General features: G+C 39.9%; 1 protein-coding gene and 1 pseudogene across 1 annotated transcript; both read left to right on the forward strand.

Moving 5' to 3' along the window:
- The first annotated feature begins 6,373 nt into the window (after window positions 1-6,373).
- Window positions 6,374-6,548, forward strand: LOC120526962 (annotated as a pseudogene).
- A 9,336-nt stretch (window positions 6,549-15,884) lies between these two features.
- On the forward strand, window positions 15,885-121,584 carry tnk1 (tyrosine kinase, non-receptor, 1). Its single transcript, XM_039746952.1, has 14 exons — window positions 15,885-16,292; window positions 48,660-48,829; window positions 59,540-59,610; window positions 73,350-73,511; window positions 74,241-74,396; window positions 76,877-77,154; window positions 77,986-78,112; window positions 84,711-84,857; window positions 95,990-96,084; window positions 99,418-99,612; window positions 106,149-106,228; window positions 111,027-111,475; window positions 114,364-114,459; window positions 120,954-121,584. Exons 2-14 carry the CDS (start codon window positions 48,664-48,666, stop codon window positions 121,074-121,076), a joined length of 2,145 nt encoding a protein of 714 aa, XP_039602886.1. The 5' UTR covers window positions 15,885-16,292; window positions 48,660-48,663; the 3' UTR covers window positions 121,077-121,584.
- Window positions 121,585-121,896: the final 312 nt, after the last annotated feature.

Here is a 121,896-nt window from a genome sequence, read left to right on the forward strand (position 1 = left end):
GAAAATAACGCATTCAGGAAATTTGAAAGAGGTATTGTCAGCAACAACTCCTCATGCCACCCAACACCCGGTATTGCCCTGTAAAAGAGGTTCTATATCATATTAAAAACTAGTAATGCCTGTGCAGACTGGCGAGAGAGGCTAGACAGACACAGTGAGCTCCAGTGGAGAAAGGTGGAAAATTAAGAACATTAGTGGAGTGGCACAGATCCATTGCCAGGCAGCTCTGAACCCAAGTGCACAGCAGTTTGCCACTTATTTAAATTGGAGCCAGGTGATTCATTGATCTATGCCACCGATAGTTTAAGTAGAATCAGATTAAAGAAAGAGAACTGCAGAAATGTACTGAGAGTGAGTCAGGAAATTTCCAGCAAGAGGCTAATATGAGCTCTGCAGAGATGGTACCCACTTACCCACTTGGAATAACTTTTGCTGGATAGAAGACGAAGAGATGTCCAGGAGAAGAAATATATGAGTCAAATTAGGAATATTAACAGAAAAAATATTAGATAGACTGTTCGAAACATTTGTCCAAAAAGCATAACCTGGGGGACAGACCCAAAACATATGGAGAAAAGTGCCAGGGGCATGTAAAGGACACATGGTGGCAGATGTGATCAGAAGCAAAATGCACATCATAAGGTATCCGAGGGGCGAGGTACAGATGATGAACATATTTACATAGCGCGTTCTGATAGTTGGGGGTTTAAGGAAGTTGGAATTTTGTTAAGGATAACCTCCCAAGAGATGGGCTAATCAGCGATTCCATTTTATGTAGCATTATTCCATAGCAGTTCTGACTGACATTTATCGCTTTCCTCTTGGCATCACAAATGACTTGTATGTTAATGGAATGCCACTGTTAGCTTCATTCTTGCTAGGGGCCCTTACTGCAATATGCAATATATATTACATTTGAAAAACCAGAGATTGGTGCAAATTGTGTTTTCATGTTGATCTGTACACCCACACCATATGTAAACGAAATATAGCTCCTTGTCAGTTGTATGGCTTCCAGCACAGAAGGTATGACAGAGCTGAGGCTTTGCTGCAATATTCCTGACATGTATGCCAGTTACCTTTGGCTGGTGCCTGCTACCAGAATAGATAGATAGATAGATAGATAGATAGATAGATAGATAGATAGATAGATAGATAGATAGATAGATAGATAGATAGATAGATACTTTATTAATCCAAAGGGGAAATTCACATACTCCAGCAGCAGCATACTGATAAAGAACATTATTAAATTAAAGAGTGATAACAATGAAGGTATAACAGGCAGACAATTTTGTATAATATTAACAGTTACCCCCTGGGGTGGAATTGAAGAGTCGCATAGTGTGGGGGAGGAACGATCTCTGTCACTGAAACTGCTCATCTGTCTGGTGAGGCATCCCTTTTATTTATGGTGCCTCCCCAGCACACCACTGCGTAGAAGAGGGTCCTCACCACAACTGTCTGATAGAACATCTGCAGCATCTATTAAAATCTGCATGTGAACAGGTAGAGCCCCATTTAGGGCAGTCTGCCTTTCTAATGCCAGGGTCAACTTAGCACACAGTTCTAAGAGAATGGAAGCCTAAATCAGCTCATTAAAAGTCCCTTATAGTTCGTTTTGTTCATATATGACTATTTGCATATTCTTCAAACAGTACTAAACAAGCCATGTTTTGGCAAACCACTAGAGTATTAATAGGCTGTAGGGTACAAGTGTCAAACTCCAGGCCTGGAGGGCCGCAGTGGGTGCAGGTTTTCTTTCTAACCCATTTCCTAATCAGTTTCCAGTTTTCACTGCTAATTAACTTCTTTTCCCTTCTTAAGTGTTAAATGACAACCAAACAGAAATGAGACATGAAACGAGCCAACAGATGACCAGCTAAATTGGGGCTTCAGACTCCAAATGGTTCCTTAATGAGAAGCTGATTCTTGCTGTTAATTAAACCCATTATTCAATTCTATGGCTTGTTGCTGCTCTCTTTTTGCCACAGCAGACATTTCCAAAACTGTTTTTTTCTAAGAACTTCTAAAATGTTTTGGTAACTTGAGGGATCAACCTTACTGAGACCTTCATCTTTATTTTCAGATTTTGTTTGATGGGTACAGGTGAGCTGGTCATATCCTGCTTGTTTTATGTCTCATTACTGTCTGGCTGCTGATTAAGGAAAAAACAACTAAGGGGCCTGAGTCAAGCTAATTAAAGGTAAGGCTAAAGAAGTTAATTAGCATCAAACGCTGCTCACTAATTAAGAAGATGGTTAGAATGAAAACCTGCAGCCACTGCGGCACTCCAGGAATGGAGTTCGACATCCCTGCTGTAGGGCATGAGATTTATAGCTGTCTGTATGCAGGTAGTGAATCATGCCTGTCTTTTTACTTAATGCAATTGTTGAAAAAAAGTGATTGCTTTGGTTTTTAATCCTGCAAGGTGACAACCTATTGCCAACATAAACTGATGAAAACTCAAGTAAGCTGTTCAATTCAAATATGCATCATTTACCCTCTTAAAAGTAAGCCACAATAGTCAGTACATGATATTCATCACTTCTGAGGTTTAATGTTTGTTACATCAGTACACATCATAATAACAGCTCAGTGTTATGAATTATTACATGCATGAGTCATTATTTAGCTGGTTTGGGTGCATTCCCCTACTTGATCAAGGATTCTGTCATTTCCAAGTTTCTCTGAAATGTTGCACACCTGTTGACTCCATACCAAGTTTTTCTGTTAACTCCACATTTGTCTTCCTCTTACTCCATGACACTCCACATGTTCATCTCCATTTGTCCTGGCCTTGTTTCATTTTCTGCCTTCATTGCCCAAGTCTCACTCCTATAGACCATGCTACTCCTCACACATCTTGTGCAAACTTTTTACTGAAATGCCATATTAACTCCTTTAGAAGTTGAAATGAGAGACGACTTCCAGAATTTCTTCCATGTACCTCTCACCTTGTCTATCAGTACTGTGCCCTCCCATCTGTCTAAACGTAACATGACACTTAAGTAGTAGAAATTGTCTAATTTCTCCAATACAACTCCAATGCTGAAGTCTACATTTACACTTATTACATCAACATTCTACACCTCTCTTAAACACTACAAACAATGGTCGCCCTTGCCGCCTGCAGACTACCTTTCTAACTACTTTATCTTTTATACACCCACTTCAGACAAACCATGCATTGGACTGAGTTTCTCCAAACACCTCTACCGCACATACCATATAGCCATTCACCCACCTTTTCTACAGCTTTAGTCCCTTCACCTCCAAACATTACCATGGTCTTTACCATATTTAGAGCATGCTATTTTTCCGTTGGATACTGCAATCCTTTAATGAAGGAAGTGATATCCTTCACATCTTCTATACTTCTGTGTTGGCCATTGTGATTTTCTATGCTGTGGTGTGCTGGACTGGTAACAGCTCTTCAAGAGTGGCCCACTGAATCAGCAAGCTAATTAAAAGGGCAAGTTCAGTTATGGGATGGACTCAGGACTCCCCGGAGGTCAGAGTGAAGGAGAGAATTAAAACAAAACTCAGTGTCATTACGAACAATGCTGCACAACCACTCTCTGACACACTAACACATAATACTTTCACCCAATAAATTATTCAGAAGAAGTGTGTCAAGAAACACGACTGGGGCTCACAAAAAGCAATACGTCTGCTTAATGCCTCACAGTGACTGTGACAGCCAAGTCATAACTTTTCTTTCTTTTGAATTTCCTTGCTTTATTGTCATTCCAGTGTGTGTTCAGACCAAAGTGTGTGTGTATAAATTTTATTTACCACCTTATCTATCTGATTTTTGTATTTATTTAAAGAGCTTTCGTAAAAAGCCAAATTTTCCCCGGGACAAAAATGTATTATCTTGAGTTCTTCCACTTCAAAGCTAGCTTTCCATTTCTATATCTTCTACTTCAATACTGCTTCACCTTTTGCTATCAAAATAAGTTTATTAGCATACAAGAGCTCCTTGGCAATCCTATGCTCTTCTCTGGTTACCACCTCTGTCACTATCATTAAAAACATGATTCCATACGGGTCACTGGTGCAGCCCCCAGTTTCACCTCAAAACTCTCACTATCCCTGTTTGCTGTCCTTACCACAATTTGTGCTTACTCACATGTTAACATTACCATAGACACTAACCATTCATCGACACCTAACTTTCTCAGTACCCATTTCACCATTTCTTGTGGCACTTTGTTAAATGTCTTCACCAGATTTACAAATGCATAATGCAGCTTCTTTCCCGTCATCTTTTGCTTTTCCTGCATTTGCCTAACAATAAAGATCACACCTAATGTTCCTTTCCCAAACATGAAACCAAACTGCATTTCCATAACTTCCACTTAATTCCCAATTCTTTTCTCTTGCTCTTTATCAACTATCTCTGTTACCTGCTCTAAGAGCCTATTATTGTTCAATGACCATACTCCATGGTCTGAATGAACTAGTTTTTATATGGAATGAGCAAACTTCAATTCCAGTCTTCAGGAAACCTCTCTGGAAACACAGATATTAAAGTCTATTGAATAATGAGGGTTAACAGTTGAGAGGATCAGAGTAAAGAGGCAAGCAAGAAAACTTTATCCTTTTCTGAGACCAAATACAGGTCACATATCACAGTGGAAGTATTATGAATCAAGAAGTGATGGGGTTTTCCATACAACCATGGTTAGGTCAGAAGAAAAGGGCAGCAGTCATTGAAACATAACATGAGGAGGATCCTAAGTAGTCTAACAAGCATACTGTATTATACAGTCCTTACTGCCACCTCCGAAACTAAGATCCTGTCAGCACAGGAAATAGCAAGGCACATTAGAAATGGAACTAATTACGCACAACTTTAAGGTATATTAAGTTGAACCCGCCTAAGTGCAGCATTGTCACATTTGTGAATACTATTGGGTAATTTTTACTATTAGTTTTGGAAATGCAGTAAGTGTAGGAGGAAGAATGTATTTTGGTAACAAATGTCACCATCAACACTAGTCCTCTAGCATGTCTTATGACCAAATAGATGTCTCTCACTGTCCATGAGTGCTTCTAATTAGCAAGACAAAGGGAGTGCTGGTCTTTTAATTGTTCTGCTAAATTGTGAAGGAACAATTGGGAAAGAGGTGGGGCATGTTTCTTTCCTGTAGTTATCAGGTTTAACTGGCTCTTCTCACGTTAGCCCTTGAACAGGACAGGGAAAGGCCGTTACCAGAAGTTACACATGTAGGTAGACCCACGCCCGGCAATAAGCAGCAAGTGCAATTTTATTAGCATATGGGGCAGTTCAAATAATGGATGGCTTTTGATCCAGGTGACATACTTAATAAGTTGTATATTTTGGAGATTTTGATTGCAAACGTACACAAGGCAATGTTTTCATTCATCCATCTGATTTCTGATCCACTTATCCTATTCATTTTACAGAGAACTGTAAACTTAGTTGAATTAGTTGAATGGGATTCATGAGTATTTTTGGGATGAGTGGCCTGTTCTTTTCAAAATTGTTTTAACTGTGACTTCTGACAGCTTTGGGCGCAAGGCAGGACCCAACCCTGGACCAAGCATCTGTCTATAACAGAGCACATTGATACCAACACACACACTTTAAGTCAATTCAGAATCACAAGTCTTGGACAATCAAAAACAATCACATTTCTTTTAAAAATGTATTTCTCATAATAATAAGATATTACCTCATTTTTATGTCATGCCAGTTTGCTGGGTGTTAAGTTCATGGGATCCCTTCAAAATGTAATTGGATTTTCTTTAAATTAAAAAGTGTAGAAAGCCAACAGCCCCCAACAAGTTTTGCCAGTGTTTTTTATATAACTGCAGAATGTTGCATTACTACCTTACAGCTCCAGAGTCCTGTATTAAACTCCTGCCCCAGAACTGTCTGTATGGACTTTGAATGTTCTCCCCTTGTCTATGCTGGTGTTTCTCCTAGCATGCCAGTTTTCCTCCCACAGGTGTGTGTGTTAGGTTAATTAATGAATGTAAACTGACAAGCTCAAGGACATAGGAAGCATAGTGCTGAGGGTGCTGCAGGACTTCTACATAGGCTAACCTTGAATACAGGCCCCAATATTTATTAACTTGTATAAAAAAGTATTTTTATTTTTTGCATAAATGTTCCTGCTTCTACAGTGTCTTCTTTAAACTCGGTACTGTTTTTCCTGGTATCACTCATCCACTGCCAATCACAATGCACACAGCCTTTCCTTCTGAAGCGCTTGAAGAAGAAAGTGTTTTGTCATGTTAGTGACCACTTCTAAATGCGCTTGGAAATATATTACACATGCACTGCTGGGTCCTTAGCTAAAAATAAAAGTCTCAGAATCACTGGCCTAGACCATTGTTAGTTTATTCTAAGGCAAGTTTTTGATTTGGCTAAGATGCAGTATAGTATCTGTTTTTATCAGTTTAATATCTGATACGTCCCTTGTCTGGGGACTCTATATTAAACTAATTTTTGGAACAAGGAGATTGAATAGAGCAGGGCTGCCCATGCTTTTTCGGCTTGCGAGCTACTTTTAAAATGACCAGGTCAAAATGATCTACCTACATTAAAAAAAAATATATATATATATATATATACATATATATTATATATATATACTATATATATATACAGTACTATATATATACATATATATACTCTATATATATATATATATATACTGAGTATCAGAGGTGGGTAGTAACGAGTTACATTTACTCCGTTATATTTACTTGAGTAACTTTTTTTAAAAAATTGTACTTCTAAAAGTAGTTTTACTGCACCATACTTTTTACTTTTACTTGAGTACATTTATGAAGAAGAAACGCTACTCTTACTCCGCTACATTGGCAACACTTGAAACGTTACTTTTTTTCCATTAGATAAAGTCTGACAAGCAATTTTTAATCTGCTCTGTGTAGCGTATGCTGTCAAGTTGCGCACATGCCTTCCATTGTGTCTCCAGCTCTGACGCGAGGTTTTGGATGTTCTCCAAATCAAGGCGCTGCAGCTTTGAGGACAGATGTTGCATTTTTCATTTGAAAGCATTAACTGAGCTAATCATATTGACCATGGTTTTCTCTTTTCCTTGCAGCTGTAAATTAAACTCATTCAACATGTTGGTCAGATCGGAAAAAAAATGCCAAGCCATTGATCGTATTAAGTTGCTTGTATTCTGCATGTTTAATGACAAGGAGAAACTCCTTTTTCTCCAGCCAGGGGTCTTGAATTCTCAGCAGGAATTTCTTCCTAGCCATCTGCCTCAACGAAGGCATCTTTTATCATCTCTCCATCTTGGAAGGACTTCTTATGCTTAATGATCGAGTGACTCACCCGGAACGATGCTTCGGTGTGTCTGCCTTTGCTTTTGAATTCAGCCAAGTGAAAAATGACGGCTGTCCGATTAACTGTGATTTTAGTTCCCTCTCCTTTCTCTTTCTCAGATTGCTTTTCGGAAGGAAGTCAGTTTCTTAGTTTTAATGAACAGTTCGAAAATGCCTTTCCACATTTTCCTTCTTTGGAATAGCAATAATAGATTGACAGATCAGACAAACGCACTTTGATTGTGACATTGTGAGAGAAAAAAATCCTCTTCCAATTCCACATCCAGCCCATAACCAACACATTTTTTTTTAAATCCCTTCTTTAGTTGATATAAATTGGAAGGAAAACTAGATCACTTAGATAGTCGGAGTTTTGCAGTAGCTCGCGCATTTGATCGTGCGTGCGGGATAACCAGTGTGTTAGAAAAAAAAAAGATCTCAGACTGGCCGCCCTGTATGTCAATCAAGTGGCAAATGCCATAGGGAGGATATATGATAGACTAATGTTTAAAAAAAATTTTTTTTTTAATGCAGTACGATCTACCAGTTGATTGCGATTGATGTATTGGGCACCCCTGGAATAGAGCACCTTCAGAAACAGTGCACCTCCTCTAAGCACCTGTTAGCATGGGAAAGGCGCTATACAAGTAACATGTACTATTATTATTAAGGTGTTTCTATGTCTTTGCTTTTCAAATAACTAATTGTCTAATAAGTATCAAGTTCAGTATATTATCATGTATACATTGTGTGTGTACTGGCTTGTTAGTGGGCACAGTTAGTTGGGCACTTTTCTGTTTACTTGCTCCCAGGCCCAGCACTAAGCGGGACACCCTGAGAGCAAAATATAGGATGCTCATAAGGTCTGATATCAAGGTCAGAGTTGCTGGCTTTCTTTACAATCAGCATATATAATTCAGAAGGCTGAAGTTGAGATGTACAGGTCAACAAAACCATTACTCAAAATGCCTTGTGGACAGTAGATCAAACTGAAAACTGTTCAATTTACTTGTCAGGTTTTTGCATGTTATTACCTGTTACTTCTCACAGTAGCGAGAAATCCCTTTTGAAAATAAAACCATTGTTTAATGTTCTGATGAGGAGATTCTCTTAAGTCTACATACCTGAGCAGAGTGTTGCTGTTGACAAATCATTTGTGATTTAGAAAGGTTATTTGTCAATGAAGTGATACAAGCATCATGCAATATGTTGACACTTTGTCTGCTTCACTGAACAACAGGCAATGTTTACTGGAGGCTTGACAAAAAAATCAGCAAACTGTCAAAAATGAATCTTGTTGTTGTTATATTTTTAATTTCATTTTTTAAATTTGCTTTTATTTTTGTTTTACCACAACAGCTGAAAAGCCCCAATATTATGAAAATAATTCTGTGCCAGAATAATGTTTTTTTAAAAATGTACCTTCATTTCTTCTCTCAGTCTCACACTGTTTCAAAATAAATGGTTGAAGTGTCAAACTCTGTTTTTAATAATTGACTTGCACAATGCGATATGATGGCTGTCAAGTATCATTTTAAGCTTTGACATTGCATACTCTCTCTCTCTCTCTATACAGTATATATATATATATATATATATATATATATATATATATATATATATATATATATATATATATATATATATATATATACTGCTCAAAAGAATTAAAGGAACACTTTTTAATCAGAGTATAGCATAAAGTCAATGAAACTTATGGGATATTAATCTGGTCAGTTAAGTAGCAGAGGAGGTTGTTAATCAGTTTCAGCTGTTAATGAAATTAACAACAGATGCACTAGAGGGGCAACAATGAGATGACCCCCAAAACAGGAATGGTTTAACAGGTGGAGGCCACTGACATTTTTCCCTCCTCATCTTTTCTGACTGTTTCTTCACTAGTTTTGCGTTTGACTACAGTCAGTGTCACTACTGGTAGCATGAGGTGATACCTGGACCCTACAGAGGTTGCACAGGTAGTCCAACTTCTCCAGGATGACACATCAATACGTGTCATTGCCAGAATGTTTGCTGTGTCTCCCTGCACAGTCTCAAGGGCATGGAGGAGATTCTAGGAGACAAGCAGTTACTCTAGGAGAGCTGGAGAGGGCCATAGAAGGTCCATAACCCATCAGCAGGACCAGTATCTGCTCCTTTGGGCAAGGAGGAACAGGATGAGCACTGCCAGAGCCCTACAAAATGACCTCCAGCAGGCCACTGGTGTGAATGTCTCTGACCAAACAACCAGAAAGACTTCATGAGGGTGACCCAAGGGCCCCATGTCCTCTAATGGGCCCTGAGCTCACTGCCCAGCAGCATGCAGCTCGATTGGCATTCGCCATAAAATACCAGAATTGGCAGATGCACCACTGGTGCCCTGTGCTTTTTACAGATGAGAGCAGGTTCACCCTGAGCACGTGACAGAAGTGAAAGGGTCTGGAGAAGCCATGGAGAACATTATGCTGCCTGTAACATCATTCAGCATGAGCAGTTTGGTGGTGGGTTAATGATTGTCTGGGGAGGCATATCCATGGAGGGTCACACAGACCGCTACAGGCTTGACAAAGGCACCTTGGCTGCCATTAGGTATCAGGATAAAATCCTTGGACCCATTGTCAGACCCTATGCTGGTACAGTGGCTCCTGGTGCACGACAATTCCTGGCCTCATGTGGTGAGAGTATGCAGGCAGTTCCTGGAGGATGAAGGAATTGATACCATTGACTGGCCACCACACTTTCCTGACCTAAATCCAATAGAACACCTCTGGGACATTATGTTTTGGTCCATCCAATGCTACCAGGTTGCACCTCAGACTGTCCAGGAGCTCAGTGATGCCCTGGTCCAGATCTGGGAGGAGATCCCCCACAACACCATCTGTCATCTCATTTGAAGCATGCACCGATGTTGTCAGGCATGTATACAAGAACACAGGGGCTATACAAAGTGCTGCGTACAATTTTGAGTTGCTGCAATTAAATTTTGGCAAAATGGACTAGCCTGCCACATAATTTTTCACTCTGATTTTTGGGGCGTCTTTGAATTCAGGGCTCTGTAGGTTGATCATTTTCATTTCCATCAAACGATGTGGCATCCTTTTGTTCCTAACACATTACCCAGTCTATATCAGTATAGATATCCAGGAGGATTTCTTTTTCCCATTGAGATCTGATGTGTTTTCAAAGTGTTCCTTTAATTTTTTGAGCAGTTTATATATATATATATATATATATATATATATATATATATATATATAGTAATAGAATAAGATGCTTCTCGCACTCTTGTACCCTCAGACTATACGTCAGACACCAGGTAAAATCCAATGATGATATTTATTATAATAATAAAGTGCACAAAGCACGCTCCTCTCCACAATTCTTCAATATCAACAATATTAACAATCCTCCACTCCCAGACGCTTAGCCACCCTGCCTCCCAACTCAGCTCATCGTCTGGGAGCTCCCACAGTCCTTTTATATTCCCTGACCCGGAGGTGTTCCTGCCCAATAGTCCACAAGTCCTTATTCCTTCCGGGTCAGGGTAAATAGTCCTTTTCTTCAACCCGGGAGCACGTCGTTTCTTCCTGTCACGCGGACCGTGGACGCACTCCCGGGTTATAGGGCACATAAGAGCCTACGAGCCCCCCTACAGCGACGGCCCCCAAGGTATCCAGCAGGGCTGTGTACAAACACTACATAGTCCATGATGCCCTGCTGGAACTCGGGCATGATCATGTTGTCTGGAGAGCTCCTCCTGGCGGCCTGGGGTTGAGGGCCGGAGTGAAATGCCGGCAATCTACCACAATATATAAAGAGAGAGAGAGAGAGCTGCACCATGGCACAGTATTACTGCTGCCTTACAGTAAGGGACCAGGGGTCTTGTCCTGCGTGTAGAGTTTGCCTGTTCTCACCATATTTGCGTGTGTTTGCTCCTGTTTTTTTTCTCAGTCCAAAGGCATGCAAGTTAGATGAACTGGTGTTGCTAAATTGACTCGTGTGTGTGTGTATGTGTGGTAGCATTTGTGTTTGCCCTGCGATGGACTGGCATCTTTTCTAGGAGTTATTTCTCCCTTACATCCAGTGATTACTGCAAATTTATTTATATAAAAAGTTAAGAAAATATTATTAGTTAGTTCTTCTATATCAGGGTTGCCCAATACGTCGATCACGATCGACCGGTAGATCGGAAAGGTAGTGCAGGTAGATCATGTTGCTTTCAAAAAAAATTTTTTTCAAACGTTAGTCTATCATATATCCTCCCTATGGCATTTGCCACTTGATTGACATACAGGGCGGCTAGTCTGAGATCTCTTTTCTTCTAACACACTGGTCATCCCGCATGGACGATGACGCGCGAGCTACTGCAAAACGCTGGTTATCTAAGTGATCTAGTTAGCCTTCCACTATCATCTGACCTTAATTCCTCTCCTTGACACCATACCTACCCATCACCTCCTCATCTCCTCTGTTCCCTTCATCAGCATGTCCATTGAAATCTGCTTCAATCACCACTTTCTGTCCTTTGGGTACACTGTCCATCACTTCATCCAACTCACTCCAGAAATCTTCTTTCTCATCCATCACATACCCAACTCGCGGGGCATATGCACTAACAACATTCATCATCACACCTTCAGTTTCCAGCTTCATAATCATTACTCTGTCTGACACTCTTTTCACCTCCAAAACACTCTTTACATACTGTACTTTTCCTTCAGAATCATCCCTACCCCATTTCTCCTACCATCCACACCATGATAGAACAATTTGAATCCACTTACGATCCACCTGGCCTTACTCCCCTTCCATTTATTCTCTTGCATGCACAATATATCTATTCTTCCTTCCTTCCTCCATCATATCGAGTAACTCTCTTCCCTTTCCAGTCGTAGTGCCAGCATTCAAAATTCCTACCCTCAGTTCCACTCTCTTTACCTTCCTCCTCTACTTCTGCCTCCAGACATGTCTCCCTCCTCTTCTTCTCTTTCTTTGGCCAACAGTAGCCCAATTTCCGCCAGCACGCTGTTGGCTAACAGTACTGGTGGCAGTCGTTGCTAACCCGAGCCTCGACCCATCTGGTATGAAAATTTGTATTGTTGTCTGCATATTGATCTGGCAAAATTTTACACCGGATGCCCTTCCTAACGTAACCCTACCCATTTATCCGGGCTTGGGACTGCCACAAAGAAACACTGGTTTTTACATCCCCTGTGGCTGGGTTAAGATTTATTAATTAAATGATATAATTAATATAATAATTAAAGATATTGCAAGGTGATACTAAAAACCACACATAGATAACACCAGAGTGAAACATTCAAATCCCAGATCTAATTGCCAACACTGTAAACAATTGAACCACTGTGCTACAGAAAATACTAATTATACAACTTTTCTAGCAATCCTGTACCATGGCTTTGATTTTTAAAAGCAGCCAGCTTGGTGAATACGAATGGTGAAAACACAGGTGTGCTGAAGCTCATATTATAAACTGAACTGGAATTCTCCCTGCACTGTGTTTTTCCCACTACATAGTTTTGATCACACATCATCTTAATATTTCTTGTTTTTTGTTACCATCTCTAAGGCTACTGCTCTTTAGGCATTTCCCTGAACCTTCTCTGAGAATTCTATCATCTGTGACTGCCGCAAACATGCTTCTGCACTTCTCTTTCAAACCAATAGATGTCTCCATTTTAATGGTTTACAGCATGTATGCTCAAGAAAAGAATTAAATTGGTGAAATATTTGTCCACCTTTTAAATGAAACAATTTTTTTTATTTTTGTGTGTATGTATATACTCCATGATGGCCTATGAAGTTTAGTAACATCCTAACCACATTAGAAAAGGAAGCATAGAAACACAAATATAAAAAAGCTGAGCTGCTAATTGTTTGTGATATTTAATATATTGTTATTAAGGTGTAAATAATCTTAATATTTTGAGAGAGTATCTCAAAGTCACAAAGTTATTTCACTTGCTACAGATGGAGGAAGAATCTGTTACTGAAGTAGAAGGCAGGTACCTGGAATCGAATGACTGGAGCTTAGTGCTACAGGTAAAACTTTTTTCTGGAAATGCTGCTACTGCAGGCCAGTGACAGGTGTCCAGTGCTCCAGTGAAGACAGATGACCAGATCTAGTGCTGCAGGTGAGGCAAGTTCAATTCACTTCAGTTTATTTTTGTATAGTGCTCTTCAAGGGATGCAGGCTCTGAACACTGTGTCAAGTTCTCTGGTAAAATGCAAGTACAAACTGTTAATTACATAATGAGTACACATAAAGCCACTTATTAAACAGAAGGGAAAACAAACTATTTTGAAACCAGTTTTACATCAATGGAGCTAAGCAGTATATGTCTGTTATTTAGTTGTTGAACTATGGCCAGTTGACAAAGGTAGGGAGGAAAGCAAAACTTCCAGCTAGCAGCATCCCTGGAGAAAATAAACTTCTGAAGGTTCCATGGTCATAACAAGCCATTGACTGAAGTCCATTGGAACAGGTAGAGAAAAGTGAATGAGACAAGTTGGAAAAGGTAATTGGAGTCTAGTGTTGTTGTTGGAGGCAGATGACTGAATTCCAGGGCTTTTGCTGGAGTGTAGTTGTGACAATCGCATAATATTGCTAGAGCTGAAGTATTGGCACCCACAGGTACAGGTTAAGACAGATGACCAGAGTCCAGTCCTGGGTCATTGCAAGTGATTGGAGTCCAGGGCTACTGTTGGAGACTGATAATTACAGGCTACTGTTATAATCAGGAAAATTGAGGTCACTAATGTAGGGAAAAACTGTAGCTCTGGGATGCAGGTTAAAGAAAAAGTCTGACTCTTTAGAAACTGGCTAGAATATGAAAAAAGGAAGTGAACACACTTGCACACATAATACACTCTATGGCCAAAATATTCTGGACACCTGGCCATCACACCTTTACAGCTGTTACAGCCTCCATATTTCTGGAAATACTTTCAACAAGATTTTGAAGTGTGTATGTGGGAATTTGTGCCCGTTCGTTCACTCAAAAGAACATTTGTAAAGTCAGTCAAGTCAAGACAAGTTGGGGGGCATGCACTGGTACAGTGTGTTGCCGCACCCACTACACGGTGAAACAACTCGGGATCCTGGTTTGCAACCCCCCAGTCAGACATGCAGTCCAGTCCCACCCTCCGAAAATGACCCTCTATCTGCTGCAGCCAGGTGTTACGTGGGCGACCCCTTGGCCTGGTCCAGCCACTCAGGTCCCCAACAATGAAGATCTTACGAGCCAGATCACACTCTGGGAAATGCGCCACATGGCCATAGTGCCATAACTAACACTCCCTCACAATGCAGGTAATGTGACTCATTAGGAACTCCAGGAGCAACCGCTCATTCGACACAAATTCAAACCAACGGTACCCAAGGATTCTCCGAAGAGACACAGTACCAAAGGAGTCCAGTCTTTCTCTCAGGTCACTGGATAGCGTCCAGGTCTCGCAACTATATAGCAAGACAGGAAGCACCAGGACTCTAAATCTTGGACCTTTGTCCTTTTGCATAGATATTGGGAGCGCCACACACCCCTTCTAGCGACCTCATTACCCCCCATGCTCTCCCAATCCATCTACTGACTTCAAAGGAAGAGTCACCAGAGACATGAATGTCACTGCCAAGGTAAGTAAATCTCTCAACAGGTCATTAAAGGCCTGGATTTTGGTTTTTATCCAGGACACTGTAAAGTCAGGTACACATGTAAATAGGATAGGCAATTTTTACATGCAATGTGGCACTTTGTGGACCTACTCTGTGATCCTGTGTGGTCTCCCACTTAGTGGCTGAGCTGTCATTGCTTCTAGAAATTTCCACTTCACTGACTTGTGGCAACCTATGACAATGTCAAGTTTAAATCACTGAGCTCTTCAGTACGACCCATTACACTGCCAGTGTTTGTCAATGGAGATCACATGACTTTTTGCTGGATTTTGTGCACCTGTTAACAATGGGTGCAGCTGAAACATCTGAGCTCGGCAATTTGGAGGAGTGTTCACATACTTTTGGCCACATAGTGTACATCTCTGGGTGTCTTAGAATGCACAACCTGCATTTAACCTACTAAATTAAATTAACCAATCAGCAAGCTGTAAAACTATCAAGTGAGATGAACACAAGAAAAAAATCAAAGAAACCTGAAGCAACACACCTGGTGCAAAGAATGTGTTCCCCATGTGGCTTCTGGGGTAAGGACGGGAGTGACGTGGGTTCAGCACACGCTTCACTTAACCATTTAATATATAAACTTCTTTACCCAGAACAAAACCACGTAAGTCCAAAACTCATGCTGATCACTGTATCAAGTAGTAAGCTGATGTACTTCACCAGGGAAGTAAGAAGAAGCAGGGACCTGAAAAAACAAAGGCGTTCAAAGAACCAATTGCTGAAAAGAGAAGGGGGAAGGCTGAGGAGAGCCTGTGACTTGCAGGGACACACCCACACCTGGAAAAGGAGGGGGAGGGGGGAGGAGGAGACTCTGACCTCACAAGAAAATAGCTTTTCATTCAGAGACTCACCTGAGTGCAAAGCAAAGCAGAGAGAGAGAGTTCAGGAGAGGGAGCGAAATGGAGCGTGGGCGAGTAAGGGCTCACCCCAGGAATCCAGGAGCTTGAAAAAAGAAGGGCTAAGGGGGGTGGGGGGAGACTGAAAAACACTTCACACTAACCTCACCCCACCTACCAGTGGACTTCAAAGAGAAAAACTGAAAGGGTGAGTGCTGATAGAGAAAGACACTGAGCTATGGAATAAAATGTCAGATTCATCTTGCTTGCTAACCCGGGGAAGTACAATGGCGAGCAGTGTGAATTAAATCCAGAAAGAAAGAAAGGAAAAATCACTGTAAATAAGAAGACACTTTCTTCTGTTTATTTCATCAAAAATATTTGCTCCAGAATATTGAAGTTTTTGTGCTGATTTGATTCATCTCCAGGTAAGGAACTGGCTTTGAATTTTGTTTTCTGCCACTACCAAGTCAAACCTGTTTGACTTGTGTAAGAGTTAGAACAAGGTGAGCATATGAGAGGTGCACATTTATGGGAGAGAAAGGTGGTGTATTCCAAAGTGGAGTCATAACAATATTGTATAGTAGGGAAGAAATGCTGGGTAGATTGATTTATCTACTATTCTCATGCTCAACCTACTTGCTATATTACAATAACAGACTGTGGAGTAATATTTAAACCCGTTCTTATAATTAAAACCATCACAAAGAAAATGTCATATGAATAAACTATTGAATAAATGGGATGGTTATGAGGAAATGGAGTCCAGGAGAAAATGATGGTTTTTCACAAGAGCAGTGTCATGACTAACAGAACAACATGCAGCCAAACTTCAGATTATTTTAATAAAGCATATCTTCTCTTCTGAGCTGAATGTACTATACAAGGAGGTTAGAGAAGATTGTCACCCACAATTGACGAGAAGACTTTTATTTAAAGATGTAATATAAGGGGTACAAAGCAAATTAATGGATTACTGATACTGTAGTAGGAAGTGAATGTATGGTGGATAAATCTGCTACCCCATAGACCCAAGAAACTAATTAATATATATATATATATATAGTATTTTCCATGTATGTGTGTGTATATTATATATATATGTATATATATATATATATATATATATATATATATATATATATATATAATGTATATTAAAAATATTCACTCCATTGGAAGTTTTCATATTTTACTGTTATACAACACTGAATCACAGAGGATTTAATTTACCTTTTTAGACACAGAAGAAGACTCTTTAATTTTGGAAGTGAAAACAGATTTCTGCAAAGTGGTTTAAATTAATGACAAATATAAAACACAAAATAACCCGTTGCAAAAATCAGAGTACAATGAAATTCTTACTTTCTTGCAGTAATCAGCATGGAATATGTTGGTGCTCTCCAGTAAAATCATCCAGAAAAAACAATAAGGTTATTATCTGGTGATTCTAAATTGACCCTTGTATAAGTGGGGGTTTGGGGAATTAGTCTGTGTGTGTGAATGGACCCTGCAATAGACAGGCTCTGACATCTCACATAGATGGAATTTATTTATATTTCAAAGTATTCATCATGAGCCATGTAGCTGATTATGCCATACTTCTAAACAACTAGGGCAGTTGCTCCCTGTGCAAAGGTACTCTTCCATCCTTTCATGCCTATTCCACTACAAAAGTAGGGGAAGATTAAGTCTGTCCTAGCAGCATCAGTCCTAAGATCAATCAGATCTGAGTGGGGTACTTAATAATGATAATAAATTATTTACATATGTATAGTATTTCTCAGTGGTAGTGCTGCTGCCTTACAGACCAAGGTTTGCATACCATGTCCTCCCTGTATGGGGTTTGTATGCTGCCTCTGTGTCTGTGTGGGCTTCCTCCAGGTGATCTTGTTTTCTCCTACAGTCCAAAGACATGCAAGTTAAGTGGATTGGTGATATTGAATTGGCCCTAGTGTATGGTTGGGTGTGTGTATGTGTGTTGGCTCTGCGATGGTCTGGTGTCTTGTCCAGGGTTTGTTATTGCCTTGCACCCTATGCCAGCTCGGACAGGCTCTAGCACCCTGTGCTACCCTTTTCAGGGCTAAGTCTGTTAGAATATGACTGACTAACTATGTAGTGCTTTACTAGCTACTTAAAATGCTTTACATAGATTGTGGGGAGACACTTCAACCACCACCAATGTGCAGCATCCAACTGGATGATTTGAAGACAGTCTTTATTGCACCAGTACACTCACAACATCTTAGCTATTAGGTGGTGATCTATAGAGAGAGATAGCTCGCTAATAAGGCACAGGGGATACATATGGAGCCACAATAGACAAAACTCTAACGGGCAATTTAGCCATGACCTCAGTTTAACATCTTATCCAAAGGACGACACCATTTTTTCAGCACAGTGCCATCATCAGTGCACTGGGGCATTGGGATCCACACTCAGACCCACTAGCCTCCCCAGCACCCCTTCCAGCAGCAAGCTAAGCTTTCCTTGTTGGTCTCCCAACCGAGTACTGGCCAGGCCCAAACATGCTTAGCCTTAGGTAGATTGTCTGTTCTGAAGTTTACGTATTATTCCATCACTCACTGACTCTCACTCTTATTTGGCCACTTTAGAATTTCCAGTTAAACTAACAAACAAGACTTGGGGGCTGTGAGAGGAAAACTGCAGTATCCACAGAAATGCTTCAAAGGTGTGTAGATATTACGAATGTAGCAGTTAGGCAAGCCTTTGGACCCTGTTTTTTGTTATTTTAAGATAGATAAAAGCAATAATATGTATTTCTGTTGAGAGTATTTGTAGAACAGGAGTGCTACAAAATACAGTTGAGATGAAATGTGATGAGTTTTACTACATGGACAGTCTGTCCTTCTGACAGCTGCTTCTGTAGCCAGAAACAGTACAAGACATATTTAGAAACTTCTTCTTTTGGTGTCTTATAGCAGTCCATCCATTATAGAACCTGCCTAATCCAATTCAATGTCGGTGTACTGCTTGAGACTCTCCTGGATATATCAACCCAAAGAGAAAAACCAGTCCTATAAGACATAATATTTTATTACCGACTAAAGTCACTTCTAAGCGCCTCAGATTAGAGTCAACAATTAAAATAACCTGCACAGCTTTAGCAAGTGAATTCAAACTATGAAGGCAGCCTAGTTAATTTGTCAAAACATTTTTCTGTCTGCTTTGCAGAACAGGTTCCCCATGCATAATGGGTGCATGGTAGTTTAGTGAATTTCAAAGTTAAGTTTCCGGGTTTCATGTTACTAGTAGGTGGGTTGCTGTGTGTATGAGTGTGGGTTGTTTTTATTGGGAATTATTTCCCCTGTGATCAGCCTGACAGTAAATGATCTCATTTGTAAGGGTTAATCAGGACTGTGACTTTTGTTTTGTGATTCTGTGGTGAGTAAAGATTTTGGAGACCTTTATGAAAGGCTCAGGAAGACTTCATTATACCAGTGAAATTAGGAGGCCACCTTAGGGCCCTGCCTCTAGTCCCAGGCTCTTTTTTTAGCCTCCCTGTAATTATAACTCCTGGGGCTAACAGAGCCTCCACTTAAAAATGCAATTCATCTTGTCACGTACAGATAAACACATTCATTCAATATCATCTCTCAATGCTTTCATTAATATTTTGTGATGGCTTTCTTTCTGTACAAAACACATATGATGCAAGTAATAAGGTTAAAACTCAGCATTTTGTTCTGCTGTATTTAAGGTGGAGAACCTTTGCCCTGGTATGCAACAGTAGCTGCAGGCTTTTATTCCAATTATTTTTAATTAGAAGCCAATCCTTGCCATAAATGGAGCGTGCCATTTCATTAGATACTTTGCTCCTGTCTCATCTCAATGTAAACATTTGTATACTTTCCTTTAATGAACAGTTCACAACTTCGTTTGATGCAATTAGGATGACAATTAGAACCACCAAGTCTGAGGTCCTGTTCCACTCCCAGGAAAAAAGGTAGCTTGTCCAAGTACCCCAAGGTCTTGTTCACAAGTGAGTTTATAAGTCATAGTAAGATTAACCAATGGACTGGTGTAGTAACAACTGTTTTTCAGATGTTGTCACAGGCCTAAATACTCAGTTGAAGCTTACCAGTGAGTCTACATCCAAGTTCTCGCTTGTGGTCTTGAGCCGTGGGTCATGACTGAAAGAATGATAATGCAAATGCAGATAGGCAGGCAGTGTGGCATAGTAGTTAAGGATTTGGGCTTCAAACCTGAGGTTCAAAGTTCAAGTCCCACTACTGTGCAACTGTGTGACCATAAGCAAATCACTTAATTAGTCTGTTCTCCAAGTGGGGAAAAAAATAAAGGTAATGTAACCAATTGTATTTCAGATGTTGTGAGTTTCCTTGGATAAAAGCATCAGCCAAATAAGTAAATCAGGTTCCTGTACAGGGTTGCTAGGCTCACTCTCTGTGACATGATGCAGTGCTCAGCAATATTTTAGAACTTCAGAATAAAACGCCTGTTTCTCTAGATCAAGAGTAGGCAGTTGAGGCAGTTTGGGTATGTAGTTAGTATATGCACCCAGATGTCTCTTATGGAAGGTGGACCATGAATGCTCCCAAGTGCAGTCCCAGGTCATGTATATCGTGTGGCGTGGGGGCATTTTGGAATTCCCAAGGAAGAATTGGTTTTAATTCCATGGTTTCTCATATCAGTGCTATGCCAATGATATTCAGCTTTATCTGTCATTCCTTACCAAGCCAGTATTAAACTTTGAGTTGATGATAGATTTCTTCAATGATCACATTGCAACTGTCTCATTCATGTACATTCACTCTCATCCACAAGATCAAGCTGTATCTGAGAGTGTTCAGCACAACATCTGGTTCAGGCATTGGTCACATCTGGACTATTGTAACTTCTTACCAACAGGAGTACCTGCATGTACATCCACAATACTACAGATGATTCAAAATCCAATGGCACATTTTGTATTCAACCAGCCAAGAGGTGCACATGTCGCTCCTCTTTTCAGGTCACTCCACTGGCAGCACACAATAAGTTAAAATCCTTGATGCCTGCTTGTAGAGTTGTCAGTGGGTCAGCACCTGTGCTTGTGAAGGTGCTTATAAGTTGTGCTGTGTGGCATCATGCTGAATCTCAATCTAGTAACTTGTCATGTGTAACTCCTAGCTGGTGGAATAAGCTGCCCACCTCCATCCGAAGCACTGACTCCCTCAGTTTGTGTAAGAACTATTTGAAGACTCTTATTCTGTGAACATCTATCAACAATTCTGATATGAGGTTCTTAAATAGCTAAGATATAGTAGCCAGGGTGGTCTTTTATTCCACAGTCTCCCGAGGAAGTAACCTAAGCCCAAAAGAAACATAATGCCTGAGCAAACTTATCAAGAAATCTTGCTCCTTCATAAGACACACTGGAAGTTGTTGTGGAAAAGAGGATGATTTTGTCTTATCTTATCAGATCAACTAGTCTCATGTCATTCTGCTTGATATACATCTCTTCATCTATGAGTGTCTATTTTGTAACCTTGTCTCCTGTAGGACTTGTTTCAAAACAGTCCCCAAACCGATATTTACATGATTATGTTGACCTCTGGATAAAGTGTCTGCTGAGCGAATAATTGAAGGTGTATAGTAGGCATGCTCTGTGAAGCTCAGCGGCACTCACCAACGGAAGTGGAAGCAATGTGAGGTGACTTAAAAAAAAAAAGGGCTTAGTACTGAATTATTTTTTTCCTCTCGTTTCTTAACAAAAAATGTCATGTTCTGAACACGCACACACAATTCCAAATCGTACCAAACAACAAAGCTGCAAAATGACAGAAAAACAAGAACACGTGGACAGAAGTAAATGCACCTTAGAGGGGAAGTTCAACAGAGCCTAGTTAGAATCCACATGAAGAAAAAAGAAGCTCAAACAATCAAGTCCTTACTTCCACCATCACAGAGCACTATACAGAGAAAAGAAAATGGCAATACTGTATCAAAATGGACACTTAACAACACAGATAAATTGCTTGAAGCCAGTAGCCTGCAACCACAATTGCCCTTCATTACCATAATTCTGCACTTCTAACAACATGTTACACACCATAGACACTTGGAATAAGCTATCAAGTAGTGTGGTAGACAGTAAGACTTTAGGAACTTTTAAAACTTGACGATGTTCTTTTTAGAAGAATTAAGTGAAAATGACTGGTAAACTTTGTTGGGCTGAATAGCCTGTTCTGATCTTGATTGTTCTAATGTTCACTTCATAAATAACTTACTCCACCTTTCTCATCAAAATCATGTTGAACCTGAACCCTGAAGTTTTAATTCATTGGAAAATCTCACTTCTTGACATTTGCAAACCCATTTTTTCAGTTCAGAGCTACCACCGAGCAACTTCAGGCAAATGGCAGGAACCTTTCCTAGATGGGACGCTAGTCTGTCACAGAACCCACACACACCCACACATCCCCACAGGGGCCATTTTTGAATTAGCCAACAACCAATACACATCTTTTGTGGATGTTGGGGAAGACACCATGTAGAGAAAGAGAAAGAATGTGGGACATGGAAACTACGCACAGGCAACAAGCAGGTGTGGGATTTAAACTCAACTCACATCTTTTTGACAACAGGCCAGCCATGCATCTATCTATCTATCTATCTATCTATCTATCTATCTATCTATCTATCTATCTATCTATCTATCTATCTATCTATCTATCTATCAAACATTTAGAAGATTTACAGATATTTAAAGTTATAGGACTGGAAAGGGTTAAAAAGGCTGTAAATGTTTAGGAATGCTGGGCAGTCTTAGTCACAGGTAAATATTCAGAGAAGGAAATTATCAGAAAAATGACAGGTAGGCAAGGCATAGCATAGAAACTGCAAACAAGTGAAAATGGAAACCACGCCTGTGGTTGTCAGGTGCTGTCATGGCTTCAGGTGTGAAGTGGGCATAAAATATATTGGTCATAAGTTAAAAAATAATCTTGAGCAGATATTCGCTTGGGAATCTGAGGAAAGCTCAAAAGTGCTTGACTTTGATATGGACTTCCTGCCAAGTAGTGTAGTGCAGGGATTAATAATTTGGACTTGAAACCACAAGGTTCAAATATAACCTTTGAGCTCAATGTGATTCACTGAGCAAAGTATGCAGCACTGTTCGTAAGCTGAAGAAGTGGTGTGCATTAGAGTTCTGATAAAAATAAGTGTAAACATATGCAGACATAACCTTAATATAGCATATGGCATGTAATGAACTGCAGTCTCATAGAACTAACACGTTCACATGCAGAGTAGATTCATTGTTCAGTAAAAACTGGCCCAGTTTTGAATGTATGTGCATGTGTGAGAATCTGCTTTCGTGGCTCATCCAGGGTTGTTCTTTCTTGTTATGCAGCTGATGCTGCTGGGATATTGTCTGGTCACTGTGATCCTGAACTGGATTAAGCAGGTTTGAAATTGAATGAATAGAGGTTGTCACAAACTTGACCACAAATCATAGCAAGGTTTGGGGCAGCCACCCGCATAATTGGTGGCATCATCAGAAGAAAATGATTAAACATAGGGTTCAGAGGGTGTTGGTCATAAACTCTTGTCTAATCATTTTCCTCTGATGTTGATACCTCCCTTTGTGGACTACAAAATCTGCAAACTGTTTCACAGACCTTTGCTTTTATATATATACTAGGGGGCTTTGCTCCCTGCTTGCTTTGCTTGACAACAAGCCTGCGCTTCGCGCCAGCCACTTCACATCTCTGCCGCTCGCATTGTGAACACATCCCAAGGTGATGCAGCCGCTTCTACAAAACCCCCTCTTAAACGGCAATACAATAAAAAACAAATACAATTTTTTTACCTCCTCTTTGCTCAATCAGCTGCTGGATTGCTGCTGCTGCCATGCCACATGATCTGCATCTTGCATGGTGCTTCAAGCATTTAAAAGTCTGTACAGCAGCTGTCCTTTTGTCACACTGCCTTGTCTCTCTTCTCCCCCAGACATCCTTTTATCCTGTTGGGGGTCCTGCTCCCGAGCTGCACCTCTATGAAGAGGAAGATTTTCTATTCTTTTAATTGAGAGACAGAACTGTCTACACACGGAGCTTGATTCACTCCTGAAAGAGACTTATGTGTTTTTGAAGTGTCTGAATAACATTTCTGTCTCTAAAATCTCCTGTGTATCTGTGCAACTCTGTGACCCAAGCGTGACAGCATATGTGGATTTCACTTTCACCAAACAACAAGTCTTTTAATTCTCGCCGATACGCCTCTTCATTGGGAAGAAACACAACTTTTCCCTGATGACAACATGAATTAGACGATCTACAAGTCTCCAACTTAAAGTTTAACTCCAAACAATATTTTTGATCTCTTTTCGGTGTTCCATTATTTCACCGAGTAATAATTTCCATTTGTTTGCGCTAATGCGATCTTTACTATCATTTTTTTAGACTTTCGAATTTTCGTACTTCCATTATCTCTAACCTACTCTGCATGTGTATCACGCCAATGTTTTTGAATTTTTTATGACGTTCTACTTCATCTGTCATCTACTCTTTCTCTTTTATTTCCGTCCCTGGGCGTGGTTAAATCTCTTGGCACAAAGTCTCATCTCACAGGACGTGAAAGTGTCTCTCTGAGAAAGTCACGTCTCTTATATATATAAACTGCTCAAAAAATTAAAGGAACACTTTGAAAACACATCAGATCTCAATGGGAAAAAAAAAATCCTGCTGGATATTTATACTGATATGGACTGGGTAATGTGTTAGGAATGAAAGAATGCCACATTATTTGATGGAAATGAAAACTATCAACTTACAGAGGGCTGAATTCAAAGACACCCCGAAAATCAAAGTGAAAAAATTATGAGGTAGGCTAATCCATTTTGCCAAAATTTCATTGCAGCAACTCAAAATCGTACTTAGTAGTTGTATGGCCCCCGCGCGATTGTATGCATGCCTGACAACGTCGAGGGGGGTGGGGGTTTGTTTGAGGGGGCGTGCTCCTAATAAGATAACGGATGGTGTCCTGGGGGATCTCCTCCCAGATCTGGGCCAGGGCATCACTGAGCTCCTGGACAGTCTGAGGAGCAACCTGGCTGCGTTGGATGGACAGAAACATAATGTTCCAGAGGTGTTCTATTGAATTTAGGTCAGGCAAACGTGGGGGCCAGTCAATGGTATCAGTTCCTTTATCTTCCAGGAACTGCCTGCATACTTTCGCCACATGAAGCCGGGCATTGTCGTGCACCAGGAGGAACCCAGGACCAACTGCATCAGCATAAGGTCTGACAATGGGTCCAAGGATTTCATCCTGATACCTAATGGCAGTCAAGGTGCTGTTGTCTCGCCTGTAGAGGTCTGTGCGTTCCTCCATGGATATGCCAATCCCCAGACCATCACTGACCCACCACCAAGCCGGTCGTGCTGAACGGCAGCATAACATTCTCCACGGCTTCTCCAGACCCTTTCATGTCTGTCACATATATATATATTCTAACATTATACAAAAACAGCCACACAGATTTTGATAAAAATTGGAGGATAGTTCAGGAAGAAGAAGACAGTATATGCCATATGAAATCTCAATGCAGCTTCAGTGGAATGACTGGCAATAACCTTTATAAGTCAAACTACTTTTCTCACAAGCAGGTGCACGCTGCTTGCTCAAGGGTCAGAAGCAACAAGACTTGTTTTTTTGTGCCTCTGGAAAAGTACTCCATAACACACCTTTAGACAATTCTAAGCATAATACACAGACAAATCAAGTGGGGGAGATTCCTGATACTGGTTATATATATATATATATATATATATATATATATATATTGTGAAGGACCGAGGAGACAGCAATAAGGGTTGGGGTTTCCGGCCCGTATATATTGTACAGCACAAAAAACGGTCAAAATTATAAACAAAACAGTTCATATGCGCGCGCCGACTCCTGGCGTCGCGGCCATTTTATTGGGGAGGAGCGGAAGTGGAGGAATGCTGGGAAGGACCGCAAGGGAGGATGGGAAGGATGGCGTCAGGGCAAGATGGCGGAGGAAGGGCGGAAGTACGCACTGCGGTCAATCCAGCCTATGGTGCAGGAAGGTCTTTCTTTCTATGAGGAAGCAGAGGGAGAAAGTTAATACCCCACCATTCCCTGGCGCGAATGGTTTCCCAGGTGCTATCGAATCAATCCGCGCCTCCTACTGCGCGTGCGACACGATCCCCCTTAGCCCAGGACCGTCAGGTCGGGCGGACCTAACCGAGAGGTCGTGAATACGAGAGAGGGCATCGGCATTGGCCTGAAGGGTGCCCGCCGATAAGTGACAGTGAACTTATACGGCTGTAAGTCCAGGAACCACCTGGTGACCCGCGGATTCGACTCTTTGTGTAGGGACATCCACTGAAGTGCAGCGTGATCAGTCACCAGAGCGAATTCGCGACCCAGCAGGTAGTAACGGAGGTGGGTCACTGCCCACTTAATGGCCAAGGCCTCCCTCTCCACTGCAGCGCACGGGTCTCCCGGTCCATCAGTTCGGCTAAGGTACATCACAGGGTGCTCGACACCATCGGCGCTTTGGCTCAGCACGGCACCCAGGCCTGTGTCCGGCGTCGGTCTGGAGAATAAGCGGAGCCCAAAATGGGCGTCCGTAACACAGGTGCCGGCGTTAGGGCCTTCTTTAGGTCACTGAGCGCTGTTCTGCTTTGTCGGTCCACACCACGTATAGGGGCGCCCTTTTTGTCAGGTCAGTCAAGGGTGCTGCTCTTTGAGAAACGGGAACAAACCGGCGGTAGTAACCCGCAAGCCCCAAGAAAGCCTGCACCTGTTTCTTGGTATTCGGACGGGCCATTCTAAGATGTCTTTAACTTTGGAGCTCTGTGGCGCACCTGTCCTTGTCCCACGAGGTAGCCTAAATATTTGGCCTCCTTTAATCCAAAAACACTTCCGGGGTTTATGCGGAGGCGGCTTTAGCCAGTGTTAGGAGGACAGCTGCGACCTGCAGTAGATGCTCCTCCCAGGTGCGGAATAGATGACAACGTCATCCAGGTAAGCGGCACTATAGGACTGGTGGGGCTTCAGCACTCTATCTACCAGGCGTTGGAAGGTCGCGGGGCCCGTGCAGCCCAAATGGGAGGACCTTGTACTGCCAGTGCCCGCTAGGGGTGCTAAAGGCCGTTTTCTCCTTTGCGGATGCCGTTAAAGGAATTTGCCAATACCCTTTTGTCATGTCAAGGGTAGTCAGATACCGAGCCGTACCCAGCCGCTCAAGGAGGTCGTCAATGCGGGGCATGGGGTAGGCATCGAACTTGGAGATCTGATTCAGGCGTCTAAAGTCTTACAGAACCTCCAGGAGCCGTCTGGCTTGGAGACGAGGACAATAGGGCTGGACCAGGGACTATGGCTCTCTTCAATTATGTCCATGTCCAACATACGTTTCACCTCCAGTTCGACCTCTGCGCGTTTTGCCTCCGGGAGTCGGTAGGGCCTCTCCCGGACGATTACCCGGGCTCCGTGACTATATCGTGGGCAATCAGCGGTCCGGCCGGGTGACTCGCTCACTACCTCGGGATGGCTCGGAGTGTTTGGGCTAACTCCTGCCGCTGCTTGGGGTCAGCTCTTCACCGAGGTTAAGGGCAGTTGTGCTTGCGAAAAGGGAGAGTGACCTATGGGAGCTGGGAGCTCCTCTCTATCTCTCAGGGCTTTAACAGGTTGACATGATAGATCCTCTCACTTTCGGTCGGCGATTGGGCTGTTTCACCAAATAGTCGACGAGTCCTTTCTCTCCTTAACCTCGTAAGGCCCTTGCCAGTGGCGAGCAGCTTCGAGTGGGAGGTCGGGGCGAGCACCATAACTTCGGTCCCCGGGCGGAACTCCCTGAGGACGGAGTTGCGGTTGTAACACCGGGCCTGCGCTGCTTGCGCACGAGTCACGTGCTCTTTTAGGAGGGGCCTGATCTTTGTGAGTGGTCGCGCAGTTGCTCACGTACTCAAAATGTTAGAGGAGGGAAGAGCCTCGGCCTCCCAGCCTTCTTTTAGGATGTCGAGGATTCCCCGGGGTTGTCGCCCGTATAGCAATTCAAATGGGGAGAAGCCTGTAGAGGCCTGGGGTACCTCCCGGTAGGCAAAAGCACGGCGGGAGGAGCTGGTCCCAGTTCCTGCCGTCAGCGCTGACTACCTTGCGGAGCATCTGCTTAAGCGTCTGATTAAACGCTCACCAACCCGTCAGTTTGCGGGTGATAGACTGGCGCTTTCAGGTGCTTTATCTGCAGTAATTTGGCTACCTCCTTGAGCGTATCCGAAGTGAAGGGTACCCTGGTCCGTGAGGACCTCCTTGGGTATGCCGCGTGAAAACAAATTAACCAGTTCCGTGCGATGCTTTTAGTATTAGCGGGCGCAGGGGAACCGCCTCTGGGTACCGGGTGGCATAGTCCACCATGACTAGGATATACTTGTGGCCACGGGTTGAGGGCTCCAGGGTCCCACCAAATCGACCCCTATCCTTTCAAAGGGGATGTCCACGAGGGAATAGGGACTAGAGGAGCACGGTCCCTCCTAGGAATCTGGCGGGTCTGGCACTCGGACAGGATTGACAGAACCGCCGGACCTCCTCATTGATCACAGGCCAGTAAAAGCGAGCTTAATCCTCTCCAGTGTTTTTTCGGCCCCGAGGTGGGCGCCTAGGAGGTGAGCATGTGCCAGCTCGCATATCTCCGCCCGGAAGGTGCGCGGAATTAGCAACAACTTCGCACCTCGCCCTCATGGGTAGCCACTTTCGGTACAACAGATCATTCTCAAGGACAAAGAAGGGTTCCCGCAGTGTGGATCCGTCCGCTGTTGAGCTGTTAGGCAGAACGACGCATTCGGGCAAAGCGCAGGGAGTCATCATTCCACTGCTCCCTCTTAAAGGAGGCGGCGTGGACGAAATTGATGGTCCAGGCGCCGAGGGTCTTGGGGCCTGGGCCGGGAAGAGTTCCTGGCTAGTCCCTTCTCCGCGGAATCTTCGGGTCAAGGTCCGTAGCCACGGAAAGGTCCCCCGAGACACCAGCGCCCATAGGGCCTGCCCTTGTGCACGGCGTGGAGGCCGCGGAGGGGTGCCTTTTCCCCTCATAACAAGATCCAACGAGGCCCCGGGAGCGGCGAATGGCTTACCGCTGATTCTTTTAGACCAGTCTTGTCCCAAAATCACTGGGAAGGGGGGGTCAGGTAACACAGCGACCGTCATTTGGATTGGTTCCCCCTTCCAGGTGACATAGCAGTGGCGGAACGATATGACCTAGTCCCCCATGCACACAGTGACCAACAAATGCTGTTTTAACCACTGTTGCGGTAAGACAAAACGGCGAGCAACAATGGTAATGTTGCTGCCGGAATCAAACAAAGCCACCACGGCGTGCCCATTTAGCAACACCACTCCCGTATTCGGACTCGCCAAGGGATGCGGCGGGGGACAATACCTCTCCGACGACGTCCAGCTGCAGTCCATAGGCTCGGGCGATGTGATGGGGCAGTTTGGTAGCAGGTGACGGTCTCGCCACACTTGAAACAGCGGCGGACCGGCCTCTCTCTGGCTCTGGCTGGCGCTTCTGCAGCGCGTCGAGGGGGCTCGGGGGTGGCCGCCCGTCCCTGCGGTTCCAGCGAGCAGGCTTTCTGACCCCCAAGTCGGAGGACCGCCAACTGGCGCTCCAGGACGTCGAGGAGGCCCGACATGTTCTGATAGGCGTGTCCCCGGACCTGCTGGGCGAGGGAACTGGGCATCGCATTGACCAGGCCTTCACAGGCCACCCGCTCGACCACTTTCCGCCCGTCGGGTCCCTCTGGCCGTAGCCAGCGGCCCATCTTGCCCCAGAACTCGAACGCCTGGGCGCGAGCGGGCTTTTCAGGGTCAAAGACCCAGTTCCGCCATTGACGCCTGCTGGCCGGGCTAATGCCGTAGCGGGCCAGTATTTCGGGCTTGAGGAGGTCGTAATTAGCGGCCTCCTCCTCAGGGAGGTCATAATAGGCCCGCAGCGCGGGTCCCTTCAGGTATGGCGCCAGGATGGACGCCCACTCGGACCGCTGCCACTCGTTCCGGGTGGCCGTCCTCTCAAACATGCCCAGGTACGCGTCCACGTCCTCCGAAGGGCCCATCGGGACTAAAGGAGGAGGCGGCTGCCTGGGCGGGTCTGGTCTCGCCCGTTGGGCTTCCACTAACCTGGCCTTCGTGGCCTCCAGCTCCCGGGTGGTGGCGGCTTGCGCAAGCTGCAGCGCCTGGAGCTGGTCATTCATCGCCTGCAGCACCGTGTTGAGGTCCTGTCCCTCCGTCATTCCGGGATCTCTATCCTGCCGACTACGCCAGATGTGAAGGACCGAGGAGACAGCAATAAGGGTTGGGGTTTCCGGCCCCGTATATTGTACACAGCACAAAAAAACCGGTCAAAATTATAAACAAAACAGTTCATAATGCGCGACGCCGACTCCTGGCGTCGCGGCCATTTTATTGGGGTGGAGCCGGAAGTGGAGGAATGCTGGGAAGGACCGCAAGGGAGGATGGGAAGGATGACGTCAGGGCAAGATGGCGGAGGAAGGGCGGAAGTACGCACTGCGGTCAATCCAGCCTATGGTGCAGGAAGGTCTTTCTTTCTGAGGAAGCAGAGGGAGAAAGTTAATACCCACCATTCCCTGGCGAATGGTTTCCCAGGTGTTATCGAATCAATCCATGACCTCCTACTCAGCGTGCGTGACAATATATATATATATATATATATATATATATATATATATATATATATATATATATATATATATATATACTGTATATACTGTATATATATATATATATATATATATAAATATATATATATATATATATATATGCAGTATATGCAATGTCTTTAAAAACACAACATTGAATCACAATAGTATATTCTTTTTTGATACTGATTGACACAAAAAAACAGTTTAATCTCAAAGTGAATGCAGATCACTGCAAAGCGGTCTATATTAATTGCAAGTATTAAACAATAGCTAAGTGATCACATAAGTATTCACCCCTTCAAGTTACTTTTTAGTAGATGCACTTTTGTCAGTCATGGAAGCCTCAAGTCTGTTTTTTTTTCAAAACTGCATGTTGATCGTTAGTGAACAGCACACCAGGACATTAAAGTTGCTGTTTTGAAGCCATTGCTGTGTATCTTTGGCTTTCTGCTTGGGGCTGTTGTCTTGCTGGAGAACAAATCTTCCCCAATAGCGCAGGTGTTTTGTAGACTGTATCAGGTTTTCCTCGATTTTTGATGCATTCCTTTTCCCCTCTGCCAACACTGTCTTTCCAGAGCCTGCCACCTCCATACTTCACAGTGGGGATGGTTTGTTTTTCATAATGTGCAGTGTTCAAAGAAGGTGTTTAGTCTAATGCACGAAAAGCTGAATTTTGGTCACATCAGACCATGGGCTCTTCTTTTAGTTGACTTCACTTATTTGTTTTTTATATTTGTTATTAATTTAGACCACTTGTAGAGATCTGTTTTCACTTTGACATTAACAAGTCTTTTTCTGTTAATCAGTTTCCTAAAAGCTACATTGAATCACGTTGGATTTAACAATAAAATATAAAACTTTCAAGGGGTTGAATACTTTTTAATAGGAACTGAATATATACAACGTTTATGGATAGATAGTAAAAAGGAAGGAGACACAAAGCATTTGAGGAGCCAATAGTTTTCTTTACTTAATAGCTATTGGTAAGGCTAGGATTTTTGCAACTATTTTATTTAATTTTAATTTATTATTTAATTTTTATTTAATATTAATAATTAATAATTTAATATTAATAATTCATAATTCCATTTAATTTTAGCACTGGACAGTGTCATTTCCAGGCACAGGAGTAGCTTCAGTGACAGACTTTTGTCATTGTCTTGCTCCACTGACAGACTGAGGAGATCGTTCCTCCCCCACACTATGCGACTCTTCAATTCCATCCGGGGGAGTAAATGCTAACATTACTCAAAGTTATTGTCTGCTTTTACATGCATTTTTATTACTATTTAATTTAATATTGTTTTTTGTAACAGTATACTGCTGCTGGATTATGTGAATTTCCCCTTGGGATTAATAAAGTATCTATCTATCTATCTATCTATCTATCTATCTATCTATCTATCTATCTATCTATCTATCTATCTATCTATCTATCTATCTATCTATCTATCTATCTATCTATCTATCTATCTAACAGTCACCACTGATGACTGCTTGTCCAAAATAAACAGCAGCGTCCTGTTTCAGATAAGCTTTTATGGTAGACTACTGGTAGGGGTTGTCATACAGGCCTTTATCTTCAAGATGTAAGTGGCAGTGTTATAAGTAAATCCTTTCCCCAGCATACAACTAAAATTAATCCTTGTAAATGTCACATCAAGCCCTTACACATATGTATAATAGATTGCCTGTCTGTCAAAGGGTTAATGGGCATAGGAACTATACTTTTGTATTAATAAAATGTATTATTATTATTATTATTTCAGCACATACTGTAAACTCCAGTAGTGAATCAAGAGCTTAAAAAAGTGTCTGCCTAGAAATTATATGACTTGTTCAATCTGTGCTGTCAGAATCACTTGAATTGGTATAAGATATGAGTTGGTATAAAATAGAGCGAGAGAAAGAAATCATAGAAATGACTCCAAAGCCATGTGAACTCCTCCAGACTAGTAGGTATCAGCAAAGAGTTGCCACCTGGAACAGGTGAGTCTGTTTTGGCAAGGTATACTGTAGCCAGAGATGGGGAACAGGAAGAAAGTGAAAGGTACCTGAGAGGGAAGGCATTTGTGGTGCTTGTGGCACAGTGTTTTGGCAAGCCACCCACCTAACACCTAACAACTTTATGAGTATGCTTAATGAGGTTTGTTTTAAGAATATTTTTGATATTTGATACTGTGTTTTCTTTTTGGGTTTTTGCTCACTTGTCTCTTTTGGTTAAGATACAATGTACTGTATCTGTATAGACAGATAGACAGATGTATAGATAAATTGCAATTAGCAAGCACCTTTCATGTCTCTCCATACCAAATCAAATAGTTTCCTGGTTGTCTGGTAGAGTATTTACTCTTTTCAAGTACCACACAGCATTTTTTCTCTTCTCTTCTCTCCTTTTTTCAGCAGTTCTAAACCTTTGCCTTAGTTCTCGTAGTGTGCTAATAGGTTGTTCATCTTATGTAAAAAACAGACAAAAGAAAAATGGTAGATTGTTATATACTGTCACTGTCCAGCTAAAGGGTGTGCCTGTGAGTTGCAACATTTTTCATTACATGTTATGCCCCAGATGTTTATGTTAAGGCTGACAGCAAAGAATTGGAGGGTGTCAACTTAATAAAAGCCCTGGTGTGAAGTTATGTCTGCAGATTTTTTGTAATGCAGACCAATAGCCTCTTTTAAGTTTTTTGTTTTTTCTTTTTCTTTGGGTTTGAAATGTAAATGAGTTGAAACTGCAGAATTTTCCATTGGCTTTGAAGTAACCTCCATCTTCAGGTCCACTCCTGTTTTTTTTAATCTCACGTAAGGTCACTAACAGAACAGCATTATAGAAAGGCAGTTGTAGCAAACACTAACTGTAACTAAGGGTGTAAATTGTCTCATCTTTGCTCAGAAAAACCATATCCAATGATATCCATTTTAGGACCTTTGGAAAGTGGAATCACTTAGTGTTGTAGCAGTTACATATATACACTTTATAATCACGCTCATTTTTTTTTATTATTTAATCGCTACTACTTGATTAGATTTTACCAATGTAGAGTTTTTGTGATTCATTTTTTAAATTTGACTGTTCAAAAAAAAAGTTGCTAATTCATATTTTATACAGATAAGGGCTGTGTTGAGGGGAGAGTTGAGGGTTGGGTGTGTGATTGGATAAGATTTATTCTTTATATGTATGTGTGGTGGGTGGACACTGTTCTGGGGTTTTGTTTCTCTTTTGTATTTTTGCACAAGTCATAATAAATACATAAAAGGTCACAAAAAATGAGGGCTGTGTCTACCTAGTTCATTTCCCATATACCTCTATCAATGGGCTGTAAATAATTCCATTTCAGAATTAATCAATGACCAACCACTATTCTGAGATAATAAATATTCTTTGGAGGTCTTGTACCAAATTACTAAAGCTCCTTCTTAGAGTCCAAAGTTCATACTTGAATTTCTAATCAAAGTATCAGGAACCCTAGGTACCCATCTTCTTAAAAATACCATTCAGATCCACTTGTCCCAGGCAGGGGCTGTGTGCTGTTTTTACTTGCCCTAAGTATTAGCTTGTTGCCAATACTAAAGTGCTATTTTTTCCTCTTTAGGGACCTTATTGAGTTCACTTGTCAGATACTTCAAGTTCAGTAAGTTACTGAAATGTAGAAATGTGTCCCATCTGCTACTGCTACTTCCTATACATCTGTGATTGATGTAGTCAGTTTTTCTTTGATAAAACTAGGGGGCTCCACCCCCTGCTTGCTTCACTCACCCACCCCCGGGTTTGGTTAACCAGATATTCAATTTAAATAGATTGTTATTTTCATTTCATTCATTTTTTTATTTCTTGATATTTCCCAGTAATAAAACGGTAGTGATGATTTATTTCCCCTCCCTACCTGGTGCTATGCGCCAGCCACTTCACGTCTCTGCCTTTCGTGTTGTGAAGAGGGGGGCTAAACGCACGCTAAGGAGATGCAGTTGCTCCTCCGAAAATCCTACTTAAACGGTGATACAATGGGAAACAAATGCATTTTTTTTACCTCCTCTATGTTCGATCTGCATGTCGCACAGCGCAACGAACATTTAAAAGCCTACACAAAATCTCAACCCAAGATTTTTTCATTATAATAGAGAGAAATGCCTTTTATTGCAAAGTACCTTACAATTGCAATTGATTTACAGTACATTAAACACATACAATATAGACAGATTTATAGACAGGATATCTGGGAAGCACAATTAAAATGAAAAAACATATTGAATATTAAAACAGTATTGGCTTTTCATTGTGCAGTTGTCATGGTTTTGAATGTTGAGATTAACCTGGGAAGATTTCAAAAAAGGGTGCCACAAAGCTAAAAGAATGTGTGGCTTATGAACTCTAAAAACAGCATCAGGGCTGCATGCCACAGTGGATGGAATGTTAGTCTCCAATCCATATGAGCAATTAAATCATTTAGGAAAAACATGGATATAAAATGCACCAATTCATTCTTGAGTGAACCTCCCTAATACAATTCATGGTTACAGGGGAAGGAGTCTGCCTATGCAACACCAGGTGTAAGACAGAAACAAACCCTGTCCATTATAGGGCACAATTACACACTTGGCACATGCTGCTGAGGTCAGCACTGGCTCAGTGAGACAGAAAAAGGATAGATGATATAATAACATCATTTAAGCTTTGTATTATGGCTACTATGTTGTGTTAATGCTACTGTAACATCCAATGTACTCAATAGAGACAAATGTTCCATCTTGTCACTATCACAATCTCACATTTTGAACCATTGGGACATATACCACTATGTATTGTTTGATTGATGTCACATTTTTAGTCTTTGGACATCTTCCCAACAGTATGTTACTATTGCACATGAGTCAGCTGACGACTTATCAGACTCCACCCTATTTAATAGTGATGAGTATCATTAGGGTCTTTTCATCAGATTGGCTGGCCTATCACTGACTCAGCAGTAGAACAACCAGTAAGGAAAGGGCAGCTTGTTGGCCGAGGTCTCCATGACTCTGACTGGGCCTGGCTGGTCTTACTTCTTTTCTACAAGCTTGCTGGGGTTCTACAATTAGCTGTTGGACCGATATTGTTGTTTTTTTATTTATGTTAATTAGTTTCTACTTTGTTTTGATGTATTTGAACAAATCTGTATCCTTACACGTTCTGTATTTAGTGAGGTGGTATAATTTATTCTTGCATTTCTTGCAACTCTACGTCTGCAGTTGGTAAGGAACTCTGTGCAAGAACAAAGTAGTTTGTACTAACATATTATATTTCTGAGGTGGCCATGACAGATTGACCACCTAGCTCTGTGAAGATGATTACTTGTGTTATTTTATGTGTATTGTATTTACCCCATTTTTTGTCACCCATTGTACGCCCGACCTACGTGGAAGGGGATCTCTTTCTGAATTGCCCTCCCCAAAATGTTTACCTTTTTTTCCTACAGAGAGTTTTTCTTGTCTTTTTAGAGAGTCAAGCCTGGGGGCTTTTAAAAAGGAGACCTGTTCAATCCCATTGAGGCAATCCTTGTGTAGTTTTGGGCTATACATTAAATAAATTGTTGCTGTGGTTGATGATGTATCTAGGCTATAATTAAAACAAAAAAAGAGTGCTTACAAATAAGAAGAATAGAAACATAATTTCATTCCAGAATTGGAGTACAGTATCGCAATTCAACTCTTTTGGCTGTGATTTGGGGTTTTGTCATTTTATGAAAGTTCTATCATTTTACCCCTGCTTGTTTCATGGTTCCAATATCAGTATTTGTTCTTAAAAACTACCACTTATCAATAAAAGTAATTAAAAATACCCCCAATCTGCAAAAAATAAATTTATAATTTAATATTTATGCCTTTGTATGAATACATTTTTTATTTACCTGACTCTTTAATCCATACAATTTATAAGTCACAAGCTTAAATAACAGCTGCTATCACATTCTTACAAAAAATGGGTGGTAACAACTGAGCAGGTAACATTATGGTTTGCATTCAAACACGACTTGCTAAGGGAAAACTACTTACTCTGTATATTACTTTTGGGTCGTTCACTTATATAGCTAAAGCAGTCAAAACATGAAATGTTGTAAAACTATTTGAAATTAGAACACATATATCATGTTAAAGGCAAATTAAATGAACCAATATAAGCTGGTGTCCTTCATAAAATAAGGATTTAACCTCTCCTTCTCTTGCATGTTCTCAAAATATTTGTACTTGGGTGAATGAGGTTTATGCTTGTAAATGGTTAAAGAATTATAGCTGTGGAATCTAAATTATGTTAAGATTCTTCTGTAGGAAGAGCTGGCAAAATCGTCCATCCTTCAGGATTGTGTAGGACAAAGTCTATCCCAACAGCTTCAGATTCAAGACAGAAAGCAGGCCAAGATGGTGAACAACCAGGGCACACATAGACAAAACACACTCAGTCATACTGGATCAGTTTAGAGTTACCAGTTAATAGAGCGTCTTTGGAATGTAGGAGGGAAAACTGAGTCTTTGGTGAAAATCCCACCTTAACAATGACAAGATGTGCAAATTATGTACAGACATGACTGGGCATGGAATAACAAGTCACAAGCCAGCAAAGTAATTACATGTGGTTACTTGGGCATATCAAATGTATGTCTTTTAATAGAACTTTACAAGATAATTTAGTTGAAAATGTAGCCAAGGCTTGTGGTGGTTCATTAGCTTTCATAGACAGCAGATTACAACTCAAGTGTTTAAAAAAAATGCCATTGATTGCAGAGCTGTTGTATCTTGTGGGGAGTCCATCCATCCATCCAACCCGCTACATCCTAACTATAGGGTCACTAGGGTCTGCGGGAGCCAATCCCAGCCAACACAGGGTGCAAGGCAGGAAACAAACCCCGGGCAGAGCGGCAGCCCACACACACCAAGCAGAATTTAGGAACGCCAGTGCATTGTAGGAAACCCACGCAGACATGGGAAGAACATGCAAACTCCACACAGGGAGGACGCGGGAAGTGAACCCAGGTCTCCTAGCTGCGAGGCAGCAACACTACCCACTGCGCTACAGTGCCACCTTGTGGGGAGTCTGTGGCTAAAATTAATTCTAATTTCTTAAACAAAACATTTTTCAAAAAAGTACCCAATGAAAAATCCTAAGTCCTAAGTTTAAATTGTTGGCTGCATTAAACCTGGTTAGATAGCAAGTTTCTGCGTCTTTGCCAAGAATGTTTATTGTGAGGGAAATACCGAATCAAGATAATCCACAGACAACCATTAAGTTGTCTTTAGCGTAACAGAAATTGTGACTATGTGTTTATTCACTGTTGCTGCGAGGTGGGTTCAAACACAGGTAAAACACGTGCCAAAAGAAATCCCTCAGTCCAAAAGTTTGTTTTAAAATATTTAGTGAAAATTCAAAGCAAATAGTCCACACAAAAATAAAGAAAAAGGTTGTTACACACGTAGAATAAAAGGCAAAATATTAGAAAAAAATTATCTTCTATAATCTTAGCTTTTCTTGTCAAACTTTAGTTGTTTCAATACTTAAGTATGCTTTACTTCTTCATGTATGGTGCTGCACATTCAATAATGTACTTTTCTTTCATGTTACTTGGCACATAAGGCACACAAGACACGGTTTAAAACCGTGTGCACTCAGTGCCTTACACCTGGAAAGGCAGGTCACTAACTGAGTATAATGTTTAGTCAGAAAAGCTAGAAATAGTTAGAATATACCAATTCAATTCAACTTATGGGGGTTGTAGGAACCTCCCATAGACTATGCACTAATATACAAGCAAACATTTATATAACTTAAATAACTAACAAATGGCTCCTACATTCATTCTATGACGAGACAGAGCTATGGAGCTCTTTTTCCTCTTTCATTCATTTCTACATAAGGTTAAGCTTCTTGCATTTTTTACTTTTGTGCTCACAAACATCATGCATCTACAACGATTTCAAGGAGCAGGAGCAGTGTGACCGGGAACGAGGTCTGTGCAAGATGCTGTGCAGTCACAGGAGCCAACAGCATATCAAGCAGAGCACTCAACTCTGCAGGTGTATCACCGATTTGCTGCCAGCAGTGGCTGTCAAATGAATAAAAAAGTTAAAGTGATCTCTCTCAAAGCAAATTCGAAATACTGTAATTAACTAATCTACAATTGCAATGTCTTAGAATGTTTATGTGTTTTCAGATAGATGAGTCTGAAAACTCACTAAAGCTTTTCAATGGAAGCTTTTGGAATTTCAATGCTTTGTACAGTGTACCTTTTTCAAGATATCGCAACTAAAGTTGAACTTTCTTGACAATTTTCCTTGGAGAATAACTTGCCAAATTTTGACAAAAAATTGGTCCACTGAGTTCTGAATTAAAAGAAAGACAATTAGACATCACAATAGTGGCAGGTGCTTTTTGCATTATATGTAAATTCACCTAAAAAAAGAGGAGACCATCTCCTCCATCAGTCTTGTTTGTTCTTATATCTCATCCAGCTACTTCTGGAATGCTAGCAGGGCTTCTCTCTTTATGGTAGGGCTATCTCATGAACCTTTTCATGAACACGTGCGTTAATATCTCCCTCTTGAATTCACTTAGTGGGCTGGTGCCCCTCTCAATTCACAATATACAGTATTGTCCATCCATTTTTTTAACAGCTTATCCATTTCAGGGTCATCGGGTTCCAGAATCTGTACTCTTAGTTCTTTGTGTACATTAATCCGGGGTGGGGTGCAGGGCAGACTCATTCACACACCCACACTTACATACACTGAGCCAATTTAGAGTCACTAACTCATCTGACTCCTTAGTACTTGAGATGTGGGAGAAAGACATATGATGTCCAAAACTGAACTATGATGATCTGAACAATCTTCATTTAGGTTTCATGAGGTTGACTAAGTCTAATCATAGTCATTTGTAATCCACTGTACAGCCTCCTCAGTGTTTGCTGCCCCATCTGTCTAGATGTCATCTGGTGCTGAGGTGTCACCCACTGCACTCGAGTTCCAATCCAGGGGGTTTGTCGTGTGGTGGGTGTGGCAACGCGTCATCAGCGCATGTATATTTTTCAAAACTTAAGAAATGGCAAATCTTAAAAATGGCCCTACAAATGTAGTTGGGAAAAAAATCAAAAATAGTCTTTAAAAACTAGCTATGGCATGGGAAGGCTTTGCTTCTGTTGACTGAATTGTTACATCTTATTAAAAATAGATCATGGAAAAAACAAATAATAAACATTTGCTCTGAATTGAGAGATGTGTAGCTGAACAGCTGCTATGCCTGTGCTTTTCCCTTTTTTTTGTTTGTTTTTTTTTTGTGTGCTTAGTGTGACGGATGATGTGTCACCTTTTGGTTTCTGGCTGTTCCCTTTGTGTTTTTCAACCAGTTGAATGTCATCAGTGCCTCAGGGTCTCTCCAGTAAACCCGACAAGCAGATGAGTACTTCAAGAAAAAGCCAGACTGAAACCTGTTTTGAAGCAAGTGAAAAAAATATTAAAGAAAAACAAGAACAGCCCTCTAATCAATGCAATTCACCTAAAACAACCTGTCACACTAAACACCAGAAAGAATTAATTTTTGCAAAACATTCTATTTTGTTTTTCATGTAGAACAGCTAAAAATCAAGCTTAATTTTTGTTTCAAAATGCCAAGAGGCTTAATTATTGTTTCATTTTTACTGTGACTTTACTGTGACTCCAGCTCAGTAAACTGTATATTCTTGAATTAAGTTGGGTTAGCTGTAACATACAGTGGATTCATGAAGTATTCAGATTCCTTCACTTCCTTCACACTTTATTGTATTGTGGATTTAATTTTAAATGGATACATTTGCCATTTTAGCCCATCAATCTACATTCAATAACCTGTATTGATAAAACATGTTTTCAGAAAGGTTTAAAAAATTGCAATTTTTGCCCATCAGTCTAAACTCATCACTGTTTTGAAGTGATGCATTTTTCAATGATAAAATATTTGAAACAACACATAGCCTGTATTTTAATTTGGAACAAAAACTCAAGTTGCCAAGTTTTTATGAAATTCAGTTCAGTCATTGTTGAGGGATTGACAAACCGGCAAGATGCAATATGAGGGTTGCAATTAAATTTTTAGTCAGCTAGATGGATAAATATCATCAAATGAAACCAAAAAATTTAAGGGACAGACAGAAATTATTTTGATTGTTTTCATCTAGATTATTGGTATGACATTATCAAAATGATTTATTATTTGTTTTGTTATTGTCACAATGTTTTGGTTTTTAAAGTTGCCATTTTTGGTTTTATGGATTTCTCATTGTCCAAGTTTGTGGCTACTTTGAAAAAAGTGTTGGTCTGCTACTTATTCAGATTCTCTGTCACACAACTTACCTATTGTATTACTGGTTTTAATTTTGTCACAAATTGGGCTACTTTTCTTCTTCTGACATGTCATTAACTGACCTTGTGACCTGATATTTCTCAATTTTGGCAGTACATTGCAAGCAGGTAGCAAGATGTTGACTGAATGAATTTGGAGTACTAGGGTCCTATAGACAGAGGCACAAAGCATGATGCTTTGAAGCAGAAGTGAAGCAGAATCATTATAGGGTTAGGAAAGTTTGATTCTGGCATAGATACCAACTTAGCGTGAGTCTATACATTAAGATCTACAAATACTGGTGTGTAGTGAGATGCTATTTGGGCTAAATTTGAAAACTGAAAGGCTTGAAAAGGTTTGATTTTGTCTACACACAGGCTCATAGCAAGACAGTTTTCATTTTTAGTCTTGGACCTAAAAGCTTATAAATATTGAATTCAAAGGACAAGAGCAACAGACAAGATGCAAATTACTGCTATTTTATTACTAGTAGTAAAATAATACATTTCTGTCTTCATTTTTTAATTCCTTGTTATAAAGTATAAGAGATACATTTACAGTGTATGGATTGTTTGATTGCTTCCAACTACTGTGAACTACTCCTGAATTTTAAGATGTGTGTTGGTTAATTCCTCATGGAGCTTGCTAGCGTGCACAGCCCTAAAAAAGAACTGGGTGATCTTTAGAATGACAGTGCACTTTAAGAAGTACGTGGATGCCAATCCCTGTCCAGAATGCAAAAAACTAGCAGGTGATTTTTTTAAAGAGTTAGCGTGAGACAGGAAACACATAGTGTGCATCACAGAGTTAGGGATGTCCAGTTGTTTCAAATCATTGTCAAGAAGAATTATATGGGTTAAGTTCAGAGGCAACACATCTGTATAAAAATCTCAGGGCAATCTGGAAACAGAGTTCTTATTTGCACTACAGCACTCACCTTTGGGTAATACATACAGTAAATAGGCACACAGCCAAACATCTGTCATGGTTTCCACCTATTCACATCCTTTGTGAGCCAACATCACCTGTTCCTTCAAACTGATAATTAAGCAGAGATCTCCTAAAACCATCCATTTTCCAGTCCACATAATTAAATTTTTTGGTTGCAGAGGGGCCAGATACTGTTTGTGCAGCATCAAGCACAGGTCAGGAGATTTTGGCCATGAGATTTTTTCAAGTCACGCCCTCCTATCAACCATATTCAACTATGCACACAGACCCTCTCACCTCTCATTTGTGTGAATGCCTTTGACAGACACAGTTCCTGCTCTCTTAGCTCTTATACATTTTTACATTTTCCTCCCAATAAAAGAAGACTTATTATGTCTAAATCTTATTGAAGAATTTCATCCTGAAGGGTTATCAACAGAAGAAATGAGTACATGGGCAATCCTAGCACTGAGAAACACATTAATGTGAAATCTGTCGATCGTTTACACTGCAGATTGGTTAAATGCGTATCAATAGACTATGCTGAAACAGTTGTTGATGATCGTGTGGAAGATGAAAACATCAGCTTACAATATCCCGAAGAATATCTACAATCGTTAACACTGTACAGTCTTCCACAACCCGACTTACTGTTGAAAGAAGGATGTATCCAAGGAAGGTAATATAATAATAATTCTTTGCATTTATATAGTGCTTTGCTCACTACTCAAAGCACTCAGCAATTGCAGGTTAAGGGCCTAGCTCAAGGGCCCAACAGAACAGAGTCCGTTTTGGCATTTACGGGATTCGAACCGGCAGCCTTCCGATTACCAGTGCAGATCCCTAGACTCAGAGCCACCACTCCGCCAAGTAGGGCATGTAGTACATCCCCAGGGATAACATTAGACACCAAAAGAGATCTTAATATGCCATTCGTATTAAAACATTAACAGTTTCCTGTTAGAATAGCTTTTGCAAAGACAACTAACAAACCACAGAGACAAACATTTGAAAAAGTCGGTTTATTTATTAGAGAAAAAGAAATGAAATTTACTCACGTGCAGTTATATGTTGCGTTGTCACGATTGTCCAAGTCCAAACACAGAATCAAAATTCAATGTGATATTGACGAAAAGTAAATTCAAAAAAATGCTTTACTGAAGTTTTACAGTAAAAGTGTAAGTTTAAGTTTAGTATTTGAATGTTAATTTCAAATCCAAACAGAATGAAATTGTAAAACGCAACGAATAACTCTAACACAACATGAAACATAATTTACTTTCAAATTATTACGTTTTACAAGCCCCCTAGTTTACTAAAATACAGTACTGTTAAATATCCTATCTATCTATCTATCTATCTATCTATCTATCTATCTATCTATCTATCTATCTATCTATCTATCTAACACAGTGCTTTTAATCTTTATTTGTACTCATCTCTCAGTGCACACGTTTTGTTGATACAGTATAATGTAAAGCACAATGCTTACCAATCATTTGGCTGTTACTGCACTGGATTTCAGACCATTGAGTGAAGTGGTGGCGGACTTCAATACAAATGCTCAGTCTTGTATGATCATATGCCATTTTAGTTCATGAAAGGGTCTTTCGTAAGTGATTTATTTAATTAACAATATTTTAGTAAAAATACATACAGTATTTTGGTACGTTCTGAGCATATGCCTGGTCAATTTGACATGTGAATTACGCAACATGTATATTATGGAATTGTTTTATGCCCTTTTTAATATTGTTTACTGTTCTCCAGTGTTGTTCAACAAATAACCCCAATTATATCATTAACGTTTTTTCTTTTCATTCTGTGTGAAAACATGAGATCTAGAATTTTTATCAGCAAGCACTACAAATTACATGGTTTGAGTAATAAATGAAAAAATATTATTTTTGTGGTAGATTAAGTTTTAAAATGAGCAATAGATGAAAGAGTATTAGGGACCAGGCAAAAAATAAATAAATAAAATGAACAAGACAAGGCCAAAGTACTGATAAATTGTAAAGAAGAATCAAGCATTGCAATTAGAAGTTTAGATTAGAAAATACATGAACATTTAAAAGCCTAACAGAAAGCAAACTCTAGCAAAATTAAAATAAGTCAAAGATTTTTTTGGATTTTATCTCAAAATTAGGACAACAAGAGTACAGTGAGATTATTGTTTCAATGCTTCAAGGAATGATACCATGCATCACATATTGAGTATCACGTCACCAAAAACAGTAGGGCAAAAACTAGCAGTAAAAACTAAGTCAAACAAACATACACTGGGATTATAACTCTTGGGATCATGACACACACCCTCATCATGCTTAATTCAGAAATCCCTCTAAGATGCATGTCTTTGGGATATGCACCAGTTCTGCTAGGAGTGAAACAAAAATAGCAGCAAGAAATGAAAGGATCAGAAGAAGAGATGCAGGCAGGCAAAGATCATAGATAGATAATTCAAAAAAAGGGAAATTCACATAATCCAGCAGCAGTATACTGAAACAAAAAACAATATTAAATTAAAGAGTGATACAAATGCAGGTAAAACAGACAATAACTTTGTATAATGCTAACGTTTAACCCTAGGGTGGTATTGAAGAGTCGCATAGTGTGGGGGAGGAACGCTCTCCTCAGTCGGTCAGTGGAGCAGGACAGTGACAGCAGTCTGTTGCTGAAGCTGCTCCTCTGCCTGGAGATGATACTGTTTAGTGGATGCAGTGGATTCTCCATGATGGACAGTAGCCTGCTCAACACCTGTTGCTCTGCCATAGATGTCAATAAAGCCTGCCGTCCTCACCAGTTTGTCTAGGTGTGAGGCATCCCTCTTCTTTATGCTGCCTCCCCAGCACACCACCCCACAGAAGAGGGTGCTCGCCACAACTGTCTGGTAGAACATCTGCAGCATCTTATTGCAGATGTTGAAAGACACCAGTCTTCTAAGGAAGTATAGTCGGCTCTGTCCTCTCTTGCACAGAGCATCAGTATTGGCAGTCCAGTCCAATTTATCATCCAGCTACACTCCCAGGTATTTATTGGTCTGCACCCTCTGCACACAGTCACCTCTGATGATCACGGGGTCCATGAGGGGCCTGGGTCTCCTAAAATCCACCACCAGCTCCTTGGTTTTGCTGGTGTTCAGGTGTATGTGGTTTGAGTTGCACCATTTAACCAGGAAGTCATAACAAGAATGCCAAAATCTTTAAATAAGAGCCAAAAATTAAAGTCAAGAGGGATCCTAAAAAATCCTAAAGTAAGAAATCAAACAAAATAGAGATTAACCTATAAGTAAAAAGAAGCAGAATGTCTTTAATCTCAGGTAAAAAAAGGTCATCGTGGCAACGTCATACTGCATATTGACGTCATGCTCCATAGAATTCTATTTTGTATCAGAGGCAAAGAATAAACAAATGATAATGCAAATAAAATAGCACAAGTTAATTTTAAACAATAAAGGTGAAAAAAACAAAAGACCAATTCAGAAAAAACAATCTCCATTGTCAAAAACCCTAAATGAGTGAACAAAATGAAAATAATAATCATTTAAAAATAAAAAAGAACATTACAACCACCCTATGTTTGGATATAGCAGGTTGGAAAATGACTGACTGACATTACAACCCATACCAATACACCTAGAAATCGTGCAATGCTATATACAAACAGTGGCAATTTCAAGATTTCAACCCTGAACTCTGGAGCTAATCACCACGCCACTGGGTTCCCCTATACATCTGTAAGGCCAGCAGCATACTTCATGACTTCTAGACAGAGAGCGTGCCAAACTTAACTGCAGTTGCTGGATCTTGTCACCTTAACAATATAAAATTACATTACTAGAAATCAGAGAGGAAGAATGGATTCTATCACTGCCTCACAACTCTACAGCACACTTTTAAATTTCCAAAGTATTGTCAACTCTGTGCATCAGCTTATTACCTGAAAGCACCAGTGTCTATAGAAACGTTTTCAGCACCTCTCTTCTGTTTGCACAATACAGAACACCCTCCTTTCTTTTTCTTTTTCAGCTTTATTGCATGCATTATACTTCCAGGTGAGCCATTGGTTGTCAGCTCACACACACACACACAAGTCTGCACCTTAGTCACTGGGGATGTCAAACTACATAACTGGAGGCCTTCAGTGCATGCTACAGTTTGGCCCTGACTAATCTATGTAAATTGAGTCTACAATTGAAAAATCACTGGAAAAGTTGTGAAGTTCAATGGGGGCCTAAGGTATAGAAATAAGCCCTTTTTGGATGATGGGCTGCAGGAAAAGTGCTACATAAACATTAATTGTTACTGATAGTGCCTTTTTCAAAGTGCATTGAAAGATACAAAAGAAACATATACAGTAGACAAATACCCAAAGCAAAATACAACAAATGGTGACCAAATAGCAGAAAGTACAACTATAGATCATTGCGCTTTCAGAGTTCCAGTCTTGGAGTACACATTAGCCAATCCACAAAGTGTACAGCCTAGTCGGTGTAGCAGGAATATCTTTTTTGTTTTGTATGTATCTGTGTAGATACTTTGCACTTTTTTCTGTAAATAGTAATAAATCTCTTCTTATTACTATTTCACAGGGTATCCTGTGTTTTCTATCAAGGGGGATGACTCTTTTAGGCTTGTTTTTAGATTGTAGCTGGGCACATGGCTAATTAGGCATGCAAACTAGTCATTCGGTGCTGTGCTGCCAGCGCACAGGGTTCAGTGTTATACAGTTAGGTCCATAAATATTTGGACAGAGACAACTTTTTTCTAATTTTGGTTCTGTACATTACCACAATGAATTTTAAATGAAACAACTCAGATGCAGTTGAAGTGCAGACTTTCAGCTTTAATTCAGTGGGTTGAACAAAAAGATTGCATAAAAATGTGAGGCAACTAAAGCATTTTTTTAACACAATCGCCTCATTTCAGGGGCTCAAAAGTAATTGGACAATTGACTCAAAGGCTATTTCATGGGCAGGTGTGTTCAAGTCCGCCATTATCTCATTATCAATTAAGCAGACAAAAGGCCTGGAGTTGATCTGAGGTGTGGTGCTTGCATGTGGAAGATTTTGCTGTGAACAGACAACATGCGCTCAAAGGAGCTCTCCATGCAGGTGAAAGAAGCCATCCTTAAACTGTGAAAGCCATCCGAGAAATTGCTACAATATTACGAGTAGCAAAATCTACAGTTTGGTACATCCTGAGAAACAAAGCAAGCACTGGTGAACTCAGCAACGCAAAAAGACCTGGACGTCCACGGAAGACAACAGTGGTGGATGATCGCAGAATCATTTCCATGGTGAAGACAAAACCCCTTCACAACAGCCAACCAACTGAATAACACTCTCCAGGGGGTCGGCATATCGATATCCAAGTCTACCATAAAGAGAAGACTGCATGAAAGTAAATACAGAGGGTGCACTGCAAGGTGCAAGCCACTCATAAGCCTGAAGAATAGAAAGGCTAGATTGGACTTTGCTGAAGAACATCTAAAAAAGCCAGCACAGTTCTGGAAAAACATTCTTTGGACAGATGCGACCAAGATCAACCTCTACCAGAATGATGGCAAGAAAAAGGTATGGAGAAGGCATGGAACAGCTCATTATCCAAAGCATATCACATCATCTGTAAAACACGGTGGAGGCAGTGTAATGGCTTGGGCGTCCATGGCTGCCAGTGGCACTGGGACACTAGTGTTTATTGATGATGTGACACAGGACAGAAGCAGCCAAATGAATTCTGAGGTGTTCAGAGACATAGTGTCTGCTCAAGTCCAGCTAAATGCAGTCAAATTGATTGGGCAGCGTTTCATGATACAGATGGACAATGACCCAAAACATACAGCCAAAGAACCCCATGAGTTTATTAAAGCAAAGAAGTGGAAAATTCTTGAATGGCCAAGTCAGTCACCTGATCTTAACCCAGTTGAGCATGCATTTCACTTGTTGAAGACTAAACTTCGGACAGAAATGCCCACAAACAAACAGCAACTGAAAGCCTCTGCAGTAAAGGCCGGGCAGAGCATTAAAAAGGAGGAAACTCAGCAACTGGTGATGTCCATGAGTTCAAGACTTCAGGCTGTCATTGCCAGCAAAGGATTTTCAACCAAGTATTAGAAATAAACATTTTATTTCCAGTTATTTAATTTGTCCAATTACTTTTGAGCCCTTGAAATGAAGGGATTGTGTTAAAAAAATGCTTTAGTTGCCTCACATTTTTATGCTATCTTTTTGTTCAAGCCACTGAATTAAAGCAGAAAGTCTGCACTTCAACTGCATCTGAGTTGTTTCATTTAAAATTCATTATGGTAATGTACAGAACCAAAATTAGAAAAAAAAATGTCTCTGTCCAAATATTTATGGACTTAACTGTATATCCAGTGGCAGTACTCATTATGGTCTTCAACTGCACGCCTCAAATGAAAATAATGTGTTTTTTGTTTCTTAAATACATGCAGGGAGGTTGGTTGGAGTACTGATCAGGTCATGACAACACATATGCGTGAAGGAGATCAGCAACAATCTAACAGTACACACAAGTGAAAGTTCTGTGCAGGACTGTTACAGCTCTGTGGCGTCATGCTGACCTGGCAAAGCATTATGGGGCAGTGGAAATATAAAAAGTTTGCCTAAGTTGGCCGTACAGCAGATTAAAAGGAAAATATTTAGCAAACAATAGGTGAACACAACATATTTGCTCCAGAAAAACACTTTGGCAAATATTGCTGATCAACACAGTCAAACTCACAGTAGCAGAATGTCAAATACTGAAGTCAGAAGTGCTCCCATACTACTTAACTCTGTCTTGTCCATCCTTCAGGTTAATGATGCTACCAGACCAGAATGCTGACTGGTTGCTTCAGCTCCTCACTGAGGTTCAGTTGGAGAGATTCTACACACGGATCCGAGATGAACTCAATGTCACTCTCCTGGAACATTTTGACACTGTCAGATCATCAGACCTGGAGCAGATTGGAATTGGCAGGCCAGGTAATTGCAGAATTCACTTTTATGAGTACATTCAATAAAATTTTGTTTTCTACAATGTTGTTGATGAGGATCAAGCAGGGCACTGCTTTTGTTTTACAAAACCCTTAAATTTTGTGTATAATGCTGGAATTTATACAACTTTATGTGGCTCAGTAACTGAGGTGCTGGAGTTTAAAACAAAATGTTGTTATGTACATCTCCAACTTGCTGTGTGACCTCAGGGGAATCACTTAGCCTGTCTGTGCTCCCATTGTAAAAATGAGTTTTGCAATTGTGTATTAAATGTAATGACTGTATTCATTTACAGAGAGGTGCTACCAAAAATATATATTTTTTTAAATTTTATGTTGGTACTGATCCCCCAGGTCTCTTTTGACTAAAGAAATGCCGAATCTCTGTGAGACTGATTTGAATCTATAAGCACCTTCTTTTTCATATCCACTTAGTCCAGTTATAGGTTTGGGAGGGCTGATGTTATCCCCACAGCACAGAGAGCAAAGTAGGAATCAACTCTGAATAGTACACCAATTCATTACCATTCATGCCCACTTGTATTGAGGCAGTTCATAGTCACCAAAGTACCCAGAGATATGTCCACATGGACACAACTAGAATATGAAAGCTCCACACAGAAAGAGAATCAGAATCACTTTTATTCGCCAGAACTTAAAATACAGGAATTTGACTTGATAGATTTAGAGTTACTTATAACATCACATACAAATAACATAAATAGTCAGTCATTCATTCATTTCCCAACCCACTATATCCTAACACAAAGTCACAGGGGTATGTTGGAGTCAATCCCAGGCAGCACAGGGCGCAAAGCAAGAACAAATTCCAGAGCAGGGCGCCAGCCCACTGCAGGGCACACACACACACCAAGTACAATTTTAGGACTGCAAATGCACTTAACCTGCATGTCTTTGGGAGGAACATGCTAACGCCACACAGGGAGGATCCGTGAAGCGTACCCAGGTCTCCTTACTACGAGGCAGCAGCGCTACCACTGCGCCACCGTGCCACCCTTAACATAAATAGTAGAAGTTAAAAAGAAAAATTTCAAACAAGTTGAAGAATTGTACAATTATAAAAGAGATGTGCAAATGATGAAGTACAAGTGAAAGTGTGAGTGTGTAGTGTGTATGCACGTGCACACCCATAAATGAACATACACTGTAAACACACACACCTTCATACAGCACACGACAGAACGCATGAATATAAAAAGAAGTCAGGCCAAGTTACTGGTTTGAGTGGGTGATGGCTTTGAGAAATAAACTAATGAGGTGTCTGTTAGTTTTAGTTTTAATTGACCTGAAGTGTTTACCAGAGGGGAGTTTTTGGAATAAGTGATAAGCTCAGTGAGATGAGTCCATGGTGGTCCTTTTAAGATGGTTAGTGACACGAGAGATCTACAGGTCTATGACAGATGGAAAAGCACAGCCGTTGCTGAACCAAACCAGACAACAATGGAGAACGTGATCACACTTTCAAATATGGCTTTGTAAAACTGAGCTTTGATTGGCTGGGAAATATTTAATTTCTTTAGCTGATGTAAGAAGTACAATCGCTGCAATGCCTTTTTAGTGATGTAGGTGGTGTTAATGTCCCAGCTGAGAGTGTTTGTGATAGTTGTACCCAAAAATTTGAAGAATACCACTATATTGACTACAGAGTTATTCATTTCTAGTGGGAGAGGTGGTAACTGCTGTTTATGAAAGTCAAAGACCATTTCCACTGTCTTGGTGGTATTGAGCACTAGGTTGTTGGAAGCACACCAAGACACAAGATGAGACGCCACTTTTCTGTAAGCTGTTTTGTTACCATTAGTAGACCAATAATGGTTGTGTCATTAGCGAACTTAATGATTTTAACAGAAGGATCAGTGGACCTGCAGTTATTGGTGTACAAGGAATAAAGTAGGGGGGAAAGTAAACAGCCTTGAGGGGCACCTGTACTAACACAGAGACAGTCTGAGAAGTGTATTGTAACGTATTGCTTTCGGCTTATCAGAAAACTGTAAATCTATTTATAGGTGGAAGGATTCAATTCAGACTGTAGAAGTTTAGTTAACAACAGTTCAGGGTCAATGGTCAAAACTGAACTGAAGTCAACAAACAGTATTCTGGCATAAGTTCCTTAATGTCCCGATGCTCCAGCACAAATTGAAGGCCCATGTTGATGGCATGAAGCACAAATCTATTTGCTCGAGGCAGTGCTAGCATTTGAACATGGGCTCCTGCATCTGTGAGGCAGCAGAACTAACCACCGTGTTGATCTTTTACGCTAGCCTAATAAAATGAAAATGAAGTACAATTTGATTTAAAGGCCCCATTTTATGATATGACTGAAATTTTAAAGACCCTTATGATTTCATAGTGGTTTTCAAGTTTGGTGCTGGGAATTTAATGCGCTGCAGGGTTTCTTGCTTTTATTGTGATTCGTCTAAATATGTAGGTTGTGCTTGTACACATTTCTTCTTTTGCTTTTTATCATGTAAACCATTGCTCCATCAAAAGAACAATGACATTAATAATTTGGCCGGAAAAAATTAGACTGTTTTATATTTCTGTGTTTTTTATATATTTGTGAGTTTGTTTTTAATTGATGTTAGAAAGCTCTAACATATTTCACTATTCCACAGCATGTAGGTACAGGCTATTGAATTCATAACATAAAATAACACTCACAAACCCACTTAATCCAACTCAGGGTCAAGAGGTGGCTTTTTATCAACAAGAATAGAGGGCAGCACAAAGGTATGGTGGTTAGTGGTGCTGCCTTCCAGGATCAGCTTCCTGGTTTTAACTCATTCACCGCCTCGTTGTCCTTGTGGAGTTTGCTTTTTGCCATTGCCTTTTTCATCAGGAAGAGTAGATCAGAGGTGAAGTGGAGTAAAACTTTATGAATTCGACAAGCATATCTCAGGACATCATAATGGCTGCTTGCATTTGTCGCATGTTTTTAAATGAATGTCTGCTTAACCCTCAAAGTCATAGACTTTCCATTGCTGATACGTCATACATTTACTCTGTCATCCTCTCCATGCCATATAGACTCTATGGACAAAAGTATCAGGACACCTGTCCATTACACCAACAAGGACTTTAGTGACATTGCATTCAAATACATAGACTTTAATATGGAGTTGGTTCCCCCTTTGCAACTATAACAGCTTCCACTCTTCTTGGAAAGCTTTCCATTACATTTTGGAGTGTTTCTGCGGGAATTTGTGCCCATTCATTCTGTAGAGCAATTATGAGGTCAGGCACTGACGGTGGACGAGAAGACTTGGTTCACAATCTCCATTCCAGTGTTTGATGGGGTTGAGGTCATGGCTCTGTGTGGGCCAGTCAAGTTCTTCCAAATCAAAATCATCCAATAATGTTTTTATAGACCTTGCTTTGTGCACTGGGGCACAGTCATGCTAGAATAGAAAATGGCCTTCCCCAAACTGTTTCCACAAAGTTGGAAGCATAGCTTTATTCAAAATGTTTTGGTATGTTGAAGCATTAAGACTGCCCTTCACTGGAAATAAGAAGCCTATCCCAAACCTTGAAAAACAGCTCCACACCATTATCCCTCCACCACCTAACTTCACAGTTGGCACAATTTAGTCAGGCAGGTAATGTTCTCTAGGCATCTGCCAATCCCATCTGACTGCCAAACAGAGAAGCCTGATTTGTCATTCCATAAAACATGTTTCCACTTCTCCACAGTCCAGTGGTAGTCTGCTTTACACCAATCTATCCAATTTTTGGCATTGGATTTGGTGATGTGAGGCTTGCATGCAGTTGCTCGGTCATGGAAACCCATTCCATGAAGCTCCCGCTGCACAGTTTTTGAGCTGATTTTAATGCCAGTGGAAGTTTGGAACTCTTTAGCTATGGAATCAGCAGAGCGTTGGCGACTTTTAAGCACCATGCACTTTAGCCATCATTGACCCCACTCTGTGACTTTACATGGTCGTCTGCTTCATGGTTGAGTTGCTGTTGTTCTTCAACACTTCCACTTTCCAATAACGCAACTTACAGCTGACCACAGAATATCCATCAGGGATGAAATTTCATGAACTGTCTTATTGCAGAGATGGCATCCTATCACAGTACCATGCTTGAAGTCACTAAGCTCTTCAGAGTGACCCATTTTGTTTAACGAATGCTTGTAAATGGAGACTGCATGGCGAGGTGCTTGATCTTATATGCCTGTGGCAATGGGTCTGATTGAAATAACTGAGTTCAATAATTAAGAGATGTGTCCCAGTACTTTTGTCCATATAGTGTATGTTATATATGTAGGATCCATATTCCTGAATAATTTTTAACCACAGATAATATCCAATAATCTCTGCAAGTTTTTTCAAATGAGATACACAATATTATTCTGTCATATTTATTAATAACAGGGGTGCTGTGTTCCCATACTCATGAAGTCATATTTAAACAATGCCTGGAGAATTTACACAAAGAAAGTAGGAGCAGTTTTACAAACAACTTTGTATGGGTACATTTATAATGTGGAGTAGCATGTTATTAAATGTGCATCTTTGCCATTCATGAAGTACAACTTTGCAAGATGATTTACACAAAAATGAGTATTTTTTTAAATATACAACATAAATGGATGTATATTTATATGCAAATTTGTTTAGAGTATATATGTGCCTTGTCCATGGATTGTTCCTGATTCTTGTTGGAATAGGCTGCAGCTTCCTCTTGACCCTGCTTTGCCTAAGTGGGTTTGGATGATGGATAGGTGGATGGACAGATGCATAAATACTGTATATATAGCATCCATCCACCTTAGTTTTTTGTATATATAAATACTAAATATATAAAACACCAAGGGCTGTCCATCTGCCGTGCTATTAATAATAATACATTTTATTTATTTGCAGGTGCCTTTTTAAAGACTCAAGGGCATCGAACAATAGACAAAACACAGATTATAAACAAAAGTAAAATACAAAAGTTAATATCAGACAAAGCAATTGTAATCAAAGAGAAAAAGCAGTCTTAAACAAATGAGTTTTAAGTTTAGATTTGAAAAGTGAAAATGTTTCAATATTTCTAAGCTCATATGGTAGTGATTTCCAAAGCAGTGGAGCAGAACAACTGAATGCTCTGCTCCCCTTAGTGGTAAGACGAACAAAGGGGACAGTCAAGTGGATGGAGGAAGAGGATCTAAGGGTAGGCGAAGGAATGGCAACATGGAGGAGGTAAGACAGATATGAAGGGGCAAGGTTGTGGGTAGCCTTAAAAGTTAGTAGGAGAATTTTGAATTGAATTCGGAACCGAACTGGAAGCCAATGAAGCTGCTGCAAAACCGGAGTGATATGGTGAATACAGGGGGTTCTAGTAATGATGTGGGCAGCTTAATATACTGATATACTGAGGGTAGAAACTTGATATTAATCATAATCAAAAGTTTCTGACCTAATACGTTTTGCAAATTCAAAAAGCTTGAGGTAATGGCATCCTCGAGAAAATGACCTGTGGTTGTGTGTTTATTATGGAAAGTGATTGAGAAACAACATGGTAGAAAGAAAAAGAAGAGCAGGCACTTTGGCTGAACATCAGAAGCCAATTACATGATGAACAACACTGTAATAGGAAGAAAGAAATAGAAGACCAGTGACATCTTCTAAGTAGTGATTAAGTGATGAAGACCGAGAGGTCATGGTACATGCATGCCCAGAATTCACAATTATGTGTAAGAATTGTATTTATTGATCATTGAACATCAAACGTTATTAACGTCAATGAAGGATGGCACTGATAACCACCATAATGGCAGAAAGAAAAAGAATAAGGGCGACACCTGCTGAGCATCACGCAGATATCACGAATTAGCAAAGTTACATCAGCAAAGTTATTAGTGTCAAGCTGTGCTTTTTCATGTTGAAAATAAAACAAAGTTGCCAAAAGAGAACAGTTGCACTTGCTGTAAATGAGCCGCCAGAAGTTGTAAAATACATCAACTTATTTTATATATATATATATAAATGGGTGGAATCCCATTGTAACAAAATTCATGGGAACATAAAAATATTTCGTTATAATGGAAATTTTATTATAACGAATACAGGGAAATATGTATACTATTGTGACCAGGGTCACCGGCAATTCGCCATCTCTGATAGCAGCAGCACAAGGACAGCTCCATAGCTCTTCTTCTGCATCTGGTAAACAGCAAAACAAAGGCAAAGTACTTGGTTATCCTCTGCAGGATCAGGCTTACCACATACCCTGCTTGTCACACAATGTTTAGAACATTTAACACTGGGCTTTGACCTGCTCTTCCTTGCACTCTCATGGTCTGACACAACTGTGATTCTGAGCCGGTGGTGTTCTTCTAATCTGAAGATGGGAGCTAAACCAGGACAATTGCCCATGGCGTGGCTTCTACCCTCAATGTTGAAGTAACAGCTCCTATTTTGAATGAAGTCTTGAGACTGTACCTTCCTTCCGTATACCTTTTCCTTGGAACCCTGGACTCACCTTCCTGTTTCTCATGCAACTCAATGACCCAAGCTTGACACTACCTGTATACATAAACAGCACTTCTTAAACTGCAAAAAATATTTTATTTGAAACATTAGGTGTAACTTTTATTTGTATAGAAATACAGGTATGAATATGGAATGAAAATGAGATATTAGATATAATTTTTTTAATAGAAATATAGGTATAAATGCAGAACAGTACAGTATCCGCACACTACACAACTACCCACGCATACGCACGGTGGATCACTGACTCAGAATTCGGCAATGTGTCTGATGTCGTGCCTACACTCTCACCAGGATTGCCCGACACTGGAAATTTTGCAACAGACTGTCATTTTCTTTTGGTCTAACAAGAAAGAGACAGCCTGTTGCAGGGTTCCTGAGACTTGGCAAAAAGTGTAGATGCAACATTAAGTAAAGTTGTTTCAGCAGAACGGAATAAGAATATCAGTTATTGTCAAGTTGAATGAAATGCCAAAGAGAACTGGGAAGACTTTATTGAATCCACTGATGGAGCTTCAGAATCAAGAAGAGAGCTCAAGAGTGGAGCCACAAAGCTGGATGAGCACTCACTAAAAGCAACAAAATGGGCCTCTAGAACTGAGAGAAGGTTAAGGCTTTGGACTTCAAACCCTGTGCTTGTGAGTTCAAATCACGCTACTGACACTGTGTGACCATGACCAAGTCACTTGACCTGCCTGTGCTCCAATTGGAAAACGAAAAACTGTTCGACAATAACTCGGGTGCACTAATGATTGCGAGGACAAGACAAAATCTTTCATTCTGCTGGAATCTAGGCACTTCCAGGCAGGTGGCGCAAGTGCATTGAGAAGGGTGGAAACTACATTGAGAAATTACATTATTAGTTTTGTTAAGGTTCATTCCATTTTCTGATAAATCCCATTTTCTAAAGTTAGTTTGACTCCCCCTCATAAAAGAAGTGAACCAAAGCACTGAACCTTGAGGAATGACCCAGAATAAAGGCAGCATAGAGATGCTTCATTACCAAATGAACCAACAGTCTGAAGTGATAATTAATTAATTGATTGATTGATTAAACATTTTAGCCTTATTACATAGCATCCACAGCTTTTCAACCGTTTTTTCATAAGTGCTAAGAAATTCATACAATTTCCAGCAATATAAATAATGCCATACATGTTTGTTAAGTTCACCAGCTCTGATGCTAACTGATACTGGTGTGTCTTAGCGCAAGGAACACTGCTAAAAAAGTGGTAAAATGATATCCAAACAATCATATATTTACATTTATATAAAGTAATTAGTATGAATCTCATATCTGGATGTTGTCTGTGTGGAGTTTACATATTCACCCGGTGTCTGTCTGAGTTTTCCGTCAGATTCTTCACTTATCCTTTAATATCCCTAAAAGCGCTATCAGAGGACTGAATTCAAAGACACCCCAAAAATCAAAGTGAAGTAATGATGTGGCAGGCTAGTCCATTTTGCCAAAATTTCATTGCAGCAACTCCAAATAATACTCAGTAGTTTGTATGGCCCCCACGTGCTTGTGTGCATGCCTGACAACATCGGGTATGGCATGCTCCTAATGAGATGATGGATAAAGTCCTGGGGGATCTCCTTCCAGATCTGGACCAGGGCATCACTGACCTCCTGGACTTTCTGAGATGCAACTTGGCCGTGTTGGATGGACAGAAACATAATGTCCCAGAGGTGTTCTATTGGATTTAGGTCAGGCATGTGAGCATGGGGGCTCAGTCAATGGTATCATTTCTTTCCTCCTCTCACCACATGAGGCCAGTCGTTGTTGAGCACCAGGAAAAACCCAGGACCCACTGCACCAGCACAGGGTCTGACAATGAGCCCAAGGATTTCATCCCAAAACCTAATGGCAGTCAAGGTGCCGTTGTCTAGCCTGTAGAGGTCTGTGCGTCCCTCCATGGATATGCCTCCCCAGACCATCACTGACCCACCACCAAACCGGTCATGCTGAATGATGTTACAGGCAGTATAATGTACTCCACTGCTTCTCCAGACCCTTCACATCTGTCACATGTGCTCAAGGTGAACCTGCTCTCATCTGTGAAAAGCACAGGGTGCCAGTGGTGGACCTGCCAATTCTGATATTCTATGGCAAATGCCATTTGAGCTCCATGGTGCTGGGCCCTCAGACCACCCTCATGAAGTCTGTTTCTGACTGTTTGGTCAGAGACATTCACACCAGTGTCCTGCTGGAGGTCATTTTGTATGGCTCTGGCGGTGCTCATCCTGTTCCTCCTTGCCCAAAGGAGCACATACCGGTCCTGCTGATGGGTTAGGTACCTTCTTCGGCCCTGTCCAGCTTTCCTAGATTAACTGCCTGTCTCCTGGAATCTCCTCCATGCCCTTGAGACTGTGCTGGGAGACACAGCAAACCTTCTGGCAATGACACGTATTGATGTGTCATCCTGGAGAAGTTGGAATACCTGTGCAACCTCTGTAGGGTCCAGGTATCACCTCATGCTATCAGTAGTGACACTGACCATAGCCAAATGCAAAACTAATGAAAAAACAGATGAGGAGGGAAAATGTCTGTGACCTACACCTGTTAGATCATTCCTGTCTCATTGTTGCCCCTTTAGTGTACCTGTTGTTAATTTCATTGACACCAAAGCAGCTGAAACTGATTAACAACCCCCTCTGCTACTTAACTGACCAGATCAAAAGCCCAGAAGTTTTACTGACTTGATGCTATACTCTGATTAAAAAGTGGTCCTTTAATTATTTTGAGGAGTATAGTAAAATTTTGTTTTTACCAAGGACTCATGGCAGTAATTTAATACCAAGATCAGACTATGAATATAATATAATATAATATAATATAATATAATATAATATAATATAATATAATATAATATAATATAATATAATATATCAGGTATTTTTATTCAATTGTGATTTTGAACAGATGTTAAGTAGCCTTAGCACTTGTGGATAAAATTGTCACTTTATCCTGTGATACATGTGCTGATGGTCCTGAATGGTGTTTGGTAAAATGTGACCATGCAGGATGGCCGAGGTCTTTAATCTTATTGTTTTTCTTTCTGCGATTTTGTGCATTGTGCAGGTCCTGAACAGCATACTCTATCAATTCAATCTCCATTGCCTGGTTTAATGGCTTGACAAATCAAAATTTAAATAAGGTCAAGAGTTACAAGCCAGACATCCAAAATTATTGGTGTTAATGTGGGTGATATGTATATACCAGAGGGCAAAGATGAAGAAACTGGTAATCATCTTGGCTGATGGCAGCTACACTCCACATGCAGCACATGACTTCAGTGAGTAGGGAGAATAGTCACACTAAAAACTCTACAGTCTGCTCCAGGAATTCCTTTCTCCCCAGTGCTGTATGACTTTTGAGTAAAAACTTTGCAAGTACCAAAGTATTAGGAGCTAAGAGAGAGTTTATAAAAGTACTTTTAATATGTCTAGGTGAAATATTTGACAGTTGTGAGAAAAGCTATCAAAAAGTTGTTTTTATAATTGATGTAAAGACTTTTTATTCTGGACTATGTAGATTCAAATAAGAAGACAAATTTCATGCTTGCTTTGTGTAAAAATGGGTAAATAAAAAATGTACATGTTTATGCTCCCAATGCTCATGTGTCTTTAATTGGTATCTGTAAATAAGTTGAGTTGTCAACTAGAACAGCCACTGTGGCCCACTAACAAAGACTTGGCCTTGGAGCCATTCAGGGCTAGCTATGGACTAGAGATAGTCAAGGCCTAAAAATCAAAAGTTAATGTGTCTAGATTGACAGTTCACAATTTACAAATCAAAGAGTTGTACTTTAGAAATGTTTGTAGTTTAGAAATGGAGTCCAAGAAGGAGAAGCAGTTTGTTCAGGGTCACACAGCAATTCAGTGGCGTGAACTTAATGGATGGCCTTTTCATTTATTCTTTAACAACAACACTGCCCTGGACAGAGTGTATGCCACGGGGTAGGTGCCTCTGACCCTGAGGGAACACCATAATAAAAACACACCTGTGATGGTGAATCCGCTAAGCAGCAGTTGAGTGTTAAATAGCTCATGAGGGGTCATATTTGAAGATCTCATTAAAACAGAGTGCAAGTGTACTGGTTGTGGCCTTTGGGGATATTTGACACACAGATCACCCATCTTGTGCAAAAATAAATGACAATCATTAATTAATCCTTTATACTCCAATGCAGGCCAGAGGAGACTTACAGAAGCAATTAAGCGAAGGAAGGCCATGGCACGACCCAAATCCTGGATGGCAAAGGTGAGATATCACTCTCTTGGTTGATAACACCATTTAAAGTTGAGGTATGTTTATAGTTATGGTTTGTATAACACAATTATCAAGTATCCTCAGGCTTCAAGTATGCAAAACTCATTATCTATCTTTGCTTAACTTGTTTATAGCTTGTTATAGTGAGTGCCACTACAGACTACACTAAAACTTAAATGCAATAAAAAATACTTTGCTTATTTAGACAGTTGTCTACAACATAATGTAATAGTTCCAGTGCTCAGATCCTGTATAGAAATAATGCAGAGCTGCAAGAATGCCTATTAAGGATAGTTAAATTCTAAATGTCATCCTTTTGCCCATCTTGGGCATTTCCAAACTTAGGACTGATTACCAGGTATAGGAACTTTTTCTGACTTAGTATGCACCACCTACTGCCTCTCTCAGATCTTGAATGGTCTCACTACCTGCAGCCCATCTTCCCTTTAAAAGGGAATGCTACACCTGCCTCCTTCACTCACTTCACTTCACCTCAACTCTAACAAGAGGAGGTCATTTATACTTCTTGTGGTTAGCACTTAAATATTTTATTGACTGTAGCAAGTACTGCCTTCTGGTGGCATTTTGGGATATGGGGCTTCCAAACATAATACCTAATGCTGTGTTAGCATTCTTGGAGTCTTGTAATTATAGGGGCATTATTGTCATATGTCCATAGTGAAATTCTTGTTTGCATGTGCTAATCAATATCAAACTTGTTAACATGATTAGTGAGTATAACTACATTATGTCAAAAGCTTTTTCCTCCTTGCAGGAAAAAATCAAGGTGTTTAATAATTTTATTTATATATGTATTGTGATATGGAAGCTGTATAGCGCCCGACCTGACACAGACTGACACCAGAGGCATGTATAAAAACACTAAGACCTTTATTTTTCTTCAGCTGTAGGGCAAGTCTTCCCCGTGAACCCCTCAGCCACAACACAGTCCCAAACCACAGTACAGTCACCAAGCACCTTATCCTCTCACCACCACTCCTCCTCATCAGCAAGCTTCGTCCTCCACCTCCCGACTCTGGCTGCTGAGTGGTGGTTGCTGGCTCCTTTTTATCAGGCACCTGGAAATGCTCCAGGTGGTTGATTGCCGACATCCGGCTGCACTTCCAGGCAAGGGGAAACCAGTGCCCAAAAGGGGCCCAGCCGTTCCTGTTGCAGCACCCCATGGCGGTGCCTGCAGAGCCCTGGGGGAGTCTGAGGCACCGCTGCAACCCAGGGGTGCTGCCATCTAGAGTCCAGGGGAAGATACTGGGCTTCCCACCCTTGTCCCCCTGGCAGATGTGGTGAAGGGACGTCTCGGCCAAGCATGGGCCCAGGCCATCTGTCACAATATATATATATATATTTTAAATAATTTACACTTACTTATTTGGCTGACACCTTTATCCCAGGTGGCGTTCATCATTTATCATACAAGGTATTAAATTTCTTTTGGTGTTTAGCTTGGAGAAACATGGACAAGTGTCAAAATCTTTTGCTTGCTTGATTGGTTACAATTATTTGTGTTCTTAGTGGTCTTTTCATAATTGCATGTTCAGCCATTAATTAATATAAAAGTACACCTAATGCAAACACAGACCCTATGTTCAAAGGTCTAGAAGCAAATTATTCCCACCATTCACCCTCAGTGCGTCAATGTTCTTCATGCTCTCTCCCTTGTAGATGCGCAGTCAGAGAACGAGGCTCGAGATGACACCTATTAACAGATATGAGTTGGAGGGCATACTAAGTTTCTTTCTCAGATGCTTATATTTATAAAGTTCCCATAAGACATAAACATAATATAATCTGTGGCCTTAATTTGAATTTGAGACTCTTAATGGTTTCAAATAATTCCAGACACAACGTATCTTTGTTTTAAAAGTTTTAGAAAAATTCAAAGCAAAACAGTTCACACAAAAAATAGTGAAAAGTTTAATATTAAAGAAATGAAAACTTGTTTAAGAAAAGTTCTGTTTCAGGCTTATTTATATTGTTCTAATTCTCAAAGTTTGGTCATACAGTCATACTTTCAAATTTTCATATCAAAATGGTCAGAAGACTGTATGCCAGTCTGCTATTTGCAAATGTATCTGACAGTCCAAGCTAGTGGTGAGACTGTTTCCTAACTGGCTTAATTAACACTCTGTATACAGATAAGCTAAGAAAGTTCAATTTCATATTAACTTACGGGGGTAAAGGACTATACCATATACTAAGTAACTATTAGAGACTAATATTCAATTATTGAAATTAAGCAATTCTAACATTAACATTAAACATTTTAAGATTGCCTCTTACACCCTCAATTAATTAATTGATTGATTATTAATATAATTAATTGATAACTTAATTGAATTAGAAGCTATTGTTATATTTATTCTTGCAAAAACTCTCGGGTTTGAATTTGAGACCCAGTCAGTATCTGTGTGTATGTTCTCTAAACACTCTGGTTTTGCTCTCATGTCACAAACACTTGTACCTTAGGTTGACTGGTCACTCTTAACTGCCTGACTGTCTGAGTATTCCCTTCTGTGGACTGGTTCATCCACGGTTGGTTTCTACCTTGTGGTCAATGTTGCAGAAACAGGCTGACTGAATCCTGACAACACTGAACTAGTAAGTCTTATGGTCTGGCGGCCTAAAGGAAGAGAATAGTGAAGCACAAATTTCATACTAAAGGATAGTCTTTTAAACGTGCCAAAAGATCAAAGCTAGGAGAATGCAGTGACTAGCAAACTAAACTATGAACTGTAACCAAAATTTGTAGTCAAATAAAACACAGGAAAAGTGTAGATACCCTGTAAATTCTAAGCAGTAGAACATGCAAAATTTTTTCACAAAATCCATAACGATGGACAACAGGAGGTCTGCAATGCTGACTTTTTTCTGGGGGTGATGATATCACAGTTAGTGACGTCTTGACATCATGAGGTAGGAACAGGCGGTTGTTACTAACAATAGAAAACCTTCTGAGGCACAATACGGTGGCACACACAAGAACCAAAATTGAGGCACGGGAATAACAAAATGTGGAAATTTAGTCAAACAAAAGGCAAAAAAAGGAATAAAAAAATGAAAACAGTACATGATAAAAATCTTAAATCATACAAGAGTTTCCAGAACACTGCCAAAAATACCCATGGGGTGGGCGGATTTACCATCAAACCCCCGCAAGATATAAGGACAAGTACAGGATCTTTATGAAATACTAGATGTAAGCCCATTGTGTAAAAAGCCTGGACTCCTAGAAACCATGGATTCTGGCACTTCAATCAATCAATCGCATCAGTAGTGCATTACCGGCTAAGCAAGTTTCTCTGTTACACTGTGACTCTCCAAATAGCCCAAAAGTCATGCAATGCCTGCAAAAGGCAAGTCCCAAAGCAACCAAGTCCTAATAAAGAAATCTAATGGCGAAGTAAAAAAAAAATCAACCAGAGCATCAACCAGAGAAGGTCTAAATATCCAGTAATACAAAGCATAGAATAAACACAATAACTCACCAAAAACTCCCAAGAGCCTCTGAATGAACCACAAGGTACTGTGGGATTTGCTTCACCTTTGTAGGGAGGAGGGCAGTATTCTGCAGTGATGGGCAGGTGGCACCGCCTTTAGGGGGAACCATCCACAAAACACAAGAAACATAACAAAGGTTTATATACATAGGCTAAATAAAAAACAATCAATAATGCACATAATAAACACAAACAATATTAACATAAACAAAAGAATAAAAAAATGAACAAGGGAGACATAAAACAAAGATCTGAACCCCAACCAAAGGAAGAATCATGGCTAAAGTATAACAATTTCAGTCATGTTTTTTGTCCTTGTCCCCTTTTCTCTTTATTTAAATATTCTTTTGTCTTTTAAATATTATTTTTTAATATTGTTAATGTTGTCTCTTTTGTATGCCATATGATTAAATAAAAATGTATTCATTTATAATGTAGTGTTTAGGAATTTTAGCTTTGTGATGACTAGCTCTTTAAATTATATCACTTGTAAGCGGGGCGCATGGCCTACCTCATGCTGCAGCTCAATAAACACCCTACTGGTATTTAAAGGAGAAGCAGATGATGGAATAGCTGTCTTGGCATTGCTTCTGTTTCTGTATTTAATTTGTACTTTGTTTCTTTGTGAATTTTCTTATTCTGACCCCCTGCTCATGAATTAAGTATTGATTCTGATTTTGTAATCTTTCGAATTGTCTGTTTTTTAGGTTCTCTCTTTCGATTAATATTCAATTATTAAGGAGACTTTGCTTTGTTTAGCAGTTTTGACTATGCTATATTTTGGATGTTTAGCATTTTTAACTTTAAAAGCAAAGTCCTATGTCTTGTAACTATGCAGCCCTCAGCCTTGCTTTTGAGTTTGGAGCTAGTGTGCTTGATGTGAGGCCTATTTAATAATTTCAGGCAAGTAAATTTGTCAGGACTCGCTTGTTATCTTTGGTTTTCAGATCTGAACCAATTTTCATATTTTCATGCAACATAATAAACAATGAGTCACAAAAGGGATGTAAAGATATGTACACTGACAATGACACTGGAGGCTAAAGTATAACAAAAACAAATGTTTTTCCTCTATATATCTAAATACTATCGTGAACAGTAGGGGGTGCCATTATGCCACCACACCCCAGATATTCAAGACCTAACACAACTTTGAGTTGAGTAAAATGGATTTTTAATCTGCACAGCTCAATAATGCAATGATCACAACCAAAACAATCACAAAACCAATGTTTTCTCTTGTCCAATTGAGTGTCGCCTAATGCCTCCTGATTCTGACTCATTTGTCAGGTGTGGCAGTGGGCTCCTTTTAAGCTGGACATGGAAGTACTTCCAGTGGCATGTCTTGACTTGTTGGAAGTACTTCTGGGTCATCTGGAAACAACGGATGACCTCCCTTGGCAGTGCCCTGTTTTGTTCCCCAAGGACCCCTATAGGGCTGTACTTCCAGACTGTAATTCCCATTTGGCCCAGTGGGTGTCCAAACTGGGACCATTGACAAGGAATACTGCCACCTATTTATATGGGAAATTAACTGATTCTGAATTACAACTCTCCTCCATCCATTATTTCCTCCAGCATCCCAGCCAGGGAGGAAATTATAAGACTACCAGCCAGATAATGTTTGTAACTCTGCCATTCCTCCATTATTACTTCCAGCTGGGCAAGTCTTCTGGGGCACTTGTACAGTATATTTATATACAGTAATATATACTATATATACTGTATATATATATATATATATATATATATATATATATATATATATATATATATCCATCCATCCATCCATCCATCCATCCTCTTCCTCTTATCCGAGGTCAGGTCGCGGGGTCAGCAGCTTGAGCAGAGTGGCCCAGACTTCCCTCTCCCTGGCCACTTCTTCTAGCTCTTCCGGGAGAATCCCAAGGTGTTCCCAGGCCAGCCGGGAGACATTTTCCCTCCAGTGTGTCCTGGGTCTTCCCCGGGGCCTCCTCCCGGTTGGAAGTACCCGGAACACCTCACCAGGGAGGCATCCAGGAGGCGTCCTGATCAGATGCTCGAACCACCTCATCTGACTCCTCTCGATGCGGAGGAGCAGCGGCTCTACTCTGAGCCCCTGACAGATGACTGAGTTTCTCACCCTATCTTTAAGGGAAAGCCCAGACACCCTGCGGAGGAAACTCATCTCAGCTGCTTGTATTCGCGATCTTGTTCTTTCGGTCACTACCCATAGCTCATGACCATAGGCGAGGGTAGGAATGTAGATCGACTTGTAAATTGAGAGCTTTACCTTACGACTCAGCTCCTTTTTCACCACAACAGACCGATGCACCAATCCGCCTGTCGATCTCACGCTCCATTATATATATATATATATATATATATATATATATATATATATATATATATATATATATATATATATATATATACATATATATCTTCATGTCACAAATAAATTGCATTATTTTGGTTTTGTTTATTTCAACAAACAGGTGTTTGGGTTATCTGTGACTGTAAGTCTATCACCACAAGCAGATCATAACAGAGAAAGTGAAAGTGTTTAATGTAGACATTTGCTGATTTATGAACCTCATGTATAAACTGAACAGATTTCTTCAGCTAGATAATGAAACAGTGATCCTCACTTGACCCACATTAATTTGGTGCCAGCCTTTGTGGGCATCTTATCGATTGTTTTAATTAATTACTAACCCCTCTTTCCCAAAGTGCTATATAACCAATACTCCATACTAATGTGCCAAGTAAATAGCAAAGGATCTGAAAATATGGGGAGGCTGAATTCAGCTCATATGCTCCTCAGTTTATCAGAGAATAAGAATCATATAAAAATTTCAGTTGGTGGCTTTGGTGTTCATTTTTATCGGAAGGCTTTTAATGGATATAAATTGTACTGCTCTATGTACAGTATTTGACTTACCTGTCTTAACCACCTGATACAGACTTATTGCTTTTAAATTTTAGGAGAGCCATGCATGAAGTGTAAGCACATTTTTGGTTGCAGCAGCTGGCACTGTACACTCTCAGATTCAAAAATGTCATTTTGCTTGTTTCCTGCTCACTTTCTTTTGCCTGGCTATGTGTCTCGTTATATCTTAATGAAGAACCCTGGTGGTTTTCTTTTAGCTGTTTATGTGATCCCTTTCCCTAATGTTTGTCAGACAATGTAATGTCTATGACTTAGTGGGAATTATAGTCTTTAGGATTTTTTTTTTGGGATGAGACACAACAACATTAGCTCCCATACTAGTTACAGAAATGCTGCAGGCAAAGATGAAACTCTGATGTATTCAAAGACATGCAGAAACAGAGTCTGATGTGCTGTCTGTGGGAATTCAGCTCTGTGTAACCTCCTGTTAGGAGAAAATTGTGTAATATGTGGTAGGATAAGGACAAGAGGTGTGTATTACCAAAAGAAATCCTATTTATTAAAATAACAAAGCATAACAGGGAATATGCAGTCAAGCTTGCTTGATTGGGATCATTAAATTTAAGATTAATTTAATCACTAATGAATATCCAACAAATTCATCCAACTATCCAGTTACAAAATCACTCATAGTAATTGTATTAACTGTTGCAGGGATGGAGCTGGAGAATATTCTGCCGCATGAAGTAAGCAATAAGGCAGGAACCTAGAATGGGTGGGCCCAACAATGCAACTCCTCAAAGCATATTCAAAGAGTTCTCTCTGCTTACAACCAATAATTAAGAACCTCTGTTATACAGAAAGAGAATATGGCCAAGTATCATGCGTTTTAAGAATTTTCAGACACTCTTTTTGCTTCATTGCATGTACAGTTAGGAATATGGGAAAGCTGTTAAAAAAAAAGCATTTTGAATTCATCTTCTGCTGCTGGAGGTTAAACATCCTCATTATTATTAGATTAAATCTTTTCCAATACCTCCTCTGGGGATCCTGGCTTTGAGTGTGGGAAATTAACCAAATAAATAATGTGAATGCAATCTTTGTAAGGATAGGAAATCTGCTCCACAAATATGCTCAAAATAAATGAACGTGAATATTAGAATTGTCCATCAGGTGACAGAGCTCAGGGTTGGAGATGTTGAGTCTGAGTCAATCTAACTGGTGAGACTTGTAAAGACAATTGAAGACAGCAGTCACATTGGCACTGGTCAGTACACCCGTTTACAAAACAGTAATTGGCACACAAGTTCACAGCTGGCAAGAAGTCTAGGCTTAAACAGTCGACCACCATGCTGTCACTCATGTAACTAGGAATAAGCAGCATCAGCATTGTAGTAGTTTGCATCCTAATTCTAGGGCAGTAAGTCCAGTCATTCTTTATGCAAACCTGCTTTGTCCAATTCAGGGTCATAAGGGAGGGAGCCTACCTCAGGTAGATCAGGGGCAACACCTTTGTTGTCCCCTGAATTTACACAGGGTATTTACCTGTCACAGTTTAATCAAAAGTTTTAGCATTCAGCTTTTATTTTTTACTTTCTCGTATATGAAGTATAGGGAAAGTATTGGAATCGTCCAAAAATTTGATTTTGAGATTCTAATGAATCTCGATGTTTCAGACCTCCCTAAGTCCAAAAATACCATTTTTGGAATTATGTGTGTGTGTGTGTTTGAGTGTGTCTGTGTGCAAACACAATAACTTGAGTACGCTTTCTCTTAGGTCAACCAAATTTTGCATACAACTATTAGGTACAAAACATAGTTTTCTATCAACTTTTGAGCTATTTCTGCTCACCGGAAGTAGTACTTTACCTGAAACGTTTCCCCAAAATATTACAAAATATGATAATTTCACATCATATTATGGAGAAGTACCAGATTCTAAGCATTTTTTATCGCTTTGCGTTTTTTCGAAAAGATGCCAATTTTCCGTTTGGCGTTCAAATGGTAATACATACATATATGATAACGTTTCTGCTTTACATAAATGAAATTATGTGTACAAGTATTACATTACACACATTACTAAAGTCTCTTGCAACTTTTCACCCACTTCCACTTACTGAAAGTGATAATTTATCTGAATTGTTTGCCAAAATAAAATTATCATGGCAAATTTTTTATTTATGTATCTGCAGGGTCCGATTTATTCAACTTTATTTTTATAATAGTTGTTCAATATATTATTAATTTGATTTGATTTGATGTTGATGGCTCTTAAATCAGAATTTCTCAACCTGTAAGTATTTGCAACCCGAGTTTTCATAACAGTTTTAATTGCGTCCCCCCTAACGTTTTTTGAAACCCTAATAAAATGTATAATTCCTATATTTTTTGCTGCTGATACACCGCTACAAGTTTTATTATATCAACTTAACTTTTATCGACATTTATCTAACTCTATATTTTTTTTTCTAGTATCAGAATGCAGTTTAAGTTAATTTGTTTTGGTTTCAATAGATGTATTTTTCATATTTTCGATTCTTGTTTCTTTTTTTCACATCTTCGCGCCGCCTTTTTAGTTACTTCACCACAGGTTGAGAACCGCCACTTTAATGTACATAATATAAAAATATAATCATTGTCTTGCGGTTTACTCCTCAAATATCCATCCCCATATCTTAGTATACGAGAAAGTCGAGGGGAGACCACTCCCAGTTTTTTCTAGATGTTATTATTGTACTGAATTCAATAACTGAGTAACAAAAATATAGGAACATTACAGAAAGGAACTCACACATAGCCAGAATACAAGGATTAAATCTCAGTACATCATCGATTTTTTGAGAGTACAGTAAATTAAAATTCAATAACCAAGTCATAACCAGAAAAGTTTATTCCAAAATTGCAAAATTATTTTGCAACAAAGTTCAGATGATGTTTAATATACAAGGCCATTTTTTTAAAACATGATGTCATGGATCACATGGCATGTATATCATGTGCCTAGCAATCACATAGCATTTTAGGAGGCTGACACAGAAAATGAGGGCATTGAAATGAAACTGGTTTTTAGTCATCTCAGTAATCAGTTTGAGTCATCTGGAATTAACTAACATTTTTTTTGGTTGTTTAGAACTATTATACTTATTCTGGCAAATATGTTTTGTATTTTTGCTTTGGTGTAGCTGCTGCCATTTGCTGTTGATCCTTGTATGATTATGTCTGTGTTGTTTATTATTGCCATGCTTGTTGCCAGAAATGTGAACTGGAAGACATGTGACATGTTATGTCATCACTCCTCAACTATTTAAGTTTGCTGTGCACAGACTGACACATCCAAGCATTTGAATTCTCTTCTGAATATTAATGATTTTTATTCAGAGTAGGCTAAAGATTTTGAGGTTGAGACTGAACTTTATGAGACACAGTGTATATTTAACCTGTAATTCTGGGGTGAAGTTCCTGTCTTTTACCAGTTGGTTCTGTTTGTTTTTTTGCCTGTTTCTGTTAGGCTTGTCTTCCCTTTTTTCTATTTTTAATTGCTGATCCCTCTAGACACATTTTTTTGAGATGTCACCAATAAAAATGTCATACAAAACGTTGATAAAATAATGTTACATATATAACAAATAAAAAAATAATATATATAGCAGTAAAAATAATAAATTACATTATATAAACCTGGCAGTTAATTTTTCTTGTTCCTGTGCGATGATGATGTCACCATTCAGTGACAGTGAATTTGTGATTGCAGTGATGCCTGATATCATCACTATGGTGCATGTTGTAATAGAAAGCTTATGATATCACGGGGGTGAAAACAAAACTGTCAAAAAAGAGAGAAAAAAGCACTTAGCTTGACATTAAATGGTAAGTTAACATCTTAAAACAAATAGCTGTTAAGGCACAGGAAGGTAGCACATCATCACAATGACAGTCTCTGGTTTGACAGGACCATGGACTAGTTTAATCTGTAGCTTAGCTCTTGCCTCTCCATCTGTGACCAGGTAACCTGCCATCCAAAGCCTGCATGGATCAATGAATTACAGAAAGACGTCTCTGAGATTTTAAACCATAATGATAGATAGATACTGAGCAGACACTGTGTTAATTGCTCTTTTTATCAACTTTTAAAACATTAGTTACAGAAATAACTTCAGTAAATAAAAGTTTCACTAAACTCTCCTATTCTTTCGGTAATTTCTATTGGTTATATCAGTGGTTTCAAAACTCGGTCCTGGGGACTCACTGTGGCTGAATGTTTTTGTTCCAAACAGATTCACAATCTGTGATAATAATCAATCTCATTTAATTAGCTGGTCTTTTTTACTCTTCTCTTATTCTGCATTCAGAAAAACAACAGTATGGTTTTTACATTTATAAGACATTTAGAAATATTTCTATTTTTTCCTAAAGCTATAAATGCTTAACTCTCTTTTGTTGTTTTCCTATTATTTTCCTGTGTAGTTTGCTCCCTTCATTTAACCCTAATAGTGACAATTATCAACCAGCACAGCAGACACCTGGGATGATGAAAGCTGCAACGACTTCAGTGTCAGACCTGCTAGTAAATAATTGATTATCCATCCATCCATTTTCCAACCCGCTGAATCCGAACACAGGGTCACGGGGGTCTGCTGGAGCCAATCCCAGCCAACACAGGGCACAAGGCAGGAACCAATCCTGGGCAGGGTGCCAACCCACCGCAGGACACACACAAACACACCCACACACCAAGCACACACTAGGGCCAATTTAGAATCACCAGTCCACCTAACCTGCATGTCTTTGGATTGTGGGAGGAAAGCAGAGCACCCGGAGGAAACCCATGCAGACACGGGGAGAACATGCAGACTCCACGCAGGGAGGACCCAGGAAGAGAACCCGGGTCTCCGAACTGCGAGGCAGCAGCGCTACCACTGCACCACCGTGCCACCCTAATTGATTATTTATTAGTAAATAATCAATTAAATACCCAGAACACCTGGAAACGCAGAATGAGAATTAGGTTGAAAATACTGTTAACAACTTAAAAAAACTACATATAACTGCTTATTACATTTTAATAAAAATCTACCAGACTTAGTTTGTAATTTCTGCATTGACTCCAAAGCACAGAAAGTGGGAAATAATGACTCACTTAATTAGGCTAAGAGTCCAGTAAAAATGGAAGTTGGTTAGAACAAAAACCTGTAGCCATAGTGGGTCCCTAGGACCGAGTTTGGGAACCACTGGGTTATATGAAACATCTTGTGATTGAGCTATGGCTTAGTCTTGTTGTGTAGTTTTTAATAAATGTTTACATATGAAAGGCACTTGTCTTACAGCTTACAGACTGTTCTCAAAAGTGCATTCATATTTTAGTACAATGTAATTTTTTTTTACGAGTGAATTTAGTAATTTAAATATATGAGCACATATGAATATATTACAAAAGTTACATATACATGTCTGTGTAGCCATTTAAAAAGCATGAATTACAGTGAAGGACAAATTATTTATTATTGTGTAGTACATAAGCCAGTGCAATTACACCACCTGAAGTGTAAAGTGATTACTGTGTGTAGAAGCTGCATTTTGAATTACTTTTAGTCTATTAATGCATTAATGAAGAAAACCATTGAGAAAGGATTTACAGTAAACTAGGCAAAAGCTGACAAAGATATGACAACATCCATGTTATTGGGAGAGGAATGGGTAGAGTCTGATGATACGATTACTCAAATTGGAGTCTTGACTGACACACAAATCCGTGACTCAGAATTTTGGCTTCTGTCAAGTAAAACGCCAAGGCTTTTTCAGACAACAATAAGATAGATGATTCATACTATCTAGTATTCAGGTTGTACTGTATATGGCTAGAAGTAATATTCATGTAGACTTGGATGTCATCAGCAAATGAATGGATCATAAGGCAATTTTGACAAACACATAGGGACTACGCACAGAATCATTACAGACATTACAGATCACAGACAATAAGGAAGTGAATTCAACATTAAAGAAGACAATAGACATAGGAAATGTCAAAGGGTAATCCTCCATAACCCATCGGGTGGTTCACAAGTGAGTGTTATGATCAAACACATCAAAAGGAGCAGTAAGACTAAAGAGAAGGAGAACAGAAAGCAGCATTCAAGGGGAATTCATTCTTGATGTGTTGGGGCCAAGTTTCAGAAAAGAAAGATTCAAAGCGACGACCAGCAGGTATCTCTCAAATGAGTCAGGAAGAAACAAGACAGTTAAAGGTTGGGAAACCAATGATAGTTTTCAGATGTGGTGAATGTTAGACAGAATTAACAGCCTGTTGTTTTTTTCTTCAACTAAAGGATAGCTTGTAACAGTCTGAGTGCAACATGAACTGAGCCACGGTGATTAACACCGAGGACTTACATAGTTCCAGCATTCTGATTTTGAATCTTGTGCTTCAGGAAGTTTGCACATTCTCACTTTGGCATTTCACATATTCTTCCACATTTCAAAAGATCTTCATGTTAGTTTAACTGGAGACTGCCCTGTAATGGACAGGTATTCTGTCATGGGCATTTTCCTGTCTTGTGCCCAATGATCCCAGGTTGGTCCTAGCCTATTCCTCCAAAAAAAACCCTAACTGCATTAAGCAGGTTGGAGACTGTTATGTTATATAAATATAAGGAATAAAACCTCACTTGGTTGGTGCCTTGCACTTAATGCTGCAGTACCCGTAAACTGGATTAAGTAGGATTAAGACTGTTATGTTATAAAATTAGCTCAAAGGGACGACTGTGGAAGTGTTTGTAATGAAAGAGGCAATCTCAGAATAGCAAGACTTGAGAAGATGGTTAGGCAGTTGACCAAAAATTAGAAAGAAGGTAAACAACATGAAAAATAGTTAAAGAACCTTATTTAGGAAAGGCAGAATGGCAAGGGAGAATCAAGGCAGAGCAGATTTACATTGAAGAGAAGCACTGGAGACAAAGGAAACACCTTAAAAGAAAATGGTGAAATCATGGCAAATTGGTGAAGGTGAGGGATCTGAAAGAGACTAACTATAGTCTTCCTGTAGCTCATCCAGAGATTTAACTGCTTCATCTACACAGCTGTTGAGCTTTCTGACTGCTGGTAACCCTCATTGCCAAAGACCAGAAATGGACTACCAAACCGTGCAATGTATTTTCTTGATTTAATCAGTCATAATGTCAAGATAATCTTCATTATAAAGGTGTGTGTGTTTTTTGAAATGTAAACTTCAATATATGTAACTATTATTGGTTATTTTTCCCAAGCAAAAAATTTAAAAAGCCTTGCTGTTTAGTAATAGCATTGTGATCGCATTGTTCTCATTTGCTTTGTCTCCATTACAGGTTTTCAGCGTACGTGAGCAAGCATCATCTGCTAACACTGAACCTGAACGCAGTATGACCTGCCTCATCCAGGACAGTGAATTGACCCTGTATGAGAAACTCGGCAGTGGCTCATTTGGTGTGGTCAAGAGGGGAGAGTGGAGGAGTCCATCAGGGAAAATGGTAACTATCTTTAAGCCAGAATCCTCAGGCTTTAGAATTTTGTAGCCCACTAAACTGTCTGGTAAATCTGTTGCCAAAATCAGTTTGAATATATGTATGTTTTAGTTTATTTTCGCATATGTGATTATGATAATGATTACTTTTACTCACCTGTGAGCAGAAAAATCTTTCCAGCTTAATCAGTTCAGTTAAACTAAATGTCATGTTTTGTGCTCCTCCAGAGAAATTATCCCTCTGGGCTATGGGAAAAGAAGATAAAAACAAATTCCAAATTTCAGCCAGCACTAGTAAATGTCTATCTGCACCTTCTTCTCCTTCATCTTCTGTTAGCTTGTGTTGCATTTCATTATTGTCTGGTTGCCAGTTAAGGAAAAATAAACAAAAAGGGGTTCATAATATTAAAATCAATTTAGTTAAAATTAAGGCAAAAAGTATATTCTGGTAGCAGCAGTAATTGTTAGCTAATTAAGAATGTGCCAGGAATTAAACCCTGTAACCCTAACCCTAACCCCTATCTTAACCTCTTCTTCTATAAATAGGCTGACAGAAAACGTATCCTATCTTTTCTTTAATATCCTTGTTTTACTCATTGTATATATCTAGGATATTCTACCAAATCCTGAGTTTCCATTATAACATGTGTCATTTACTATAATCTGCAATGCAAAAAAGTGGCCTGCATTTCAAAAAAAAATCTTCAGTTATCTTCTAAATCTCTACCACATCCAGATAAAGGTTGCTGTGAAATACCTCATACCTGTGGACACATCAAAAGAAGCAGAAATTCTGAAGGACTTCTTGCAGGAGGTGACAGTAATGCATGCCCTTGATCATCCCAACCTGATCAGACTTTATGGCGCGGTACTGACCCACCCTCTTAAGATGGTATGATAACTTGGTTTACGTTTTCCTTTAGGGTACAGTAGATTTTCTTTTCCTTGTTTCCACTGCCTGTTGGTCTAAAATATTCACAACTTTCCATTTATATTGTATTTAATAGGTTGAACATTTTGAAAAAAAAAAAATATATATATATATATAGACTCACGCAAACATGTTGCATATGCAGTTATTCACTTTATTATAAAACATTGAGTCACAGGTATAAATATAAAACGCAAAATACTAAATACGCCTGAATTTGTACAGGCAGGCTTGTGGTGTGTCAGTATAGTGGACTAACCTACACAATGAAGAAACAAAAGAAAACTTCAACTAACTCAAGGATAAGGTGACTGAAAATCACAAGTCTTGGGATGGAGACATATATCCAAGTCAGTGACTATCCTTTGGGGTCCAATTAAATCAGTCTTATGAAATAGAAAGAGTACAGCACAGTTGTAAGTCTTCCTAGATCAAGTAGAAGATGAGTGAGGAAGACTACCAAGACATCTCTAAATACTATGAAGGAGTTAACAAGATACAATTGCAGTGCATACAACAGTTACCACTTAGGTGCTTCACCATTTGCAGCTTTTTGGAAGAGTAATAAAGAGAAAGCCACTGTAAAAAAATACACACATACACACACACGCAGAGTTCACCAGAAGGCACATGGGAGCCTTGGAAGTCAGCTGGAAGAAGGTTTCACAGTTTGATCAAGGTCTTTGCCTATCAAACTAAATATCATGTTTGACCAAAGACTTGTGAAGGTAAACTGAATGCAGCAAAATACTCAGAAATCTAGAAGGAAAACCTGATGAGGTCTACATGAACCCTGCACCTTGAGGGAAAATGTGTTTTCCAGCAAGACATCCAAGCAAAAATCCAAAAACTACACAAGAATGTCTTAAAAACAAAAATGTTAATGTCTTAGATTGACTGAGTCAGAGTCCAGATCTCAATCCAATTGAGAATATGCGACTGGCCTTGGCAAAAGCTGTTCATCCTCAATCTCCATGCAACCTGACTGAGAGTTTTATATAAATAATATATAACTAATTTAGACCACTTTGCAGATATCTTTTTTCACTTTGACATTAAAGAGTGTTTTCTGTTGATCTGAATTAAATCAACTGTGATTCAATGTTGTAAAAATGTGAAAACTTCCAAGGTGGGAGGTAAGTACTTTTTACAGGCATTGTCTCATCACTTTGAAGATGTCATTTGGGACAACTTTTGGAAGATGTTGCCATGAAGGCATTCAAGAACATGGGGTCCAAAAATGTTAATGTCCATAAGTAAAACATAATGGCATTGTGACAATTTTAAAGAAAATGAAAAATAATATTTATAGTGACATGAAAATAATGTTTTAAAGTTGTAATTAATTTAGATCATTGTTAAAAAGCCTAATTCAACCCATTGTGATACAACATACAACAAAAAAATATGACTTATGAACATTCCAAGGAGGGTCAAAACTTTCAATAGGCAATGTATATATTTTATAAATGTACTGTATATATATAAATTGGGGTCTAGCACACTTATGACCTTTCCACAACTTCACAAGAGATAAAGTGGTCAATAATAGCATCTGTTCTTGCCCCTCTTATCCTCCCAACCTTCAACTCCCCAGTAAGGCATGGAGTCTTCTTTTAAAACATATTTCAGGAGCGTAACCTGAAAGCACTTCTTGGTCAGATAAAGCTTCTATTTCCCTAGAGCTCCCCACAGCAGCCATAAAAGTCCATAACAGAACTGCTCTCCTAAACTACACTTTCCTGGCAACCCCTGCGGGAGCCCAAACCAAAGAAGGGGGAGAAAAGTTCTGCCACCTTGCAGCTTGGAGGAACACATGCCCATATCTTTCTATTATCTTTGCTTCCTGTCCGATGGAGTATTGGCTCTGTGGTTAAGGATCTGTTCTGTATCTGGAAGGTTACTGCCATTACTGCCAGAAGGGATCCTACTCTGTTAGGCTCTTGAGCAGGGCCCTTAACCTAAAAGTTGATTCTGAGTGTTGTACAATGGCTCACTCTGCTCTTTGAACTGGAAAGGTCATGCAAAAGGGCAGTTTCCCCTCAGGGTAATTAGCAAAGTATAATAAAAAAAACAAAAAGGTGCCACCAATCAACCCAGACATAGTGCTAAACTCAGAGCACTCACCTCAGTTTAAACTACTTGTTTTCAAATTTGTAGATTTTTATTGCATATTGAGTAACTTTTTGCATGCAAGTAAAATGCAATAAGCTCATTTCCTGGATCCTTCTCTGAATCTTTACACCCATGGATTCTCTTTATAAATTTTTATTTTTTAAATAAATGATGACTCACCTACTCTTCCCTGACACAATTCACCTCCCACGTGTAGCATCATCCTGTAGGGCAGACACCATTCTGTAATATTTTTAATGATATTTAGACATTAATAAATTAGAGATGACCTGTTTTCCACTGTCTCTCTTTCTGTGCTCCTCTAGGTAACAGAATTGGCTCCCCTGGGCTCCTTGCATGACTGCCTCCGTTCCCGATATGGCAACTTTTCTCTGATGCGTCTTTGGCTCTTTGCCACCCAGATAATTGCAGGAATGGCATACCTGGAATCACGTCATTTCATCCACCGGGATTTGGCAGCAAGGAATGTGCTGCTGGCATCGGCCAGTCTAGTTAAGATTGGGGACTTTGGTTTAATGAGGACACTAACCATGGAGCAGGACCACTACATTATGTCAGCACACCGCAAGATCCCTTTTGCCTGGTACACACAAAAATAAAATCCTTTTCTTTACTCTTTATTCATTGGCCAGATATGCTTAAATGCAGAAAGCCAGTATTGTGGGCAGGACAGCATCAGTACAGAACTGCACATAGGATAGGACAGATGATGTATATCCCTCTTGATCTAGATCTAAATATGACTAAGAGATTTCTTCTATTCAAAATACAAAGTAGCCTTTTCTATCACAATTCATTAGTTGCCACTCCACCAGGGTATTTTTCCTGCCTTGCACCCAGGGCTGCTGGGATAGACTTCAGTTTCTCATGACCCTGAACTGAATTAAGTGTGTTTAATAATGGATGAATGGTTCTAAAAATGCTCTAATATTTTATAAGAATACATTAAAGCCCATGTAAATAGCTGCTCTGGGTGTCACATGACCTCTGAGTTTTGGCCCATACTAAGCTCCAAAAATGCTGAATAGCTTGCTTGACAGAGAGTGTTCTGTAGTGTTGTCAAGTTACAAGTCCATATTTAGGCTCCCATAATAAAATGATGCCTCCTAGTGTGCTTACCTGATAATACTGTTCCCCCATTAGCCACGCACTTCATGACTTGAGGAGAAAGTTGGGACTCTATGGTTGCCACTGCATGACTTTGCAGTTTTGACAGACAGACAGACATGCATTTCCATTGATCTCCCTATTTTTATTTTTTTGTTTAAATGTTGCCTCTTTAGTAATTTTCACAACCTGCATGCCAGTTGGTCACAAAGTCCTGAATTGATCATGTCAGTCACTAAACAACTGCTCACACTTTTTAAATAGGACTTTGCCACTCATCTCTAATGCTGTTCATTTACTTTTTCAGGTGTGCTCCAGAAAGCCTGAAGGTTGGCACTTTTTCCCATGCCTCAGACGTATGGATGTTTGGGGTTACACTTTGGGAGATGTTCAGCTACTGCCAAGAACCTTGGTTGGGGATGATGGGGAGAGAGGTACTTCCTCCTAATTTTTTTTCACTTTATATACAGGCTGGACAAATGTAGGTTTACAATTTCTGAGCTGAGTGGCAATTTGAGCACTTACAAGTTTAAACTTAAGTCTACTGTGCCCTTGTGACGTTCTTTTGAGTTAATAAAGTTAATGAAGCTATTGAGTTAGTAAAGCTATTGTAATACTCATAACCTTCTGTGATGTGTGGGTCACAGACTTGCACAAGAGAGAAGTGAGTCCAGATTTCCGAAAAAATCAGCTTTATTTTCAAAACATTTATTCAAATGGTAGGCGTCAAACACACGCAGCATGACGTCATCTTGCATTCGTTCCCTTCTCAGATCAAAAGAACAGATAGCCTTCCTGCACAACAGAGGAGACAGAATGTGAGCGCAAGGCCAGGCCAGTGGCCAGTTTTAAATGTTCCTTACATTAACCTTCGGGTGACAGGTGCATTATAAGGTGAGCCTGCGAACTTGCAGTTGTACCAGCAGTGAACAACCAATCCCTGTCTGCGTTAACAGAGTATGTCGCATAGCGCAGCTGGGGGAGTGTTGGGGTCTCAAAAATCTCATATAGTAACCTGCATGTCTTTTTCCATGTGGAACTGTAAACCTACTTTTTCCCACCCCATATACTATACGAGTATATACAGTATGTAGTGTATATTGTGAAGTGTGAGTCCTTGACTTGCACTCCAAAACACAAGTCTGAGTCTCAGTACTTTAGCAAAACCAATTTTATTTAGCTTGAAACAGGAACAGCACCGTTATTTATTGTAGTGGGATCTGCAACTCTCCTAAACACAGAAACAGCAGTCAGGCAGGGTCATGGCCAGGATAGTGGTCAAGTAATCCTGTTCTCTGCATTTATAATGTTCCTTGCATCACCTATCGACAGCAAGCGCTTATACCGTGATTACGATCAACTCGGATCTGCTTTAGCTGCGAGCCGCTTCCATGTTGGGAGCCCGCAGTTGCCCCGGAAACTGACAAACTGTCTTCCATAGAAACTGCTATCACGCTTCAGAATGCACTTCAGTGCATCATCCCATTTGGGATAGTCCCAAACGAGTTTAGAAACCGTACAATATATATATATGTACTGTACCTATATATAGTATATATATGTGTGTATATACAGGGTGACACAGAAAAACGGGAACTTTTGAAATGCGTAGTGGCAGCCATGTACAGTTGGCAGCACTGCGGAACAGGGACCTTGAGCTGTAAACAATCTCGTCATTTAGTAACTTAGTAATCAATTTCAAGGCAATCAATGGCAGCTGTGCGAGAATTGTTTGGTAACCGTGTCATCTCAAGATTCGGTGACATTCCCTGGCCCTCAAGATCACCGGATTTGTCCGTTTGTGGTTTTTTCTTGTGCGGCTATCTTAAGAGTCGGGTCTACACGACTCGGCCAAGGACACTGAATGAACTGTAACAAAGAATTCAAGATAAAATTTGTGGTATCCCAGCAGAGATGTTGCAGCGATCAATGGGGAACCTCAACAGCAGATTGGAAGAATTCATACGGACAGGAGGACGCCATCTACAGGACGTAATTTTCAGACATTGATAATTTGGATTACTGTCTCTTAAAAGGCAAGTTGTAGTGGTTCAATTGCTGTCAATAAAATTTTTTTGTTGGATTTCTTCTATTTTTATTGGGTTTTTCAAAAGTTCCCATTTTTCTGTGTCACCCTGTATATACAGTATATATACTCTATATGTATACTGTATGTAGTATAGTATGTATATATATTATGTCTGTAAGGCATTTAACGTTTGGTGCAAAATTTAAGAAATATTTCGTTTTGATATACACAAATCAAAAGTTGCAATTTACATGTAACATTACGCGTTCATTTTGGCTGACAACTTCACTTACAAAATTTGTGACGAATATTACTTAATTTCTGTCAAATCAATAACTTTTTAAAAGTTCATTGTTATCCAGCATTTCCAAATCAGTCAGACTTTCATGGGATGTGCTTGCCAATCTCTGCCTGAACCCCTTGTTTGACAGCTCCTACTGAGAGAACAGCTCACAATTCTCCTAAATCCCGGTGAAGTTAGGAGTAGTTTCCTAAATTAGGAAAACTGGCAAAATGCTTTTACTCCTACTGCTTTTTTTATATTTTAATTTTATTGAATTTTTTAAAATTATATAACACTCCATACACATAACTTGAGTTTTACAAAAAGAAAAGAAAAACATTCAAAACAAATCAACCCCTACCCCTAAGAAAGAGAGCTAGGCCAGCAGTATAAAACTTTTTGCTAGTAAAGACAAATGAATAGATAAAATAATAAATGAATAAAGAAAAATTGAGTAAAAGAGGGGAGAGAACCTGCTTCCTCAATTCAAATGCTTATTCTAAAATGTTATTGATTAAATCCTGCCAGGTTTTGAAAAAGTCTTGTACAATCCAATAAGTGCGAATTAGATTTTTTCCAGTTTCAAATAGTATATAACATCAGTTACCCACTGACTTAACAGAGGTGGGTTAGGATTCTTCCAGTTGAGCAAAATAAGTCTACGTGCCAATAGTGCAGTAAAGGCAATCACAGCTTGTTTGTCCTTCTCACTTTACTTTCTAAGAGTAAGGCCAAAATTACGTCACTCTGAGAGTTTTGAGACCATTAGGATCGTTTAGCCACTGTGAGGTGCTTGATAAATATGGGCACAGGTCATGTCAAGCATGTATGTCCTCAGATGATTCTGTACTTATGAGGCATATCCATAAGGGTAACGAGACAGAGCATAGGAGTAAGGTAAACTTTTTTCATTTTGCAGAAAGAATTTTCTTCAACTTAACATCAGTAAAACTAAAGAACTGGTTATTGACTTTTACCAAACCACAGAGTCTCTATGCCTGGTCACTGTTCAGGGAGTGAATGTAGAGTTGGTGCATTGCTGCAAATACTTGGGGGTCCACATCAATGACAGGTTAGACTGGTCTCAAAATACAAAGGACATATAGAGGAAGGGACAGCCTTGGGGGCTGTGTTCCATTAATGTGGGTACTGACATGCTTCACATGTTCCGCAACTCTGTGATGGCCAGTGAGATTTTCTGCGCTGTGGTGTGCTGGGCCAGTAACATCACTTCAAGAGGGGCCCACCCTATCAACAAGCTGTATATTGTAGAATTAGCCCAGACACAGGCAGACGCTAAGGACACAAGTTTCAAAAGCACACATGATTTATTATCATTTAGCATCCCAACAAGCACCAACATACTTTACTTTTTCTTCCTTTCTTTTCTTCTTGTTTATCTCTTTCTTTCTTTCTTTCTTTCTTTCTTTCTTTCTTTCTTTCTTTCTTTCTTTCTTTCTTTCTCCTCCACTCTCTCTCTGGCAAGCTTCGTCCTCCTCCTCCCAACTTTGGCTCCAAGAATGGTGTCTGCTGGCCCCTTATATAGGGCACCCGGGAGTGCTCCAGGTGTCTGATGATGTGCTTACAGCAGCACTTCTGGGTGTGGAGGAAGAGCTGCTCTCCAGAGCTCAGCAGTAATTGTAGCATCCCCTGGCGGTGCCTGTGGATCCCATCAGGGCTGTATCAAACTCTAATGCCCATGAAGCCCTGTGTGAGTCCAAGGCACCGCTACAACCCATGGGTGCTGCCATCTAAAGTTCTGGGGGAGGTCACACTCTGGCCACACTTGCTCCCCCCGTGCTTCCAGCGTGGATGTGTCGCGCCCAGGCAAGGGCCCCAGTCATCTTCCACTGTATATGATATATACTGTATGTATATATATATATATATATATATATATATATATATATATATATATATATATATATATATATATATATCATGTATATATCATGTATTTATTTATTAATTTTTTTATGCATACTTGATGCATATACTGTATATTTTAAAGCTGTCATTAATGTTTATATATTTTATATAAAAAAGACCCGGTATGTTTCACTTGAAAAACTGGGATACGTTATTAAAAAGCAATTAAATGGGATTTCTGCTTTTGCCATAATATCAAAAGGTATCAAGTATCATAAACTTTCACTGGTATTGGCATCAAATACAAAATTTCTGGTATTTTTACAATAAAATTCTGGTATTTTTTTTTCAGTATCCCTCCTTTTCTGTTTGCTAATTTTTGAGAGGATTTGTGTATTTTTGGTAAACCTTTCTACATTCTTAAAACAAGTTAATATATGGGCATTATAAGGTGCAAAATAAGAGCCCTTATTGTACAAAATACCTTTTTACAGACAAATCCACACAGACTTCCACAAACACTCCTCCTTTTCCTGCCCCGGGTTAGCTTTACCTTCTGCCTCCTGACTCACTAGACAGCTTGCTTTTTTGTCAGACTGGGAGTACTTCCAGTACCAGACCAGAGCCCAACAGAGGCACTTTATGGTCAGACAGAAGCATCCTGAAACAGGTTGCCCTTCTCCCTGCAGTGCCCTCTGGCAGTACCCAAGGATCCCAAAAAGGTTGTTCCTCAGGACTACAATTAACATAAATCCCTGTGAGTGTCCTTATTGGGTCCAAGCCAGTGAAGCACTACCATCTGTTTCAGAGGTGGGTAGTAATTTGTTACATTTACTCCGTTACATTTACTTGAGTAACTTTAAAAAAAATTGTACTTCTAAGAGTAGTTTTACTGCAGCATACTTTTTACTTTTACTTGAGTACATTTGTGAAGAAGAAACGCTACTCTTACTTCGCTACATTGGGCAACACTTTTTTCCATTTATACATTACACTATATTTTTTCTGCAGTGGGCTGGCGCCGTTCCCGGGGTTTGTTTCCTGCTTTGCACCCTGTGTTGGCTGGGATTGGCTCCAGCAGACCCCCGTGACCCTGTAGTTAGGATATAGTGAGTTGGATAATGGATGGAATATATTTTTTGGATCTACTGCATGACTGTTTCACCAATCAGATGTAGCAACAATAATCACATGACTCCGTTTCACCAATCAGAAGTAGCCATGCAGTCACATGACTACACACAAACTTCCTGCGTCTGCGAGAGACTTTAGTCATGCAGGGCTCCTGTTCACTGCTAAGCAGTCACAGCTTCACTACAAGAACCTCGAGAAGCTTAACCATCACTTCACTGAGTGAAGAACATGCACAGACAGTCAAGGTAAAGTGAGACTTCTTGTACGTGTACAAGCTGCCTTGTTCTGTTATTTTCTATCAGCTGTGATATTTGGAGGGCAAGTGTGTGACGATGCTGGTCCCATAAACACTCCCTCTTCCCACATGGGAGTCTGCTGAACCCACACCATCGATAGTTATGACCGAGATGAGCTGACATATGAGGATAATTCACTGATGAGGCCAAAGGATTGTGGAAAAAGTGCTCAAGTGCTTTTATTAAAAGCCAATCAAAACAAAAGCAAAATCAACAAAAGTGTCAATGGTGTTCTAAAAACAGTACATATATAAATCCATAAAATCATTGTGAAAAGGATAAAAAAAATCAATAAATCCGTTAAAAATCAGAGGTTAAAATGCAGACTAACTCCTCCTGATCTCAGCCCACCTCCTTCTCATTCTCCTGGCTCACCCATTGCTCACGTAGCTGGCGGAGACTCAGCAGCCACAAGCTATTTTCTTTTCTTTTCCTTTCTCCTTTTCTTTGATTCCCCTTCTTTTTTTGTGCTGACCCATATATATACACTCCCTTCTCCGTGGGCCTTAATCACACACTGCAGGAAGCCAATGAAGCAATTGAGAACGATCTCACTCCACCTACCTCATTAACTCCCCACGGTCATGCAATCGCGCCCACGGAGAGTGACACGGCTTTATGGATTTGAAACTGACCTTTTTTTTGAAGCCGCGGACACGCCACATCACAAAGTGAATATGAAGTATTATACTGCATCTTGTCACTGTAAGTAGTTTGCACTGTTCAAACATACATGTTACCTACTGTAGGTATTGGCTTCAAAAGCTTGGTTGTGAAAAACTGAGATTTGGAACTTTGTGTTATTTGTGCATCTTTATTTTGTAAAGATGTTATTTATTTTTACTCATTTTTTATTTTATTACTTGGAAGTAGCAGAATTTGCACATTATTTTATATTACAACATTTCTAAAAAAGAATCATTTATTATGTTCAAACAGTTACTCAGTACTTGAGTAGTCTTTTCACCAAATACTTTTTTACTCTTACTTGAGTAATTTTTTGGACGACTACTGTTTACTACTACTTGAGCAACATTATTTTTAAGTAACGCTACTCTTACGTGAGTACAATTTTTGGCTACTCTACCACCCTCGGTCTGTTATACTAGGGTAGGAACTGCCCTTGATATCCCAGCTCCCCCTTACTGCATGGGATGTTGATTCAGCCCCATCCCGGCCAGGTTACGTCTCCTTCCATTCCATTCCACTGTCCTTACATTATGGGGTCCCAGCTGGGAAAGGTTCCAGCACAGCACTTACACCCTGTAAATCACCCTCAGTGTAATACAACTTACTTCTCCAAGATAAGCTCATGTGTAAGTCAGTGAAATGACTCCGTTGTACCCACAGCACATTGTAGCCTTCCTTAAGAGATATGATTCCACCCGCTTGATGTTTATGTGTTTATTGTTTTCCTCTAGATCTTACTCAGGATAGACAGAGAAGGAGAACGCTTAGAAAGGCCCCAGGATTGTCCACTGGAGATGTACTCCATCATGAGGCAGTGCTGGACTCATAATCCTCAAAGTAGACCAACCTTTGCAATATTAAACAACCTCATCAGCAAGGTAAGAATTGTGTTTTCATGCCCACATCATAATTTAATTTTATTAGTGACTTTTCAGAAAACCAGAACTGCGACACAAGATACAGTATATAAAGTATAACTGATATCACAAAGATTAGATGTCACATAATCAACTGCTTCCACCCATCCTTACTACCATGGGGTGTCTAAGTGATATAGCCCATTATAAAATTCAGTTTTCAGAACAGTAGTCTGATTCAGTTAGTTGAAGTACCACAACTTGGTTTGAAGAGGTGTTACAGAAAATAACCTTCCTAATGCATCCATTCGATAATCAAAAGATTACTAAGAAGGTGTTAAAGTGACATAGTTAATGTTTAGTCCAGTTTTTTACAGATAAAAGAAAAAATACATTGTTTTACTGGATACAATATCTAGTTTCACAAAATAATTGCGTTTAAATGTCCAACTATTTCCATCAAACACCTATTCCTTCATAAAATGTTTTTTTTTCAGATACTTGCTTAATCCAATTCAGCGTTACAAAGTGTGAGAGCCCATCTTAGCGGCATTAATTTATAAGACAGTAATCAACCCTGGACATGCATGTCTTTGGGTTATTAAAGGACAAACATCCATCCAGACAAAAGGAAAATATGCATGTTCCATACAGATGGCAAGTAGCCTTGCTATTTAAGAGCAGCACACTGGATTTCCGAGGCAGTGCTAACCACAGTACAACCATACTGTCCTTCAATAAATTACAATAAGTGTATTATCATGGAAGTTCCTTTGCTTATTATTTGGTTCACTTACACTATGCAGTTACAGTATAGTTAACTATGTTGTGTGAATGAATACTAGGCATATCTACATTATAGCGCCCCACGTTTAGAGCTTTATTTGCATCTGGCCAGCTGTTTTAAGCAAAATTAGACTTTTGTATAACCATTTTATAATGCCCCTTGTGCACAGTTTTATCTGCATGTGGACAGCTACCTTAAGCAAACTGACACTCTTGTGTAGTTGCCTTATAATGCCCCACACATATGGCTTTCCCACACGTGTACAATGTTTTAACCTGAGACTTCAGTGCAGCTCCTTTTAGCGCCCCGTGTGTACAGCTGTGCCAAGCAGAATGCGACTTTAGTATAGCTGCGTTATAGCATCTCATGTGTATGGCTTTCCTACACGTAGACAACTGCCTCAAGCAGACAATCTTACTAGCCTGGAATAAGTAAACCAAATGATTCTCTTCTAACCTGAGTGTCACTCGACACTGGTGCTACTTACAAAAGCAGGTGCCCACTCACTGCGCTGATTTGTTCTGAAGACGTCCCCCTTAGTCTTGTAATCTCACTGGGAATATGGCAATCACCCACACTAGGTGCTTTTAATGCTAGGCCATGATCCAACAACACAATATAAACTATCTATTACAATAAAGAAAACTAATAAAACACAGTAAAACCAATAGTATTAAAAAGTATGAAATGTTTTTGAAAAGAATATTTGAAGGATACTTTCTGTAAAGATACAGATAATGATGAGTACGAGTCCTTTCAAGCCTGGGTGCAGCGCTGCTTAATATGTCTCTTCAGTCTGCAAAGTTCTTATGTCTTGCCAGTTTCAGTGGGAATACAGAGGTCTTGTTTGGGGGTCAGTAGTGGTGAAGATCTTCTGTTCTTGTTTTTGTTGTTTTTTTCTCTGTGCATCCTGCATCCCAAATTTAAAGACCACTGCCCTTAAGGAATTAACAATGAAAACAAAACTGATGCATAATATTAAAACCACTATCAAGTCATGTTTACATTAGAAGACTGTGTTTTTTTCTCAGGGTGATTCCCATGTTAATCTTAACTACCACAGGCTAATAAATAAGATTCTTTTTCACATTCCAAAAAATAACTGATAATCTATTTTTAAGACATTTCTTAAAGAATAATGTAAAAGTTACAAAGTTCAAATAACTAAGTTACAGAGATTTAGTCAATACCTAGCGGTTTGCACTACAATTTGTTAAAAGATTCAAAGCATCAAGTAACAAACGCTTCAACACAAGTGTGTTTGAATACTTACTTAAAAAAGTAACAGTCTAGGTTACTGTGATTGCTGCAGGATGTATCTGACCTAAATAGGCTCATCCTGTAATTGCTTTTCTGGGCAGTGAGAGGATTGTATTCATTTTAATGTACGTATTCATGTCAAGTTTCACACTAGATTACACATATAATCTTCCCCATTAAAGAAAATCTTGTTATTATAATATTATTAAGGTGTATTGGCGAGACAGTCCATATTGTGAAGTCAAGTTGTTAGAACAATGTGATAATTATGTTATTTAAAATATTAATTATGTTAGTTAATATACTGTATATATATATTCCAAAATTTTTTTCCTCAGAATTCTACACACAACACCCCATAATGACAATGTGAAGAACAGCTTACTTGAGGTTTTTGCAAATTTATTAAAAATAAAAAAACTGAGAAATCACATGTACGTAAGTATTCACAGCCTTTGCTCAATACGTTGTCGATGCACCTTTGGCAGCAATTACAGCCTCAAGTCTTTTTAAATATGATGCCACAAGCTTGGCACACCTATCCTTGGCCAGTTTCGCCCATTCCTCTTTGCAGCACCTCTCAAGCTCCATCAGGTTGGATGGGAAGTGTCGGTGCACAGCCATTTTAAGATCTCTCCAGTGATGTTCAATCAGATATAAGTCTGGGCTCTGGCTGGGCCACTCAAGGACATTCACAAAGTTGTCCTGAAGCCACTCCTTTGATATCTTGGCTGTGTGCTTAGGGTCGTTGTCCTGCTAAAAGATGAACCGTCGCCCCAGTCTGAGGTCAAGAGTGCTCTGGAGCAGGTTTTCATTCAGGATGTCTCTGTACATTGCTGCAGTTATCTTTCCCTTTATCCTGACTAGTCTCCCAGTTCCTGCTGCTGAAAAACATCCCCACAGCATGATGCTGCCACCACCGTGCTTTAATCAATCAATCAATCAATCAATCAATCAACATTTATTTATATAGCACATATTCATACAAAAAAATGTAGCTCAAAGTGCTTTACAAAATGAATAGAGAAATAGAAGACACAATAAAAGATAAACATAAGTCAACATTAAATAACATAGAATAAGAGTAAGGTCCGATGGCCAGGGTGGACAGAAAAACAAAAAAAACTCCAAAGCTGGAGAAAAAATAAAATCTGTAGGGTTCCAGACCAAGAGACCGCCCAGTCCCTCTGGGCAATCTACCTAACATAAATCAAACAGTCCTCTTTGTATTTAGGGTTTTCATGGAAGGACCTGATGATGATGGTCACGTAGACTTCTGGCTTTCAGTCCATCAATGTTGGTGCATCATGATGCTTTGAGTAGGTGGTGGTGGCGCAGGCCGCCACCACAAAGAAACCGGAAAAGAAACAGAAGAGAGAGTAGGGGTCAGTATGGATTTTAGAGCCACATGAATAGTTATTATGAAGAATTGAACATACAGAGTATCAGTATTAAGTTAAAGTGAAGTTATAAAAGGCCATGTTAAAGTAATGTGTTTTCAGCAGTGTTTTAAAGTGCTCTACTGTATTTGCCTGGCGAATTCCTATTGGCAGGCTATTCCAGATTTTAGGTGCATAACAGCAGAAGGCCGCCTCACCACTTCTTTTAAGTTTAGCTTTTGGAATTATAAGGAGACACTCATTTGAAGATCTAAGGTTACGATTTGGAATATAACGTGTCAGGCATTCCGATATATAAGATGGAGCGAGATTATTTAAGGCTTTATAAACCATAAGCAGTATTTTAAAGTCAATCCTGAATGACACAGGCAACCAGTGTAGTGACATCAAAACTGGAGAAATGTGTTCGGATTTTCTTTTCCCAGTTAGGATTCTAGCAGCTGCATTCTGCACTATGTCTTTTTGGGTAGTCCTGAGAGGAGTGCGTTACAGTAATCTAGTCTACTGAAAACAAAAGCGTGAATTAATTTCTCAGCATCTTTCAATGATATAAGAGGTCTAACTTTAGCTATGTTTCTTAAGTGAAAAATGCTGTCCTAGTGGTCTGATGAATATGCGATTTAAAATTCAGATTACAGTCAACGGTTACCCCTAAATTTTTACTTCCGTCTTAACTTTTAATCCTAGTGCATTAAGTTTATTTCTGATAACCTCGCTGAATCCATTATTGCCAATTACCAAAATTTCAGTTTTCTCTTTATTTAGTTTGAGAAAATTACTATTCATCCATTCAGAAATACCAGTAAGACATTGTGTTAGTGTATCGAAAGAGTCGGAGTCATCAGGTGCTATAGATAAGTACAGCTGTGTGTCATCAGCATAGCTGTGGTAGCTCACGTTGTAACCTGAGATAATCTGACCTAACGGAAGCATGTAGATTGAGAATAACAGCGGACCCAGGATAGAGCCTTGTGGAACACCATATCGGATATCATGTGTCTTTGAGATTTGATTACCACAACTCACAAAGAATTTTCTCCCTGCCAGGTAGGATTCAAACCAATTTAAGACACTGCCAGAGAGGCCCACCCATTGACTAAGGCGATTTCTAAGAATATTATGATCAATGGTGTCAAATGCAGCACTCAGATCTAAGAGGATGAGAACAGATAAATGGCCTCTGTCTGCATTTACCCAAGTCATTTACTACTTTAACAAGTGCAGTTTCTGTACTGTGATTTGTTCTGAAGCCTGACTGAAAAGTATCAAGAATAGCATGTTTATTTAGGTGGTCATTTAACTGCATAATGACTGCCTTCTCTAGAATTTTACTTAAGAAGGGCAGGTTAGAAATGGGTCTAAAATTTTCAAAGGCAGAGGGGTCAAGATTATGTTTCTTAAGAAGGGGTTTAACTACAGCAGTCTTAAGACAGTCTGGAAAGACCCCTGTATCTAATGACGAATTAACTATGTCCAGAATATTGTCAATTAGACGCCTGATATTTCTTTGAAAAACCTGGTTGGTATTGGATCAAGGACGCAGGTGGAGGGTTTCAGTTGAGAGATTATACTATGTAATTCAGGTAAATCTATCCTGGTGAAAGCATTTAATTTGTTTATAACGGAGTACCGGGGCTTTGGAGGTTCTGCAGTGTTGGGGAGATATACTATGTTATCTCTAATATCATTAATTTTTTGAGTGAAAAATACAGCAATGTTCTCACAGGTTTCACTGGAAGTATTCTGGGGCATTCCTTTGTGTTACCTGGGTTTAACAGACGGTCAATTGTTGAAAATAAGACTCTGGGATTACTAGCATTGTTATTTATAATATTAGAGAAATAGCAGCGCTCTCAAGACGGACAGTGTTATTGTATTCTGTTATTTTAACTTCAATATCTCATAATGGATAGTTAGTTTAGTTTTCCTCCATTTACGCTCAGCTCTACGACATGTTCTTTTTAAATCAGACACTCTTTGGGTCTTCCATGGAATAACAGTACTAGAGGATTTTTTAACTGTCTTTTCAGGTGCAACTATGTCAACAGCAGTTCTTACTTTAGAATTAAAGTTTTCCACTTTACTATTTACATTATCCTCGCTATTATAGCTGGCATTATAAACGGACTGATTGCTTAGAATAGTTGTAAGCTTTAAAGCTGCTGATGAGTCAAAGAAGCGTTTTTTAACAAAATGCTTCTCATGAGCGTTTTCTATCTTTATTTCTATATTAAATAGTAGAAGGAAATGGTCTGATAGACCGATATCAGTGACCTGCTTTATATCAACTTTAAGTCCTTTAGTAATCACTAAGTCTAACGTATGACCTGCTTTATGTGTAGGCTGATTTACGAGCTGCCTCAAATCAAAAGAGTCCAGGAGGTTCATGAATTCCTTTACCTTTTGGTCACACTGATTGTCGACATGAAAGTTAAAGTCGCCGACTATTAAGAGTGCGTCATAGTTTGTAACTAAAATTGACATTAAGTCAGAGAATTCCTCAAGGAAAGACGCGTTATATTTAGGAGGTCTATACACGGATAATACGAGAACGTGAGAATCTCCATGAATAACAACGGCGAGATACTCAAAGGACTTAAATTTACCAAAACTAACATCTTTACATTTTAATCGGCTCGAGTAAATGTTTGCCAAACCGCCCCCCTTTTTCCCCTGGCGGTCGGCATAGTATTGGCCTGGTGATGAGTGGTGCCTGGTTTCCTCCAAACGTGATGCCTGGCATTCACACCAAAGAGTTCAATCTTTGTTTCATCTGACCAGAGAATTTTGTTTCTCATGGTCTGAGAGTCCTTCAGGTGCCTTTTAGAAAACTCCAGGCGGGCTGCCATGTGCCTTTTACTAAGGAGTGTCTATTGTCTGACCACTCTACCATACAGGCCTGATTGGTGGATTGCTGCAGAGATGGTTGTCCTTCTGGAAGGTTCTCCTCTCTCCACAGAGGACCTCTGGAGCTCTGACAAAGTGACCATCAGGTTCTTGGTCACCTCCCTGACTAGGGCCCTTTTCCACCGATCGCTCAGTTTAGATTTCATCCTAAGAACTTTAAATGCACTCAATCAATTGCACCTTGTAGAACTGTTTGTACTTGTAAGTACAATCACCCCACTGGAAACTTGCACTACAGTTATAATATCGCACAACCTGAGCCACTTTATAAAGCGCGTATTTACATATGATGACGATATCATTTTTAAGGTGAAATGCAGCAAAATATGTTTATTAAATTATACAGATAAAACTTTAACTTCATTTAAATAATCTATATTCTTCACTGGGAGTGTCGTTAAGGATAGAATAATTAAACATGTGCTACGAAGATATTTCAATGTTCTTTAAACGTTTTGAAGAATCGGCGCTAAGCTTACAGATGGCTTAACGTCTATTACAGAGCTGATTGTATGGCAATCGGTTACTTGGGGAAAGAAAAGCAATGACTGCAGTGACGGCTACGCCAATATATATTGAATATAAAACAGAAAGAGAAAATAACAACACAGCAAAAAACGCAGCGACAAATTTCGGCAAAAGTGAAATGCTTGTGTCATGAGCACGAGGCGGCTATGCAGTGTCTGCAACGGACGTGGCCATCCACCGTGCATAACATTGGCGGGCGAAGGAGCCACCGATTCTTCCTCTGCCCAGTGCCACCACAAGCCTAGGGCCGCCCCTGAGTACTGCTGCAATAAATTATTTCATCGAAGTGAAACACATGTTTAATAACGTGCTTTAACTCCTGTCATCATGAAAATGACATCACGTATACATCTCAGTATTTTAGTTATTCAGAGAGCTGTAATATCACGAATGTAATGGACTCTGTGTCCAGTTGGAGGAAGAGAGCCGGTTTAAGAAGCAAGTAGTGATTCACACACATAGAAAATCAAGTACAAAACAAAGCATTTCACGTGCTACTTTAATTACAATGTGATTTGAGAAACTGGTTAATTAAACGATTTTAAGATGAAGTTTATGATGTTCTACTTTAATGACAAAATAAACTACGTGATTAAAGTGGAAATGTCGAGATTGAAGTGGACATTTCGTGCTTTTTCCCCACTGTGTGCCTTTTTTTTCTCTGTACCCTAATAAGCTTTCATAGGACACTCAGACAGTGGGCTTACAACTCGGCTTTTCACGGCGACTTTGATATGTGACTTCTTTTTTTTTTCCGGCACTGTGCGATTTTGTGGATGTGAGCTTTCAAGTTTCTCCAACACGCTATGTCACTTGATCAACTTCCTTTTGCTGATTATACCACGGTTTATTTGAACAAACAGTATGTTTTTCCTTTGCCTCCACTTGGTATTCGCTGAAATTCTTATATTTTCCCCCATGCTTTTCCTATTGTCTTTTCACAGAAGGCAGCGCTTAAGGGAGATTTATATTATTTTGCATATTCAAAGAGGCGTAATTCTGGGAGGAGTTGGGGCGTTATATAAAGCGCGTGCACGAGCATTAGTTTTCACGCTGATCGGGATTTATGTAGCGGAAGAACGTGGAAGTTGGAGTACGCACAGATTCCTGCATCTGGATTTTTCTGTGCGTAAGCACATTTCGGCTTTTGTGTTTACGCCATGTTATAGTGCGAGTTCTACGCACGGCGTTATACATGAGGCCCCTGGTGGTTTCGAACTTCTTCCACTTACAGATGATGGAGGCCACTGTGCTCATTGGGACCTTCAAAGCAGCAGAAATGTTTCTGTAACCTTCCCCAGATTTGTGCCTCGAGACAATTCCTTTGACTTCATGCTTGGTTTGTGCTCTGACATGAACTGTCAACTCTGGGACCTTATATAGACAGGTGTGTGCCTTTCCAAATCATGTCCAATCAACTGAATTAAGCACAGGTGGACTCCAAAGAAGCTGCAGAAACATCTCAAGGATGATCAGGGGAAACAGGATGCACCTGAGCTCAATTTCGAGCTTCATGGCAAAGGCTGTGAATACTTATGTACATGTGCTTTCTCAATTGTTTTATTTTTAATAAATTTGCAAAAATCTCAAGTAAACTTTTTCATGTTGTCATTATGGGGTGTTGTGTGTAGAATTCTGAGGAAAAAAATGAATTTAATCAATTTTGAAATAAGGCTGTGACATAACAAAATGTGGAAAAAGTGATGCGCTGTGAATACTTTCCGGATGCACTGTATACAGTATATGTAGGTTTTAAAATAAGCCAGATTTAAGTGTGACATAAAAAGTCACATAAAATCATTGCACTTTTAGGCAATTTTATATATATTAAGTAGACATATATTGTGGCAGGCAGCCGGGTCCCTTGCCCGGCCAGGATGCCACTGCAGCATATGTTCCAGGGGAGCAAGGATGGGAGACCCAATACATCCCCCTGGACGCTCGATGGCAGCTTCCCTGGGTTGCAGCTGTGCCTTGGACTCCTGCAGGGCTTCATGGGGTTTGGAGTTTGGTGTAGCCCTGTTGAGTTCCACAGGCGCAGCCAGAGGGTGCTGCAGCAGGAGCTGCTGGGTCCTTCTGGGCAGTTATTTAGCCACACCCGGAAGTGCAGCCAGGTGTCGCCAACAGCCTGATAAAAGGAGCCAGCAATCACCTCTCAGGGGCCAGAATCGGGAGGAGGAGGACGAGGTTGCCTGGGAGGAGTGCTGGAGGAAGAAGAGGGTGCTTTGCTTTGTGTTTTACTTTGTGTGTTTGTGCTTGGAACTGTGTACTGCCTGTGGGACACGCGGAAGATGTGCACTCACAGGTGAAGAAAAATAAATAGTTTATTTATTTTACATGTGTCTCCGTGTCCAGTCTGTGTCGGGTCGGGTGCCTATATAGCACCTTTTTCACTATATATATATATATATATAAATGTAACAGGATGAAACAGGATCATAAGAAATCCCTGATCTCAAAAGATTACTCCCATTATTCTTTAAATAATACTAACGCACATTAAAATTAACAGAATTCATTTAATAATAACATTATTCATAAAAACAAATCCCAATAATACATTTTTCTTTATTAAATGCTGTTTAACAGGGCTTTGCACCTCACTTTAAATTTTGCTTTCTGTGGAATGGTCTTTTGATCTTTGGGCTTTTTCAACAATTGTTTGATTTTTTCAGTCCCATCGTGCTCAAAATAATGTGTGGATATGATATGATACAGTAACTGAACCCTGGCATGTGAATGAAGCATTGGCCATGAGAATTACTGGGACTGTACTGTCACTGTGTCACCAACATAAGCAGTAGCCCCACCCAAACATCCAGCCCTACACTGGTCTGCTGCCAGATGTACATGGAATGCCTGAGATCATAATAGGTGTTGGTGCTAGCAGGGCTAGTCTGAAAATCATCCCAGACTCCGTCTTCGTTACTGCGAACATTTAGTGTCATTGTGGTTTTGTGAACCCTGGACACACTGGAAGCTGCTGTGGATAAGAGGATGATAGTAATATTGGATGCCATCATGAAACATCACCTCATGAAGGTGCTGTCTTGGAGCAATTTTTAGCCACAGGCTCATTCCAGCACAGTGGGCTAAGAAACACCTCTGGGGGTCTTTTCTGCTCATTGCTATCAGGCAATTCAGTGCTTCCACCTGATGTACTTGATAAATTTATATTGATTTATTTACTTATCAATTGATTGGCTGTATTATCTGTCCTGTCAGTCTGTAGCCTTGTTTTTTATGTTTCTGCTGATGTATGCATATGAATTTCCCCTTGAGATTAAAAAAGATTATCTACTCTAATCTAAAAGAAGAAGGGTAGTCAATGACTGTCTTCAGGTACAAGTACCTGAATTTACACAAAGTGGTTGTTGGTGCCTATACGGTATATATACAATATCATGAGTTAAACAGTTTCTTCCCTGATCCATCAATTATATACTAATCCATCCATTTCCAAACCTATGACCCATTTCTATGACTTATTCTGACAATATTGGAATCAAGACTGGAACTACACCAACTCTAATATCATCAAAGTATTAAGGGGGATTCTTGGTGACATTGTTCTCATTCATATAGTCCGGTTTTCCAGATTTTGGAAAAGGTATATCCAGCACTCAAACCTGCCTAAATTAATGTCTGACGTGAGGTTGGAGCTGGTGATATTTAGTATCTTTTTGTAATTCAGTTTTCAGGTAAGTGGCAAGATGGTATGATCTTTGCTATTCATGCTCAGAGAAGTTTCACATACAGCAACCCACATCCATCAATAGTGCTGTCAATAAATTATCAAAGCAGATGTCTGAACGGGATGGCCCACATCAAACCGTCCAGTTTTGCCATATAGTTCTGAAAAATGTGTCAAATTGCATAGATTACAGAAGCTAGGTATAGTTTCACAACAGTTTAAGGGTTAAAATCACTTCCACCTAACACCCCATGTAATCAGACCACACAACACTGTGTTCAGAGAAGTAGGCTGATTTTAAAAGTTGCAGTTGGATCAGTTTCACGAGGTGCTATGCACCAAAACATCATTTAAACCCCATATTAGCCTAAAAATATGAAGGGTAGGATACCATTAGTGATAAGTACTGTATGGTATCTGTCAAGATAGGAATGGAGGAGCTGCGTTATCTGCCTTGTGATAAAACATGGAGATCCAGTTGAATATTATCATGAATACATTTGTAAATTTTCAGTGACATTCTGGAATCCATCAGCTTCATTTTATAACTTTTTTATGTGAATTTCTTCAACTTAAGGCACAGCCCATGGAGGTCCAAGCCACGCAAGATTATAATGAACCTGGCAAGCTTCCTCTTCAAGCAAATGACACAATTACTGTTATCGAGAAGGGGTATGTTTTTACCATTTCTGTTCAATTTATTCCTAATAAGTTTACTAAGAATAAGTCCATTAAGAACCTTTTTCTGTGCAACAAACACACATATAGTGTGACTAAGAGCATTACAGCATAAACATGATGATACATACAAAGAGTATATATCTCTATTAGGAATCATTTTGGCTTGGTTGTTCTTTATTCACTGCTTTGTTTTTCAAGCCACAGACTTGATATTTGCCTCACGGGTACTTTTCATTGTACATTGGGTTTTGGACAGAGAAATTTTAGCCTTGATCCATTCAGGTGGCTGTAGGAGGCAGGTCAGATTCTAAATAAATGGCATGAAATATTACAGTGGGATAACATCAGCAGACAAAGAACACCACATACATAGTTGGCATGCAAGCCTTCCAAGCTGAGAATTGAGTTTTATTCTTACTGATTAAACTTTTTCTAATTCAAGCATTTCCCTAACTGTTTCTGTCATGGCCCAAAGTCTCCCCAGATGAGGCAAAGCTGTCGCCCGGGTTATTTATTGCAATTTGGGGTTGCAAATGTGGTTTCTCACCATCGACAGCTGCCAGTACAGTTTCTCTGTCATATATAAAGGTAGACTTTGCTGACCAGTAGACTTAACCAGAAATCCATTCATCCATTATCCAACCCACTATAACCTAACTACAGGGTCACGGGGGTCTGCTGGAGCTAATCCCAGCCAACACAGAGTGCAAGGCAGGAAACAGACCCCGGGCAGGGCACCAGCCCACTGCAGGGCACACACACACACACACACCAACCACACACTAGGGACAATTTAGAATTGCCAATGTACCTAATCTGCATGTCTTTGGACTGTGGGAGGAAACCGGCGTACCCAAAGGAAACCCACACAGACACGGAGACAATATGCCTTAACCAGAGAGCTCAGTCAAATCTCAGAATTATCTGGGACCACTAGTTGTATTTAGTTTAAACAGTCATTTTTCCCCACTTACAGTGGCAAAGCTGGGAAAGACAGTTTATATACACAAGGCTGATTTGGCTTGTTGGTATGTACATTTGTTCCAGCATCACTTATAACTGCTGTACATATTTTCATGTAATGTGGAGAAAAACCTCAAGGATAGTTCAGATTAAGACATACAGTATGCTTATAGCTCTGTGAATCTGATGGTCAGGTTTCTGTCGTCAGAGGGTAACTTTAAAGCTGACTGGTTGAAGGTGAATGGTAGTCCACTGCGGGATGGCTTGGGGACTTGATCGTCACAGGATGAATTTATATCACGGCTTCCCCTTATCTCGTCAAATTGCCCCTTCCATTTCAAGTGTTGGTGGTACCTGTGAGTTTATGTTTTGCAGCCTGGCATTGTGGATTCAATTGCTTATAATGTGCAGCTGGTGTGATGTTTGCTGAGAGGAGTATCAAATAAAATGTAAATCCTGGCACGGCAAGTTTATATACAAGCATCATGCACACACACACTCATATTTACACATATATCATTTTTTTCTTAAGTCAGGTTCTGCAAGGGTTGTCATCATTTAAATTCATACTATTTAAAAGAAACTGTGAGACAGTGACATAACTGTGAGTTGAGGTTGATGTCTACGCACTCAAAATGTCAAGAATTTTTTTGGTTTTTGGAATTGTGAGTCCATCACCACTGATCAGTAAATCCTCACTCAATAGCAGGTCCGATACGCTGGATGGCATGTTACACGCAAAAACGAATACACAAGCAAGTTCAGCTTACAGCTCTTCAGTCAAGTCACGTACACTGTGACATCCACATAGTGCCTGGTTAGAGTACACTTTATAAAAGAAACTAATTTGTCCAAAATGTCCTCTTGATCAAAGATGGTCCATCGTTATTATGGAAGAAGAAAGCATAGTGAGCATCACTCTTTTTAGAAGTTGTTAGGCTGATGTTTAGTTCCTCAGTTTGTACACTTGTGATGAGAATCCCTAAATTTGCTGGAGTTAATACACAAATCTATATATATATATAAAACTAGCTGTCCCCCACGGCTGTGCCCGCATAGTAGCGAAACAGGACAGCGAGTAGGGCTCTGCCTGGCTCCCCACTCCTGATGTCACGTTCCCCCCACCTCTCAGCCTGCAGCCTCTCAGATTAGTGCAAATATATCGCTCCTGCAATTGAACTATGATTCTTAGCGCGATGAGAGAAGTTGCAAAATCAACCGGAATGTTCAATCAATTTATAGAAAAAAGCCCGATCTAAATCTGTTAAATAGTTTTCTCATCCGCTAGCTATGAAGAGGTAAGTTACACCCGAGGCTGGCGCGCGAGTGAGGAGGGTCCCCTCCCCTCGGCCCGCTGCGTGTCTCTCGGATTCTCACAAATAAATTGGTACCACATGCAAACTATGATACATAGTGCAATGAGAGAAGTCGCAAAATCAATCGGAATGTTCAAACAAATTATAGAAAAAAAACAGATCTAAATTCATTAAGTAGCTCTCTCATGCAAGGCGGACAGACAGGATTTTATACATATAGAGATTATTAGGGTTGTCAGTTTGTCATGAAAAAACTTGTGCACCCCTTGCCTGTGAAGTATTATCTTGGTCTCAGTTGACAGCTTATGCCATGACACAAGAAACGTGATTTGGATGTTCAGCTGACAGCAGCTCTGAAATTGGGCTTAGAGTCCCTCTCATGGTCACTGAAGATGCAGAAGCATGCATCCCATGAAATGAAATGCATGCCTACATGCAAACAGAATGGAGGCGCAGACACACAGTGTACATGTGGCATTAGTGACATGGACTCCACCCCAGTGACAGAGACAGGAAACTCACAACAGCACACCCACAAACAAACTCCCAGAGCAAAACAAACTTAACCAACAAGCTAAGTAAAAGGGCAGGTTCAGTTATGGAGCACATTCTGCACCTCCTATAGTAGCGAAAAAGTGAATTAAAGTAAAACTGTGTGCCATTATGAACAAAGCTGCACGTCCTCTCTCTGACACACTAACACTGAGGACTTTCAGCCAATGAATTATTCAGCAGAAGTGGGTCAAGAAATGCAACTGGGGCTCCTTTAAACCAACAGCAATATGCCTACGTCTGCATAATGCCTCACTGGGACTGTGACTACCACACCACCATACTCTTTCTGTATTCCTTTTTTGTCATTTTGGTGTGTGCATACATCTTTCTTTCTTTCTTTCTTTCTTTCTTGAGCTTCAATAAAACATTAATTATCCCCTGGGGGCAAATAGGAAGGTCTAAAGAATTGCTGTTTGTCAGCTCCTAACCAGAAAACAAATTATTTACTTTAAAGTCTGATGGTGGTTTATCTATTTTTCATCATGTGCAGGTCTGGCCAAGCATTTTGGCGAGGACAGAATCAGCGGACTTTGTCAGTGGGCTTCTTCCCAGGGGCCATAGTCACTCAACCTTCCCAGAAGAATGAAGGTTTCATCAGCATGCCTCTCAGGAACAGTTTTGTGCATGTTAGCCATGGAGATATGGAGCCATGTCGCAGCTGGGGTTGTCCAGAACGACTAGACAAGTTAGTACCTTTATGTGATTAATTAAGAGATACAATTCTTTTCATATTTCCAGAAGAATTGTGATCTTCTGCTTCAGCTGTTACTGTTAACCAGTCAGTACAGATCATCAGCATTCACAAAAATGACAGCACCATGAAAATGTATTTTCTCCTTCTCTGCAATATTTCAAATGTTTCTCTGAGGAGGTTATCAGATGTCCAATCAGAGATGACCCACCATTATCTTTTACAATTAATTAACAACTCACAGGAGATCTGCCCATGGTCAGTGACATTCATAGGTTTTTCAAAGTGAACTTCTCATTGAAGGTCCTGCCACAAAATTTTAATGAGATTTATATCTGGATTTTAGCTATGTCTCTCTGAACTTTTTCTTGTTTGTATGTCTCTGAACATTGTATTGCTACATGACCCAGCAGCACCTTTATCTCATTGATATTCTCGAAAAAATCCTTTGACAAACAGAAAAAAAAATGATTATTCTGTGTAAGGACAACTCATCCAGATCCTAAGAGTGCAAAGCATCTGCAAACTACAGTCCTGTTCCCCTCAAGTTCTCAACAGACAATGCAGAGCTAACAGAGCCTACATTGACTAAATCGTCCTGCATTTCATTTAACTGTCCATATTGTCCCAGAAGTCCTAAACATCATCCAGAAGCATTTTTGTTAACATGAGAATCTCACAATTCAGCCTGGGCTCAGCACATTGCTCCACCATCCTTGACTTGACTGTTTTTTTGCTGTAATTAGGGTTTCCTGTTTTCAGGATTGGCTGCTGAAGTTGAAGCCTAATGGGGTGTGCACTCTGATTATTACTTACCAGTAACAGTGCAGGTACTGAAAAACTAAAAATCCTCTCTCTGTCGTCATATTTGCCCCTTGTCACTGTGCCTTTTTCAGTTGCCCATCTGCTTTATCATTATACCAGTAACGGCGCAATGCACGATGACGTGCAGTGAATACACTTGACTTGAGCATTCATAGTTTTCATCCTCTTTGCCTGTATGTTTAGCATTCGTTTGCTCAGAGGTTGATGCACTTGCTGCTTCCTGAGCAGCTCTTCTCTTCTCCACCCTAGCGGCCTGCTTCTGTTCTTCTTTCGTCTGCATCTTTTCGTGTTAAAATTGATTAAATCAGCGTTTGTGTTGAAATTACTTAGTATGTTTTCCTTAATTTTTCACTTAAGCTGGCACTTAAGTCTTCAATCTGCCTCAAGAATGATTTAAGATATGAAGAGGTAGGGGAAGTGACGGCGAAGGTGGTAGGGATGAGAACGGCGCCCGTACACATGCGCCGCACTGGAGCCCTGCTGTCCGCTGCCGAGAGTTGATTCTACAATAAAATAAAAATGAAAAGAGGAATAACCTTGGAAGTCAATCATCACCCTGAAAGCGGGTAGTAGTATATGTGTACCAAATTTCAGGTCAATAGTTCAAACGGTTTACAAGCTACAGGTGATTTAAAATTATGGACAGACAAATGGACAGCCATGGTAGTGTATTATATAAGAAGATAACACAGGCGCTGCCAATAATTACATCTCAGACACTTGAATAAAGCAAATAAAAGAAAGAATACAGCAACAGCCCAATGCTTTTTGGATCAGTTTTCTACTCCTGAAGGCTTTTGAGGTTTAGCTTCTTTGATTTTTAGAGTTTGAACTTTTATTTGGCTTTCTTACTGTAATTCAGATTCATTGATTTTTTTCTTTCATTAAATATTAAGGGTTAATTAAATATTCACACCTTTATTACTTTTGAGTAATAGGCTGAAGGGTCAGGCTTTAGGGTTTTGGTCAATTCTGTCTTAACATGGCATCAGAGCCATGATGAAAAAAGTGTAGGGTCTCCAAAAGACTTGCAAAGCAGGCCATGAACTTAACTAGTCTGCCCAGAAGAGGCTCACCTAAGCCAGCCCCAATTACCACCTGTAGGGGGACTGGCTTTAAAGAGCAAAAAGAAAAGAGATTTCTCACAAGGAAGAGAAAACCATCAAACTCTAGCTTGTACAGACTTGTAAGTTCTACAATGAATCTCTATAAAGGAAGATATTTATTGAAGTAAATCAAAAATAGAACAAAAATGCTGAAAAGAGCATAAATGGAGACAATCCAGTTCAAACTAGTTTTAATACACAATCCTCAAGACAAATCCCAAAAAGAAAAGTAATGAAAGCACAATGAAACTGTAACACTCACAGTGACTCCAAACAATATTCAGTGATCCACTCTTCTCTCTATCCAACTCGCAGGTGTCAAACTCCAGGCCTGGGGGGCCGCAGTGGGTGCAGGTTTTGTTTCTAACTCTTTTCCTAATCAGTGTCCAGTTTTCACTGCTAACTAACTTCTTTTCCCTTCTATTTTAATAACCCTTTTTTTAAGGATTAAGTCTTCTGAATTGATTCTTTTCTTCATTAAATGACAGCCAAACAGAAATGAGACATGAAACGAGCCAACAGATAACCAGCTAAATTGGGGCTTCAGACTCCAACTGGTTCCTTAATGAGAAGCTGATTCTTCCTGTTTATTAAACCCATTAATTAATTCCATGGCTTGTTGCTGCTCTCCTTTTGCCACAGCAGACATTTCCAAAACTGTTTTTTCCTAAGAACTCCTAAAATGTTTTGGTAACCTGAGGGATCAACCTTACTGAGACCTTCATCTTTATTTTCAGATTTTGTTTGATGGGTACAGGTGAGCTGGTCATATCCTGCTTGTTTTATGTCTCATTACTGTCTGGCTGCTGATTAAGGAAAAAACAACTAAGGGGCCTGAGTCAAGCTAATTAAAGCTAAGGCTAAAGAAGTTAATTAGCATCAAAAACTGCTCACTAATTAAGATGATGGTTAGAATGGAAACCTGCAGCCACTTCTGCCCTCCAGGAATTTAGTTCGACACCCCTGGTCTAACTGACCTAAACAGGACCCATCAGTGACATCAGGGTGGCCCCGCCTCTTGAGGTTCCATCCACAGAACACACAAAATGGATGCTACTTTAAAGAACCAGTACATGATAGACAAATAATAAACAAAACTCACAGAAATAACATAAAATACGATAATAACTCGAACATAACAAAAAACAATAATAAAACAGAAAATATATACAAGCCAAGAAAGTAATCCTGGCTGTAATACAACACATTCCCCTTATCAGTATCAGTGGTCCTTATAAGTAAAGGCTAAGTCACATTACACAACTTTTCCATCAATGTTCAGTTGTAACTTTCTTTTACATAATTTTAGGGAGTTGGAGGCAGTCTGCAGCGTGGCACCATGAAGGTCATTTATCTAATGCGGCATACCTCATAACTCAGTCCAACTAATCCAAAACCGTTTCCAACAAACTCAAACAGGTAGCCATAGAGGCAGACACTATATACAGGTGAGCGGACAACCAACGAATTCTTACCTGAAAGTAAGATTAATTTAATGTAGTGACAAGGAATAAAGAACATGGGTGTTTTGGAGCTCACAAACAGAAGAGGAGCTCATCTGTCTGATGTCCCATATTTTATATGCCAAGACAGATAGAACACTTTAGAAAATGTATGCGTGGAGTAACATCAGGTGCATTCGAGGGTTTGAACAGGCACAGCAACCCTCAATGGACTGAGTTTGACAGGTTGTAGGTCGGTTCGAAAACTGTTTTCTTAATCCATTTCAGGGTTGCATGCACCAAAGGATTGGGAAAAGGATAAAAATAGGCCTGGACAGGACTCTAGCCCATCACAAGGACCACTCTCAATCACAAACACACACACATAAACATACTCACACATAACACCCCATATCCATGCACAGTGACAGTTTGCAATTGGCAATTAACATAACCTAAAAGAAGCTTTTTGTAATGACTACTTCTTGACTTCAGCCTGTCTTGCTGTTGTAATTTTCACAAAATGAGATTTGCAAAGCTATTCAGTTATGAAAAATGTAGGGAATAACAGAAGTGAAAGGTAAACTTTATTACAGCGACTGATCACTACAGATATCAGTTAATGTAGCACTAACGGTAAATTATAGCGTGAGCAGATTGGCACACTTGTGTAGCATGCATGCCCACACATAAAACCCATTGTCATTTGTTTAATACCTGCTTTATTTCATCTTCATCATTAGACAGAGACCAGAGCATGGAAAACAAATGCTTTCACAAATGAACACCTAGGATTTCCCACAGGAAACAGATCAATGGTAGTATACTGTCTGTTTTTGCCTGCTTGTTAGTCGTCCACACGGTGCTTTTCAAAATGAACACAAGTTCTTAATGAAGTTTCCCTGTCGGAGTTTAGTTATTATTCATATATTACATAGGGACTGGGTTATGGGGTTTGGTGCCCCTTGGAGTTTCACAGATGCAGCTCTACATACATTATGAGGATTCTTGTATTGGCAGAGCAATGTTTTTTTTATATGAGCAGTCTGTTAAAATGAAGACATTTTGATATTCTTCAGTTGTTTATCTGGACACCTAGCCTGGCCCCCTAGTTTCAGTAAAATAGTGAATCATTATAAACTATGGATAATGGAGCTGTGAGGCTGGCTTAGTGTAAGGTAAATACCGAGGAAATGTTTATTTACTGGGTGCGTAACAGTTTACATGCCACAGGGTACTACATTCATATCTAGATAACCTTTTGTTTTCCATGCTTGCATTTTATATTTTTACTTTTTTGGAAAATCATTTAAGTTACCAGTTATGACTTAAAGCATATGAAGGACAATAGCAGCTATCAGAGGTGAAAGGGAGGAAAAAATACAAGTTGGTGTAACTGCTGTCAAAGTGAAATTGAAACAGGATGTAGTTGAAATCACACGGAACATTTTGCTGTTTCAAGACAGACAAGATGGCAGAATCGCCAATGCGGAGATTCAGAAATTCTACTTTGTACTGCATGATCTGTTTGAGATATCTCAAAAAATTCCTTGAGGAGTAAATGTGCCACACAACTAACAAAATTGGTCCATGGGTGGGCCGAGTTGTTTTATTTGGACAGACAGACAGACATGAGCTGTCACAATAGGTGCTAAGCAAATTATATGCAAACACAAAAAAAAGTAAAGGCAGAGATTGTGACTTTCTTCTTGCAACTAATATTCCATTTTCCCCAGCGCCCTTGGCACAGTGGAATCAAAAACAACAAACATAGCTGAGCTTCAGAAGGTCTGACAACCCTTAAATGCTGCTTTTTGTCAAATCACGAACAATTGCTAGCCCTTTGCATAGGAGACATTTTGGTAGGGAGGTCACTTATGGGAGTATTGACTGGTGTTACTGGGGACAAAGCCATTGCTTTTTGGGGGAGGTTTAAAGGAATTGTTTTAGACTGTGGTACAGATGCTCAGAAAGTATCACTAATAAAAATAGTCATATTTTATCAGATTTATGGTAGGAAGGCCGGGCATGAATCACCTAGATAGTTAACAAAAACACTCAAGAGAGATGTTCCTTACCCCTAACTTAAATTTAATAACTTTTTCACATCCAAAGAATATATATTTGCATTACAAATCCAAAATATAAATGAAAAGAGCACCAGGTGAGCAACAAATGTTGGTGTTGCTTTGTCTTTCATGTTTTACCACCCATGAAATGGCTCTTTCTTCTTCTTTTGGCTGCTCCCATTGGGGGTTGCCACACCAGATCATCTTTTTCCATATCTTCCTCACCTCTGAATTTTGCTCTGTTATATATGATAGATAGATAGATAGATAGATAGATAGATAGATAGATAGATAGATAGATAGATAGATAGATAGATAGATACTTTATTAATCCAAGGGGAAATTCACATGAAATATGATTCATATGAAAAGGCTAAATAGTTAAAAAAATAAATGGTAAAGCTCTGTATACTACCTTCTTGGTGTCAATTGGTGACAACCAAATAACAGAGGATCATCTGTCTGCAGCCTCCACAGCTCTGGATGCCACTCAGTGGTTATGCGCACCATTTATGTAAAATTTAGTCACTAGCTTAATTATATATAAATTAGCTTATATATATATATATATATATATATATATATATATATATATATATATATATATATATATATATATATATATATATATATATATATATATATATATATTAGGACAGTGTTGTATGCTACAAACAGACATTCAGTTTGACACTTAAGCCCAGCTCCATCTCTTCACTCACATTAAGACTTGCTTTCCATTGATGTATGATCTTCTTTACACAAGGAAAGACAGAAGAATGTTCTTGTAAATGTTCTAACCATCTATAGTCAAACAAAAAAAAATGGTATGTCATACAGTACCCTATGAAGGAAGGAAAACATGCCTAAGAATGCAAAAGAAATGAAGATAATGAAAAATGGATTGATTCCTCCAAATTGTGGATGGAGGTTTTGAACATGTAACATATGGGTTCAGTGCCATTTGATTTTCTCTGCTAGGCCAAATGTTTACTTCTTCTTGCTCGCTCTCATTTTTTTCTGCCAGGCCATAATGTCTACTTCGTCTTCTTGTTTACAGTCATGTTGCTTCCCCATTCTATTTTCAGCAATTATGGAAAACTTCCACCTTCATCTAGAAAAGAACGTCTCAAGGATAAAGATCCCTGCAAACTTCTGAAAATGTCAGGTGAGTAAAAGAATCACAGACATTTGATTTAGTATCATATACAAAATGACAAGCTGCTTTTAAAGCTTCCTCAAAAATTGCTTCCTGTTGCAGCTGGATGGAAACAGACATGTCCCAAATAGGAAAAAATGTGTTAAACACGCAGAAAGTAAATAGGAAAATGGCAGGAAACACAAGTAACCGTATGAAAAAGCACAAAAAATCAATCCTAACTGAGATGCAAAATGCATCTAGCATTCTTTCTTCTGTACATTATAAAAAAAAAACTTGGATCATAGAGGTCTATGTGGCACAATCTTGCATAGTGGAGGTAAATGACATTATGCACTAAAAAGTCACGTGATGGCAAGCGGCCAAGCAACCAAGGAAAAAGATGATCGCGCTCTTGAGTGTAAAATTATGACACTTTCAAGTGGGAGGACACACTGTTAGACTACCATAACCGGCCTGTACCGCTGACACAGGGCAGGATAGATTCTTGCATTTAAGTTTCATGTGCCAGATTCTGTCACCACCATGTGAATGAGGAAAAACAAGATTCAGAAGACCAGGTGACATCTTTTTCAGTTGTCCTGTTTTGGTGATTATGTGCCCATTGTCATGTGACAAAAGTGGAACCCGGTTTGTTCTTCTGCAGCTGTATCCAATTTGGTTGGAGGTGTAATGCCCATCCATGCACTGCTGCTTGCACCGGAGGATTTCTGTCCTTTCTGTTACCTTGAAGGAGTCTGGCCATCTTTGTCTGACTTCTCTCATTAACAGAACAGCTGTTTACAGTATATGTTGTGTTTATCACCCCACCCTCTTGAATCTCTACAGATTATACTGCATGAAAACCCAGAAGGGAGCAGCCATTTGTGAGATACTGAAATCACCTCATCTGGCAGTTCAGATATTTGGATAAACACCAGCTAAACCTCTTCACCATGTTTGCATTCTACATACCAGTGTTAATTTTGTTGATAAAAACTAAGACAAAAAATACAAAGTGGCTTGTCTGCATCATTGATGAAATGAGCTGCTCCATTGTATGAGACTTGCCCGGACACCACCAGTCGGAAACCACATCTTTATAAAGTTCACACGTTTATTTTTCATTAATAAACACAGTCCCACCATTAAACACAATTCACTCAGCAATAATCACCACTTTATGGGCTTCTTTCTCTCAGTCCTTAGCCACCTGTCTCCTCCAGGGTAGGTTCGTCCAGCTCCCACTCCCGACTCTAGCTCCCCGACTGTTAGGAGGCCGGCCCTTTTATTCCCGCCCGGATGCATTCCAGGTGGCTGGAAACAATCTTCCAGCAGCACTTCCTGGTGTGGCGGAAGTCCTGCCCTTTGCCCCGGAAGCACTCCGGGCGTTCCTGGCAGGTTCACCGCCATCTTGCCTGGTGTGGCGGAAGTGACAATTCTTCCAGTCTGTTGAGACTTAAGGCGCCCCCTGGCAGTCGCCAAGGGTCCCAACGGGCCAGAAAATCTTTTTGTCCCTTTCCCGTGGCTCTTTTTATCCAGGGCGGTTGCCCTCTCTTGACCCAGAAGCTATTATTGTCACCTTCCGGTCCTTTTAGGCGTCTGTGACAATTGTTAATATTAACATAAACCGTATGATTTCAGTACTTGAAGTGCGTCTCTCAATTAATATGATATGTAACATGGACAGTACCGCAAAACAGCATTGCTTCATTGCTGAATATGCTGAATAAATGTGTGTTATTCGTTTGGTTTTTGAGGGCAAACTAAGGTTTATGAGCATAACCCCTAAAATTTGAAGAGCGTAGTAAAAGCATTTATGTCGTACATATATATTTTATGGTAAAATCTTATAGCAGCATAACTAAGGCATGTTGAAGGCCAGAAAACTATGATGACAGACCAGAGCAGCCATTATCTGACCAAGATCTTTTGGAGTAAATCCTTTCTACAACTACTCTTCATTTTATGTTCAATAATCAATACATGTTGTTTGGCTCATTAGTATACATGTTAGTACAGTATAATAGATTAGTGGTACAGTATATTCTGTGCATATTCATATGTTAAAAAAAATCCATCCGATTGTGACTGTTTGACTAATTTACTTTTACTTTTAGTTGACTAAAACCGATTTACTTTTCCCAACTAAAATTTATTCACTTTTTGTCGACTGAAACTAATAATTAAGTGACTAAAATGTGAGTAAACTAAAATGCATCTTAGTCAGAAGACCAAGACTAAAACTAAATCAAAATGTATTGTCAAAATGAACACTGCTACATACCTGTATGTTGAGTTGCTGACACATGGCTCTTTGGAGGAGCAACCTATTTTCATTAACAAACAGGTCAGAGAAGGGATGTGCAGAATTGTTCATAATGGCTCGCAGTTTTGTTTTAATTCTCTCCTTTGCTACTATAGAGGGTCCATAACTGAGCCTGCCCTTTTAATTAGCTTGTTTATACAGTAGGTCTCTCTTGAAGTGATGTTACCAGCCCAGCACACAAACTGGCCACCACAAAGTTGTGGAAGATGTGAAGGATGTCATTACTCACATTAAACAAATGTAGTCTCGTAAGAATAAAGAGCCTGCTCTACCCATTCTTACATAGTTCTTCTGTGTGATGAGACCAGTCCACCCTGGCTCGGTTATGGACACACTCTCGACCCCCTGGAGGTAGTAGAGGAGGAGGGAATTAAAGCAAAACTGACTACCATTATGAACAATGCCGCACATCCTCTCTATGACACACTAACACTGAGGACTTTCAGCCAACAAATTATTCAGCAAAAGTGTTTCAGGAAACATGACGAGGACTCCTTTATGCCAACAGCAATACACCTTTTTCCCTCTTTAATTTTCATTTTTAGTCCCTATAGTGTGTGTTAAGACCATAGTGTGTATGTGTGTATATATATTCGCTGTCGCTCCTCCAAACCCGCAGACAACACATCCTGACACCAGGTAAAAGTCCCAGAAATATTTTTAATATCTTCTATAACGTGACAAAGCACCTCCACAATACTCAATAATAAACAATAATCAATACAATAATACTAATGATCAATCCTCCTCTCCTCCCAGCAGCTCCGTCACACTTCCTCCCAACTCCGGTTCAGTCTGCTGGGTTTCCCACAGTCCTTTTTATATTGCTTGATCAAGAAAATATAAATCCCTGTGCCTCCCTGCAGCGTCTCCTGGCGGCCCCCACAGTATCCAGCAGGGCTGTGAAGCCAAACTCCATTGTCCATGATGTCCTGCTGGAATTCAGGGTACCTTCATGTTGCAGGGAGGACTCCATCTAGCGGCCTGGGGGTGTTGGCCGGGATAAATTGCCGGCCTCCTTTCACAATATATATCCATCCGTCCATCACAGGGCACCAGCCCACAGCAGTATATATATACAGTATAGTCATAAAAATAGACAGGAGCCATTTTGGGGCAGCCACCTGTAAATTGTTTCCTGGCTGCACAATTGGTTTCAGTGGTGTATAGTTGTGTACAGGTTTGAGTCCACAACAGGACTGATTTGCTGGCACAAAGATGGAGGCTTTAATGGAGAGCAGAGAAAGTGATGTCCTTATTTGGCCTGGAACCATATGTGATGTCATCAGGGACAGGTGGAATTTCTCCTAACTGGTCTGCAGAGAAGTGAGAAAAAGATGTAGCCCAGTCCGCCACCCCTTGGTCTGGTATTGAATTGCTCTCATTCAGGCTCTTTAGCTGTCTCCCACGCGCATGTGTGTGACAATATATATGTATACACACACATTTATTTAATGAGTGTCTGTAAAAAGCCAAATTTCCCCCCAGAGACAAATAAAATTCCACCTAGCTAAAGTAGATACCAAATATTGATAGTTGTATAGAGTTTACAATCCTTTTCCTTACAAATGAAAATTGCAGAATAATTATAATTTGTTCTTGGATCAGGGGTATCATGATGGCACAGTGGTTAGTGCTGCTGCCTCATAATGCCATAAAGCTGTGTTTGAGTCACAGGAGAGTCATTCTTTGTATGTTCCCTCAGATGCTCCCGATTTCCTCCCTCATTTTAAACACATTCTAGTTAGAACTGGTGAGTGTTTATTCCTATTGTGTGTCAGATGCTTCATCACTTCAGTGCTTCTAAAAGTAGATTCCGTGACTACAGATAGATAAACTGCCATTCGCACTGACTACTGCATTAAAAGTACCTAAAGTGTTCTTGTTGCGTCTTATTCTATCTGTTGCTGTAATTAGTACATGGTATGGTATCCATTGCCTTTAGTTGGTTTAGTCTGTAGGAGAATCTCATTGTACTATGTATGCTTGACAAATGAACTGAACTTGAATATTCCAGTGGCCTGGAACGGCTCTTGGTGATCAGGATGAGTAAATACAAGGTGGCCAGCACATAAAAATAAAGAGGTTACCATTTTCCAATAGAGTAAAAACCATTAGGGCACTAATTCTGAATATATTTAAGCTAGCGCTCCACTTGCTTCAGTATTGATTATAATATATCCCCTTTTAATAGTGACTCAGTTGTTTTTTCATCTTCATCAATATTGCTAATCTTGCTTAATATAATTAAGTGTTGCAAGGGACCAAAGCCTATTCCAGTGGCACTGGGCACAAAAATATCAGCAAGTGTGTCAGTCCGTCACTGCTTTTTTTTTTGCCATTTACAGCAAATTATATTTATTGAAAAATACTTTGATCTGTCAACAGATCCATGAGTTCATCTATTAATGACCGGTTGAAGGTGGTGAGGATCTTTAACAAAACTTTAAATGTGTTGCCAAGTCTGCTCATATCTTTTTATATTGTGTGTACCTGCAGGGTTGTCACGAAGTCTGGAATCTGTGCTAAATGCCACATCAAAACTCGACCAAGTCAAACCAGGAAGAACACCTGAGAATGTCAAAGACAGTCTTAGAGTGAATGAGCGACGAATGAGTGACCTCCCTGGCAAGCGTCCCATCTTGGACAGTGGTGCACATCAGAGACAATATGTCACTCCTCCCCAACAAAGAGTTAAAGGAAGAGCAGCTCAACAGACAAGAGATCACAGATTGGGTTTAAACGTATTTTCAAACAATCCATGGAATGCACAGGCCCTGCCCAAGGTTGACTATCCTGATGGACGGAGTGGAGGTGGAGGTGAAGGTGGAGGCAGGTTGGCAAGTTCAGCCCACATGGCTCGCTCCAATCCCCAGATTGACAAGTGTGCAGAACACAGCTCATGGTTGCCACCAGCAAATGTGGATTTTCGAAAAGTTATCTCTCAGGTATTTGTGCAGCCGAATGTTCATTAGCGTGAAAATACACGTGCTTTGTTGGGCCCTGCCCTGATTCTAGAAGCGGTCATGGGTTTTACTTTATGATTATGTGAGTTATTTGCTATGGTTGCATTTAATTCTATGACAAGCAGAGCCCTTCTTCCTGTTTGATTTTTGCAGGAGTAAATTCTACTCTTGTGTCTTCTACTTCCCATTCATTTTCTAAATAGATTTTAATGGTGAGGGTTACATCATCAAGAAGCAGAGAAGTCTCTTATTTCTGTTTAACGGAGACTGATTATGGAAGCATTTGAGGTATTCATAGACATCTTCAGACCAGCTTTGGGTTAAAAGATGCATCTTGCTTTGACATGCTACTCCTAAACATGACTCGCTGCAGAGTGTTATGCTCTAGCAGGAATAGTGAGCAAAAGTGCCTAAAGACATAAAAGAAAATAATTCGACCAGGTGATGGAATATAAACTTTTTATACAAAATGACCATGGGAACACATACGGTAGAATTCTTTTTGCTTGTTTATACTTCTTAGTTAACAAACAGGAGCCTTTATTTCACGGTCATGCTTAGTGCAGCAGGTCAAAACTGCATATTAAAGGTTTGGCCTTCATTGAAGAGCAGTAACTCAATTTAAAATAAGCAGAGCGGAATTCTAGAACGGTGTATTTAAGGCTGAGACTAATAAATATAACTCTGCATATGTCATCTGTTGTGCTGAACCATAAATACAGTGTAGCAGACCAAAACTGGCTAGGGCTGCTATGACTGACATTCGATACTTCAATATTATGTACATAACATTTTCAGATCCTCTAAATCCCATTCAGTGCTTCAGGGACAAAAATAATGTATACCAATAAATACAGTTTGTAATTGTATTTCTTTCATTTTTTACTTTCTGGTATAGGGAATCGTCCAAAAATCCAGTTGTTTTAGACCTCCCTGTCTGATTTACTTTCTCGTGGGAATGTATTACAATTGTCCAAAAATTTGATTTTGAGATTTTGATGAATCTCAACGTTTTAAACCGTCTGAAAATACAATTTTTGAAATTATGTCTGTGTGTCTGTTTGTGTGTGTGTGTATGCAAACACGATAACTTGAGTATGCTTTCAGTTAGGTCAACCAAATTTTTCATATAAGTATTAGGTATGAAACATAGATTTCTGTCAACTTTTCAGCTATTTCCACTAACCAGAAGTGTTACTTTACCTTTTATTCATGCAGCTGCAGAGTCTGATTTATTCAACTTTACTTTTATAATAATTGTTCAATATATTATTAATATGATTTGATTTGTTGTTAATGGTTCCTTAATGTACAAAATTTTAAAATATAATCATTGCCTTGTGGTTTACTCCCTTTAAATATCCATCCCCATATCTGAGTATACGAGGAAGTCGAGGGAGACCACTCCCGGTTTTTCAAACTGTTGTGGTGGAGTGCAGAATGACAGGGTGCAAAAAGAAAACCTTGGTGCGCCAACTGGGTCGACCTGCTTAACGTAACAAAAGATACACTCTGTGGCGTATTTGCCCTTGGAATATTGGGGTACAAAAAAGGGTATTCAGCCTTTAGATGCAAGTTAGGGTCAGTCTGCTTGGGAGCTCCATCTGAAATGACACCTAGTTCAGAGAAGCCGGCGCTTTTATGGCGGGTGAACCAGAAGGGGTAGAGTCAGTTACCTTCACTGATAGTGGTCAAGGCTTTGGGCCTCAAGCCGTGCGGTTGTGGGTTCAAATCCTGCTGTTGACACTGTGTGACCCTGAGCAAGTCACTTGACCTGCCTGTGCGCCAATTGGAAAGCCAAAAGGAAATGCAACCAGTTGTATCATAAATGTTGTAAGTCACCTCGGATAAAGGCGTCAGCCAAATAAGTAAGCCCCCCTACTCCCAGTAATTCACACTGAAAACATTTAGAGTTAACAGCCAGTCTAAATGGTACGTGTTTTGGGCTTTCAAAGAAACCAGAGGGTAATGTAGACCTTCTAACTATTCTTTATTCAATAACAAACAAATGCTTGTTTCACGTGTCACCTTTTCTATACGCTTAATTCTTTCCAAAGCACATTACACATACAGCGGACATGCTGGACAGTCCAGTTGCTTTCATTGTATTCCTGTGTAAGTAAAGTGATTGGTTTGGGTCACAGTGAGAATCAGAGATGACAACTGAACTGGCAGTCCTGGGATTTAAAATCCAGTGCCTTAAGTAGGCTTGATGAGACTTTATGAAGCTAAATTATCATTATTTGTCAGGTATTTCTGCACAACTAGACAACAGCAACACTTTCTTTGTCCTGTCCACCACATGGCAACTTATAGGTCAACTTGGCATTTTAGGATACCTTTGAAAAACCCTCATAGCCATGGGGAGAGCATGCAAGCTGCTCAAAAAATAATGACAGAGTCAACAGTTCAATGCGCTGCTCCAGAGCAACACAAACCACTACACCACCTGAGAGCATAAATGCACTGGTCAGCAGTTTCTAATTAGGATTAGTAAGGATAAAAAAAATATATATAGTAGAAAATCAAAAGTGCAGAAGGAAATGAAAAAAAAAATACAGTAAGTTATGGCCTAGTGTGTAGTCCTTTTATGCACCATTACTGTGCAAAATTGTTTCAAACACGTGAGGATCGGTCGAGAAAAAGAAAACATATTTATATAAATGCAGTATCTGTATGTCATTGTTATTTGTGATATCATTGTGTGTCCAGTAGGCCTCTAAAATGGAGTCATCTTTCAGTCAATAATCTGACATCATTAAAAAGCACCACACAAGCACAAGACTTTGCCTCCTTTTGTTAGTCTTTAACTAAACCCTCCGTGATCAACAACTTTTTGATTTTTGTTTTTGTGCCGTATGATTATTCAGGTCCAGGAGTCAGTGCATGGAGTCACGCTGGAGGAGTGTCAGGATGCCCTACGCATTCATGGTTGGGACCCACAGCAGGCTACACAGCACTTGAAGGTGAGTCGTCAGTCCCAGTATGTTGAACAAGCTGCTTTTGCTGTAGCACACCACACCAAAAATAACTTACAGCACAGAAGGATATGAGTAAGGGGTGCAAGTGGTGATCATGGAGATATAAGACTTCATACTCTTCAAATGTGTCAGCACACAGAATGACCTCAAAGAGAATAAAGTGCTTGAAAGAAAATGTGTTTTAATTTAACAAGTACTAAATAAAACTGAGAGGTGAATAATGAGAGAACCCAAAAGGATAAACGACAATTCTACTGCCCTGCTGATATTTATGGACCCCCTGTTGATTGGGTGGGTGTACCTAACATAAGAAATGCCACAATGACAATTTTCTTTTCAATACCAGGGAAGTTTCACAATACTCGATACTCGCTCTACCCTCTTACGCAAAGACTGAGTGTGCAGTGCAGCGTTTTGATTTTAATCGTGCTACACACTCAAGAAGATTTTTATGGTGACAAATGATGTTAAGGAAGGAATTTGCAGCTTTTCTTGCCAACTACAATTCACGTTCATGTGTAAGATGAGAGTAAAAACCTGGTTTTAACTCAAATGGTATTGAATGAAATGAGAATTGCACCATCTGACTTGTTGCAGCATTGACGTCATGCCTGTTTTCCGTGCTCGGGCACATTTAGCGATCACACTGTTTCCGTATCCTAGTAAACTGTGCCCAGGCACACCTCTTCCAAGCGGGCCAGGGCACGGTACAGTTGGCCCAGCATGGAGCGATCACACTAGTCAAATGAACTCGACTTGGTGGGGTGACATGCAGACAAATGTGCTCGGGCATGGGTCGAAATGCCTAAATTTATTCTTCAACGTTTCTCTACAGGAGCTGAAATATACTTCTTAAAATAAAAATTAAAACCTTACACTATCTGAACTGTTGAATTAGTGAATTCCAAGATACAGTAGAACCTCGGTTCACGACCATAATTCGTTCCAAAACTCTGGTCGTAAACCGATTTGGTCGTGAACCGAAGCAATTTCCCCCATAGGATTGTATGTAAATACAATTAATCCGTTCCAGACCATACGAACTGTATGTAAATATATATTTTTTTTAAGTTTTTAAGCACAATTGTAGTTAATTAAACCATAGAATGCACAGCATAATAGTAAACTAAATGTAAAAACATTGAATAACACTGAGAAAACCTTGAACAACAGAGAAAACTAACACTGCAAGAGTTCGCGTTATAGTGTTACCAGCCGCTGGTTAAAAGCACTTTTTTAATGAGTTTTAAGCACAGGGAAAAAAATGAACATTTGAAAAAATCTGTAATTTAATAACTGCCTTGTGCCCTGTGTTGGCTGGGATTGGCTCCAGCAGACCCCCGTGACCCTGTATTCGGATTCGGCGGGTTAGAAAATGGATGGATGGATGGATGTAATTTAATAAACCACCAAGAAAAATAACACTGCAACAATGTACACTACGAACCGATCGCTGTAAACAGAAGTGAAAACAAAATCAAGCCCAGTGCATTCTTTAACTTCTTTCCTACCTTAATGCATCTCACGCTGCCTGTGTGTCTGCATCTCGCACAACCTGTGTGTGTGTGTGTGTGTGTGTGTCGCTCTCTCTCGCGCTGCCTCTGTGTGTGTGTGTGTGTGTGTGCCTCTGTGTGTGTGTGTGTGTCCCGCTTTCTTGCGCTGCTTGTGTGTGTGCGTCTGTCTCTCTCGCGCTGTCTGTGTGTGTGTATGTGTGTGTGTCTCGCTGTCTCACTCTCTCGCTCACTTGCTGCACAGGAAATGCACAGGGAGAGATGAACATGTACAAACCGAAAGGGAAACTGGCTTGTTCGTATACCAAGTGTGTGGTCGTGAATCGAGGCAAAAGTTTGGCAAACTTTTTGATCATAAACCGAGTTGTTCGTGAACCAAGACATTTGTGAACCGAGGTTCCACGGTAATTTAGAATATTTAGGATAAAGTGTCTGTGGTGGGCTGGCGCCCTGCCCAGTGTTTGTTTCTTGCCTTGCGCCCTGTGTTAGCTGGGATTGGCTCCAGCAGACCCCCATGACCCTTTAGTTAGGATAGAGCAGGTTGGATAATGGATGGATGGATGGATGGATGGATGGAGGATAAACTGTTAAAGCTGTTCTTCTAACAACTTGATTTTAAAATGTAGTTTGTCAGTTAGGTTTGTAACATCTGCCATTGTAAGATTTATATTTGCATCATTAGCTGTTTAAAAACTTACTAAAGAGTAATATTTAATGAATGCGTCAAATGAATTCAAATTTCAAATACCACAACCTCTAGTGCTTTACTTCTCCAAATCGAACCCTCCTTTTTAACATTCGTCCAAACTTTAAGGCTTCCTGTGGGAAATCAGTCCTTCCAGTTTTGAGTTAATCTTTTATTTCAGAACTCTTGTAAATCTGGCCAGACTTTGTTTTCCTGCTTATGTTCGAAGACAATTAACCAGACTGACATTACCTGTAGTCAGTTTACCTTAACCGTTCAGAATAAAAGCACATATGTTACATGTTATGTTCATTATAAGAGGTTATACTCATGAACATTGGTTTGCCTTCAAACTCAAATGAATGGCTTGGATTTAGCGTTTGTATATTCTTATTCAGCAATTAGGTTTGCTTATTTTACCCATTTCTGTTTACACAGGACATGCCATATTAATAGAAAGATGTACTTTGAAGCATTGAAATGCTAAATTAATTTTACTTTGATAATAACAATTGGAGCCACACATTTAATTGTTTGTGTAGACATCCAAATAGCCACTTTTTTTAAACTTACTTTGATTTTTAGTCTAACACACATTAGAGCTGCCAGTGCACAGTTTCCCACATTCCTATATGTTTAATTGTGGACATGTGTGAGGTAACCCCATGTCCCTGAACTACCTGTATGAATGTTTGGACGGCCGTATGGAGACGTGCTCTTTACAGTCAGAGAGTGAATGTAAAGCCTCCGTTCCTTTATTGGGACTGTGTAGGACACTGTATTGAGAGGCAATTCATCTCACCATCGTTTCATCTACTCTTACAAACTCATGACACTGGAAGTAAAACTCATATTTGATCGGTCTCATAATTACGCTCTCAAAGCATGTGAATTGAACTCCATTCTGAGATAAAAGTTGCACAAACAAAAAGCTTTTGTGCTTGTCTGTGAGTAACTTTGCCCCCTGCTGGCTTCACTTAACCCCCCGTTGTGAAGAGGGGGCCAGAACGCACCCCAAGGAGACACGGTCGCTCCTTCAAAACCCCTCTTAAACGGTGATACAATGGGAAACAAATAGTTTTTGTTTTTTTTACCTCCTCTTTGCTTGATCAGCTGCTGGTTTGCTGCTGCTGCTGTGCCACGTGATCTGCATCTCGGATGGCACTTCGAGTGTTTAAAACCCTGTATGGCAGCTGTCCTTTTGTCTCACTGCCTTGTCTCTCTTCTCCCCCAGACATCCTCAAACACCATTCGATCTCTTTTCGCTGTTTCTATTATTTCACCAAATAATATTTTCCGTTTGTTTGCACTAATGTGATCTTTACTATCATTTTATTGAGACTTTCGATTTTTCCTACTTCCATTATCTCTAACCTGCTTTGCATGTGTATCTCGCCAACGTTTTTGAATTCTTTACGATGTTCTACTTTACCTTTTTCCGGCCCTGGGCATGGTTATATCTCTTGGCACAAAGTCTAGTCTCGCTTAAGAGCGGAGAGCACAGGAAATGTGTCTGCCAAAAGCATTCCAACAACTGAGACGTTAGATGACCGTGGTCTTGTTTGAAAATGGTTGTAAGTAGGGTGGGACTTGCAAAAGTCACCGTCTCACAGGACTTGCTTCCAAAGATTGTAAGTATGACGTGACTTGACTCTCTCGCAGGACGTGAAAGTGTCTCCCCTTCTCTCTTCAAAAGATCACGTCTCGTTGCAGGAAAAAAAGTCTTGTCTCGTCCCAAGATTTTTTTTATAATAGACAGGTAAAAATAAGTCCCTCAATCATGCACTAATGTTATTCTGCCTCAAACACAAACCATTTCCAGACATGACTTCCGTTGGTTTTCTTTTCAACCTGTGTTGATGTGATGCTGTGTGATCACCGCTCTGACGTTTTCATATGTCGTTTTTACTCCCGTATTATTGTGCCTGCCAAAATAATTTGTCCAATTTGTCTAATTCATGCCAATATGGAAGATGAATTGTGAAAAATGAGAAGCTGGACTGATACGAAAACGTGATGAGGATGAAGAATTTTGGCAATATATGGATACAAACTGACTTGGAGTGGGATATCGGGTGTGATGAATGACAAAATGGCTGAAACTGCAAGCTGATTTCATTTGGGAAAATTGATTGAAATCAGCCACACCCAGACTAAATCTGAAATACTGACTATAATCAACCACCGATACTGTAACAAAAAGCTAGTACTGCTATGTTTTTCATAATTTTCAACCTGGTACCAAGTATTTGTTCCTGCGATATCCCTAGCTAAGAAACAACATTCCAACACACGCCTTCCCTCTACCACACTCCACTTCCATTCTTCATGACCAGTGCAATGTCACACTTGAGTCAAATGCAGCACTCATTACGGTAGAAGTTAGTGGCCTAAAAATAAACCACACAACATCTAGACAGACGACTCTGCAGCTTTACAGTCATGGTGCTCGATGGTGAATAGCACGTCATGCAATGTATAAGGAGGACAAGAAGTGCACCCCTCCTCGGACCCAGTCACAAACAGGAAGGCCATCTGTAACATTAACTAGGTACAGCAAAGTGCTTTACAAGAAGTTAAAAGTAATTAAAATTACAGATCGCTATATATATAAAATCCAACCTCAGGAGTATGGAGCCGTGCGCGACTATCCTTACTCATGCGCCAGCCTCTGTTTGAGTCGCTCTACCTCTCGCCACGTGTTGGAACGTACCTTTGTGTTCACTTAGCGAGCAATACCTGTTTGTTCAGCAGACATTATCATCTAGAGATTGTTAAGGAGTAACATTTGATGTTTTTGAGGTAGAGATAACAGATATTTGTGTTTTAGAGGATACCTACTCACTGGCAGAGATATCACGGCCACATGCTCTTCTCCCTATGTGGGGGGAAGCTTTCTCGCCAGAGCTGAAAACGATCAGATACAGTGCCAACGTTTGATGTCAGAGTGTACCTACCTTCCTCTTGGCTAGAGATACCTTGCCAACTTTGTAGATTTTTGGCAAAGAGCTCACAGCTACATTCTCGCTCCTGATAGCAAAACCAAAAATATTGTATATCAAGAGACCCTTGGATACGAAAGCTATCTATATATGTTCTTCCATCCATTATCCAACCCGCTATATCCTAACTACAGGGTCAAGGAGGTCTGTTGGAGCCAATCCCAGACAACAAAGGGTGCAAGGCAGGAAACAAACCCTGGGCAGGACACCAGCCCACCGCAGGGCACTCACACAAACACCAAGCACACACTAGGGACAATTTAGAATCGCCAATGCACCTAACCTGCATGTCTTTGGACTGTGGGAGGAAACCGGAGTACCTGGAATAAACCCACGCAGACACAGGGAGAACATGCAAACTCCATGCAGGGAGGACCCAGGAATCGAACCCGGGTCTCCTAACTGCGCTACCACTGCGCCACTGTGCTGCCCACTATATATGTTCTTCTCAATACAAATTATTACTTTTTTTTTTTTAATTGATTTTTAAAGCTTGTCCTGTTTCACTACCATGCGGGTGGAGCCACGGGGCACAGCTAGTTATAAATAAAAGCACAACGAGTAATATAATTTAAAGATACAAACTTGCATAATGCAAGTAAAGAAGTTCTGTAATAGAAATGGGTGAGTCATTAATTAGTGATTAAATTGCTAAACTCATTTCGTTTAAGTCTTTAATGACAGATAACGATAAATCCACCACTATGGTCACATGGTTAGGGGTGAGAGGAAAATAAAAACTCCAGCCACCGACGCTGAAGAAAATAAACCTGCAGGGTCCAAGGCCAAGAGATCAGTCAGCCCCCACTGAGCATTCATTCTACTAAAGCAGCTCATTACTGTTGTGACGCTCAATCGTAGAAGAGTCGATGCAGTGGGTCCTGAAGGATGGAGTATCCACATTCCTTCTACCATCACAGCTGGCTTCAGAGTATTTCGATCGGATGGCAGTGGTGCAGACGGTAAGTAGACAGTGCAGTAGTTTGTGCCCAAAGCACAGAGAATCAGTGGGATCCAAGGAGTCCGCCAGTGAAGGATCTCATTCCCTGCTCTGTATGTCAGGTACAGCAGCCTGGTTAAGACACAGGATTGCTCTGCTGCTATAATGTATAGAATGTACTCCATACATCTTCTCAACTGGATTAAGAGGCCTGATTTGTTCCAGCTTTTTAAAGTGTCGATTATTCATTTATATCTAAATGTTGATGGTTTTCCATTTCAAACAGTCTTGTGTGTAATTTCATCTCCAAACACTACCGACTCTTTCACTTTCTTCCACAGATGGAGCAATTATACTTCATGGGTCGTCGGTCCCGGGAAGACTGCCGTCGCATCCTTGCCAAGTTTCAGTGGAATCTTCAAGCAGCAAGTCGCTATATAATGCGAGACCACCATGCCCTCTGAAATGAGGAGAGAAACCAGTTATCCGTGTAAAGATACCTCTCTGTAATGGTTTAAGTGAACTGGAGTTTGAAGTCCAATTACCTCTCAAACCAGAGTAGTAACCCTTGGGAGTTTATTGCAGCAGGTACACCAACTTGTTCTGAAAGGGGGGCGCTGGCCTTTTCACAACAGACCACAAGAAGATTTTTGGACATCAAAAGCTGGACATTTTGTATTCCTCTGGTCGTGTGTGCTTCAAAAGAATTGAAGAAATGAAATTATGGGAGTGTTCATCATTCACTACATTGGTGGGGATCATTCAAGATCAAGAAAATCCATTAGCATCTACTGATTGGACGATAAGAAACAAATCATAAAAAGCGCCATGTTGACACCATGTTGCCAAGGAACTACTGCTCTCACTTATTGGAAATGCTGCTCACTCTTGATCGATGGATTTTTTTTTTGTCAAATACACTGCAGGATTATGGTATGGATTAAAATAAAACAGGTCTGAAAGAAAAACAAACCAGCCCCTTTGTCACCAGAACAATGTCCACCTTCTTCACAGAGCCTTGTGTGACAATTCAATACATCAGAAGTCTGTTGTTAGTGTAAAGTAAATTGCTGTAACCACCTTACCAAAGAGCTGTGTGCTTTGGCATGCATTTATTTGGTCAAAAAAGAAAAAACAAATCACCTGTGCACTAGAGGGCACTGAAAATGAATACGCCAGCGTGTGCCAGAGAACACTGTACTTGAAAAGCAGCTGCACAATATGAAACTATGTGAAATATATTTTCCTAAAAGAGCTTAAATATGCAGTACCAGTCAAAAGTCT

The sequence above is a fragment of the Polypterus senegalus genome, chromosome 3 (genome assembly GCF_016835505.1).
Source record: "Polypterus senegalus isolate Bchr_013 chromosome 3, ASM1683550v1, whole genome shotgun sequence".
NCBI lineage: Eukaryota > Metazoa > Chordata > Cladistia > Polypteriformes > Polypteridae > Polypterus > Polypterus senegalus.

Excerpts from the sequence above, each read along its gene's own strand:
- tnk1 (XM_039746952.1), top strand. The coding sequence starts at position 48,664 with ATGATGCTACCAGACCAGAATGCTGACTGGTTGCTTCAGCTCCTCACT. Across the intron at positions 73,512-74,240 it reads GGAGTCCATCAGGGAAAATG|ATAAAGGTTGCTGTGAAATA; the intron begins GTAACTATCTTT and ends TACCACATCCAG. Across the intron at positions 114,460-120,953 it reads AGGCTACACAGCACTTGAAG|ATGGAGCAATTATACTTCAT; the intron begins GTGAGTCGTCAG and ends TTTCTTCCACAG.